At 49.8% G+C, this 115,456-nt stretch overlaps 7 protein-coding genes and 1 long non-coding RNA gene across 16 annotated transcripts; 4 read left to right on the top strand and 4 right to left on the bottom strand.

The window, feature by feature from the left end:
- Positions 1-6,797: 6,797 nt before the first annotated feature.
- Positions 6,798-15,953, top strand: C1S (complement C1s). 4 transcript variants are annotated; one of them, XM_056339073.1, is made up of 12 exons: positions 6,798-6,971; positions 7,423-7,487; positions 7,896-8,142; positions 9,319-9,496; positions 9,762-9,887; positions 10,536-10,735; positions 10,957-11,110; positions 11,352-11,467; positions 11,701-11,779; positions 12,033-12,170; positions 12,689-12,763; positions 14,839-15,953. In XM_056339073.1, the coding sequence occupies exons 2-12, from the start codon at positions 7,483-7,485 to the stop codon at positions 15,615-15,617; spliced, it is 2,097 nt and encodes a 698-aa protein (XP_056195048.1). In that variant the 5' UTR covers positions 6,798-6,971; positions 7,423-7,482; the 3' UTR covers positions 15,618-15,953. The 4 variants fall into 4 exon arrangements, with proteins under 4 accessions (XP_056195048.1, XP_056195050.1, XP_056195049.1 ...); XM_056339075.1 differs by having other exon boundaries at positions 6,804-6,971; positions 7,896-7,948; XM_056339074.1 differs by having other exon boundaries at positions 6,805-6,971; positions 7,896-8,100.
- Positions 15,954-18,699: 2,746 nt separating this feature from the next.
- C1R (complement C1r) lies at positions 18,700-26,137 on the bottom strand. Its single transcript, XM_056339071.1, is given in 12 exon segments — positions 18,700-19,866; positions 19,868-19,977; positions 20,205-20,279; positions 21,901-22,041; positions 22,466-22,544; positions 23,136-23,257; positions 23,342-23,489; positions 23,974-24,170; positions 24,318-24,461; positions 24,639-24,831; positions 25,066-25,294; positions 26,027-26,137. Coding segments are annotated over 12 exon segments (2,133 nt in total). The 5' UTR covers positions 26,029-26,137; the 3' UTR covers positions 18,700-19,173.
- Positions 26,138-31,042: 4,905 nt separating this feature from the next.
- RBP5 (retinol binding protein 5) lies at positions 31,043-32,760 on the bottom strand. Of its 2 annotated transcripts, none has more exons than XM_056339118.1 (4): positions 32,603-32,760; positions 32,189-32,367; positions 31,619-31,720; positions 31,043-31,173 (listed from the first exon to the last, which is right to left on the bottom strand). In XM_056339118.1, exons 1-4 carry the CDS (start codon positions 32,673-32,675, stop codon positions 31,120-31,122), a joined length of 408 nt encoding a protein of 135 aa, XP_056195093.1. In that variant the 5' UTR covers positions 32,676-32,760; the 3' UTR covers positions 31,043-31,119. The 2 variants fall into 2 exon arrangements, with proteins under 2 accessions (XP_056195093.1, XP_056195092.1); XM_056339117.1 differs by having other exon boundaries at positions 31,564-31,720.
- An 858-nt stretch (positions 32,761-33,618) lies between these two features.
- Positions 33,619-48,953, top strand: CLSTN3 (calsyntenin 3). Of its 2 annotated transcripts, XM_056339049.1 has the most exons (18): positions 33,619-33,800; positions 36,594-36,716; positions 37,661-37,856; positions 38,335-38,543; positions 38,838-38,987; positions 39,643-39,828; positions 40,297-40,566; positions 40,862-40,974; positions 41,054-41,216; positions 42,317-42,373; positions 43,171-43,328; positions 43,511-43,659; positions 44,131-44,357; positions 45,469-45,639; positions 46,234-46,379; positions 46,511-46,646; positions 47,950-48,167; positions 48,252-48,953. In XM_056339049.1, exons 1-18 carry the CDS (start codon positions 33,620-33,622, stop codon positions 48,417-48,419), a joined length of 3,021 nt encoding a protein of 1,006 aa, XP_056195024.1. In that variant the 5' UTR covers position 33,619; the 3' UTR covers positions 48,420-48,953. The 2 variants fall into 2 exon arrangements, with proteins under 2 accessions (XP_056195024.1, XP_056195025.1); XM_056339050.1 differs by lacking the exon at positions 42,317-42,373.
- Positions 48,954-49,013: 60 nt separating this feature from the next.
- On the bottom strand, positions 49,014-58,430 carry LOC130149458 (solute carrier family 25 member 36-like). Of its 3 annotated transcripts, XM_056339107.1 has the most exons (8): positions 58,309-58,365; positions 53,392-53,695; positions 52,632-52,808; positions 52,102-52,179; positions 51,682-51,782; positions 50,997-51,063; positions 50,529-50,812; positions 49,014-50,429 (listed from the first exon to the last, which is right to left on the bottom strand). In XM_056339107.1, exons 2-8 carry the CDS (start codon positions 53,415-53,417, stop codon positions 50,230-50,232), a joined length of 933 nt encoding a protein of 310 aa, XP_056195082.1. In that variant the 5' UTR covers positions 53,418-53,695; positions 58,309-58,365; the 3' UTR covers positions 49,014-50,229. The 3 variants fall into 3 exon arrangements, with proteins under 3 accessions (XP_056195082.1, XP_056195080.1, XP_056195081.1); XM_056339105.1 differs by lacking the exon at positions 53,392-53,695 and having other exon boundaries at positions 58,309-58,430; XM_056339106.1 differs by lacking the exon at positions 58,309-58,365 and having other exon boundaries at positions 53,392-53,953.
- On the bottom strand, positions 54,594-58,302 carry LOC130149470 (uncharacterized). The gene is made up of 2 exons (XR_008821928.1): positions 57,474-58,302; positions 54,594-56,972 (listed from the first exon to the last, which is right to left on the bottom strand). It is a non-coding gene; the product is annotated as an uncharacterized LOC130149470 (long non-coding RNA).
- Positions 58,431-63,246: 4,816 nt separating the features above from the next.
- On the top strand, positions 63,247-77,386 carry PEX5 (peroxisomal biogenesis factor 5). 2 transcript variants are annotated; one of them, XM_056339089.1, is made up of 16 exons: positions 63,247-63,339; positions 63,746-63,939; positions 64,495-64,530; positions 64,705-64,837; positions 65,538-65,672; positions 66,786-66,891; positions 68,780-68,870; positions 69,208-69,324; positions 69,708-69,800; positions 69,996-70,115; positions 70,664-70,807; positions 72,905-72,975; positions 73,143-73,358; positions 73,499-73,664; positions 73,860-74,017; positions 74,377-77,386. In XM_056339089.1, the coding sequence occupies exons 2-16, from the start codon at positions 63,790-63,792 to the stop codon at positions 74,576-74,578; spliced, it is 1,938 nt and encodes a 645-aa protein (XP_056195064.1). In that variant the 5' UTR covers positions 63,247-63,339; positions 63,746-63,789; the 3' UTR covers positions 74,579-77,386. The 2 variants fall into 2 exon arrangements, with proteins under 2 accessions (XP_056195064.1, XP_056195065.1); XM_056339090.1 differs by lacking the exon at positions 69,208-69,324.
- Positions 77,387-105,863: 28,477 nt separating this feature from the next.
- Positions 105,864-106,886, top strand: LOC130150169 (olfactory receptor 10AC1-like). Its single transcript, XM_056340823.1, has one exon. The coding sequence runs from the start codon at positions 105,864-105,866 to the stop codon at positions 106,884-106,886; it is 1,023 nt and encodes a 340-aa protein (XP_056196798.1).
- The last annotated feature ends 8,570 nt before the right edge of the window (positions 106,887-115,456 follow it).

Here is a 115,456-nt window from a genome sequence, read left to right on the forward strand (position 1 = left end):
CCCGGACACCTGAGCCAGTGCTGAACCATGCTTTGGGGGAGGTGTTTTTTTCCGGATTATACTCTGAATTGCCTCTGTTGTCACATGCGCATTGCCTCGTCCTGGGAAGGGTCTGACTCCATCCTCTTTATAACTACCTTTTAGGCAGTAGCACTTTAATTAGATTCCATTTCTTGTTAAGTCTGGGAGAGGGACTGAGGGGCAACATGCCCACGTAGACCTCATTTACTTAGGAGACCAGGCTAAAAACGTTGCCTCACCTTGCCCTTCTCTTTTCACAGGCCAAACAAATCCAGATTCCTCAGTATCAATGCCCTAGTTACCTATCCAGTGGTCCTCCACTGGGCTCTGTCCATTCTGTTCACACCTCTTGCACTGGTGAGCCCGTAATGGGCACAGCATACCAAAACCAACTTTATCTGTGCCATGCAGAGGGAGATAATCACTCCTCCCCTTCTGTTGACTGTGCTGTCATTTGTGCCACCCAGCGTGCTGTTAGCTTTCACTGCCACAGAGGTGCATCACAGGCTGGTGTGCCAGGATCCCCAGGATGTTTTCTGCCGAGCTGCTCCTTAGCCCGTTGTCTCCTAGGCGGTGCTGGCACATAGGATTACTCTGCCTTAGGTGCAGCTCTGACCATGAGGTTACAGTGCAGCTGTGGAGTAGGCTCACCTGCTGGGGCAGGCCTTGGTGGGCATGGGTTTCACTTTAAATTATATGTTTTTATTTCTGTCTTCCTTTCCCTGCCCCACAGTGGCAAAAGCACAGATCCAGGCAAGGAAGAGGAAATACTCTTTCAAAGAGCAGTTTAACTGCACATTGGGCAGCACAGCAGAAGACAGAGAGAGTGCAGAGAGCAGATAAGGAATTAAAAGAAAGAAGGAATGGTTTGACAGAAACCTTACAAAGTTCAGAAAAGGAAATGCACCCGACATAATGTGTGGCTTAACGTGGGGATCAGGAAGAACTGAGCCAGTCACATCAGAGGTCCACAGTGAAACAGCAAGAAGCAATGGTCTCAAGCTGCCACAAAGGAAATGCTACCTGGACAGAAGGATGGTTCACCATAGGAGCAGGTGCTTTGACAGGCCGGGAGATCTCCAGCCCTGGAGATGTTCAGAAGATGACTGGGTAAGACCCTAAGGCTCACAGCAAGTGAGAAAAATGGAATTGAAGAGTAATTGGTGCAGTAAGGAAGCACACGAAGAAGGGGAGATCTTGGCCTTGACCTCCAGAAGTCCCCTGAAGGCAGCGTAAGGTGCAGAGTGCCAGGCCCAGACAGTTAGAAGGGGTTTAAAAACCCTCCTGGATAGCTGCCACCATCAGGCTAGACTTTACAAATACATTACAGTATTGGTTCACCCTGACTGGTCACTGCCAAACTTTTTGCGAAGTCCAAGGACTGACTGAATATCAATCTCTCATTTCCATGTTTAATTGGGTGTTTCTGGTGTTTAGGGCAGTTTCCCAAGTAAATGAAGTGCATGTGAGTGTGCTGACCCTCCATCCCTCCCCCAGTCATGTTTGACAAGGAATGGGCATCTCAAATTGCTATGCTTGTAAAAGTTTCATGAAAACAGAGAACCAGGCTGGAGACAGAGGCCTTCTAGCATCACCGCTGGAGGAATCCACTCCATAATCAAGTTTCCTCCCGTGTTTGATACAATGAAATTATCCCACAGATTTAACACTTCTGTTAAAGTCTCTATCCTGCTTGACTATGCTGTGGTCTGACAGGGGATCATTGTTAGCATTTTGTTGCAAGTCCATGAACCAGTTAAGAAAGTGATGGCAACATTCAAGTCCACTGAGGACATGTAAACAGTAAGATACAGATACAACTTCTGGCTCAGTCAGTCTCTTTTAGATAGCCAAAAATGGGAGAATATACCAGGGAAATACACCATACACTTTCCTCCTTCCTTAAACCTCCACATCTGGCTTCCCCTTCCCTCATCCTTCCCCTTCACTTCTCATCCCCTTTCTATAAAAATTTAGATCATACCTGGATTAGACTCTGTGGACAGTGGTCTTGCTTTGAAGGTCGGACTGTAACCTGGCACCAATGATGCCACTGTTGCTGTGGCCACTGGTACTCTGTTGGGATTGCCACAAAGGCTTACAGCACTGGGCTTAGCTTTCCATGTGCGCTGGTGCATCTCCTGCCCAGTAGACCCCTGTCAGACGCAGACTTCTCCTGCTTTTGAAAAGTCAAGGTGCTCCATCTGGTTTTGGAGGCCATGTTTGTAGCAGCAAATATGGCTTTGGACCGCTGTCTCTCTCAAATGGTGTCATCCTGTAGACCTCCAGCAGTCCTTCCACAGCTCTGACCTGAGGCTGCAGAAATAGGGAGAGTTAGAGGCTGTATGCTGGACAAAATTCTGGTCTAGGTCCTTTGTGTTCTGGAATAGCTCAGGAAACAAACCCATGACACATTCCTTTTGTGCAAAGATTAACTTATTTGAAATGTCGACTGTTTGTAAAATAAATTTGAAAAATCCTGTAGTATTTAAATACACTTATGATCAGTTAGCTACAGGTATAGTGAAACATCATGTGTACGAACTTTTACTTCTTTCATTCTGTAATTTACTATTGTCAGAGAAGGGTTTCAGAAGCAGCATCTGCTCCTGAGGTTGCCTAACAGTTTCCATTGCCAGATTCTGTTTTCAGTTGCTTGAAATGTTGCTATATTTGACCTGTTTAGATTAAATGCTAGACAGCCACTTTGGGTCAGAGCATAGTGGCTGTTTTTGAGACTCAGATCACGATGAGTGCAGTTATTTTTCAGTATGATTATTATTTTTAATAACCAGGGCAGTGCTATGCTTGGGAGGAGGTGGTGTAACAAAAAAATCTTTATTTGAGGTCCTGGAGCTATATGGTGGTTTCATGACATTACACGGGTATTAGTGTGAAACTTGAAGTTTGCATTAGCTCAGTGTGGCAACATGGGAATGTAGCTGCTGAAGCTTCTGCAAATTCATTGTATTGACTGTATTCGAGTGGTTCTCACAGCTTTCCCACAGATCACTGCTGCCCAAGGCCCCACATCGTTCTTCAAGTCACAGGACTTTCCTCCCAGGACCATTTCCTCCGGACTGAGGAACTGAAACAGGAATCTTGTGCCCTGTCTTGCCAGTGCCTCTTCTCCCAGGCAGGCACAAGACCCTATCCTGGTTGAAGTGGCCATGGGAGAGGAGCAGGCTACTGTTCTACAGGGGCAAGGTGACCGTCTGGAGAGAGGATGGGACTGCAGTTTAGAGTGGAACACTGACTGGGAGGAGGAAAATTCTGGAAAAGCAAGAGTTAGAATAAAATTAAATCTGGCTGAAGTCTGTAGCAGAGAATCACTGTGTCAAGGAAAGAGCACAGAGCAAGGAAAGAGCACAGAGAGGGTGGAGAAAGAAATAACCACTAGCAAGAGATGGAGCATGGAGGGAAAAGGATGACTGCTTGGAATAACTTGAAAGTAAGTTTTCATTAGAAGGAAGAATAGGAGGCCTTGGGGCCAGTAGGGAAAAAAATCAGGAGCAGGTGAGTGACAAACCAGAGACAGTTGAAGAAATTGGGACTCGGTGGATGTCTGAGATGGGGAGGGAGTGGCATGCTTGAAAACAACTCACTTCTTTGGTGGTGGAATTATTGCACAAATAGATGTGATGCCAGAGCCTGTCTCAGACATCACTGGCTCCGTTCCCTGGCTCCTCTCCACAGAACTGGGGAGCTGCAGTTTGTGTCCCCTGCAGGTGACCTCGGGCACAGTGTGACCAGCACACAGGGCACTCGCTGAGACCCGTATTGTTGCTGGGAGGGGTGGGCAGGGCAGCCCCCAGGACCGGCTGCAGCAGGTGAGGGGGGCTCCGCTGTTAGCTTCAGGCTGGGGTAACAGGCTGGGGACCCCGACCCTACCTACAGGCTGAGCGGGCCATGGAGCCATGCTCATTGCGGTCCCCTGGTCCTTCTGCAGAAATGTCACGTTTCCTCCCACAGCAGCTGCTCTGCCACCACACTTGTGGTTTAAAACAAGCCAAAGTGTTGAGAAACGCTTTGCTGTAATAGGTGAACACTAAACCACTCTTCTTCAGCCGCCGTGAAGCCACCCACATGTGCGGTGGGGATGGACGTCCCGAGGAAGGTCAGGGCAGAATGCACAGCAGTTATCCTGCAGTGGGGTACCTGTAGTCAGAGCCCCTCGCCCACAGGGAAAAGGCTGTGGGCTCCTGGCTGCAGGAACACTGTGCATCACCCGCGCTCGACAGTCCCGCCTGGAGCTACACCGGGCTGGGGGGGAAGGGAGTCCAGGAGGCAGCAGGCATGCCAGTGTGGTATAGTGTATGGAGCAGAATGGTCCTGATCCCCAGGTTTTGCTGGGAGGCTGTGGGAGCTTTGCATTCATTCAGACTTGATGCTGGAGGGAGTAAAAGAGCTGAACAGACTCTGGTGAAAATCGCCCTTGTGCAGGACACAGAGGTGGAAGTCAGCAGGTTATACCGAACATTCGGATCCAGCACATGGGCGGGTTTTCCTGGGGCTGACCCAAGGCTCTGGATTTAATCCCTGGCAACAAAACCGGCCTGGGTGACAGGGGAAGGCAGGGGAGTGCGGCGTGCAAGAAACCCACCCAATCCTCTTATTCTGGTAGGATGGGAAACAGGCACATTGCTGTCAAGGTCTTTGTAGATCAAGGTTATGTCACTTGCTGCTTACACCACCTTGACTGCCTGCTGATGGATTTCACCTAGCTAATGTGATATTTTCTCTTTTGATATTTGCTCCCTTTGTTTTATGACTCAGTGTTTCCAGATGGGGAAATGTAGCTTTTCTTAAGAACTTGGGAAAAGCTTTTTTTTCCTTCCAACTTCCTGGGGGAAGACAAGCCAGTCAAACCTGTTTTAGATGGTGATTTTATGAAAGCTGGAAGACTATTGCTTCTCATAACATCTGGTGGAAAGGTTACAGCTATGCAACTCTGAGTCATCTCAAGACAAGATTTGTCTTATGCAATTTGGGAAAAGTAGTCTGTGGTCATGTAATTTAGGAATTTAAGAGAACGCATGTGCCTCTGAGGAGAATTACATTGCATTGGCAAACTTAACATTATCATTTATTAACCTTAATGGCATGATTTTGCCTCTTTTAAATTATTACTTTAATACAACTTCTGACATAGTTTCAGTGAATTGTAAAATATATTACCTAGCTGTTTCATCTTATGAATTGTAAAAACAATACAGACCTAGGCAAATGCAATCAGATGCTGTATGTGTATTCTGTGTAAACATATACATCAGTGTCATCGGTCTTCTGCAGAAATAGTTAGCATTATGCAGATATGTGCCCAGATAAAATGCAGCTACTTTCTTATTTAACTAACTTCAGCAATCTTTTTCTTAATTAATAGCTATATTTCTACAGAATTATTAATATTCACACACATACTAATTTACCACTGCTACAGACAAGTTGAGTAGGGTTTATATGAAAATATACAATTTCCTTGTGATGAAATGACGTGTATTATATCAGCCCACACTCATTTTACTTCTGCCATGCCCATTTTAGAATATGATTGTGACTTCAGTAGTCACTGGCAGGGTCTTTGGTTTGCCCAGTTTGGAGGAGAAGACATCTCCACATGATTTGTTGTGTATCTTTCATCACTCTTTTCCTGGTTTTCAAAATTCTGGTTAGAAACATCAAGCTGTTATCCCAAGAGACATCAGAAGTTGAATGTCATGCTGTTTTCTTTCACTGTCCATTCTCAGTTTGACAAAGAAAACAGACTAGGCATGTTCTTCAAGTAGAACCTTTATCCTGACTACAATGAAGTCAGCGATGATTCATCTGTAGGTGTTTCTCTCCCTTGACAGTATAAAGGAGGCTTTCAGCTGGGCTTTGCTAACACACTTTGCCTATGGCCTGTTGAAACTTGAATCATCCTTTTCCTGCTGAAAACAAGCTCTGGATGGTGCAGCACTGATTGTAAAGGGTAGGGCTTGTAATGGAGTTTTGCATTTTCATTTATAGCCCAGTCCCAGTGCAGCTGGTTTGTGAGGAGGAGGGGGGGGGGGCGGTTTCTAGCGTGTTAGTGACAGGTCTTTTAGCTTGTATGGTGGTATTTTGGTTGTAGCATGTGGGCCCTGGCTGGATTAAGGGTCCTACTCGGCATAAGCCTTGAAACTCCTTTCCGTAAGGGTCTTAGATCTCAAGTTGCTCCAGGGCTAAGTCTGATGAACAGTTGCTCTTACATGAAGTTCACTTGGTAAATAAAGAGGTAGTTACAAGTTCTTAGTCAAATTTTTACTTACAGGAGTTGTTGCCATAACAAAACCCAGCAAAGCAATGCACTCTTACTCCTGCTGGTAGCCTTGGAGTGGCACATCGGATAGGCCACTATCATTTCCTTTCTTTTTTTGTTCCCTAAAAAAGAGTCTCTGCAGCATCAGGTGAGGAGCAGCAGCAGCCCTACGGCCACCAGGCTGCAGGAACAGAGTGGGCTTCAGCAAACTGGACTCTGGATGGGGTGAGCCAACAGGTTTTCTCCATGCAAAATCATTGGACCAGTCCTCACGGGGACTCTCCCCTTTCTACACCCTTTGGATTTTGTTCCTAACTTTTAAAAGTGAGGGGGAAGAGGAAGAAAGGAGAGGCAGCCGAAAGTGCTGTTCCCCTCCCTTTTCCCAAAAGTCATCTGATTTCCCGAAAATCCCTAATACAGACCATATCTGCGCAGCCTGAGCCAACAGGATTGTGCAACTTGTTCTGGAAATTGCCCTCCCTGCCGGGAGCCGTCCAGGCGAGCGTCCCTGCCGGGCCGGGGTCTGGGAGCGGCGGCCGCCCGCAGAGGGAGCTGCGGGGCTGCGGACCGGAGCGCGGCCAGCCTCAGCCCGGGGCGCGGCGGGGGGAGAAAAAGAGAAAGAAAGAGAAGGGAAGAGAGGAGGCAAGCAGACACGAACTAGGGAGAGAAGGTAAATATTGCAAGCGTTAGAAATGAGACAGGAAGATATTTCTGAGCGGCGCAGTCTGACAGCTGGAAGAGTCAGGACAAGCCGCTCCCCAGCCCTGTAATTCTGGAGGTGCTGGGAAGGTAATTCTGGAGGTGCTGGGAAGAGCGGACTGGGTGCCCCGGGCGGGAGGTGCCTCAGCACGGTGTTTGGAGACACCGATGGTCCGAAGGGGGGGAACCCGAGTGCCAGGAGCACCAAGGTGGAGATCACCTCTTCGTTTTGTCAGTGTGGACCTAGCATCCCTTCTTGATGCTTGGGGTTGCCTATGCAAGAGGGAACAGGGATATAAACATGCTTTTGAGGCAAAATATTGATGTGTCCTCCACAAGCTGAGGCCTGGGGTCTTTGACCTGCCCAGCAGACACACAGAAGCACAGGCGACATTAATCAATCATGCTGTTTTTTGTCTCAGACCATAAGTCCAAAGTCCAATTGGTGAAAGTTTTCAGAAAGGAAGATCTGCTTTTTCCAGATGTGGTGAGTTATTGAATCTCCAACGGGAACTCAGGTTTAGTAATGATTTCATGTTATAAATTAGGTGTTTTTCCTGTAGTACTGTACTGATTCTCAAATCTGAATGTATCTATAGCCCAAGCAGCCTTCAGAACAAGGCAGTGAAGTAGGGAATAGCACTTAAGACCCTTGTCTTCAACTCCTGCAGCACTACCAGCTCTTAGAGAGCTGGAGAGGAGTGGAGGGCAAGACTGAGGTTGTACTCTTTCTGTGTGAAAGGGAGAAAGATAAGCTCCAGACAGCTACAGCATTGCTCATTAGAATGCTAAAGCCGGCAGCTGCGTGCAGCCCAGGGCTGGTGTTTCCACTGACGGTGTGCTCAGGCGGGCAGAGCAGGCTGCTGCCATGGCGTCTTCCTTCCTCTTTTCCCAGGTACCTTGTCTTCCTCTGCCTCCCAACCTGGGCTGATGCAGCCTCCATGTACGGTGAGATCTTGTCACCCAATTATCCTCAGGTGTATCCTAATGATGTGCAGGAATCCTGGGAAATCCAGGTCCCTCTGGGATTCGGCATTCGCCTTTATTTCACACATATGGATCTCGAACCATCGCAGAACTGTGAATATGACTTTGTAAAGGTACTGTCCTTGTCCTCAAGTGAGAAAAAGACAAGAAGGCGGGTTAGAGCACAGAACATCAAAGCTGTGTACAAAGCTCAGGACTGGAAGAGGAGATAGACACTTTCTTGCTTTTCTGAGCTCCAGGAAGCCCAAATGACTGCATGCGTCTGCACCAGTGGTCACTAAATTGATCTGAGTTTGCCCCGTAACCACGCGAGCATTGTCTGCCAACTGAGTGCCCCATCTATGCCTGCTCCCCATGTCTCGCCTATACCCATAGGGAAAGCCTTCTCAGCCTTCACCGACACCTCCCTGTTGCAAGGCCAATGAATAAAGGCCATTTCCTTAGGGCATTGCTTTTCTGTCCCTGAAATTGTTCAGAATTAATCCGTGAGTGGACATAGGTGATTTAATGCAATCAGAAACTGATTGGAAATGATGAAGGTTAAAAACAATCAAGAGATCTGCATGTGGTAGCAGGCACTCCCGTGAAGTGCTGTGCTGCATTGCACCGCAGTTTTCTATGATCTGTGAACCACAGACTTCTTAAAATGTAGAGGCCCACTAGCTCTGCTCCACGTTGTCCCACAGGGCACAAAAGATCGGGTGTTTCCACACAAACAGACAGAAGCAACACCACCCTCTCCCGCAATAGCTCAGTGTGAAAAGGGGCTGTGCGAGCCGGTGCAGTGCCAGAAGGGGACCTTGGAGAAGAACCAAGGTGGGATGGTAGGGTAGATGTGCTCTGCTGGAGCTGCCATAACACGTGGCCTTTTGCAACAAACTGATGAACCTGTCAGACCCTCAGTGATGGGTTTTGCCGTTTTGAACCATGCTGTTGATTTTTTTTGTACAAGTGGGCAGGGAAGGATGTTAACAGAGCACTTTCTGGATTAATTTGTATCTGAGAAATTAAGACAGCTACTTCACAGCTAGGAAGTCTGTAGGAGGGAACGCTCCTCAAGTGTCTTACAAATGTCACAAAACTGGTTCTGGGGGCTCCGTTCAGCTACACCTTAGCTGGCTGTCTTCTGCTCTTGGCCAGCTGGGCAGAAGCCTGGGTCTGTCCTGCTAGCGTGTGACATAGCTGCACCCGGGGAGATCTGCCCAAGCATTGTGAGAAATGCGTGCAATTTAGGAGCCTTTGGCTAGCCACCTATTACTTGAAAGACTCAAGTTGTTGGTAATTACGCACCTTCCAGTAATGACGTAAGACCACTCTGCATTGTTCTGCAGATCCTGTCTGGTGACGAAGTTGAAGGTGTGCTTTGTGGGCGGAAGAAACCTCGTACCCCTGGCTCTTCGATTGTGGAGGAATTTCATGTCCCTTACAACACACTCACCATGCGCTTCCAATCAGACTTTTCCAACGAGGAGCGTTTCACTGGTTTTGCAGCCTACTACGTTGCAGTGGGTAAGGTTAAACCAGCCTCCTCTGAATCTTTGTAGTGTCCAGGCTAGGTGAGGAGGAAAGCTGACAGAAGGGTTTGCCTTACAAGAATGTCTGATTTAAAAGGGATCCCAGCAGACAGGACTGCTTTCCAATACAGCCAGTATAAATGCTGTCTTAGAGATGCCTTTTCCTTGTTGTCCACCAGTGCTTGCTTCACTTTCTCACCTTCCTCCTGCCCCTAGAGCCTTCTCCTAATCTTGGCTGATTCATCTTTTCATGCTTGCAGACTTGGATGAGTGCACGGATTTTGTGGAGGAACCTTGCAGTCATTACTGTAATAATTATATTGGAGGTTACTTCTGTACCTGTCCACCGGATTATTTCCTCTATGAGGATGAGAAAACATGTGGAGGTAAGAGATCTACATTAGCTGTGCTCAACAGTAAGAGCTAATTTAGGCCAAGTGAGATACTGTGCACGGAAGACCTGCTCTATCAACCTTCTCAGCCAGTTGTGGCAGGTATATTTGGGGGAAAAACTGTCCCAGTGCAAATCTGAACTGGCAGTAGGCCTGATTTGGGGAATTTCTACTAACATATTCTTAACATTATTTTTTGTTTAAGAAACTACTAAATGAGGTTCTTTAAAGACTGTGATGGAGACCCTTCTTAGCGTACTGCTGTGAGTCTTTTAATCTCTGACAAAACAGGGCAGTTCAATCAAGAGACAAAAATGGCCCAGGGGCTGCTTGGCTTGAATCAAAAAATGGCAAAGTCACAGATGGTGCATGTTGAAAGGACTGTCGTATGAGGACCCGGGCGTGAGGGAAGGGGGCTTGAATCACAGGTGGAAGGTAAAAGGAAAGGCCACTAGAAGTTCAGGTCCCTGGGTGATTGGATAGAGATCAGCCCTGGCTTCAGTTCCTTGGGGAGATGCCATGTCAATGGCATGGTTAGTGCAGGTGTCTGAGGAGACTGGAGATGTGGTGGAAGAGGGAAAGCCTGTGGGCTTCATACCATTTCCCTTCTGAATCCTACCTGTGTTCCTTCCTTAATCCCAGTGAACTGCAGCGGGAATGTCTTCACGGAGCCATCAGGGGAGATTGCCAGCCCCAACTACCCCAACCAGTACCCAGAGAACTCGCGGTGCGAGTACCGGGTGGCTCTGAGGCCGGGCTACTTCGTGGCGTTGACCATACATAGTGGGGACTTCGACCTGGAACCAGCCGACCCCACAGGGAGTTGCCACGACAGCTTGACAGTAGGTGTGGGGCTTGGGGAGGGAGTCGGGATGCTCTGGATCTCCCCTCAGTCTTCTCATATTCAGAAGACACTCTGACCGCTTCATGTTCTTTCTAACCACGTTGCCTTTTGAAGTTCTTGGGAATACATTTGAATATGTATATATTGAATATATATTTGACTCACTCTCACTGAATACATTTGATATTTCTCATTTCTTCTGGTTTGTTATTTTCCCAGTTTGTCTCTGGAAAGCAGCGTTTTGGTCCCTATTGTGGCAGCAAATTCTCAGGTCCTCCTGAAATCAAAACTAGGAGCAACGTTCTTGACATAATCTTCCAGACAGACCACAAAACACAGCACAAAGGCTGGAAAATACGCTACTATGAGGATTGTGAGTAAATACTTGGGGAAACGTTCCCTCTGGTGCTGAGTTAAGGAGAAGGTTTGTCCCGGGTCAGATTCATGGTACAAGAGCAGGTTGACTTGTTGACACCAGCTGGTTTTGAGTAAACAGAGATGCCCGTTTACGTATTCCAGAGGGAAAGTAATCACTGGGGAGAAAGAATTTGGGAGCTGGAAGGAGAGCAAATCTTGAAGCAGTTAATCACTGAATTCCACCTATCTCTTCAAAGCCATAACCTGTCCCCCGAGCATCATTCCGAACTCTGTTCTTGAGCCGCAGAAGGACAAGTATGTCTTCAAGGACAGTGTGAAGGTGACCTGCGTGGAAGGCTATGAAATTGTGAGGGTAAGTTACATAAACCAGCATATATCCCCTGTGGCCCCCTCAGCAGCCTCCTGATGCCATTTCACATCAGGTGCCCTGAGCACCTGTGGGGACTCAGAAGTTTTCACCACAGCTGTAGTAAGTGGAAACTTCTTCCAGCCACGGGAGCGTTCTGAGGACCCTCCGCTGGAGTGCCTGTGTCAGACACATTTCATGGCCAGTGGCTCACATAGATCCCGTGTTCTTTTCCCTAGCAACGAGACAGCGTCGTGACTTTTCACTCCAGCTGTCAGGAAAATGGTGAATGGAGCAACTCCCATCTCCGCTGTGTTCGTAAGTGACCTGTCTCTGTACTGTGGGAAGCAGACTGGAAGCAGAGCCTTTAGGCTCTAGATCCACTGTATCTCCAGACAAGGAGAACGCTGAAGGACTGGGATGTGAGCAGGCTGAAAGGACAGAGGATGTGAGCACTGATGACCATACAGGGACCAGAGTAGCTGAGTGGTTCCTCCTCACACAATAATCATATTGTTAGGTGAGAATGCCTCTTTGATTATATTTCATTGGTTTTGTTTCTTCTCTACAGCTGTCAACTGCGGTGATCCCACTCCTATTGACAATGCCCAAGCCGTGTACGTCTCCGAGCTTCACGAGCCTCTGTACAAAGCTGCTTTCCGGTATCAGTGTGATGCTCCTTACTATACCCTAAAAGACAAGGAGGATGGTGAGCATTGCCTCTGCTACACAGACATGCTTCTTTGAGCAAAGGCCTGAGAAATGGTGCTGGCATCATCATGGGGCTGGGATTATATTCCGTCATGTCAAGACTGGGAAAAAAAACTCGTATTGGTGTGGGGTGGCAGGCAGTTGATTTGCGTTGCCTTTGTGTTTAATACACTCTAATAATGTCAGCACTTGGGCTGTTGACCTAAATGCATTAGCAAGTCCTCTCTCCGTTTGCCTGGTGTGTGAACCATAGAGACTTTTGTCACATCTAGTGCACAGTTCCGCTGGAGAAGTAAAGGACTCAAGAAATCTGTTAGATGAGGTCCCTCCAAAACAGGGGCAGAAGCGTCCTTGTGGGGTTGTGTACTTGGAGGGAGATCTCAGCAATGTTTACCAAGCTGTGCTTGCTCTGGGAATGAGAAGGTTAATACATCATCTTATACAGTAATGCTGCTTACCCCCCTCTTCATCCTGGTTGTATCCTTATGGCACTCTTTTTTTCTTGTGTTTTCCAAGCGGTGTATCAGTGCTCAGCCAGTGGAGAATGGGTCAACGAAGACATGGGAACAAAGCTACCAAAATGTGTCCCAGGTACTACCAAAAACTGTGTACATGTACACGCGGCATATAAAGACCACTGCTTCTTTCACCTCTCTGTTTTTAAATATTTAAGCCTGAAAGTGCAGTTGATCCATCCTATGTTGTTTGAATCACATTGGACAGGGTATTTCTAAAAGCTGGGGGCCCCAAAGGAGGGTCAGATGAGGCAGCAGAAAAGAAACTGGAAACAAAAGTGGGCAACGTAATAAGACAGCTGGTATGACAGGACCTCTTCAAGTACCGCTGTGTGTTTCCACACCAGGTTCCCCACCTTCAAGTGTGTGCATTCTCAAGTTGTTCAGTGCTTTAGATCTCTGTCTGCATCACAGGTAGCAAAAAGACTGACAGGTCAAAAGAGGCGTCTGGCAATGATGGACCTCTCTGTCTTGAGTCCCTCCCAAACTGCACTGAGAGATGTAGCTTCTCATCAGACCTCTGCTGTGGGCAGTGCTCAGCTGCCCGCTGGGCACTACAGACGCAGCACTACAGGGAAAGGTCTTTCACTGCTCACTGGAAGTCACAGCCTAAACCCTTATGGTTTAATGTGTCCTTCAGCTACACTTACTATGTCTGAAGGCTCAAGCAAGATCCCTGTCAAGGACCTTCGCACCCTCTCTTTGTGGTTTTGGGGGACACTGAGGAGGGAAGCTAGTAGGCACTGCTCCTGCTCCTGACTGCTGGTAGTTATGGCTGGGTCTTAACTTCCAGCTGAAAGAGAGAATTTTAGATCCTATGTATTCTGCACGCTGTCCACCTTACCCTCTTTGAAGAGGCATCGTGCTTAGGGCTAATCGTAATGATGCCTATTCATTACTCCAAACCCCCAAACCATCGTGGGCAAAGCACAAGACACAGCTGAAGGTGACAGAGCCTCTGAAGGGCCAGCTCAGCTGACTGCTCGGACTGTGCAAGTGCACAGTGCAAAAGGCAAATTGTGGGATACAGCTCAGAATTTACTGCCTGGGAGGCAGGACATGAATGCAAGAACATGAAGCCAGACTCTTCTCGACAGGACGCAGCAGCAAAAGACAGTGACAGGCAATGGGCAGAAACAAAATTCTGGCTACATTTAAGGAAAAATATCCCATTCCCCCACCCACCCCAGCACTGGAACTGGTGTCCAGAGAGGCTAGCTAATCACCACCCTTGGAGATGGTCAGAAGTCAGGTGTGAAAGCTTCTGAGCAACCTGGGCAGAGCAGGGGAAGGGCAGTTAGGGACGAGCAGGTGGAGCTGGAGCCATCGAGAGGTACCTTCCAGCCTAAATCTTTCTATGACTACCTACTGGCTATAGTTCCTTAATCTGTGACTCTGTGACTAAGGGCTCAATGTAAACAAGGCAATGTGATAAGAAATTGATTTCCTAGCTACAGCAGAACGGCCAGCTGCATTTATGCCCTTAGTGCCCACATTCTGCAAAACATTACAGAACACCTTGGCCAAAGAGCAGGGAGCATCTCTGCACAGAGATAGACCCACAGACAAGATCTCCATTGACCCACTGCTTAAGATTTTACATTCTAAAAGAATAGAGAGAAAAAATGGTAAAACAACGGTTAAAACAACACATAACCTCACACTATCTGGAGTTCACAAAAAAAAAGATAAATTTTTAAAGACCAGCATCGTGTTTCTAAGAACTTAAATATTTTTTCCAAAGACAATCACTTCACCTACAGGCTATAATTCAGCAAAGGAAAAATGCTAACTAGAATGCAGTTAAATTGTGAAAATTGACATACCCAGCACTGGCGGGGTGACAACCCCTTTCCAGAACAAGAATTTGAAAATGAGTATTTTTAGCCTAAATCGAACGTTGGTAGTAGTTTTGCTCGAATTTTCTTTAATTTCTCTCTAAATAATAGTTGCAAATTCTATGACATGGAATATAAACATTGGTTACTCAGAATCAAAAATGATTTAGCAGGCGCAGGAGGGACGGGTATGGGCTTTTTAGCAGTACCAAAGAACCCCTGGTTTGCAACTCGGCAGGTTGGTACCAGAGAGCCCCTGTTTGTAACTGCGAATTATCCCATCTGGTTCCTCTTTTTTTTCTTTTCTTTCCAGTGTGTGGGGTGCCTAGCAATCCCATTAAGGAGAAAGCAAAGATCATTGGAGGCACCCTTGCAGAAAAGGGCAACTTTCCCTGGCAGGTGTATTTCAATTACCCAAGAGGAGGCGGTGTGTTAATCTCTGAGCGATGGGTAATGACTGCAGCTCATGTGCTGGAGGGGTACGACAGGCCCGACATGTACGCCGGGGCAATCAATATCGCTGGAGAATCTCTGCGCCGGGAGGGCCAGCGGCTGATCGCAGAGGCCTCATTCATCCACCCGGGCTGGAAGAATCAGCCCACTGACACCAGGACCGATTTTGATAATGATATTGCGCTACTGAAGCTGAGGGATCCTGTGAGGATGGGCCCAAACATCTCGCCCCTCTGCCTTCCTGGTAAATCACCCGAGTACGAGCTGGAGGAGGGGACGCTGGGCTACATTGCTGGCTGGGGCCAGAGGGAGAAGGGAAGGCTGCCCATCTATCTGTGGAAGGCACTGATTCCCGTGGTGGGCATGGATAAGTGCCGATCTGTGAAACCAGAGGGCTCTGCCGATTCCAGTGCGTACCGATTCACCGACAATATGATCTGTGCTGGTGGGGGCAAGGACAGCTGCAAGGGGGACAGTGGCGGAGCCTACGCTATCCAAGATCCTCTTGATGACAGACGGTACTATGTGGCCGGGCTAATCTCCTGGGGACCACGTTGTGGTACCTTTGGTCTTTACACTAAGGTAGTGCGTTATTTGGACTGGATTGCAGAGACAATGAGCCAGCATGAGGATGAATAAACTTGGCAGGATTAGCTCTTTCTCCTTTCAGAGCGGTCACCCTTCCTGAACACGATGGTTACGTGCTCAGGCTGGCTGTGGTCCTGCTCACTCGGTGGATGGAACGCATTGTGTCTGTGCTGAGTGCAGGCTCCTTCCGCTTCTTCCCATATTTTTCTATCCCATTATTTCCCACCTGGAGAAGACCTAGCAATGCCCCACCTGACAGGGAGATTTCAATGAAAATAAGAGAGAATAATTGTTGGTTCCCAGGGTAGGTTCAGAGCCTGGGTTTGGATTTATGTGTTTCCTGTATTGTTCAGAATCTCTAACAGCATTAAAGAATGTCCAAATTGCCTTTTGTGCAATGTGCTGCTGTGTATGTGCTACCTTTCTTCTTCTCGGTCCAGACCTAGTTCTCCCTGAAACTCCCTCAACCAAGGGTCTAATCACATTTTGATTCACTACGCTGCCAGTTTTTGTCAAGCTGTAACTTGTTCTACCTAAATCTTCATGAAGCTGTTCTGAAACGATTGCATCTCATTGACCAACCGTGACCAGCAATGAGGATTTCTGGCTTCTGAGTCAAGCTGAGCAGAAGAGACATCTTCAAAATCCTTTCATTCCCCTGTCCTCAGGGCTTTATTTTCCAAACTTTATTGTGTTAGATAAGAAATAAATCTTGCTTGATTTAGGCAAGGTAGCGTTGTGAAAGAAGATTACCTGATATGTGTTAGTGGTGTCTCCTGCTCCAGAAAGTCCTGGATCAGCTGTCCTTCCGCTGAGGTGGTCAGTGAACTGGCGCAGGTGGCATATGGTGAGAGACGGAGGAAGCTGGGTTTGTTCAGCTGGAAAAGGAGGAAGCCAAGATGGGGATCTAGCTGCTGTCAGACACCTAAAGGAGGGCTGGGGAGTACACAGGGCAAGGCTCTGGTGACAGGACAAAAGGCAGCAGACGTGAATTGCAATCGTGGAATTTTCAGTTGGGATTTTTCCCAGGGTGGGGGTCAAAACTGGAACAAGTACCATAACACTGCGGGATCTCTGTCCCTGGGAATCTTCATAACTTGCCCAGACAAGGCCCTGAAGCTCTGAAGTACTGCTGTCAGCAGTGCGTTGGACTAGAGACCTCCTCTTCCAGCCAAAGTTTTTCTGAGAGTCGGGGAAATGGTGAGGAGGAGGAGGTGTGCAGCTCTTGGGAGATTCCACAGATTCCCACACTCAGTGTGAGCACCTTCAGGTTTGAGTAACCAGCAAAAGGTTATTTTGTCATTGGGCTGGTAACCAAGGATCTTACACCACATTCCTGAGGAACTGGACCCACAGGACACTGAATGCTTTTTACTTTTATATCTGTATGTGTCAAGCTTGAATCTTGTATGAAGTTTTATAGTCATCCCTTCTTGCGGCTAAGTAGGTGGACTCATCCCAGCTTTCCTGGCATCCTCATGGAGCGCCAAAGGCAGGTGTCCAGCCCTGGTATCCAGTCCCGGCTGCAAATTTAGCTCGTGTCCCTCTTGGGCAAAGAGGTGACTGCATACTGGCAAAGAAACAACGATGCAGTGGTGCCAGGGTGACAATTTTTTATAGCTTCACAGTATGTATTAGAATTTTACAAATTATACAGACAAAGCCAAGCATCTGGGGTAATCATGAGCGAAAGCCACTAGAAGTCTTACAGCCTGCTGTGTCTGGCTATTAGGAAGCTTCTGCCTTGGCTATGTGATGGATACTTCAGCAGTAGGAACAGCTCAACAAAGTATGATTTGGGGAAAATTAATCCATTTTAAGTTCTGAAAAGTGACCTTCAAACTAAGGTAGGACATTTCCTCAACTCCTCTGCCCACAAAGCCACTCAAGCAAGCAGCATCGTGTGATTACTCACCAACCTGCTGATGAACTCCAGTCTTTCTCAAAAGCAAGGGAAGGCAAACTGCTGAAATCAATTCAGGACAGCCGAGGAGAAGAGAAACAGAAATGTGGCCCAATGGTCGAAGAGCAGGAGACAGGAAAGCAACTCACTTAGCTGGGATTGCTGTTCCTAGGGGGGTCACAGGTTCCACTGGGGTTTTGAGGCAAATCATCTGTTCTCCATGCCTCGGTTTCCTGAAGTTTCCTAGTCTCCTGCAAAGTAGGAGATCCTTTAAGATGCCTTCTCTGTAATTTTTCTCAATTTTTACAAGGACTGAAGAGTTGGGTATTTTTCTGTCCTTGTCACCTGTACTCACTGAACATCTCAGAAATTCCCTGTTCTTCACCTGGAATACTCCCCCAGCTGCATATTCTGCAACCTCCCTTCCCTCCCCCAGACCAGGTTTTATCCATTGCTCCTGTACAACTGGGCACCTTGTTTTACCATGCTCCTGTTGCCTCTCCTGCTCTTCTCTTGCCCACACAAATGGGAAAGATCAACAGAATTCCAACCCTGGAGATCATGGGTGAACTTGTATCAGATGTGCAATTTCGCAGCTCGCTCCCCAGGATATGTTATCTCAAAAGCAAATGAGACATACTGACACCTGAGGAGATCCACAGCTGGATCTCACAGAAAACAGTGCGAGAAGGCAGCTATGACCTTGCCCCCCCCGAGTTCCTGCCAGGCCGTCGCAGACCTCAGTTCTCTCAATGACTCTTAAGAAAAAGGCAGGCTGTTCTGCAGCAGCAAAACTAGTCAAGAACTCCAGAGAATACCCACAACACAAGAGGTGTCACCTTCTCTCTGAGTTGGCATCATTTCAGAGCTGCTGTCCTGCAGTCAGGGCCTTATTTTGTAGAGTATAAAAAAATTCATCCCCAAATTCTGATCAGTAACAGTTCCTGGGCTCTTTTCTCCATGAGACTGGTTGTCGTCTTCCCTGTCTTTTGAATGTGACATCACACAGACAACTTATTTTTGCCTCCGTTGAAGCCACCTGGAGTCTCAGACCAGGTAATCTAATGGTAGTTTTGTGACAGGTAACTAAATGCCACGTGCCGTTAAAGAACTGGAAATGTTTTAGTGGCAGGTAAAGCAATCCCTGTATAAACTCCATAGGTTACTTTCAGTGATGGGGAATGTTTACTAGTTGCTAAAAGCAAAGACAGAAAACCACAGCACACCTGGTTTCTCCAGCAATGATTTTAATATTTGTAGAATCTCACTGATGCCAATGGGCATATGTATGCTGTACTCGGCACAAAGAACCACATCCTTCAGGAAAGTCTGCTGCCCTGCAGCCCTCCCACACCACAGAGTACAGCAGTAGATTGCAGCAGTCTGATGGTATCGTGAGCGCTTCAAACAAGAATAGGTTTGCTGTCCTGAGATTTCATGATATTATTAAGGCTTCATCCAGTAATAAGATCTGGAAGAACGAGAGCGTCCTCAGAGGCATCCCACAGGCCGCCAGTGGTACAACAGCTTTGGTAAGTTTTGATGGTGCCACCAAAAATTTATCAAACAGTGTGGTGGCTTTCAGACATAGTCTGTGTGTTTGGAAAGCTTTTGGTACATCATCCAAAGCTTTAGATACGATTTTCTGTGTCTGGAAATTTACATGTTGTTGGTGATTCTTCAGCTAGCAGGAGAGAGCAGTGTCTAGAGCCTGTCCTCCCCTGCTATCCCTTTGATCCAGTCCAAGTAGTTGAGGATCTTGGTGTAGAAGCCATAACCTTCAGCACAGCCGATACCCCAAGAAACAATACCAGTAGCCACCCAGCGACCACTTTCTGCATCTAGCACCGTGTAGACACTCCCACTGTCCCCCTGGCAGGTGTCTCGCTTGTCTCTGAGGAAGCCAGCACAGAACATGTTCTCAGAGAAAACCATAGGTACATGTCCCTTCTTACTGTCCAGCCACCTCTGACACTCCTCTCGAGCAACAGCTGGCAGGCTCACATACTTCAAATGATTTGAAATGAAATTTTTTTCCACACCAAACCCGCTCACGTAGCCCATGTGTCCATCCACGTAGAACGTGGTGTTGGTGGTATCTGGGAGACAGATGGGCAGTACGGTAGGGCCCAGGGTCACTGGGTGTTTCAGCTCCAGCAGGGCTATGTCCCCATTGAAGTTGTACTCATCACTGGGGTTGTAATCTGGATGGATAAAGATCCTACGTACAGGGTGGTTACCCATCTTGTGGAGCTCTTCTACCTTGTTGTGGCCGAGGAAAATGTTAGCCTCCTCTGCCAGCTGCTCCAGGCTGACATTGCTCCCCCCAGCCCCTTTGGGGAAGATGGTGTGGGCGGCAGTCAGGATCCAGCGGTCGCCCAGGAGCGCGCCACCCCCCTCGCCCATGGATGCCAGTCAAAGCCTGCCAAGGGAAGTTGCCTCTCCTTGCCGACTTGCCACCCAAGATCCGCTGGACTTCAGTAACAGGGTTGACCGGCTTCCCGCACACTGTGAAGAAACGCAAGGAGATGATGACACCCTCCGTTGCCCTGGCTTGTCTCTCTCCTTCCTACCACCACGGTTTGATTTCACCTTATTTTTGCCTTCCTGGATAGATTTCCCTGTCCTCCCTCACTGACACCATTGTCCTCATTCCCTTCCCTGCATTTTGTCCTGGCTTTGTGCTGACTGTAAGCATGGACCAGTAAGCACCAAAGTCAGAGTTTTTTACTGACCTGGCAAACAGGCAGGAATCTTCATCTGGCCATCTCGATCCACCCAGGTTCCCTCAGGAGAGCAGGTGAATGTGTCTGTAGGATGAGAAGGAAGTGAATGAGACCCAGGCCTCCAGGGATGGGGTGGGAAGAAAGAATAGGATAGGATAGGACAGGACAGCACAGAAGAACAGAACACAACAGAATATTTTCAAGGGGTTCCTCTTTCCAAGCTATCCCACATGTTGCTCTCAGTCCTTCCATCCCAAAACAGCCTCTCCCAGGAAAAGCCACCGGGGGTATAGTCTGGAACATCTCCATCTGGGGTAGCATGTGCATCTCAGAGCACCTCAGCTCCAGGGGAGCAGTAAAGCTCAGGCATTGCTTCCCTAGAAGAAAAACCTGAAGAGTTATCTGAGTGAAGCAAAGACTTCACATGCTTACAGAGCTCTTATTAGCCCAAAGAAGGGAGAGAAGAAGTAAGGACGTGGATTTTAAATCCAAGGTTTTGGTCTCTGTAGTTTGCAGAGAGTTGGACAAGGTGGTTTGTTCCAGAAACAGAAAAAAAGATGAGACCATTACTGTACGTGTTCAGTATCTATTTCGGAGGCTACACTGCAGGTCAGCGAAGTTGCCTGTCACCTCTCAGCAGAGACTCTCCTACCTCCAGCATTCCCACTTTTCATAGAAAGTTTGTGCTGGTGACTAAAAATAATTGAGATACAATTTGTCTTACACTGTAGCAAATGCTTCCAATAAAGGGTTTGCTGTTCTCTTTCAAAATTGCCTAAATCATGATGACTCACCACCGGAATGTGGCTGGTACTGATATTTACTTGCTCCTGACTTTTTTCTGTTGAGGTTCAGCTCTGACTCTTTATGAAGGAGTTAAACTCAGGTACAAGAATAATCAAATTCAACGTTACTACCAACTTAAAGAACTCCTTAGCTGTTTGCTCCTGGACCCAGGGAGCGTCTCACCCCTCTCAGGCATGCTGCACAACTCTACGCCCATGCTGGCAACCATGTCAAGAACTGACTCAGCTTAAAAATCTACATTTTTTTCTCTGGAGTCTAAATGAGCAGCCAAGGCAAGGAATTCATAAACTCCTTATGCTGTTCCCGTAACCAAAGCTCCTGTGCCATCAAATCATGTTCCAGGTGCAAAAGGAAGGCATGTGAATGGGTTTGAATGTTGCCTTAATTTTTCTGACCTGCTGCATGAAAACAGGTTTTTCTGTCTGTGTGTTATTTAGCCCTTAGACGTCTCTGCTGCTGAACAATATTCCAAAAGGTAAACAGCATTACAGTGGAGTGAAATGTGAGTTTGTTTATTTGCATCTGTAGCAACTTGGGCTGGTGTGGTGAGTTTTCAGAGTTTTGGTGATTCCCAGCCACCATGCCTCAAATTTCAGTGAAAGAATGAAATCCACTAGGGAAGAACAAATCATGACTACAGGTGAGAGAATAAGACCTTCTGCAAAAGTTAAGGAGAGTGTGTAGGAGGGGCGTGACGGACTCTGGGAATGAAGCAGAGTTGGGAATAGCTGGGGTGACAAGCCTCAGGAGCTGTGCTGCAGAGCCAAGGAAAGATGGGAGAGCCTCTGCAGGAGGAGAGCATGAGCCCTGAGCCTGGGGAGCAGGGACGACTCTAACTGGGAATCTGGGACAGCTTTTTGCACAGGGATTTCAATGCCCACGTGGGGTTAGGACTCACCGCCACCTGTTCTGGTGACAATGCGATAATATGGCTCATTGCATCGGTATGTGATCACCGACTGGTAGGTGTTGTCTGCAGGCTTGTTGACATAGCTGAATGCCCCGTTGCTCAGGGGTGTAGGGTCGCCACAGTTCACAACTACAAAAACAACAAAAAAAAAGCAGAAGAAAAGCGAGATGAGCCAAAGCCAGCCTTACTGCCTGCAGGGTTAGGGGCAGCTGCGACTGTGCCCGTGGTGGGAAGGACCAGTCAGTACAGCAGGCAGAGAGACCTTGTTCCAAAATGGATCCCTGACTGGGATCTTTTGCTTTTAGGTCTTACAACTTTATAGCAAATTTTTAGTGATATTTTATGCATTTCTGTAAGGGAGGAGAAATGGTTAAGCTTTTGCAAGTGGAAAAACGTCATGAAAGTCAACAGTGGACCTCCACAAGTCCTTCCAACCAGCAGATCCATGATTCTATGGCCACAGCCAAACTGACTCATAGATACTGAGGTCCCCATGTTCCCGGAGGGGGAAAGCCACAGCAGGGGCCATAATCCCTCTTCTCAGCTCACTCACTTTCACAGTGGGGCATGGACTGGTGCCATGTTCCATCTGCCTGGCAGACAGCCGTAAAGGACAGCAGCTTTCGGTGCCCCTGTGGGGGAGAGAAAACCACCTCTGTTGGTTGTACAGAGCCTTACATTCCCTCCCCCACATCAAAATATTGTTCTGTCTGCCCTTCTGTTCGCTGCTGTCCAACAGGTGCCCCTCTGCAGTCTGTTCCAGCTGCTGCCCTCTCCCTTTGCTGCCTTCCCTCTGTCCTGTGCTTGCCACAGGCTACAGACCCTTCCCAGCAGGCACAGGCAGCAGCAGCCAGCAACCACAGCACCGCGGCGAGTCTGGGGTGCTACCCAGTCCTGGCAACAGGATAGCAAGGGGGGCAGATGCATCTCCTTCACATCCAATTTCACATCCTTCCAAAGAGACAGTCTTGTTTACCAGTGTTTCTTGGGATCTTTGTCTCTCATCTTCTACCAAGGCTTTGTGAGACAGTAACTACATAAGGAAGGGAGCTGGGAAGGGAGAAACCACTGGAAGAAAGCCGACAGGAGCAAGGAAGAAACAGCAGTTGCAAGAGGTTGCCATGAGCGAAATCTCCGAAGACAGTTTTGCTGACAGGTGAGAGGCTTACACAGGCTGAAGAGCAGCCAGAGCATGGCTGTAGGGAGCAGAGAAGGGGTCTCACCTCCACCAGGTTATACCCGGTCTTGCAGCTGACGATGAAATAGTCCTGAAATTGATACACAGGCTGAAGGTCCCTGATGATGGTGAACTGATCCTGTGGGACAGGCTGCGGGCACCGTATTTCTGTTAGAGAATGGGACAAAGTAAGTCGGCATTAACCAATGGCGTAGATCGGCTGTAGCAGCCTCTGGGGAAGAAATGGCTTACTCTCCGAGGTGTAGTGGATCTTCCAGCCACGGCTGAACCCCGACTCATCAGTGAGGAAGAGTATGTCCACCTCATTGCTGTTGGTTTCAATGATGCCGGGTGACTCCTTGCCACAGAATTCACCAATCTCTCTCTCACGTGCTTGGATCTGATGAGGAGAACAGGTATCACAGGGACAGAAACACAAATGCCTCTCTGCCCCAGCACCCATATCTCAGTCCAGACCAAGTGCGACAGTGCCTGTGATGGCGAGCAGGGCTGGTGGTCTGACCCACCCTTGCTGACCGATGAGAGCAGGGGGCCGACCGACCACAAGCTCTGTGTCCCCCTTCTCAGGGGAAACAGAGCTATTGACCCCTTCAAATCATGAGATTAAATCAAAGGGAGATAAAACTGGAAGAGGGATGATTTTTTTGGCTTCCCTCAGAGCGGCCTGTGACCCAGAGCCTCTGACCTCAGGACAGCAGTAATTAAGTGCACTGAGGGAGGAAGACAGGGGAAGAGCTCAGTCCTTTGTGCCAGGCACCCTCCTTGTACAGATCCTGTATTTCTCATCCCAGGAGTGGTGTCCCCACAATTCCTGTCTGGATCTGGCAGCGGGGTTGGAAGTGGAGTTTGCCAGTCTCCAGTACCTTGAGCTGGTCATAAGGACAGTGGACTTGCTGGTGGTCATCAATCTCAAAGGGATCCAAGAACTTGAGGATGACAGACAGGCCCTTCTGCAGACGGATGCTGTAGTTACACTGGAGGTCCTCAGGGTAAGGCTGGGGGTACTCCGGGCTGCTCAGGTACCCAGCTGCCTCTGTGAACAACTGGCTGCTGCACTCCACTGGCGCAAAGGAAGAAAGCAGAGGTCACGTTGTGGAGCCATGTCTTCTGCGGCCCTGCCGTCTGCTCCCTAAGCCACTTCTCCCACCCTTCCTGGCTGCAGGGCTCCTTCCCTGGAACTCTTTGATCTTTACCAATTTCAGTTTACCTTTGCAGGAGTGGTGGTCACTCTGAAGCTGGTAGCCAGCCCGGCAAGAACAGAAGTAGCCACCCACATAGTTGTGGCAAAAGTGCTGGCACCGAGGCCTTTCTTCTGTCTCAGCAGCGTAGTTAGGGCCACATTCATCAAGATCTGAGGACATATGAGATGCAGGGACAAGGGGAGGAAAGTGTTAAAACTGCCACTCACTGAAAGTACACAGACACCCATGTCCTTGCTTACACCTTCTCTTTATTTGTCTGACAAGAAGAAAAATTGGTTAGAGCCACACAGGTACCTTTTTGCATGCCGAGGGTATTGCCTACTCACCCACAGCTCGGTAATAGGCCAGGAAGCCCCTGTAGGGGATCACCGTGCCGTTTTCTTCGTTGGAGAAATCGGAGTGAAACGCCAGGTGCATCCTGTTCCCCTTAGACACAAACTCCTTCCTTCCTGGGTGATTGCCTGTGGGTGACTCAAGCCGGCCACAGTATCGGCCCAAGTTCCTCTTGTCTGCTTTGATCTGTCAAGGTTAAGGGGAAATCACAGTTGCCCAAGAAGATACCACCTGCCTGTGGACCCCTGTCACTCAGCCATGAGCTGCCAGTACCTGCTCCTCCCATTTCTCTCTTTAACTCCTTCCCTTCCCTTTGTGGGAAGCACGAGAGGAAGCCTGGTGAATGAGGACCCACTGCGTGTGGTGGCCACCAAATTCCAATCTCCAGCCACCCCTCAGCCCCAGTGTTTATGCAGGTACCTTAACATAGTCATAGAAGCAGGACTCAGATGGCTCCAGGTCAAAATACATGAAGGTCAGCTTCACCACATAGCCTTTTGGGACATGGATGTCCCAGACGCTGATGTTATTGTTGGGATACGGCTTGGGATAACCAGGGGATCTGATCTCCCCAAAGAACTTTCCTGGGACTGTACTGGAATTGATGACTCCAAAGAAAAGGAAGGCCCACACGAGCAGAAGAGTGTGCCTGTGAACATGGCAAGTAAACGATGACATTGCACAAAATTAGGTCATCCAAAGTCGGAGGAGACTTCACAGGTGACTTGTGCACTACCTAACGGGAGCCTTGCTGCAGGTCCCCCTTCTGGCTTGGGTGGCCCAGGAGCGAGAAGGACAGCTGACATGGCAGCCAGCAGCACCAGCCAGCTTCCAGCAAGGTGCTGCCACCAGCCAAGGGAGGCATCGATCTGAGGGGGCACAGGCAAGTTCCCTGGTCCCTCAGAGGCTGGGGGTGGGGGTGGGGGGGTGGGGCGCTGCTCCCTCAGAGCGGGGGGGGGGGGGCTGCTCCCTCAGAGCCGCGGGGGGGGGCTGCTCCCTCTGGCCCTGGGCTGGTGGATCGTTTCTGGACACCGCTAGATCGGAAGCTCTTTGCCCGGTGGGGGCGGTGAGGGTCTGTGGCTCTCAAGCCCAGTTTGCGGAGGAGCCATCCCCCAGTGCCCCCCGGGCAGCCCTGGACCCCGCCATGCCTTGGTTTCTCTCCTCCAAAAGCTGGCACTTATTTTTTTTCTTTCTTTTTCCTCATTCTGCAGATCCCCCCCGGGGAACGGGACTCTCCGTGTTCCTCCAAAACAAGCTCCCTGCCCAGAGCTCACGGAACCACCAGCCGGGGAATTCCCTCTTCCGCAGCCCTGCGTGCCAGCGGAGCTGCACCGCTGCCCCTTCGCCCTGGAGGGGTCCAGCCCACCGCCCCCCCACTCACATGTCCGTGCGCGGCTCCGGCTGCGGGCGGCTGGCGGCGGGGACCGGGGCGGCTCGGCGGGGCTGGGGGGGGACGGGGGCGGGGGAAGCCGGTGGGGGGAGCCGGGAGGGGGGCGGGGAGGAGGGGGACAGGGACGGAGTCGGGGGCGGGGGGAGCCGGGGGGGGGCGGGGGGGAGGAGTCGGGGGAGCGGGGGGGGCGGGGCGGGGCCGGGGGCCGGGGGAGCCGGAGCCGGGAGGGGGCCCGGTGACAGAGGCTGCGGCCGCCCGGGCGCCCGGCACTGCTGCCCCCTGCTGCCGCCGCCCCGCGCCCTGCAGACGCGCTCCGGGAGGCGCTCCCGGGGGTCTCACCCCCGCGCCGGGCAGGGCCCGTCCGTCTCTCCCGGGCGGGGAGGCAGCGGAACGCCCGATGGAGCCCCCCCGGGGCTGGAGCCGCCACCCCGCAGCTGCTCTGGGTTTGTGTCCCGTCCCCCCCGAGATGTTCTCCTTCACTCCCCCCACCCCATATGGGCAGGTTTCTGCTGTGGGAAGAAGACCAGAAATTTTAGTCTTAATAGATGAAGCTTACAAAAAAACATCAAACCACCAAAAAAAGCCAAGTTTTCTCTGTTCTGGCTTGCTGAAGAAGAGCACCTGGGAGGTTTTTTTGGGATGGGAACTGGGAGCTTCTTCAGGGAAAGCAAGAAAACTTGGGCATTTGCCTTAAATATTAAGAAAAATAAGCAAACATATGGAATTAAAAGCACTCTGAGAACACGTTCCTTTCCAAGGACACTTCTTGCTGTTTCTTCTGCAAGCATTTTTAGGAGAAACCAGCTAGCTAGATAAGGCCTGTGTTATTTAATGAGGAAATAAGGAAACACAACAACTTAAAAACACCTTTCAATCTTTTATCAGCTTAGTGCCCAAGACATGTATTGTGTGCCACAGAATTCGTGAAGTTTGAAATTTCTTGGCTTTCAGACTTTGGTGTAAGAGATAAAACATCATTTTAGTGTTTTTCCCTTAGAATTAATGGGTGGCTTCAGAGAAATCAACAAGTTTCTTGCACTGAAATCACAGGAAACAGTTCACAGCCTCAAAAACCTGTTGAATGAAGATGAAAATAGAAAAAGAATGAAGAAAGCATCTTTGGGATATTTATGGAAGTGTACTAGAGAACCTGCTCATCAAATGTCTTTGAGTTATTATCTGAAAAAGATCACATGAACATGTAATTAGTGGCTCTGTCATAACACTGTATGGCCCCATGCATCAGAATTAAGGTTAAGTGGGGGACCTTACTCCAGTACTTCCAGACCTCCAGCCATCCCCTCCGTGGGATGAACGCTCCCACTGTGCTGTGCCATGCGGAGAGCGATGCCAGCTCATGGTCCCACCACCGTGGAGGGGAGATGATGTCCCGGCACCGCAGCGGGACAGTGCGGGCAGGGCTGGGAACCGCTCTGGGAGCGATGCAGCATGTGGGGCAGCACGGGCAGGGCTCCTCAGCACAGCGCCGGCAGGCAGAGTGGCACAGGATCCCTTGCCGGGGAGCTGATCATCTCGGCGTGCTTGCGGGAAGGAATCTTCTGTGCAGGAGGCACTCCTGGGAGCACCCCTTCCAGGACACATCTCCCATGTCCTCATTTCCTCCCCTCACCCTCGTAACACTACCTGGGCTACCAGCAGAGTACTTCAGGCGGTGAAGCCAGGGTGGTTAGCGGGGATATGTCTAACTGAAACAGCCCACCTCTAACACATCCCACAGAACCACCTGATTTGGACAACATAGCTATGCCCCCCAGTCCTGCTCCAGTGCTCATACTGGTGGCGTTCCCCTTCAGATGCTCTCTGCAGTCCTCTTGCTGGCAGGTAGGAGCCAGGAGATACCTGCTATCATTTATTCCCTCAGGAAGATGTCTGTGCCTGACTTCACTTAAGAGCAGAATACATGTAGGACCACGGAATACATGTAGGAGCCTAGAACGCCAAGACCAGCGCCTGTCTGCTGCCTGCTGGGCTCACAAAAGGACTGGACAATAAATCCAGACTGTGTCAGAGCAAAGTAAAGGAAGTATAGATCTTCAACACAAAGATGCCAACCTCCTCTCATGGTGACAGACTCCTGCTTTGAATACAGTGTGTTACAGCAGGTCATTGGAGACCACAGCCTCAGAAGCCATGAGACCATCCTCTGATGTGCAGACCCTCTCATCCACCATGGAGGAGAAGTTGGATACTTTATCCTCAAACCTGAAGCAAGGAGGACAGAGAAATACCTCTGCTGGGCCTCCTACAGCTACACCACCCACCCTGCAGTACAGCAAGGCCACAGACCCAGGGTCACCCATAAACACTAAGGCGCTTTCCCAGGGCATCTACACTCAACCCCTTGGTTTGATGACCCACTGCAGCCTTCTGGGGACACTGCCACTAGCCACTGGGCTTGGGCTTCCCATGGCCAGGCCTGTGCTGTTCAGTGCCTTATCACTTTTTCAGACAAATCATGCCACTCCTGCAGCTCTGGCTGATACAGAGGAGATGACCTGCACCAAAAGAAGGCTCAGGACTCACTGAAGAGTGAAGGTCTTCCCCCTGGTATGAGATGGTGGCCAGCAGCAGCAGCTTGGCCATCTGTTTCTGTGCCTTCTAAATCAAGGAGCAAAGCCAAGTGCAATACCCCAGCAGGGAGGTGGTTCTGCAGCACTAGTCGCTCAGCAAGGGGCAAGAACGGTGTCCTCACAACACACACCTTATCCCCTGCCCCACGCTAGCATCCTCTCCTCCCACAGGCTCATGCCTCAGCGATACAGTGCTGCTGTGCAAAGTCACCATCTGACTTGGGCATCACACCTTTAGTGTGATGCCAAAGGAAAAACCAAGTGAGTTAGTGCTGGCAGTTACCCACTGGAGTCCTGGCATAGGCTGGAATACCATCATCCCTCAGGAGTATTGTGAGTGTGGACCACATCAAGTGGATTTGATTTCTGTCTGTGGTTCTGGTACAACCAGATGCTTCCTGAAGACGAGAAGCTGTCATGGATCTATATGATGGCTGGCAACCAGTCAGGAGCAACGCACTCAGCAGGTCGCCCCACAGGCTTGCATGCCGATTATGTGGCTGGCATGCCAGCGGGAGAGCCTGGCGAACCACTGAAGGCAGTGGCTGTCTACCCTCAAACCAGAATGTAGGCTCAGAAAAGAGTAGTTTGGACCAGCCTGTGGTGCAGGGCCTGAAATCAGTTGATTAGTTGTTGATCACATGGTCTGGAAGATACCAGTCCAGACGTGGTGAAGCGAGCTTGGTGTTGGGGCTCACGGGCAGCTCAGGAGGGCTCTCACTGTATGGTGGAGTATGAAGAGGGCAAGCATTGAACCAGCTTCAGCTGCTGTCAGACAAAGCTATGCCTTCTGCAACCACGGGATGCAATGGAGATCATGTAGAGGCTCCTTATGCTGGAAGGAATGGTGTATTGTAGAGGTCTGCATAGAGCTGATGAATGGCATGCTGGGTGGTGGGTGCTGTGGGTGCTGACAGGGTGCTGCAGCCTGGGATGCCCTCAGAGGCAATGCTGAGGGGCCAGAGGCTGGAGCTATAGGTGCAGCTGCAGCTCCCCAACCCCTTGCTTATCCCGTGTTCTGCAGTAACGCATTTCCCATGGCACTCATCTTTGCAGTTCCCTGAGAAGAAGCTCTTTGGAAAATACTACTTTTTAGATGAGCTGCTGGAAGAAAGAAATTGCATTTTCTCAGCTTGAGGAGGGCCTGTGTTTTCAAAACCTGCCTGCCTCTTGGTTCGCGGTGTCAGCAGCCACATGCTTCTACGTACACTGCTCCTCAACCTATTGCTGTGGGGGCAACCACAAGTGCCCTTCAGAAATAGCTGCCTGTGGGCTCCTGCATGTCCTGTCAGCTCTCTGCGCGGAAGGACGCCTCTGCCTTTGGCACCGGGCTGGCTTTGCAGGGGACTTGGCCTCCTCCAGTGCTGTCCCTTGGTCTCGGAGAAGCAGGGCAGCTGTGATGGCTGTAGGGGGGCCCAGGGCTGCTGGGGCCGAAGCCGGTGGCTGTGGCTTCTTACCCCAGGAAAGCCGGGATCCTCCTCACCCCCGGGACCTTCCCGGGGGAGCAGCGCAAGGATTTCGCACCGCCACGTGCGAGTCCCCGACTCCGGAGGCCAAGCGCTGCTTCCCACCGTCCTGCCGGGGGACCCCAGGGCGCTGGGAGGAGCGTGGCGCCCCGGGGCCCCGAGCCGACGGCGGGTGCCGGTGGCCGCAGCAGCGGCAGGCTCAGCCCCGCCGCCCGCCCGGGCATCAGCCCTCGCTTCCCCGGGAGCCGGGGGCTTGGCCTAGGCGGGGGAGGCAGGAGGCGGCCCTGGGGGCCGGCCGCGCCTGGAGCAGCCCCCGCCCCGTTCCTCCCCGCCCCGCTCTTATTCTGAAAGGAGCCTCCGAGCGCTGCCGGCCCCGCCGCCCTGCCCACCGCCTCTCCCCGCCTCTCGCCCGGCCCAGCCGGGATCCCTGCCCGCGGGCCGACCCGGTCCGAGCCACCCCGACCCGGGCTATCCCGGCCCATCGCATTTCACCCCGGTCCGGGCCAATCCCGGCCCATCGCATCGCACCACGGCCCGGTCCATCCTGGCCCAACACATCCCACACCGGCTCAGGCCATCCTGGCCCATCACATCCCATCCCGGCCTGGCACATCCTGACCCATAGCATCGCGTCCTCGCCAGGTCCATCCCAGCCCACTGCATGCTGGCCCGGTCCATCCCAGCCCATGGCACCCCATCCAGGCCAGGTCCATTCCAGTCCATCCCAGCCCATGGCACCCCATCCAGGCCAGGTCCATTCCAGTCCATCCCAGCCCATGGCATCCCATCCCCCCTGGCACATCCTGACCCATTGTATCCCATCCTGGCCAGGTCCATCCCAACCCATGGCGTCCCATCCTGGCCCGGTCCATGGCATCCCATCCCAGCCTGGCCCATCCCATCCCATCCCAGCTCTGAGGGGCCAAAGAAAGCATGCTGCTGCAGGGGGCTCGACTCGCTCAGGTCTCGGTTCTTTTTCAGCATGGGGCAGTTTGCCCTCAGGAGTGGGGTCCTGGTCAGGCAGCGCTCACTTCACCTTCTGGAAAACCTGGACACAGACCTCGTCTTCAACAGTCATATGCTGGGGAAAGGGGAGGCAAAAGAGGAGTTTAGGCTGGATCCCCCACTTCTCTCCCTCCTCAGCTGCTGCCACTGCAGCCCTGCCTGCCCTCCCTGTGCTTGCCAGAGTCACGCAGGTGAGATGCTGCTGTGTGGTCTTCCTGAACCCCCCAAAGCCCCAGTGGGCCAGGTAGCACAGATGGGCCAGGCAGCAGAGATTGGGCCAGGTGGCACGGATGGGCCAGGCGGCAGGGCACACGGACGGGCTGTTGCCTTTGTCAAGCTGCGTTAACTTTTAAACCCTGGAGGTGGATGTTTGTGTGCAGCAGTGGCTGCCCCGCGGAGACGGGGCTGAAGTCTGAGAGGAGCTGGCAGGAAGCTGCGTGGCTGGCTTAGATCCCACAGCACTCACCCTGTCTGTGTCCCCCACCCACTGCAACTGGGATTTTAGCAAGCTGCGTCCTCACCAGATGCAGCTTGTCCCCCTCCAGCCAGTGCCTCCAGCCTCGGTTTCTCTTCTCTCCTAGCTGCTCACACACCAGCTGATCCCCCTCCCAGGAGACAGTTGTCTGAAAAAAAGGAGGAGAAGGGAAGACGTTGTCCCAAGGCAAGTGTGTCAGGGCAGTACAGCTTTCCAGCCATGACACTCTTTTTCTCAGACACATTTTCAGAGGCAGCCCCTGATCTGGTGTTGCTTTGGTGGCTGCTTGGAACTGATGCTCTGTGGGGAGTGAATGACCCTCCGGTTTCCAAGTGCAACAGAGTACTGCCCTGCCACTCGGCTCCGCAGGGCTTTGCTCAGAGGACAGCACCCCTGGGCCCCAGAGCGCTGGGGTTCTGCCCGGCTGGCACCCACCCGTGCTGCCGTGGTTTACCCAGAACCTGCTCCTGGGCCTGCAGGGGCATGCCAGCTCCCAGCCAGCATCTCAGCTCTTTGGGAAACAAAAGTTGAGCAAGTTCTTGTGCACACACACACATGCGCGCGCACACACACACACACACACACGTTCCCCAAGGGCACTGCATGGACTCCTCACCTGGCACTTGCGTCCATCCACAGGTCCCAGGTCTTCCTCAAACTGGACTCCCAGGTCAAAATCCATAACGTAGTCCCGCAGGGAGGTGATCGTGCGGATGACCATGTGATTTCCAGTATGGATGATCTCTTTATCGGGCTTCAGGAGGCAAACCACCTTTCGCAGGACCACATTGATATCTGGAGGGGGAGGGGAAGACCTATGGGTGACCGGCCCCCCCCCCCCCCCCCCAGCAGCACCCCCGCAGAGCCCCTCCACTCTTTCAGCCAGGGACCCCCAGCCGTGACCCCTCTGCCCCCTCCCGCTGCACAAAGGCGGTGGTCGCGGGCAGAAGGGGGGGGAGCTCTCAACCCCTTTCTGGTGTTTTTAGAGGCGCAAGAGGGGAGGAAGGAGGGGGCGAGGCGGGTGGGTTACCTAGAGCGCGCAGGTAGTTGTCCATGTTCTCCTGGGAGACGAAGCGGTAGTAGCCGGTGAGGTTGGGGGGCATCCCGGGGGGCACGGCCGGGCGGGCAGCGCAGGGCACGGAGAGGGGCCGGGCAGCGCGCGCGGGCCGGGCCGGGCGGGGCGGGGGGGGCTGCGGAGGGCTGCGGGGCCGCCCCGCTCCCGGCCCCCCGCTGCCGTAAAAGTCCCCGCGCCGGGGGGCGCGGAAAAGGCCGGGACTGCCCCCGCTGTCCGCATCGCCAGCTCGGCGGGGGGGGGGGCCGGGAGCGGCAGGTCCCCGCCTCACCCTCCGCCCTCCTCGGGGGCTGCCGGGGTTAAACCCCGGGCTGCGGGCCCACCGTAAACCTGCCCCTCCTGCCCCCGCGGCGCCGCGGCTGCGGGCTTCCACCCAGCTGTGCCCCGGCCCGCGCTGCCCCCGGCCCGGCCGCCCCGTCCAGGGCACACGACGCGGGCGGCAGCTCCGCTCTGCCGAGCCCAGGCCGGGCGGGGGGCGGGTGCGATCCGCACCCCCTTCACCGCTACCCCCCCGATCGCTTCACCCCCGGCCCCGGCTGGCCCCTCCCTTCCCTCTCGAAGCCCCCAGGCCCAGCACGGCCAGGCGCCCCCAGCCCTCGGCCCGTTCCCTGCCCTGGCCGGGTTGCAGTGAGAGGGAAAACAGCGGCTGCACCGCGCCGTCCCGCTCCGCAGCGCTCCGCACCGTCCCGCATCACAGCACACCGCTCCGCGCCGCACCCCTGCACCCCCTCGCCCCGCCCTGCCCTGCAGCACACTGCACCTCAGCCCCGCACGGCCCGGCACCCCCGCCCCGCCCTGCACCCCCGCTCCGCAGCTCCGTCCCATCGCCTGGCCCCGCCCCGCCCCACCCAACCCTCTCCCCCGGCTCCGCCCCTCCCGGCCCCGCCCCGCGCCCCCCCCCCCCCGCCGCACCTGGCGCGGCGGCCCCTCCCATTGGCTGCCGACCCCCGCGGCCCCCGCCGCGCCCGTGACGTCATGCTGCAGTGGCGGGGCGGGGCCGGGCCGGGCGCGGGCGGGTGCGGGCCGGGTGCGGGAGCGGGGCCGCGGGCCGGGCTGCAACCCGCTGCCGCCATGGGCGCCCCTCGGCCCCGCGCCGCCGTCCTGCTCCCTCTGCTCTGCCTCTGCGCCGCGCTGCCCGGCGGCGCCTCCAACAAAGGTGAGCGGCGAGCACGGCCCGGCACGGCGAGGCCCCGGGGCGGGGGGCTGAGGCGCGGTCTGCCCGCGGCGCTCCGCTCTGCCCCCCGCCCGCTGCTGCCGGGCACCCCGCGTCCCCGCCGGCTCCGGATTTTTCCGCCTCTTCGGGCTTCCGCATCCCACCGCATCTCACCCTGTCCCGCCGCATCCCACCGCATCCCACAGCACCCCACCCTGCCCCATCCCGCCGCATCCCGCTCCACCCCACTGCATCCCGCTGCGTCCCACCCCATCTCACCACATCCCACCCTGCCCCATCCCACCGCATCCCATCCCACCCCACCGCACCCTGCCATGTCCCACCCTGTCCCACCGCATCCCACCCTGCCCCATCCCATCCCACCCCATCCCACCCCATCCCATCCCATTTCATCTCCCTACTTTCTCCCTTGGTCTCCTGCAGCTGCTTTTCCTCCATTCCTCCTTCTCCTCCTAGCATTCCCCTCGTGTTTCCCCTTTCCCACCCGCTCGCCTTGCTTTTGTTTCTGTCGCCGTGGTGTGGATCCAGCTTTCCCTCCCTTGCGTGTGCACAGAGAATGTGTTGCTTCTCCAGCCACCTCCAACACACGTCCCCCACCTCCATCTTCCAATTCCTGCTCATCCATCCACAATCTGTCAATAGGAATTACGCCGTTACGCAGTAACAATGCAGGTTGCTTATATAAAACAGTATTTTATGTGCTAAATACGTAAACCCCCCCCAACCCTAACGCTACAGTTGTGACGCCCTGAATGCAGATGTTCTCTGAAGCCGCAGGGCGATGGGCAGAGCTGGTTTCCAGGCCTATGGCTGTAGAGGCAGGTGTGAGAAATTCATCTGAGGGGAGTCAGTGCGTCAATAACCCAGCAGCGTGGGAGAAAGTGAGAAGATCCAGGAGGCTGGGGTCAGTGGGAATGCGGCACCTTGGGGTGCTCACCAGGCTGCGGGGTGGGCACTGCGTTCTGCGGTGCTGGCGTTGGCAGGGGCGTTCATTTGTGTCACTCTGGTGCTGGGGCCCTGTGGCAAGGTGAGGCCCCTTGTGCTCTGGATTTTCTCTCTCTGTGAATTTACACCCTGAAACCTCTACCCACCTGTGGCAAATTATTTCAAATTGATGGGAGCTTTCTCGAAGCTGGCAGGAGTCTGTATTCTAAAAATATTCCCCAAATGTTTTTCTGATCTCTAGGAACTCATTTCCCGAGAGATCGGGTTGGTTATTCCCAAGTTGCAGGTGGATGCAGCGAAGGATTTCTCCCTTTGCCACCAGCTTGTTACCCCAGCAACAGGGCACACCGGGCGTCTGTAGCTGTGGGCCCCCACCTCGGGGATGCACGGACCAGAGCCATTGCAGAGCGGAATCTGGTGGGGGCCGTGGAGGGCTGGGGTGAAACATGGGCACATGCACACAGGGAGGATTCCACCTGCATACTGAGCAGCACGGATGTTCCTCTGGATTCCCTGCGCAATGCTCTATAATCCCAATCGATAGGATGAGGGAGAAATGCCACCCCACGCTCCTTGCCACTACGCCAGGCTGGGTCTACCCACTCTGCCCTGGTGCATCCCCGCTCTGTCCTGCCGCCCTGCCTGCTGGTCCCCTACCCAGCTCCAGCCGCACCCCCGTCCCCATTTGCAGGAGTGCTTGTGGTAAGGGACACAGTCCCTTTGGGGTCAACGCATCATACCATGCCAGTATCTTCAGAGCATACTGTGCTGCAGAAGAATTTGCATACTGGGAGTAGTGCCCTTGAGGGGAGGGCTGCATCTCCTGCTCCCCATCAGCCCAAGCCATCTCTGCTCAGAGCATTGCTTGGTCGTAATAAATCTTGGTCTCCAGGGGGCTGGAGAGTGGGGGATTATCTGGGAATAGGGGTTGTAACTAGGCCATGTAATATAATCTCTGAGGCTCATTTGGCAGGGAGTGGGCATGGGGGAGGGGTTTTTAATTTGTAATGATTTTTATTCTCTCCCCCCTCTTCTCCTCTCCCCTTCCCCCCCAACCCCCACCCCTTTATTTCTCCCTTTCCCTGCCCCGGAGCCTGTGCGATAAAGATTAATTTGCTATTTCTGGGCCTGTGACATTTTTCAGAGCCTCCTGCTGGCTGCTGCCTTCATGCCAAGCCTGGCTGGGCTCCAGCCCACGGGATTAGCAAGGAGGGGCCAAAGGAATATGGTACTCGCCATGGAGTGGGGAAGGAAGGAGCAAGGGGGCTCTCAGAGCAGGTTGTTATAGGCGTAGGATGCCAGGCTGCAAGTGTACCTGAGTGCATGCGTGTGGTCCCTGGGCCTCAGTCCAGAGGGTACAAGGTGTAAGTGATCATGGCTGTGTGCAAGTCTTGCCCCCCCCGGGGACACCCCAAGGGAAGGTGTATCCTGGAACTTCTAATTATGGCTTCAATGAGCTAAAGGATTTAGTGTTTGCAACGTGTTTCCAGAATCAGGCTACTTCTGCCTCTTGATTTCATTATATTTTTTTTAACTGCTCCAGCTTTCCTGGGCACTCAGGTGCCTCTCCACATATGTCTAGTAAGATGAGGAGTAATATGTAATGAGGAGGCCAGAAGGAACACATTGTTTCTGATGAGATCTCCTGAAAGCCATGTAGAGTGGAACTAAAGAACTTCTTCCTAGCCTATTGTAGACTTACTTTCAGCAAAGGTGGGGAGGTGTGGTTGTTACCTGCCACTGGTTGATATTCTGGTCTTTTTCTACTGAATCTGTCACTGATGGCTAATACATTCCTGTGCTCCATGCCTTACCCGAAACCCACCTCAGCAAACAAGCACAAACCCTGGATCGAAGCTGAGTATCAGGGCATTGTCATGGAGAACGACAACACAGTCCTGCTCAACCCACCGCTCTTTGCACTGGACAAGGACGCACCGCTGCGCTACGCAGGTAGGTGGGCAGCAGCCCTGCAAGGCTGGGGGGCAGGGGGGGCCTTCTGAAGAGGCAGAGGCAGGGACATGTTCACCTCTGTGCTGGGTTCCAGCTCTCTCCAGGAAACGATCCCCTCCGAAGCTTGCTCCAGAGGAGTTCCCCAGCCAAGTCTAGAGGTGGTTTGGGCACAGCTTGATTTAGGATGCTGTGAGCCGTTTCCCTCAGGGAGAGAAACTGAGGGTGGGGCCAGCTACTTTTTGACGCAGTTCTGCTGTTTCCAAAGATCACATGCACAGCTCTGTGTGTCTGTGAGCGCCAGAGAAAGCTGGTAGGGCGCGCTGTGTTGGCAGGGCCGCATCTCCTCGCAGTAAGCACAACGCCCTGTAACCATGGAAGAGGCTTTGTGAGGGTTGTATTCCTGGTGCTGGCTTAGGCCGTGCTTGGAGCTTCCTCATTGCCTCTTCCCTCGGCCCTGGGAGAGGAAACGTGGTCCCTGTGAGCTGAACTTTGGGATTCAGGCCTGCCGCTCCACGTGCTGCGCACATCCTGCCCGGGGGGGGGTGCTGAGGCACCGCGCATCCCCGTGCTCTGGCTGCCTGCAGTGTGTGGCCTCCTGCCTCCCCGGGGCATGCAGAGGAGAAGTAAGGTGCTCCCTCAGCGCTGTGCCCGTGTGGCACGAGTAAACCACCTCGAGCCTTGCCACCTCTGTCTCTCGGTGCTGGTCGGGGCTCCTGGCTGTGGGAGCGGTCCCCAGCAGAGGGCAATCCGGACCACTGATGGCACTGGGAGGTGGCCGGAGGGACCCCTGGGAGCCACAGCCTGCTGGAAACGGTGGCACTGGGGGCAAAAGGGGAACGTCAGCCTGGGAGGAAGAAAATATGGGAGAGGGAAGCCAGGGGGCACAAGGCACAGTCCTCAGGTCTTTTCTTTCTCCCCTTTCTCTCTGCCTTCGTGGGTGCCAGGTGAAATCTGTGGCTTCAGGATCCATGGGGCAGGGGTGCCTTTTGAAGCCGTGATCCTGGACAAAGCTACAGGCGAGGGGCTGATCCGGGCCAAGGAGCCAGTGGACTGTGAAGCACACAAGGAGCACACGTTCACCATCCAGGCTTATGACTGTGGAGAGGGACCTGATGGAGCAAATACCAAGAAATCACACAAGTAAGTCCCTGTGGTCATTGCCGCATGATATAAAATGCGATCTGACACAGAAACACAAACAAAAATTGCTGTGGAAACGCTTCCTTCAGCCAGAAGTATTTTTCCCTAGCCTTGATACTGTAACTCAACTTGTTAATAAAACCCAAAGAGAAACGTTCACTGACTGAGTCATAGGAGTGACTGCACTGGAGAGGAGGGCTGGTTGGCAGCTGTGTCTAAGGACTGTTGCTGCATACGGGCAGGAGATCCGGATTACTTTATCATTTCTTTTGCTCTTCCTCTGGGGTGGGAAACCATTGCCCACATCCCTGCATGCCAGCATTGCTGCATTGAAACCCAAGGTTTCTTTCCTTGTCCTTGCTTTTGATGGCTGAAAATCAGGCTGGTGCACTTTGGGGGAGTGACTTACACTGACATTTAGGTGGTGTAATGGCCCCTTATCAGCTGAGCAGTTCTTACTGATGACTTTCTGCATCAGGGCCACAGTGCACGTTCGAGTAAACGATGTGAACGAGTTTGCTCCTGTCTTTGTGGAAAAGCTGTATCGAGTGGCAGTGACTGAGGGAAAGCTGTACGACCGCATCTTGCGTGTGGAGGCCATTGATGGAGACTGCTCGCCACAGTACAGCCAGATCTGCTACTATGAGATTCTCACCCCCAACATTCCCTTTCTGATTGACAATGATGGTAAGAAGCATGTCACCCCCCGGCTCCTGCTCTGCTCCCTCTCCGCCAGTCCCATTTGCTGGCAGAGCTGTGCTATATGAATTTTCTAGCACTGCTGACCTCTCTCTGCTGGTGCAGAGATGCAGCAGCCATTTTGTGGGATGCTGTAGCTTGTTACAGAGCGGCAATGTGGGGGCATGACTCAACCCCTTCTTGGTTGTTTTTGTAGTGGATCAAAAATAAGTGATTTCTAGATGGAACATCTTTGAGGAAACTGTCTTTCCTCTCCCTTGATGTCTTTGCTTTGCTAACTAGGGAACATCGAGAACACAGAGAAGCTGCAGTACAGTGGGGATCATCTCTACAAATTCACAGTGACAGCCTATGACTGTGGAAAGAAGCGAGCTTCTGATGATGCAGAAGTGGAAATCCAGGTGAAACCCACCTGCAAGCCCAGCTGGCAGGGTATGACACCTCCAAACACAGCTAGGTCTTCCCTTTGCTTTTGCTGAACTGCTGCTCGGTCCTCCTCATGGCGAACGTTTGTATATAAACGTACAGATCTGTATGTCCATCTATATGGTTCAGTTCTGGCACCAGCCCATCAGTCCCATCTGAGGGGATGCAGCAGGCATCTATCTAAGTCTGTTGCAAAGTCACTGAAAGACAAACACTGGAAAATTATTCCTTGGATTACTGTGAACTACTATGTATTTGATAAGGCTCACAGGACTATATTCAACGTAGATTGTTATTGGGGCTGCTCATCTTGAGAATATTTGGCTTTTCCAGTGGTGTTGTACACCTACAGGTTCACCTGTAGAATGAAGGGGAAATCCACACAACTAAATGTCTGCTCTGCCTGATAAGAAGGGTTGACAATCCAAGGAGTGATGCTCCACTGCTGCTAGCTGTAGAAAATGAGAATTTGGACTTGGTGCTTCTAGGAAATCTTCCGTTGCACTGATGCCAGCTGCGTAATGTTGTCTTGTCAGTGTGGAAAGGGCCAAAAATCTCTGTTTCTGGGCTAGTCCATGGATGCCACTTGTGTGTGTGCCAAATGTTCTGGCCTTGGGTCCTTGGCAGGACCTAGCCCCTCTCTTTGGCTCTTCTTCATTAGGCTGGAACAAGAGGATTGAGTACACACCGGGTGCAGGCAGCCTCGCACTGTTCCCCAGCATTCACCTGGAGACCTGCGACGAGCCCCTCTGGAACATCCAGGCCACGGTGGAGCTGCAGACCAACCATGTGGCCAAGGGCTGCGACCGGGATAACTACTCTGAGAAGTCACTACGCAAACTCTGTGGTGAATTGGTTCTTTCCTGGGCTGAGGGCAGCTGTGGCACAGCTAAACCATGCCTCTAGGCACCCTTCCCCTGGAGGGGTTCCCAGAGGTAGCTAAGGGATTCACACAGCAGGGGTGCTAGGGGACCTGTTCCTTGCATCTGCTGTGGTCAGCAGGGCTGGGAGGGCACCTGGCTCATGTGCTGCATTGAGGGGCAGTGAGCACCCTGCCTGTGCTCCCTGTGCCTTCCTTGCTGGGAAAGCAGAGGTTTCTGTGCATTGCCCCAGCCCACAGTCTATGGGACTTCTCTAGCACAGACGGAAAAGTCACCAACCTTCTCCAGACAGAAGGGCTGTAGGCAACTCGTCCTCTCCCTGGGCTCTGGGGTGTCACAATGAGCCCTCCAGCACCCTCTTGGTCTGTTCTCCAGTTCTCAGTTCCCTATTCTCCTGTTCTGCTGACATTCCTGATGTCTTCCCTTCTTGGTAGGTGCTGCCTCGGGAGAGATTGACCTGCTGCCCGTGCCTGGCCCCATGGCGAACTGGACCGCGCGGCTCTCGGTGCACTACAGCCAGGACAGCAGCCTCATCTACTGGTTTAACGGCAGCCAGGCTGCCCAAGTGCCCATGGTGAATGGGCCCAATGCCCACGAGGGGCTGAGTGACCACTTCACCCTGTCTTTGTGGATGAAGCACGCCGTGGTGCCCAGCAAAGGCAGGCGGGAAGAGGAGACAGTGATCTGCAGCACAGTGCAGAGCGGTGAGATGCTTTTCCCGGAGTGATGCTTCTGCCCACTGCCTCTGACTTGTTAGAGGGGGTTGTCCCTGCAGGGGGAGATCTCTGGTGTCCCACGGCAGGACCTGGGCAGGGGTCCCTCCTTAGGAACACAGCTTCGGGTGTCACTTCTGGGAGCGGCCAAGCCGCTGGAGCCTGCGGGGCAAGCACCAGGCGTGCAGGCTAGCCCATGCTTCTGGGCTCTGGCTCCGAGGTGCAGGGGTGCGGTGCATGGCCCCTCTGGGCTGTGGTGGGTGACCCCTGTGCTTGCCCTCGGCAGAGGATGGCTACTCGCATTACTCTCTGACTGTGCACGGCTGCCGGATTGCTTTCCTCTACTGGCCACTGCTGGAAAGTGCGAGGCCTGTGAAATTCCTCTGGAAGCTCGAGCAGGTGAGGAAAGCGTCTGTCTCCTCCTGTGTCCCTTCTCTTTCTGCCCTTGGCTGACCCCTTTGGCTGCTGCCTGCCGCAGGTCTGCGATGATGAATGGCACCACTATGCCCTCAACCTGGAGTTCCCCACCGTCACGCTCTACGTGGATGGCGTCTCCTATGACCCTGCCCTCATCCACGACAATGGCCTCATCCACCCACCACGGCAGGAGCCCTCACTCATGATCGGAGCCTGCTGGAGCGGTGAGTGCCTGCACCCTCACCCACACGGGAAACGGAGGCATGGAGGGAGAGCCAGAAGAGGTGAAAGAACCACCACCCAATACTGAACAGTGCAAACTGCACTGCAGCCCTCTTGCCTTCTTGGCACCGATGCCAGCATGGCTCCTTCCTTCCTCGCACACCAAGCCAGCAGGCCATGGAAGCGATAGCTCAGGGACAAGCGGCACTGGCAGCTTCGTGCCCACAGCAGTAGAACATGCGATGGACGCTGCCATAGCAGGCAGTGTCAGTGCAGTTGAAACTCTGCACCTCGTTCAGGTGTTGGTGTTTCTGTCAGCGCTTTTCACTAGAAAGCAGGCGGTACTGTTTGTGCTGCCGGGTGTACCAAAGGGGATTTCTGTGTCTTGAAGGTCCATATGAAGAAATCACAAATCCTTCTGTAGAGGAATTGGGTTGGAGGACAAAGATCAAGTTAGGAGTGTAGTTAAGCCACTACCAGATTAAAACCTGTTCTGTGGAGATGTAAATCCTCATTTCCCTGGTCTTTCAGTTCTCCTGCAAGACTGAAGCAGGACAGAACTAGAAGAATCTGCCTGTCGCTTGCCTTCGCTCCAGCAGAATTTTCTAGCAAGATCAGATCTTTACTGTTGTACTGCTTCTTCCAGGTCAGGGACCCTTCCACAGCTCTGTGCTCTCGACTGGCCTTTTGCAACCAACAAATGTTAACCAGCATGGGACACCTTTGTGAAACCGTCAGTTTCAAAGGGGTGTTGAGAACGTGGCTTGTTGTGAACATGGGTAGGAGCATGTTCCATAAATGGAAATCAATTAATTCCCCAAACAGCTATCATTGGGAAAGGAGGAGCAAACAGCCCAACTACACTTTCTCCCTTGTAGCAGTTATTCATCCTGGAGTCTCACCACCCCCTCCACGGGGGCACTCGGCCCTCTTTCATGTGTGATGGGCTGGCTTTAGGGCTGAAGGGTGCACTGCTGGGCACATGAGCCCAGACCTGATCTTTCGGACTGGCCAAGGCAGGCACTTGTACAGGCACTTGCCTGACCCTGTAACTACCCCTTCCCAATGCCTTACTGCTCATCTGAATGCTCTCCTTTTGCAGAGGAGAAAAACAAAGAGAAAATCAAAGGAAGCGAGAACTCTACTGATGCTGTACAAGGTAGGGAGAAGAGAGAAGACGATTCTCTTCCCCTCTTCATTGTGCATGACTATCACTTCTTGCATGGTGCCTTCCTCGTGCAGCTCCCCCGCTCCCGTCCTGCCACCTCCCCCCATCTTGGGAGGAAAGCCCTTATGTGGGAGATTGGTCCTTGGCACCTTGATATCTGTGGAGCATGAGAAGGCTGATAGGAGGACTACAGCCTGCTTTGAGAGATGGAGTCTGCTTTTTGTGTGGAGAAACAGTCCTCATGCCTGATCATTAAAGTTGGTCTCTGAAGAACACAATAGCCATTAGAGACATCAGGAGATGTCACCTCATCCCTGACTGTCTATGGAACATACAGTTTCTTTTAAAAGCCCTCACAGGAAGCAGAGTAAGAAGGGGACAAGAAATTGTTTCCATCTGGCATTCAGCAGTTTTGCAGAAACTTCTCTACGCTACCCACTGTTCACTGCCCTAGTCTTCCCATTGGTCTGTCCTTCTCACCTTCCCCCATCTAGAATCCAACAAATTGTCATCTTTTTACTTCAGCATCCCCCGTCTTCTTGTCTTTGCTTTTCCATGTCCTGTGCACCCTTCTGTCTCTTTCTGTGTCCTTTAACATCTGTACGTCCCTCACACTGTTGCTTTTGTCGTCTTTGTCTTTTCCATGTCTACTTTTCCTGCCCCATGCACCCCTCTGCTTCCCTCTACCTCCCGTAACATCTGTGTGTCCCTCACACTGTTGCTTTTATTGGTTTTGCACTCTTCCTCGCTGTGTCTCTCACACCCTCCACCTCCCATGTTTCCCTCAGGAGATCCTCTGTCGATACACCACTACTTCCATGGTTACTTGGCTGGCTTCACTGTGCGCCCTGGTAGCTTGGAGAGCCGGGAGGTTATTGAATGCCTGTATGCCTGCCGTGAGGGGCTTGATTACAGTGACTTCGACAGTCTGGGCAAAGGGATGAAGGTATGCCCATCTGCCCAGCTTGCATGGGTCTCCTCCACTCTCCTCCCCAGCCTTGCTTCCCAGGACTTTGCCTGCTCCCCCACCTTGGACAACTCCCCACCTTTCTCCTTTGCATCTCTGTTAGCCTGAACTCTTGACATTTGCCAAGGAGTCCTGAGTATTTTCTTCTCTTCCACCTCTAGGTTCATGTGAACCCCTCTCAGTCCCTGCTCACCTTGGAGGGTGACGATGTAGAAACCTTCAACCACGCAATCCAGCATGTGGCCTACATGAATTCACTGCGCTTTGCTACCCCTGGGGTCCGGCCACTCAGGCTCACCACTACCGTCAAGTAAGTGGACAAAGTAGCACCTCTGGCCAAGTGTAGCCAGCAGGTTGCCTCTCTTTTGAATGGAATTGCACTCCTTCACCTTCTATTTTAATTCTAGTGGATGGTCTCGAAATGGGTTGAAGTCTTGCTGAAAACATCACATCCCGTACCCAGATAACGCTGGGTCCTGGTGTCTGTGCGGGTGGCAGAACTTCCACCTTCCCACCTGCTGTTCCAGGCACGTGGGCTGGCTTTCTCTGTGATGTGTGGATGTGACCAAGCTACCTGAAAGCTGATGATGTCATTCCTACCACTGTCTTTGTAGGGAAGGCATTCCTTCCCTGTCTCGCACAGCAGGTTATAGGGAAGCTTTAGGAAGACTACCAGAGAAAGGCTATTCTCTTTGCTGGCAGTAACGGGCAGGAGGTGTTCTTTCATGGTGTTGCTGGTGGAAGCTTGGGCCAACTGATGCTTTCTACTGCTCTCCTTCAGGTGTTTCAGTGAAGAGTCCTGTGTCTCCATTCCTGATGTGGAAGGTTATGTTGTGGTGCTACAGCCGGATGCCCCCCAGATCCTATTGAGTGGCAACACCCACTTTGCTCATCCTGCATCAGACTTTGAGGCTCCAGATGGGGTCCCCCTGTTCCCCAACCTCCAGATCACCTGCTCTATTTCTCACCAGGTGGAGGCCAAGAAGGATGAGAACTGGCACAGTACTGGTGAGTGGAGCACAGGGTGAGGTGTGAGAGACAAACTGGAAGGACCTACACAAGCTGCTGTCCTGCAGAGGAAGTAGAGCCCCTTGTTACACCTAAAATAGAGAGTTTAAAAATATAGTAGCACGGCACATTGTCTATCAATATGTAGGCTAATCAGTTCTTATCCCTTTCTGCTCCTCCCTGTATTTTTTCTATCTACCGGGTTCCTTTGCCTCATTCTCTCCTCCTTTCCCAGGCTGCTTATTCCTAATCCCTTTCACATTTTACCTACATTTCCTTTTATTGAATTCAGCACGGGCTGGATGTCCTGCCTGCTACCCTCTCCACTCTTGCACTTACTCAGTCTCCTCCTGCTTCTTGCTCTCCTGCTTTCCTCATTTGTTGCATCCTCCCGTTTGCTCTCCTGCTTTCCTCATTTGTTGCATCCTCCCGTCTCCTCCTGCATCACTTATTCCCATGAATTCTCCAGTCAGTTTCCTCACACCCTATAATATCTTGTCCCTCCGTTTTTCTCCATCATTCTCAGACTATTTCCCTGCACTTAGTGCTTTACATGTCCTTTCAATTCTTTCATCTCTCCTCTGGTAATGGATTTTTTTGCTCAGTTTTCTGTTTAGCAGCTTTGCCTTTCCTCCTGTGATGGTTACGTTGATGTTAGCCCTGCTGAAAGCAGGTAGCCGTTGAATGTGGTTGCCATTTTAAAGAAGGTACGATCTCAGCCGTGGTAACTAGCAGTCCCGAGACAGGGGAAATCTTTCAAAAGCACTCAGGGTCTGGGAACGTGTGATAGGATTGTTCCTAATTTGCACATTGTCACTGTCAACAGAGTCCTTACAGCCAAGATGTGTTATCATGAACCAGTCTGATAATATGTTGTTCCAAAATAAAGTGACTTTATTATGTGCATAAATAATGTCGTTAGAACCAGCGAACTCCTCCAACAAGTAATTAGGCTGACAGCAATTTTACTCAAGGTCAGTGCTAGCCAGAGAAAAGTCATTAGGTATGATGTGAACATTTTTAAGTAAGTGGGTACCACTCTGAGTAACTCCTGCCTTCACTGATGGCTGGCTGGCTTTCTGGCCCTGTTTTCTTCCTGCTTGTGCCCCAGTGACAGACACCCGAATGTCGGATGAGATTGTGCACAACCTGGACGGCTGCGAGATCTCGCTGGTAGGAGATGACTTGGACCCAGAGAGGGAGTATCTGCTGCTGGATGGGGCTCTGCTGCAGCAGCGGGGCCTGGAGCTTGCGAACACCTCTGCCTACCTGGCCATCACTGGTATGTCCCTCCTGGCCACAGCTGACCATGCCAGCGGCCCCTCCGGCAGCGCTGGGAGAAGCACGTAGCCCGACGTTAGTGATGCATTGGTGTACTTTGCGAGCCTCTGCGATGTAACCGTCTGTCAAATTCCTGGCTTTGGGAAGTCCCATGCCATTTTCTTGGGGACAGGGCTGCTCGTCCAGCACATGGTGCTAGGGCATGGTGTCCGAGCCCTCACCCAGGCTTGTGTCACCCCTCCTGACTTACTCCCTGGGGTCTGGTGGTCTTGGGTGCCAGCGGCAGTTTACAGGACACAACTGGGGAACGGCACGTCCCACAGGTTGTGGACCGGTACAACGCTATTGTCCTCTCCAGAATTTAACAGGGCTGTTGCTCTTAATCCTTCCTTCCCTTCGCCTTGTTTAGCAATGCAAGCAGGGATTTCATCAGGCCCTTTGCAGCCAGCTCCATTTCTGCTCCCTTCCTAAAATTAATGAACCCAACATTGCCTTGGATTCCTCTGTAGCTCCTGGTTGCTATGAGGTTACGATGCCAGATGACTCTGGAGCAGGAGCTTCCTCACCCCACACCAACTCTCTCTTCTTGTCTCAGGCGTGGAGAGCATTGCAGTTTATGAGGAAATACTACGCCAAGTCTCGTACCACGTCAGCCATGGTGCTGCTCTTTATGAAAGGAAGTTTCACCTGTCCTGCACTGAGATGAACGGACGCTACTCCAGCAATGAGTTTACTGTTGAGGTACAAGAGCAATGCATGCACATATGTGTACTTGTGCATGCATGGAGAGGACATGGTGGACGGGAACATGCACTGTGTGGAGTGTACCATGAACACAGGGCTGAGTCTCTCTTTGTCTGGTCTTTCTGCAGGTGAATGTCCTCCACAACATGAACCGAGCTGCTCACCCTAACCATATTCTGAGTTCCCAGCAGTTCATGCACCAAGGCCACCATTTACCCCCGGAGTTATCTGGGCACAGTTTGGCAAGCACCCGTAATAACCCAAGTACGTGACACTATCTTTTGAGTTTATTCCTTTAGGTCAGGGTGCCAATTTTCTGATATCCTGGTGGAACCCACAGCAGAGGATTCCTTTCAGGCTCCCTGTACCCATGTTATTGAGTTCTCATCCTACTGCCCTGTCCCACTCGCCATTAGCAAACGACCTGCACTCTTGTGTCAAATTGTGTTTTAGAGCTTGGTACAACAATCCTCCTCTTTTGGTGTGTTGCTTTCTTGATGTAGAAGCAGTCTGAAATCTACACCTGAGAAGGTCTAAAAATAACAACCGTAAGCTGGTACGGTTTCATCCTGCACCTTGCAAAGGTGCTATGCAGGCTTGGGTAACATAATTTCAGAAAGAAGCTTCAAGAGCAGGAGAGAAACAAGAGAAACAAGACTGCCACCATCTTTAAAGAAAAAAGAAAAAAAAGAGATGGGACTGGGTGGTGGTCAGCAAGGCAGATAAATGTAGGGGACGGCACCACACAGACAAAAGGAGGATTCTTGCCCCTGAAACAGAGGAGAGAGAAGCCTGAAAACTAGAGCTGAGCCTTGTTGGCCTGTGCTGGCAGCCCTGTGCCACAAGCATCGCGGGGGCCGGCCGGCATGTGCTGGGCCAGCACCAGCCCAGCCTTTGCCTCTCCAGCCCTGCCCCATTGTGTAGGAGGAGGAAGAGCTGCCCCTGTGGCCCCCAGCAGCCCCAGCCGAACCCACGGGGGGCCTGGGTCGGTTCTGCAGGGAAGGGGGGTGTCTGGAGAGGTGAGGCTCAGCCTGCAGGCCTAGAGCAAAGGGGGGGGAGTTGCGTAGGGGTCTTGGATGAATCTCAAGTTTTTTCCTGTGGAGAAACCAGGCTTTGACCATGGCATTAAGTAGATGGCCACCATAGCCCTCACCTCTGCCCCTGCTCAGACTTCTTTTGGCTCCCTTCTTTCTCTAGTGCTTGCACAGGAATCACACCCTCAAAAAGCATCCAAGTGCCCTTAGGGGCTCGCCCCAGCATGTTTCTCCCTCCTGTGCAGCGTATATCGGTGAGCTCTGTAGATAAAAGACGTGCAGTCTACAGGCCAGGATGGCACCAGAGGACACCCGAATGTAGGCATCTTGGAAAACCATGCAGGCCTCAAGCGAAGATGCAGCAGCTGAAGGCGGGAACTGCCTGTGCTCAGGGGAGCAGGAAAGTCAGGATATGTTCCTGCCTAGACCAGAAACTCCAGGCTCCACCCAGGAACCCCAGCTCCTGGTCAGGTTGGAAATGCATGTTACTGTGACAGACTCTAACCACGTCTTCTCATTTTCTTTCTCCAAAGTGGTCCCCAGTGCTGCCACTGTCATCATTGTGGTGTGTGTGGGTTTTCTGGCACTCATGGTGATCCTTGGCATCCTGCGCATCCATTCCCTCCACCGGCGGGGAGCAGGGCAAGAGGTTCCTGGGGCTGCCGAAGTTGGGCACATGAGCACTGGAGGCAAAGAGAGCGACATGTTCTGGGACGACTCAGCCCTCACCATCATAGTCAACCCCATGGAGGTGAGGAGCAGCCACTGTGTCTGGGGCTGGGCTGGCAGCTAGGTGGCCAGATCCTTCCCCTTACCCCATGTCTCACCACCCCAGTCCTACCAGAGCTGCCAGGAGAGAGCAGCAGAAAGCAGCGAAGGCAGAGCTAGCAAGGGCACGGAGGATGAAGATGACAGCACCGACTCGGAGACACCCGACTCCCCAGACAGCAATGACATGGATGACCGACACATCGGCAAAAGCGATGGCTCTCACCGCTACTAGGAGCTTTAAAACACCAGTCCAAGGGATCCCCCAGAAACATGGCTGGAAGGAAGAGGTGTCTAACTTCTTCCTTCCCCCACCGTGTACACATGCGCTCCTCCCTCAATCATCATTTCTGCCTCCCATGTTCCTTCGTCTTCTGCCATTCCCATTGTGGACCTCCCCCACATTATTGACCCCCCCATCTGGCTCTCTAGAAACATGTGTTAGGGCACTTGCACATGACAGTGGCACAGGTCAAACTGCGATGAGGAAGGAGGGGCTTGGAAAGAACAGGAATTTGGATGGAGGAGCCAGCCATAGGGCTCAGAGTGGGGTCTCACAACCCTCCCCAGATATTATATATATATATTGTATATTTTTTCAATGTTGTCGTTTGAGGTTTATTCTTGTTTCATGCAAAAAAAACCCGAACCCAAACCACTGCAGCTTGTGTCGCTTTGTAAAATTGTTGATACTCCTAAACTAAATGAATGAAGGTAAGAAGGATGAGAAAACAAAGTGGATTTTAAAATAAATGGATTTCAAATAAAATGTTCAGGGCTTCTGCAGTTTTTCACTACAAGCAGGGAAAGAAAAAGGCAGCAGAGCCTCTAACGTGAGACTGGAGATTGTCCAGAACATGTATTTACTGAAATTACTGCCTTATCTTGGGGAAGGGTTACATTCTTTAGTGTATGTGTTGGAACAAGAAAAACACATCAACCCTGACCTCCTGCCTTTTTGAGAGTCAAAATACTCTTTGTAAACACAGGTAGCCTTCCCCAGGACACAGGGCTAGGAACCCAGAGAGGAACAGAAGGCATCCCAGCCTGTCCCAGGCAAGTGCAACGCATGCAGCAAACTGAATTCTTGATTGCAGAAGAAAAGTAAGGCTCTTTCCATACACTTAGTGTAACATCAGTAGAAACGGGCCAAATACTCAGCCTCATCCATCTTTTTACCCAATCCACTTTCTTTACCAGCATAAACCAGGGGTTCCAGCTTGTAGCAGAACAGTCCCAGCACTTCTGAGGGAAGGAGGTGTCCTCTTTCTCTTGGGAACGGAGGAGACGAAGGCACAATAGGTATTGGCAAAGCACAGCTATGAGCCCAGTAGCATGATTTGTTAGGGTAGTGCTTCATAGCAGGGTGTGCTGCTTCGCTTCATCAACTTGGTCTGGTTATTCAGACCCTGCAAGGCTGCCAGCTGCCTGACTTGTCTCGGGGCAACAATGGATTACATTAAGGACCAAAGGGCAGATTCTGCAATAGGACATTTGGTAGCAGCAAGGTTGAGAAATCTTCCTCAGGGGCAGGACAGTAGCACAGTAGGCGAGAATGGAAGAGCCCCTCTCTGAGGGCATGAAAGGTTTCAGCGCAAGGTCTCTGCTTGCTGCAGTTCTCTCGGATGTCTCAGCTCTAGCCTGCCTTCATGTCCAACTGTGCCCACATACGGTTGTTACCGAGTCCAAAAGAAGTGAACATGCTGAGGCTGTCTAAGATATTCTTATGATTTCTCCTTTGTCTCCTTCCCAGTAAGTTCCATGCCCTTTTTTCATTCAAGGAGCTTAAGGCAGGAACTGTCAAATTACTGCCCTAACATCCTGAAACACTGGAATAATTCAAGTCTCCGGAAAGAAGAATGGGTACACTGTGCACATTGGAGCCAAAAACATTGCACAAAATAGTCTTATGTCCTGAGGATGCTACGCCTGACCCAGTTCTGATAGCTATCTGATAAAAAGCACCACCTCTTGGAGCACTGAAAAAAACAAGTCTCAGGACCATGAGGTCCCTACAGCAGCCTCAGCCAGGTGCTACAGCATGCTTATGAGGTGGAAGAGGCCAAGCGTACGATGAGTTCATAGGTAGCCATCATGATAGCTGTGTTTGGGATCTGGCGGATCAAATGAGCCAGGAGCCCTCGGTATAAAGCCAAGGGTCCCTCTTCATGGACCACAAGCTGCAGAGTCTGTATAAAGGAACGGTATCGTGACCCTTCTTCTCGCAACCGTGTCCGAATGACCTCTGCAGAGACAAAAAGGGAAGTGATATTAGCAGGTTGATCATACAGGTGCAGCATCTCCCATTGAGGGGAACATGAGCAAGGAGAGTGGACCCACTCACCATGTGGATATGCAATGCATGAAGCACATGTTTTGGAGACAGCAGCAGCTCCCATTAGTCCAAAGAAATCATGGCTGTTTGATGACAGTGTGAGCGGCGGGGAAAGGGAATGATGGCTGTTTCTCAGCTGCTGTTTCAGTGCTTCATAGATGACAAAGTGTATGATGGTCTCTGACACTCCAGCATAGGAGGCAGTGATACCACGGTAAAACCCACAAAGGCCTTCAGTGTGGTACACGTGCATGGCACATTGGAGGGCATTGCTGGCCATCTCCCCCTTCGCCCTGTAAAGAGGAAGAAGGGTTAGAACGGCATACTGCTCCGCTGACTGCTGTGAACACATCTCTATGGCTCTGCATACCTTGAAGACCTATGTTCTGATGGCAAGTCACAGACCCTTACCCAAGCCCACCCCCAAGCTGGTCCAGATTTGACACAGAGTGGCTCTGCATTGCTCACCTGCCTTACCTGGCTTCCAGCTGCATCCTGGTTTTCACTAACCAGATAGGGTTGGTAAGTGTGGCAGAAGTAATGCCTGGAGAAGATGAAGAGAACCATGAGCACCAGGATCATGCTGACAGTTTATGAGGAGGTGCTGATCTATCAGCTCTCTGAATTCTGCTTGGCAAACCTCAGGCATTTGCAATTTGAGAATGACCTTGAGCTCCCATGGGAGAAGAGACATTTAGGGCAGACTATCTGATTCTCCTCCTCCCCCATTCCAAGCTTTTGCCTGGTGGTAATTAGCTCCCCTGCCTCCAACATAACCCTGCTACAGGCCCTGGCATTGCAGGAAAAAACAGGCTAAACGTGCAAGAGTGGAAGTTCTTTGTTAGGGAACCAGGGTGCATCAAGAGAAATGATTCTGTGAGTGGTCTAAATTACACGCTGCCTTCTCCCTCCCACGCCTGAATAGAGCTCTTTTCCCAATAGCTGCTGAAGGGTGTGAAGACTAGATCCTTGACTTGAAGACATGAGCCTAAGAAGAACAAAGAGTGAGAAAACATTTTGATTACACAAGGAACTCACTACTACAGGTGTGGAGGGAGAAAATGTCAGAAGACAGAGCAGGACTGATGGGGAAGGAATGGAACCATTTACACTTATGGACAGAAGGACCCCTTGGCTCCAATTTGAGAAAAAAGAGGCTCACCTGCACTGGCTGCTGCTAGCATGTGTACTTTCTTGGACTCTGGCACAAGGACAGCATTGAGCTTCTCCTTAACACCAGAATAGGCAGCAAAATATATAGCCCTGTTTGGAAAGAAATGCAAAGAGGTTACAGCTCACCTGTGAGGAGCAGAGACAACACTGCTGTGGAGTCTCACTCCAACTTTTCTTACTCCCAACACAGGTCTGTCTCATGTGACATCAGGTACCATTTATACTAAGCCTACAGCAATCATCTTATCTTACAACTATGATCAGAAGGTCCAGAAAATACGTGCATGAAGGAGTTCTGTTTCACAATGATCACAAGGCCCAGACCGCTTTCAGAACGTGGAGCAATAGCTGTCACGGAGCTCCTTTAAAGCGTGATCAGCATGAGCTGTCCTCAGGGAGGAGCACTCACCGGGAAGGAGCAACGCCAACAAGGTTTGGACCCAAACCTCGGAACAGGGATCGCATGCCTTCCTTCTCGAGGATGGCCCTACAGAAGGAAATGAACAGAGGAATCAGCAGAATAACTAAGCTGGGGGCTCTCCCATTCCTCTTCATTCTTCAGCAACTCTTGTAACATCCTCTCCTCACTTTCCATGTTATCCTTTTTCTGCCCTACTCTCATTTTCTCTCCAGGCACTTGTCACTCCTTCAGTTGATTCCTATTCTTGCCGACACCATCAGTCTGGGTCTGATCAAACCACTAGCTGAGACATTTCTCAGTCCCAAAAGCTGCTTTGCAGACTCAGAGTTCAAAGCACAGATCAGCTGTGAGAAGCAGATGTACCTGTTCTTTGATGAAACTTCCTACTGCACTTGTGGTTTCCAGAGCCTTAGCTCAAACGCTACTTCCAGCTCTCTTGCACCCCCCGCTCCCCTCTCCCTGGTAGCCAGACCTTCACCTCCCTGGCTCTGACATGCACACTGCCCTGTCCTACTCACCGCAGCAGCTTGAGCACTCCAGGAGCCGGTGGGTTGGGGTTCGTCAGCCTCACGCTCACCTCCGGCAGCTGGAGCTCCGAGAGGCACAGAGGCCGCAGGGCCAGCTGGGATGACTGCAGACGTGTCTTCACCACCTCCAGGGGACAGGTCAGGATGGCTCCAGCTGTGCCACCACATCTAGGGCATAACAGCACACATAAAAAAGACCTCTGTGCATGAACAGGGCAATAATTTTAACCCTGCAAGTCCACCACCTCTCCCCTCTAGGAGAGGTCAGGTCCCCCAGCCTGCGTCACACATGGCCTCCTGCTCTGACACTGATTAACGCAGCAGTGGCTTGGCTTGGGACACCTGGCAGCCTCACTCTGAAACCTCACTCAGTATTTCACTCAAACAGTCCCAAGTCCATAGGAGCTCAGCAGTCCCTCAGCTCAAAGCCGCTGATCTTTGCATTCAGAGTTTCCCAGAGCAAACATTTCTGCTGCCTGACCTGGCTGCAATGCCTTCTGCTGAGATCACCAGGCACCGTGCCCCACACCTCCCCACAGCAGCACTGGCTCAGGGCGGGGCAGCGCAAAACTCTCCCACCCCCTGTCTGCGCCACCCACCATCCAATCAGCCCCACATCGGCAAGGCCCTGTACGCAAGATCTGTGTCACCCCTGGCCTGGCTTGCCTAATGAAAGAGGAGCCCAGCCTTCAGCAGACAGAAATTATTTTTGGAACTCATGAACCATCACCACCAGTCAGCCCAGTCACACCTCAGTAACACAGAAAGGACACGCATCCCCTTTTTCCCTTTCTGCCAGCCAGCGACAAGTCAGAACTGAAACGTTCGGTTCTCGGCTTCTGCCCCTTCAGAGCCTCCAGCTGATGGCTCTGTTCTTCTGGAGGATGCTCACCACCAGAGAGATGGTCTGAGGTGCATTTGCACACAAAGCCGCGCCAGGGGCTTCGACGGACAGTGTTCATATCTGCCACAGCCAAACGCACTGTGTTCCACAACAGGCAGAGGCTTTAAAAAAAGCTTCCTCTGCTCCAAGGAAAGAAAAGCCAGCCAAAGAACTGCAAGGTGTCAGAGAAGAATCAAGTGTATCAACAGAATGGCATATGACGGTACAGGACGGGCAATGGCCAGAGTGCTGAAGGATTCTTTTGAAAGTCTGTACAGCTCAGTGCACACATAACGTTGCTCTCTCACAGCCTCTGCTCCTAGGGCTTCGTGTATTACTGCCAGCAGGTTAGGGAGAAAAAAAACAAAAGAAGAAACAAAGAGAGAAGAAACAAAGTAGAAACATAAAAAGAAACAAAGTAGAAACATAAAAAGAAACAAAGTAGAAACATAAAAAGAAACAAAGTAGAAACATAAAAAGAAACAAAGTAGAAACATAAAAAGAAACAAAGTAGAAACATAAAAAGAAACAAAGTAGAAACATAAAAAGAAACAAAGTAGAAACATAAAAAGAAACAAAGTAGAAACATAAAAAGAAACAAAGTAGAAACATAAAAAGAAACAAAGTAGAAACATAAAAAGAAACAAAGTAGAAACAAGTAGCGCTCCCAGTATCTAAAAGCTGAGCAAACCGTACAACAGGACAACATTTAGAGAAGCAATTGCTTGGTAGCCTAAAGATTTTTTTCTCTCTCTCAGTGCATAAGCAGACACAGCTTTATGTAATGTCTTCATAATATCTCACTTCTTCAAGAAGCCCCTACCCAAGCCTGGTCAGGATATGAAGTTGAACCCACACCTCCAGTATAAGTAACAGTTTCCTGAGTTCAAGTTCCTCGGGCTACTGATATGTATAGAAAATAGATAAGAATTTTAAAAGCAATAAGAAGAGTTAAAGAAATTGTTACTCCTTAGTGTGGTGGCCACTTACTCAGCAGTAAGAGCATCCGAGGTGAAGGGGGACCTCTGAGCCACTATGGCTCAATGGCGGGACTAAGGAAGATTTTTCAGGGAGCGAAGAACACTGACTAAGGAAAGCTAAGGAAATAAGGCACAGCAGTTGTTCAGAGCTAGAAGAAATCTAAACTATGATGCATTATCACATGCTACATGATGATACAGCTGCTCACAATGCATGAAAGGCATAGGTCTCCAAAATCTTCTGTTTCAGGAGAAATGGACAATTATGTACTCTCGTCACAAAGAAATGAACTTTTTTCAGTCCAATACTAAGGAAGGCAAAATTGAACAAAATTTAGTCAGAGGAAATATTTTAAAAATCAGCAGGCACAAAACCTGCTAAAAATAGCTGACTGGGGAGACGTCATACCTATAGATTTAAATGTCTAAGAAATGTTAGAAGACTGGGGAAATATACTAGCTTAGAAGAGTTCTAATGTCTATCAGGACTAAAAAAAAATGTGTATTTGTAGTAATTTATGCTGCTAAGGTTACATGATTATATGACCTGAGATTCATGACAGAAGAGAATTATGGAATCAGATCACTATAGACTTAAGAGACACTTTGTATTAATCAGTGTTTGTCAGGGAGCTACGTTGATTTTGCTTTTTAACAGAACTTAAACAAAAGGTGGATTCACAAAAGCAACTACAAAGATGTAACATACTTCAGTTTTGCAAAAAAAAAATAAGCTTGGTATCTCACAAAAGCACGCTTAGAGCCTTAGCACTCTGTCTACAGCATAGATGCTGAATGGCTTCAAATCAGAGCACAAAATCTCAAAAAGAAGAAGAAGAAGAAGAAAAAAAAGTTAGCCCCACTTTTTTCCTGCCCTGAAACCAGTTGTCAGCAGTGGTCCAGCAAGAGTCTAGGAAAATCACTTCAAACCAGACCTAACAATTTTCAGGTTTTCCACTAACAGACAGGAGGTAATGTTTTACTCTTGATAAAATCCATGGATGTCAAAGATTGTCACAGTACTGAGCCAAGCCGTGATGACTGGCAAGTAACAAATATCCACATGGAACTGAGCAGTCACCAAGGGTACTTACACTGGGCTTAAACAGACTGGTTTAACAAAACCAACCCCCTGACTAAAGCTGTTACTCCAGAAGCAGAAACAAAAGCAATTCCTGCAGAATACGATGAAGAGCAGCAGCAGACAACCAGTACATGTGCTCCCAGAGAAAAGCAGCAGCAAAAAGAGCTAATTGAAGAAGGCAGGTAATTTCACCTCAGAAAACAGTACTTGCCTCTAAATCGCGCTTTCACATTTTAAAAGGAAAACTGGAAAGTTTGAAGTGGCAGAAAAAGTGGATTAGTTGAGAGAAACACAAAAAATGCCATTAGCATTTTTTCAATGATCTAAAAAGGGTATGAGAACATACACTGAGGCAACATGGTGTCCTCATTTCAGCTGGAAGAGAGTTAATCTTCTTCCTAGGAGCTGGTGCAGTGCTGTGGTTTGGGTTAGGTATGAGAATAATGTTGATAACGCACTGATGTTTTAGTTGTTGCTAAGTAGTGCTTACCCAGCCTAAATCAAGGACTTTTCAGCTCCCATGCCCTGCCTCTCAGGAGGTGCACAAGAAGCTGTGAGGGAGCATAACCAGGACAGCTGACCCCAACTAGCCAAAGGGCTATTCCCTATTCCATACCATAGAACATCACGCTCTGTATATTGGCTGGGGGGGGAATTGCTGCTCGGGGACTGCCATCGGTCAGTTGGTGAGGAGCAACCGTATTGTGCATCCCTTATCTTCCTTGGGGTTTATTTCTTTCCCTCTTTTTGTTGTCTCCTTTTTCATTACAATTATATTATTATTATCATAATCATCATTATTTCAATTACTAAACCTTTCTTATTTCAACCCACGGGTTTCACTTTCTTTTTGGTTTTCCTCCCCATCCCACTGGGGTAGGGGGGCTGAGTAAGCAGCTGCATGGTACTTAGTTGCCAGTTGTGTTTAAAACATGACACAAGGTTTACTGGTAATTCCCATTTTAGCCTGCCCTTAGGCTATCCAAAAATTGAAATGGCTTGAAGATATTAATTTAAAAATAACAATGACAGGTCAGACAATTCAGCAGTTAAACCAGGATTCTGCCTAGGACACAGGCAAATAAAGACCACCTGCCGAAGAGTAGGAGAAATACTCATCTCCAAAATACTGTCCCAGCTTCCACAATTTTCAGCTCAGGGACTTCCTCAGCCAGAAATGCTGCACTGCATTTAATAGCCTTCAACACATTCATTTCATCAATCTTTTTAAAATGCTTTCTGGGCACATAAAAAGCTTTTATCCTCTAATATCCTCTGGCCAGGAGTCCCACAGTTTAACTGCACGTTGTGTTAAGAGTTATGTTCTTGCATTAGTTTTGAACAAACCTCTCACAAGTTTCATTTGATGGTCCCCAGTTTTCCTCCTAGGAGAGAGAGTGAACAACCATTCCTGTGTGAGATCTGTTCCATTAGGTAAAACAATATTATTAACTACACACTGCAGCAATACCAAAACTTCTTATTTGTCTCTTGGGTTTTGATTAACTGTAATTCAAGGATTATTGCTCAGTGAGCGAGTGCAGGATACAGACTGACAAAGCTCCCACCAGCAATGCTCCTGTTGCTAGCCAAACTCATGGTTTTTCAGGAAGGAAAGTGGAAAGCAAGGATGAGGAAAAGCTTAAGAAGAATAGTAAGAAATATGAAAAAATATATTAAGAAAGGCTAAGATGCAGTGCCTATATAGTTCAAAGGTTAAATTAATGGAAGAGAGTAAGATATGTAAAATAACACTGCAAATAGAGAGGGCAGGGACATGTAAGCAAAGATCCACATAGCACAACCACCATCAGCTGCAAAACCCCAGAAATCTACTAATTAGGAGCAATTAAACGATGTGCTTTATTGCACATGCTATACCGGACCTCGGTGCCAAGCAGACTCCAACAGCCTGCGGGAGTTGGGAAGGGACCAGGTGCTGCCTGGGCAGGGCAGGCCCGTCGTGGCTCAGCAAAGCCCGGAGGACACAGTGTCTTCTGCTTTAGGACATCGTGAACCCACAGCTCATTAAAGACTTAAACGACAAATGTTTCTTAAAGAGAGGCAGGGCGAAGCGCCACGTGAGCCGGACTCGCTCAAGGGCACGCTGCGGGTCGGGGGCGCTGCTGGGACCCGCGGCCCAGGGCCCGCCGCGCTGCGCACAGCCGGGGGGCGGGCGGGGGTCTCGGCCGGGCGCGGGTGGGGGGGGCCGGCCGCCCTCCCGAAGGCGGATGCTCTGCTCTGCACGCTGCTCTAGACCCCTCGGCACCCCCCCACAGCCCCCCCTCCGCACCCCGCTCCCCCCCGCCCCCAGCTCGGGCCGGCTGTCAGGCCGGGCGAGGGCCCCGAGTCGCCGGGGGGCTCCCCCCCCACCCCAGGCCGCCGGGCCACGCCTGCGGCCGGGCCGTCCCTGCGGCTGGCGCCGCCGCGCTTGCCCCGGCCCGGCGAAGAAGGCGCGGGAGGCGCCGCGGGGCCCCGGCGGTGCCTGGCTGAGGGCCGGCCGGGCCCCCCGCTCCAGGCCGGGCGGGCAGCGCTGGGGCGGGCAGGCCGCGGCCGGTGGGAGGGAGCCCGGCCCGCCGGCGGGCGGGAGAGGGGCGCAGGCCCGGCGCTCCACGGGGGGCCGCCGCAGCCGCGTGGCTCGGGCCGGCCCGGGGAGGAGGGCGGGCCTGGGGCCCACGCCGGCCGTGCGTCCCGGGGCAGGGCCCCACGCCGGCCACTCACCCTCCGGCGAGCAGGTGGAGCAGGGTGCTGTGCTGCGGCATGGCCCGGCGCTCTGCCTGGGCAGCCTGCCCCACGCCGGACCGCCTCCCCGCCGGGCCGCGCCTGCCCCACGCCGGACCGCCTCCCCGCCTCCGCTCCCCGCCGGGCCGCCCCCGCACCACCTCCCCCCTCCCCCCCCGCACCACCTCCCCCCCCCTCCCCCCCCTCCCCCCCCCCCCCCCCTCCCCCCCCCTCCCCCCCCCCCCCTCCCCCCCCCTCCACCACCTCCCCCCCCCTCCACCACCTCCCCCCCCCTCCCCCCCACCTCCCCCCCCACCTCCCCCCTCCCCCCCAACCTCCCCCCTCCCCCCCCCGCCACCTCCCCCCTCCCCCCCCCCCGCCGCACCACCTCCCGCCCCCCCCGACCTCTCCCCCCCCCCCCTCCTCCCCGCTGTTGTGCTCTCGTTTCCCTCCTTGCGGGTTCCATTGACACAGCTCCTGTTGCTCAGCTGGTCGATGCACTTTCATTAAAAAAAAATTAAAAAAATAAAAACTACCAACCAACAAAAAAAAAAAGGCAAACAAAGAACCCTCGTCTTTGTTTTGCAAGTGAGGAAACCAAGGCAGAGATGGCACAATAGTTTCTGGGAGGTCAGGGCTGGGGGAGTGCTGGGGCGGAGAGCAGAGCCTGGTCACCCCTGCCCGGTGGAGCAGGTGCTGCCTCAGGTGTTCGAGTTGAGATGGAAACAGGGCATTGTGTTTCAGGCAAAAAACCCTCAGGACAAACCAGACCCATGAACTGGAACTTTGGAGGATCGGTATGTTAAAGAGGGGGAATGTTCAGGCTGAAAAGATCCTCTGGCTTTTGCAAATGCAAAGTTTCAGGTGGCACTATAGGTCACAGAATATCACCTTCCTTGGAAAAAAGCGGAATGTATATCAACGTCGTGCTGTTGCCAACAGGCACACACAGAGCGGGCTGTATGGCCGGAAGGACAGCCTGTAGGTCAGCTGAAATAAGCTGTCAGATCAGCTCTGTGCTACTGTAGCTTCAGTCACTGCATCAAGTGACACTGGGCTGAGTGTCCCATTTGGGTACCATTCTGCGACAGAACAAGCAAACATGGGGGAGTGAACCCACAGAGGGGAGCAACTTGCCTGCACCAGCCAGGCAGGAGGGCTGGAAAACCTGTGTGTGTGCTCTGGGGAAGGGGCAACTGAGGGAGATGTGGCAACTGACTTCAAGTGTGAAAAAAGATACTTCAAAGGGGAAATTAATAATTACCTTACCTGTGGTGGAGAAGAAAAGAACTATCAGCCCACCAGTAGTGCTTGTCAGCGAGGGGAAGACCAGTGAAAGGATTGGCCTTCTGGTCAGTGTAATGGAAAATTGACCAAAGATACCAAAAAGTTGCGAGTATTTTTCACTTGCCTTTGCTGTGACGATGGATGGGTGAATACCTTAAATAGCACCAATGACAAGTGGGTAAAAATCATTCCAGATTTCGAAGCACTTAGGGAAAGTCAATGCTTTCAGACCAGCTAGGCTTGATGAAATTAATTCTATCATGGCTGGAGAACTCGCTGACCCAACGTCAGGCCCACTGGCAGTAATCTTTGAGAGCTCTAGAGAATGGAGAGTTTCAGAAGACTGGAAAAGGCCAAACATATTGGCTATTAAAAAAAAAAAAAAGAAAGAAAGAAAGGATCTGAGGAATTACTGGCCAGCCAGCATTACTTTATTGCCTGTGATACTGGAACGAACAAACATTCAGTAGACAACCCACATCTTCCATATGCTGAAAAAAGAGTCAAACCAATCTTTCCCAGCAGGCTAACAGGCCTGGTGCGTGAGGATGTAACAAAAGATGTCACATATTTTGCCTTCAATAAGGATTTTTATTCTGTTTCCTCTGACAGTCTTACAAACAAGCTATGAAACATGGGAAACTGGAGCTACTGAAATCGCTGTTAGGAGAGTGTGATGCTGATTAGAAAACTCCAAGATTGTTTTTCAGTGCTATGCTCTCTATTTGAAGAAAAGTAACAGGAAGGAATCCTGCAGAGATCTGTTCTCAGCATGGTGCTAATAGTTTATTCAGTGATTTATACAGTGGAAAGCGTGCTTATTAAATTTGCAGACAACGCTAACCTGCAGTTGGGGTTGCAATGTGTTTGGAAGACAGGATTAGTATTCAAATGATCTTGATCTAAGGGAGAAGTGGCCTGAAAGAGCAGAACACCATTTAATACAAGCAAGTGCAAAGTTCTGTGCTTAGAAAGAAATCATGGATTTTGCAAAGTCAGAATGGGAATAGCCAGGCAGAGGCCTCCATTTGTCACTGGTCCCCCTTAGGCCAGGACCTTCAGCAGAGTACTGGCCACCATCACACCAGGCTGGCTGAAGGATGCAGAGCCTGGAACAATCTTTTTGGGAACTGTTCAATGTGCTTTTCTCACCTGCCCAAGAGTTATTGAGGCCCTCTGGTATTTCAGTTCTCACTGCCAAAATATTGACGCTTCACATGCAAGGGTCCACTGACTTTGCTCCCTTTCCTGATGACTTTAGATCAGATCCTTTGCTTTCTACCTGGAAACAGAAATATTTGTAGCCTCAGGAGGATACTTAACCACCAGGAGCTATAGCTGTGGTTGTCCTGGATGCTCTGCCACCACTGCCACCTCTGATGCCTTTAGTTGCATCACAGCCTTTCGGGACTTTGGGAGTGTAAGGGATAAATGGGGCCATCCAGCTTTTCCTTCTGCCTCCTTTGCTCTGGGTCTAAGACCTTTCTAAGTCTCACTCTGCAAGGTCTCTTTCTGTACCTTCAGGTGAAGGGGCACCCATGCCTCACTCTGAAGCAATGGCAAACTGACTAAGCCATGGAAGATGCTTTCTGAAGGCCTTCTACAGGCTGTCTTCAGGCTGGTGTGAGTGATACCATGACATTTTGAGTAGATCAAAGGATTGCTTAATGTTGGAATGGTTCAATGATGAGCGCTGCTTTGCGAGAATCTTGGCGAGCCTGAAGGCAGCCAAGGGTCAAGGAAAAGGCACTGTCTTCCCAGGAGAAAAGAAAGAGGGGAAGAGAAAAGAGGATACATTTTTCTTTGGTGTGCCTTGTCCCTGCAGGCAGCAGCAGTGACCCTGGGTGCATTCCCTGTGTCCTTGCTGCTCAGATTGAAGACAGGAGGCTGTGAGGACTTTTTACAGAGCAGTCTTTCAGGGTCCATGTCCTGAACCAGTAGGCCAGGCTGGACTGGTATCCTAGGCTGGTGTCATAGGCATATACCCAAGATCCTGATACAAACATTTATAAATCAAAACTGCTTCCCCTTGACTGCTTCACTGCTCAGGCTCTGACAGCTTTTGGACTTCTGCCCATGCCTTATCTCAATCCCTACACTCCCCTTCTCCATGCCTTTGTGCAGTCTATTGTTTTTCCTAGCAGCAGCACTGTCCGTCTGTACTTCTTGAAAGTAATTTGGGATTCTGGCAAAAAGCCTCCTCCCTCTGTCTTCAGGTGGTCTTGATCACACCGAGTGTATTTGGTAGTAGTGAGTCTTGTTTGTCATTGCAGGGGCTTCATTCTGGGAGGGTTGGGTTAGTGTACTCATAGTCCTAGGATGACTGCAACTTACAGGCGGGTAGGGAGCAATGTCAGTGTATCGTGCCAGCATTAGGCAGCATGGGCAGCCTCAGTCTCCAAGTGTAAGAGTGCTTATGTAAATGTCTTTTCAAGTGTCACCATCTCAGTGCAGCTGCCTGCTAGATGTAGGGTGCTGGCATATTGGTGGCTGAATGGATGCCCGAAGTGCGCTTTCCAAGTGGACCTGCCAGCGGTCCCCGCTTGCTGGGATTTGGTCTATATGGCAGAGCAGTGTTGGCGTGCAATCGAGATTGCTTTCAGGTGGTGGGGAGCGAGCAGGCATGCTGGACACGGCAGCACTCCTCCAGTGTTCCAGCCACAAAGTGGCGTTCAGCCCATGGCACCAGGGAAGACATAATCTGAAGCTCCCCAAATGCGTTTGGTGTGGGTAGTGGATTTCCAGACCCAACTTTATCACTTCAAAGTTTTCCTCCTGTTCAGCCATGCTACTTGCTAGCACAGACCTGGCTGTAGGTGTCTGATGAGTTTCAAAGCTGCAAGGAGAGCAGTAGGAAGACTTGCTGCCAAGGAATGGTGTCTAAAACAGCACCAGACATCAGGTTTTGGACAGGTAACTGCATCTGGCAAGTCTGGAGGGAACGCTACAGAGGACCATATTCCTTTTGAAAAGGAGATGGGATTTGATTCTGCAAACCACTGATTTCTAGCACCCTAACGTCACAGGAGGCAGTACCTGTCACGCCTTCTTGTGCTTTACCCTCTCTTTTAGAGGCTGTACATGAATGAGCTCCAGTTTTCCAGGTGGCTGGCTCTTCCCTTGGAATCACACATGTAAGAAGGAGGAAGGCTGTAGAGGAGCTGGCATTTCTGTGGCTGGTCTGAAGCCATCGCGTACTTCTCGGCTAAGTGCAGGCGCTCAGCCTGCTACCGCCAGCCTCAACGTTCCAGTGACCCGAAGCACAGAACAACAGCGGTCCGTCGGCCGGGTACACGCGTGTTACACGCGCTGCGGGACCCCCGTTCTCCACATGCCTTTGCAGTGAGCCGGGTGGGACGCAGCTCCGCACCCGCTGCAGGATGGGCTGCAACTCCCCTCGGTGTGAAAACCGCCCCACCACGTTTACCGAACCTGGCAGCTCCACCGAGCGCGGTTCAGCCGAGCCCGGCCGGCGCCAGGCTCTGACCCGGCACCACCCAGTCACTGGTGACGCGGAGCAGCACGGGTGCCCATGGGCTGCGTGCACGCACCGCGCTCCCGGGGAGGCCGCGCGGCCACCGGGGGCGTGGGCGACACGGTGGGTGGCCGGGCACTCCCCTAGAGACCGGCAGCCCCAGGGACTCTGCCCCTTTAAGGCGCTGTGCGGCGGCGCTGGGGCGCCTGGCCCTTTAAGGGCTAGCCCCGCCCCCGGCCCGGCAGCACTGTGAGCCCTGGCAGCGCCAGGTACGGCACCGGGCGGGGGGGGTCTTGCCGCGCCGCCCCCTCGCTCCCCCGGCCCCTCCGCCCGCCCGGCCCCTGGTCCCGCCGCTGGGGGGGCTGCGGGGGGGGCGGCCGGGGGCGCACGGGGCTCGCTGGGCGGGCCGCGGCCTTGCCGTCCTGGCGAGCGGCTGTCCTGGCCTGGTGGCGGGCGGGGGCCGGGGCTGGGGGGGGGAGCAGGGGGTGTCCCGCTCCCGGGGGCGGAGGGTCCTCCCGGCCGCGGGGGCCGGCGGGCGGGCGGGCTGGCGGCGTGTCTCGGGGCCAGGCCGCCGCCTGAGGGGTCCGGCCCGGCGGCGGCGCCTCTGGGCTGGGGGGGGCGGCCTCCCTGCCCCGCCGGGGCTGCGGTGGCGGCGCTGACCTGCTGTGTGTGCAGGCCAGGCGGGGTTCGGCGCGGACACTCTCCCCCTGCCTGGTGCCATGGCCATGAGGGAGCTGGTGGAGCCGGAGTGCGGGGGCTCCAACCCCCTGATGAAGCTGGCCGGGCACTTCACCCAGGATAAAGCCTTGCAGCAGGAGGGGCTCCAGGGGCCGCTAGCCTGGCCCCCCGGCGCGCCCGCTGCTGCGGCCGTGAGTGCTGCCCCTCTGGCGGGGAGCGGGGGTCCGGGGGCTCGGGTGCGGGAGAGCGGGGTCCGGGTACGGCGGAGAGGGGGTCCGGGGGCCTGGGTGCGGGGCCTGCCTGCGGCTGTGTCGGCCAGCAGGGGATGGGGGCCGTGGGGTGGGCGGTGGGGGGGGGGCTGTTAGTGCAGGGAGGTGCCAGTGGTGGTTTTTCTTCTGGGAGAAGGTGCCGTGGGGTCACTTGGCTTGTGGGGGGCTGTGAGGCCAGGGCCTGTTGTGGAAGGTGCGTCTGTGGGCAGCAGGGGGGTGCTGGTCATGGTGGCGAGCCGTGCACCTGGCTGCTGCAGGCTCTGACCCAGAAGGTGCTGGGAGAGGAGCTGGACAACCTCACTCGAGGTATTCCTGCTCCTTTAGCTCATACGTAGGCTGGCAGCTAATGCACAAGAATGCTGACAGCCCTAAGCTCATGGAAGAGGAAGATGTAAACTAAGCAGGGTCATGGGGTGTGCATGTGGAGAGGGGTACGGGGTTAAAGCTGTTGGGATAATTGCACTCTATTCCCTGTAGATATCCAAACCCCTGGGAGTGGCCACCGAAGATGAGGTAAGAACAGATTGGTGCATCTTCTTACTGTTTTTCTCACCAATACTGTTTGATGTTTTTCTCTGTACCTGGTATTAATCTTCCCTTCTGACAAACTGATTTCTCTCTCATCTTCCACGGTTCTGCCCATTCATCTTCTACGCAGTGTTTGTAATCCACCTCTGTCTTTGGCAGCTGGTTGGAGAGTTCCTGCAAGAGCAGAATGCCCCTTTACTGTCCCGTGCACCCCAGACGTTTAAGATGGATGACCTGTTGGCTGAGATGCAAGAGATTGAACAGTCAAGCTTCCGACAGGCCCCTCAGCGAGGTAAGTGTAGCTAGAGTAGGTGGAAAGCTGGAAAAGATATTAGTGTTACGGTTAAGCTCCTAGCAGGGTGGTTCCCATCTATTCAGCTGGAGTATCTGGAGTATTGTTTCCAGATTTAGGCTTCCCAGTGCACTGACATACTGGAACGAGTCCAGTGGACAGTCAGTAAGGTGTTCAGGGGCTGGGATACGCAGTGTAACAGGAAAGACTGAGGGGACTGGGTTTGTTCAGCCTCAGGAAGAAGAGCCGAAGGGGTAGGGTGGGTGGGTGGTAGGGTGTCTAGTTGCTGTCTTCAGCAGCTGCAGCCAAGATCTTTGCAGTGATACACAGCAAAAGGGCAAGGGGCAACAGACACAATGTGCAGAAAGGGGAACTGGCTGGATGTAAGGAAATGTTTCTTCCCTTGGAGAGGGAAGTACTGGAATGGTTCAGTACTGGAACAGGTGCCCAGGGAGGCTGGAGAACTGCCAGCTTTGGACAAGTTCAGAAGTTACCTGATGAATGCCCTGAGCAACCTAATCTCTAGCTTTAGTGTTAACCTGCTGTGAGAAGCTGCCCAGAGGTTCCTTCTGAGCGGAATCTTTCTGTGATTTTATTCTAGCAAAGAGAAAGATCAGAGATGATGAGGGTGAGCCTGGAACACTTAAATGATGCCTTTGAGTTCTCCAGTCCTCACTTCTGTTCTTTTTAATTCTTGTAGCTCCAGGTGTGGCAGCCCTGGCACTGTCTGAAAACTGGACCCAGGAATTCTTGGCTACAGCAGATAGTGCTGGTGATGTCTCTTCAGATTACAACGAGGCTGACTGGTCACAGGAGTTCATCGCTGAAGTGACAGGTGGAGGGTCCCTTTTGGAATTTCTGTCAAGATGCTGCCCAGTCACATGCCTGTGTATAGTGGAGAGTTACTGAATGTGAAACTGGAGTAGTGCTTTGAGCCCAGCAGTCAGTGTTTGCTGTAGCAGCTTTAATGGGGGGCGGCAGCGGGGGAAGCTACTTCGTGATGGTTTAGCCGAATTGTGAACAGTGTGGTGTGGAAGCTTTTATTCAAGTATAAGGGTCTTTTGTTCTTAGTTTAGCTTACTTGGAGAATTTAGGAGAAGCAAGCTATTCAAGCTGTGGTTCAACCAATGCAGATTCTGGAGATGGTCTGATACTGCTTCTTGCTTACATATTTTTCTAATTCCCTATCCCAAGGCTAAATTTGCCTTTGGTACAAAGGTAAATCTTGTTTAGTGTGCTTTGGCCCAATACCTTTTGTCAGTTTCAGGGAGGTGGAGGGATGTTGCATCTGGGAAACGAGCAAAAGAAATGTTTCTGGCCCAAAGGTTAAACCTGCTGGTTCAAGCAAGCCAGCAGTGTAAAAGCCATCCTGCATTGTGTATAGAGCTGGGGCTGGAAATAGGGTCCTTTTGTCATTCACAACCTCATCTGGAAGTTATCAGTAAGAATTTAATAGATGCTCTTCTCTTCTCCAGGAGTGGCTACTGCACCAATGAGAGCCAGGTCGTCCTATCCTTTGACCTTTGCACTTTAGGCTTCTGGGAATATAAATCAGCATTTACAAAGGTCTTTGAGAAAATTCTGATAAAAACCTAGTGCTTTGTAGGCTGTGCTTTTGACAGAGATTCATAATGCATTGCTAATTTTCTTGACCTACATAGTGTCCCATGTGGAGCAGACAAATAAGTTGTGAAATTAAAGTAGAGAATCATGAGGTTATTGGCACCGCAGTGACATCTGTATTAATACACAGCCTGAACCTCAGGCTTGATCTTTAGATCAGAATATACAGAGTTAGAAGAAACAAGCTTAAACAGTCTTTCTTTGAAGAGGTCCTTCTGTATGTTAGCTAACTGTGTGAAGTGGAGAGCACAAAATCTAAAGTGAATACGAGTAATGGTCTACCTATCTTACTCTTCCCCCCCATTCTTCCTGATGTCCTATGTAGATCCACTGTCTGTGTCTCCTGCCAAGTGGGCAGAAGAATATCTGGAGCAGTCAGAGGAGAAACTGTGGCTTGGGGAATCGGAAGACCAGTCTTTGGCAGATAAATGGTGAGTTTGTCTTCTCAAAACTAGTTATTGCTGTTAGGCCCTTGGGTGGGTGAAGTCTGGATAGGTGACAGAAATCTGCTGTGACCTGAATGCTCTTGAATTGTGTAACACAGATTGATGTTCTCAGGCCTTTGGTTTCAGAGAAAGGAGGAAACTATGCTTGGAGACTGAAGTGTTTAAGATATCCTAGCTTTTCTATTTTCTAGTTCCAGGAAGATACTGTGATCATGTAGGCTAACTTAATCTCATGCCTAATGCAAAGATCCTTAAAGTGATTTCAAGAGAGTTCAGGCAGAACTTTTTTCCACAACAGGTACTCTTTTAGATTTAGAGATCTCAAGTGCTAGACTCGACTAGTACTGTAAACTTTCATCACTTTATTCTACCTATCTGACCAACCACATCCTCTGCCTGTTTCTAGATTCAGCCTTCCAGACATTATTTTCATGTGGTTTTGTGTGGTAGTTTAAAGGACAGTCTGCTACTTCAGATCTTTGTATAGGTACCTGTTGACTACAGTCATGTTTTTCAATTAAAGCAGCAAAACACAAGCAAGCGTTTTGGGCTGCTTAGGTCTTTCCCTAAAAGAGATTTTTGCATATTTGGATTCTCCTTCCTCCTGGCTTTTGCCTTTTCTGATACTGTTACCGAAATCTCAGAATGAAGAACTTACCGACACCAATGAGATGCAGATAAGCAGACACTTCTTTATTGATGGCCGGGTGCGAGAGTGAGTCTCCTCATGATCAACGCACACCAAGCTTCAAAATCATACATCATATATAGAACTTATTCATACATATTCATTGAATAATTCATGCATAATCATAATACTTCCCAAAAATCATTAACATACTGTCCTCCCATATCCGATTCTGTGCAGTAAAGGTTAGAAAGGTCCAGAAATGGGTCTGGGGTACGATTTGGGTAGGTGGTATATGAGTCAGTGGTCACGATCTCCCCCTGCTGGAATTACCTTTTACTAAAGTTCACGGTTTCTTGGCAGGTAACTACAAATTGTTCCAGTTGACTCTCCCCAGCTCCCATTAATTCTATATTCTGACATTTCAATACGCTTTCTACATACAGAAGACTAGTCAAGTACAAAGAAATCTGTAAAATCCCAAATTTGTTACCTAAGTTTTAAACAATGATTCTAGCCCATTCTTCTGGCCTTGGTACAGGGCTGTACAAAGGATTTCATAGCAGCTTTTACTGTGCATCTACAAGTTTCATTAAAATACATCTTTTATTCCAAATGATTTTATAAAATCAAATAAAGTCAATTAATTCTAACTTATTAGCAGATCTGTAACAATACCTTTCTGAAAATATGGACATTCCTCAGTTATTGCTGCCAGATCCAAAGACTTCACCGAGACTGAATGTAGTGGTAACACCTGGAACTGGTGCTATCCTGCTGTAAGCCAGACAGCACATTGAGTTGTGTGCTTACTGTGAGCCCTCAATCCTCTGCGGAGCTGATGCTTTTCCAAGGCACTGTTCCTCTTCCATGAGCACGACCTACTTTCTTTGTTCCTAGACAGATGACCTTGTTTCTGGTGTAGTGCTAAAACTCGCAATGTCTGATAGCATGTGAGCTTGCCAAGGAATCCAGACAGTTCTGCAGAACTGTGCTGTCACTGTAGTTGTTTAATTCTGCTACTCTTTGTGTCAGTCACTTGCATAGTTAACCTTGGAGCAGTTTTGAATTTTTACAGGTGGATAAAGGTATTGAATCACTTAGGAGAACCCCAGAGTCTTTGAGGAGGGGTAGTATCCCTCAGTACTGTTGTCTGGCCCATTGTGTAGACTGTTGTTAGTGAAACAGTTCACTGTTGCCTGGTATCAGACTTATCTCTTTCCCTTTTACTGCCTCTGAACGCAGGTATGAGGAATATCAGCCTGAGGATGATCTTAAGAAAACTGTTCGTGATTTCCTCTCTGAAGTGGATGATCCAAAACTCAAGAATTCTGAGGTGAGCAATTCCCTGACTGAGGCTCACAGGTAGCTAGGGTGAATAAGGGGTGTGGGGAATTGAGAAGGGGGAAAGCAGTAAAGGAATAAAACCTCCTGCTGTCCCGTGTTTCCATTTCTTCCCCGATTCCTAGAAGTTGAACTCCACAATCTGCTCTTAGATATTGTCAGTCTCTGCCACATGACTCTGGTGAAGTCCTGTCCTTTCCACCTTTTCGGGCCTTTTGTGCTCACTTTGCAGAGAGAAGTCCTCTTAGTGAAGGAAGGCGGGTGTGGGCAGAGGGCTTGTTGGCAAAGCGTCTGCCCAGCTCCACCCTTGTTTCATTTCTCTGCCACAGTTCCTAAAGTTTGTCCGCCAGATCGGAGATGGGAGGGTATCGATCGAAGCTAATCAGGTGACCCACAGAGACCAAGATCAGGCAGAGCAATGGGCAGCTGAGTTTATACAGCAGCAGGTAGGAGCCCCAGCCCTGTGTGCTCTGAAGGAGGAAAGCTTTTTGCCACAGCGCAGCCTGGGAGCAAGGGAGAATGGCAAGTCCAGCTCTCAGCAGCGCTCTACTAATGGTTAGGTTGGGGGAGGCAAGGGGGGGGCTGTTGGGCTCTTCTTAGCAGAGTCTAGCCAGGAGCTGGGAAGGTGTTTGGGCAGCGTGAGTTCTCTTGTCTCCTGTAGCACCTGGGAGGAATGGGATACCCAAATGAATGCTTTTCCACTTCATAGGCCATCAGTTCTTGCTGATGGGGAGGAGCGGTCATCACCGACCCTCTTGCTGTTTTGGGATGTGCCCTGATGTTGCCAAATTCTAAAAAGAAAAGTGTGTTTCTGTTTCCAACCTCCCAGGGGGCATCTGATGCCTGGGTGGATCAATTTGCGCGATCTGGGAACATGTCAACTCTTGATACGGAATTTGAGCAGGCCAAGACTGCTGTGGAGGTAAAACTGATGGAGGCGGAGGGCTGGGGTACCAACTGAGAGCCCATGGTAGAGTTACCTCTCTCCTTTGCAAGTTGTGAGGATGACTAAAAACATTTAAGACGGTGTTCCCTGGGATGTCTGTAGAGCTGAATTTATGGTTGAGATACTCTAGTCATGTGAGATACTCTAGTCATGTTCTGTTCTCCCCTTCAGTCAGATGTGGACTTCTGGGACAAACTCCAGGTGGAATGGGAGGAGATGGCCAAGAGAGATGCAGAGGCTCACCCTTGGCTCTCTGATTATGAAGACCTCAGTTCCTCCTCATATGACAAGGTAATAGAGAAGGGGGTCTCTTGGTCCCAGCACTGTGGTGGACGGCCTCAAGGAGACTGGCAGTATGTCTTCCTTGCGGGTGAGCTCCACAGGCCCCAAATGCTGCTAGGATTCCTTCTTGCATTGATCTTCTGCCGTCACTTGTACCCTCATGCCAGATCAGCTAGGGGTTAAACAAATACCTGTGCTTGCCTGCAAATGCTGTATAGTCCTTGTCTTGCACCAAATACTAGTGAATGCTGGGGTTCTTTGCAATGAGTGCAAGTGTTGTTGCTTACTCTCTCAAGCTGATAGGACACACACTGAATGTTTAGTCTCTGTTGCAACTTATTCCAGGTCTGGTTTGGGGGAATTTTTCAGCACAGAGCAGGCAGGAAGAAAAGCCACTGTTCTCTGATCCGCTAAAAATCAGCGTAGAGGACAAGGAGCTGGCTAGAAACACCAGTCTGGGTGTTTCTGATGCACCAAGACTAGACTGCACCGTACTGTAGAGAGTGCTTTTCTCCCTAAGCCTGTCTCCTATGCTTAGCATCTGTCTTCCCTGCTAGGGTTACCAGTTTGAGGAAGATAATCCCATGAGGGATCATCCAGATGCGTTTGAAGAGGGGCAGAAGCGCTTGGAGGAAGGTGACCTCCCCAATGCTGTCTTGCTCTTTGAGGCTGCAGTGCAGCAGAAACCCGATCACATGGAGGTGAGTGAGAGCAGAGACAACAGGCCTTGGCCAGGTGTCCTGCTACTTGAATCCTTCTCTTGAGGTGAGGTGTCAGGGGGTGTGTAGAAATCTCACTTCCGTGTTACGAGCTGTGCAGGGTGTATGAAACATGTAATTTTTCTGTGGCTCTGAGTTTGTAGCTGATGTATGTGAATTCCCAGGAGGGCTGTGGGCGAGGAGGTCACAAAGCCTGCAAGTCAGAGTTGTGTGAAATCTTTGGTGCACGTGGGGCTGTGCATGGGGCCAAGACAAAGAGTTCTTGTCTCTTAAGTAGCTTCTGTGGAAGTCTTTGTCATTGCAACTTTGGAGGTGATTATGGGAGATAACGGCTCTCAATATCCGTATTAAAGACTAATCCTGCACAGCTCATTAGACTAGAGGTCCTGGCCAGGTCTTCCATCTACGTGCCAGGAGAGGATGTAACTTGAAAGTGTTGAGGGAGATGGCTTGGATGTCTTCAGTCATCCATTGAAGCTGTGGGCCAGAGAATGATTTTTATATTGAAGACAAGTTTCCAGCTCCTAATTCAGTGAATACTTATTTCCATAAAGTACTTCAGCTTCTGCAAGATGGGTTGAGAAATAGAGTAGTCTGTGCGCCTTTCTCCAGAGGTAGAGGATGTGGACATTCTCAGCAGGAAGAGGAAGAATGCAAATACACCCATGTTGGCCATTTCTGGAGTCCCTGCTTCATGGACACAGGGATGCTGAATTCTCGGTGTGTCTGAATCAAGCCCTGCTAATTGTATATGACTGGAAATAACATAATTTGTTAATCCTGAGGCTTAGATGAGTAACCTCTCGGAACAGAGCTTATTGGCTTCTGGGAATATGGGCATCTAACTTTCTGGGGTACTGGGAGTAGGTGAAAAGTAAACAAAGGTTTTGAAGATCTACCTTAGCTTTAAAGTGGTCAAAAGGTGTGGCCAATGTTCCTTTAGAATTGTCACTCTCTTCTCATAGGCAGCATAGACTGCAGGCTGAGCATAATAGGGAGAGAGGTAAAACTTTAGGGGAAGAAAACTTCTGGCTAGCTGTATTGAAAACATGTTGAATACTTCTACTGTAACTCTGCAGAAAATACAGGAGAAGTCAAGACTTCACAAATGATATAGTGATCAAATAGGCTTGAACAATTAATTGCTCTGAAGGAAATGTCATGGTTGCTTTAGTCCAAATCACAATTTTACCTTGAATCTCAGCTCTTCTGCCTGCAGAACACTGTGCAGTTATCACTGGTCAGCTCTTCCTGAGTTGCAGCTAGCTATATGGTGAGGTATTTGAGGCAGTGGATTGCCTCTTTGCTAATGAAAAATTGCCTTCCTTGAGACAGCAGGATGCTGCATTTTGTGACCTGTGTTCAAAATGCGGGTACTTCAAGCTGACAGTCCCGCCAACTGTCTAGCCTATTTTTGAGCAAGGGGTGTAGTTAATGTACATAAAGTGAATAGGTACTTTGGATTTAGTGCCTTAATTAAATATTCCCTATGTCAGCAGCCTGGAGATGGAAGTGACTTTCATGTACTGATCTCGTGATGACTGAAGATTCAGTAAAATGGCAGTGCTTCTACTTTCAGGTCTGATGGTCAACTCGCCAAGATTGTCACTTGCTAGTGGACCGCTGCACAAGTATATGCAGCTGCCTGCCTTGGGGGTCCCCTTATTATTAGCACTGTTACAATGCCATTTTGTTCTTGGGGAAATAAGAGATCTACTTTTCCCTCCTTCCTCTGCAATGTGACCACAGTTAGAAGTTAAAAGTGGAGGTGCTGTGACTTCAAAGTGTAAAACTGCCATCAAACTTGGCAGAGCTTCGATAGAGCTCCAGGTAGACATTTGCTTCTTTTCACTATAACAGTGCCAGTTTTATTGGCCTTGAGGACCTACGTGCCATAAAGTCTATATGTCTTTCAAGAGAAACTTCATATCTGTGGCTAGTGTATACTTGCATATACTTGGTCTCGCGCTGAAAACGTGCAGGATAATATGGTGGATTTAATCTCTGTGTCCGTGGTTTATCAGCCCAGCTTTTTCTCTCTATGTGAAGTCTGACTTTGTGCATCTCTGTCTCTTCCAGGCCTGGCAATATCTGGGAACCACCCAAGCAGAGAATGAACAGGAGCTTTTGGCAATCAGTGCTCTCAGACAGTGAGTGTTGCCGAAGAGCTTTTGAGTGTGACTCCTTGTCTAGCATGGTGCCACAAGAACCATATGGCTAGCGTGGTGTGCTCTGTCTTGGTTGTGATACATCCTGTATCTGGGTGTCTCCCAGGTGGATTTAATACTGTATTCACTTGTCTGTCTTTGAACTGCAGGTGCTTGGAATTGCAGCCTGGGAACCTCACGGCACTTATGGCTTTAGCAGTCAGCTTCACCAACGAGTCCTTGCAGAAGCAGGCATGTGAGACCCTGCGGGACTGGCTACGCCATAAGCCGGACTATGCCCACCTGCTGGAGAAGGAGGTGGAGGAGAGTGTCTCGGGGACAAACCTGGGACCTTCCAAGCGTGTCCTAGGTTCTCTACTATCTGAGTGAGTTAGGGTTACAAATTTCAGCCTTCAGCTGACAGGCTTCTTGGAGGGTTGGGACTGGCCCAGGCAGGAGCAGAGGGAGCAACCCAAGGCCAGCTCTCTCCACAGCACACCAATATCCTTGTTCTGTGCTTTTCCAGCTCGCTCTTTGTGGAGGTGAAAGAGCTGTTCCTAGCAGCTGTGCGCAGCAACCCCTCAACTGTCGATCCTGATGTTCAGTGCGGCCTGGGTGTCCTTTTCAACCTTAGTGGCGAGTATGAGAAGGCTGTGGATTGCTTCAGTGCTGCGCTCAGTGTGCGCCCCAATGTAAGAAAGTGCGGACTGTGGATGCTGGAGGTACCTGGAGGTTTATGGGTGAAGGTCTGGGGGGAGGTGCTGCTTGTATGAGGTATGCTTTTGGAGTGAAGGAATAAGATAGACACATGGGGAAGGGAGGGGGCTGACTTGGAGCTTAAAAAATTCCAGTTTATCTCAGCCCTTTCTCCCTGCCCTCTCCTGCAGGACCATCTTCTATGGAACAAGCTTGGTGCCACCCTGGCCAATGGGAACCGGAGTGAGGAAGCTGTGGCTGCGTATCGTCGGGCACTGGAGCTCCAGCCAGGATACATCCGCTCTCGCTACAACTTGGGCATTAGTTGCATCAACTTAGGTGCCCACCGGTGAGCACAGGGTGGGCAGATCTGCTGTAAGCCATGGGTGTGCATATGTTTGTGGGAGAGAGACTGTGACAGATCCCTAGGGCAGTGCCACGCTGCTTGCAGCCTTCCCTTGGCATAGGAGAGCAGAGCAAGTGTGTGGACTGCCCTGAGAGCTGTGTCATGCAGATGCAGTTGGAGTCGGGACCGTCTGAACTTTGCTTTCTGTTAAGAGGGAAAAGGGGGATCTCTGGTTCTGGAGTGGGGCAGGATCTGGTGGAGGAAGCTGTTTTGGAGAGGAAGTACTTCAGAAGCAAATGGGGGAGGGAGTATGAGATGTACCGTCTTCTCCAGTAAGCATGTGTATGCTCTCTTGTTGACAGTGAGGCTGTGGAGCACTTCTTAGAGGCTTTGCACATGCAGCAGAAGAGCCGAGGTCCGCGAGGGCAGCAAGGCGCTATGTCTGACAACATCTGGAGCACCCTCCGCATGGCCCTCTCCATGCTGGGGCAGAGTGACCTGTATGGGGCAGCTGATGCCCGTGATCTTCCCACACTGCTTCAGGCATTTGGCCTCCAGCAGTGACTCTGGGATGGGATCCCCTGCGAGTGCAGGGTTGGCCCAGCCCAGCAGTGACCTTCCTTAGAGAGAAGATGTTCACTAGGGTTCACGCATATCTTCGCTCTGGTAGGGCAGATCGTTGGCGACTGTTTTTTCAAGGACCTCCCGCTGAAGTGTGCAACTTCCCCTACCTGTCTGTTGTGCCCTGAGCATCTCTGAGCGGTTCATGCTATCACCTCCATGACTGACTGGCGCTCTGCTGGTAGGCAGATGATCCAAGTGGGAAGATGGCAACATCCAGCTCTCTTGCCAGACTGCATTTGCTGTAATGCCCCAGCGTGACTGAGACCTTACAATAGCCATTCTGCAGAGACTACCTGCTGGATGTGTCTCAAGTGCAGGTTGCTTTGGTGGGGTGGGATTGCCGTTTAGTGAAAGGGTGAAAAATTCTGGGTTTTGAGCATGGTTCCGCATGTATGTGCTTGCATGTGTGTATATGTGGGTTGCTAGGGAAAACTGGGGGCGCAGTCACCTTTTCTGGGTACTGGTAGCTTCATGGTACAGCCACATGCTAGTTTCTCAGTGTCTTTTAAGGAACCTTTTAAGAGCAGAATATTTTACTTACGCTAGGGACACAAGTGGAGGCCCTTACCCTATCAGGGTAAGAGGAGATCCCAGAGTTCAGACTTGAGGGAATGTGATAAGAATAAAAGTACAAAAATGTAATCTCCCCTCCCAGAATATGGTGGGGAAAGGGTCAAGTCTTGATTTTCACTTGATCATCTGTCATTGTTTTCCTTTGTGCAGAAGTTCTCCATCTTGTGTGTAACTGAATCTTGTTAATTATAAATATCTGTATATGATTCTGTTGGGGAAAATGTTTTTTAATTGTAAAGTATTTTGTATAATAAAGGGGGGAGAATTAAAATTGCCAAAATGACATCTTTGTGCCTCTGGAGCTGCATGCAGTGGGTAGTGTATATCACTCTGGGAGTCTAAGCCCACTGACTTTCAAAAGATAGATCAGAGTCTGAGTTTGTTTCCCCTTTTGATCCAGGTTTTGTTTTATTGATAACTCGTATGCAAATGAAGCTCAAAGGCCCTAATTTTGCTGTAGCCTTGGGCTTTAGTTCTATGAGCCAGCAGGAGAGCTTCCTTGTGCCAAAAGCGTTTTCTTTTCCTTGCTTAGGTTTAGGGATCAGTGAAGCACTCCCCACACACAGCACCACCACCCCCCCCCCCACCCCCCTCCCCCCCAATTTCCAGGTTTCCTGCTCTCTGCAGTGGGGAAAATTGTGTTACATTTTGTCATCTCATTGAGGACCCCTCCTGCTGTGGTAGTCGAGACCTGGGGCTCAGCAGGGAGCGCTTACCCTTCCTCTTCCACCAGGCACCTGTTTCTTCCTACCTCTGCCTCACAGGCTTGTTTTTCTCTCACTGCTGTAACAATCAGGAGCAGAAAGTATGGGCAGAGAATAGTTCTTGCTGTGTCTTCTGCATTCTAGCTTCCCGTGTCTCACATCCAGCCCTGTGGCACTAAAACCTACATGCACTATTCTGAAACTGCTGCAATGCATGCATAAATGATTTGCTGCTTGTGCTGTCTAAAAGGAAGGGAAACATTACTTCTGGATCCTGCTAACATGTGCTGCTCCTGGTCAGAGAACTGCCTTTTGGTTTTCACTGATCTCAATCCTTGTCAGATTCTTCTCAGCAAAAGAAAACATTAGTGCCTGTGCTGTTCCTCACCTGCTGTCCACCTGATCTCCCTTTCTCTGTTCCCTGTGGTCCCCCCTGCCACTGATTTTCTTTGCCCCTCTGCTGCACTGCATTCCTCTCTGTTCACACTCCCATTGTCACTGCTTGGCCTTCCCTTTTTCTCATCCTCAGATGCCATTAATGCTTCTCTTCTCCTTGATTTCCTAGTTGTCTCAATGTCCCTTGCTATTCAGCTTGATCTCTTGGCTTTGTGCTTGGTGTCCTTACCTATCACACATCCCCTCCTGTCTCTGTAGCTAGAGTGAGCTGTCACCATTTGTTCTCTTTCCCTGTAAGTTGTTCTTTCTTCCCTCCCCCCCACCTTAAATCATCTCCTAGCAAGTGTGCTGCCTTTGCTGAGGCCAGATCTTCACCTAGACATGAGGTCCCGTTTCAGCCTCCCAGGGCTGAGTAAGACCGAGCTGCTTCTGTCCGGACCCTGTCTAACCTTGTCCTGTTAAAAATTGTCTTTGGAAACGGCACGTTGGTGCAGGGAGCAGCAGCTGGCTGATCGTATCCGGATTGTGGGTCCTGTTCACGCCTTTTGCCTGCCCTCCAGCCACCTCTGAACCAGGCTTGTGCTGGGGCTCTGGAAGTACCTTGATTCTAGTTTGCATTTCCAGCTACACCGTCTGGTGCCAGGCCCTGTCGTACAGTGGGGGTGGTCAGCAGGTGCCGAGTATTTCAGAATCACAGGTGAGGCAGTGAGGGGTGTTTGGGGGTCCCTAATCCACTCCCCTGTCACAACAGGCCTGCCTTGGATGCTAGACCAGGTAGCTGAGGGCCTTACAAATGAGCATGCTCTGCAATTTTTGTACTTTCTCCTCTTGTACTTTCCCAAGCACACAGAGCAGCGGCAGGGCCTGTCGCCACTAGAAGCATAAGGGGAGCCCACAGGCCCTTCTCTGTTCTTTTCCAAGTCTGTGGGTGCTACAGGACCCGAACTAGATCTTTCGCAGGGCACTGGAGGTGCAGTCAAAAGGGATGGTTCAGTACATGTTCTTCCACCCATGCTTCTTGTTGTGTTTTCAGTGTTTTATTTATTTGCTGCTTCCAATAAATCTGAGAATCTCTTGTCTCCTGGTGCTGACCTTAACTCGACTCGCAGCTGGAAGGTACCAGCAAATGGAAGTCTATGTGCTGAAATCCTTATACCTCTCTCCACTGTGCTCCTCGTTAGTGTTTATGCTTGTCGAGAAGGTGGGTGTGCTGCCACCGTACACTCTGGTTTACCACTGCTGTTTCCTCACCTTGAGCTGCTGAGCTTTGTTATGATCCTGGGTTTTCTCGAGTTACCACCCCTTGATCTCTTGTTTTGGGTCCCAGGCCCCTACCTCACCTGCCTGTGTGTGCTGAAGCCTTTCCAGTCCTCTAGGAGTGGTGACCTGAACTGGGTGTTCATGGAAAGGGTATAAGGGCCAGCATGTAGTGGGTACCTGTAAGAGTCGGTCTAAAGAGAACAATATTGTCTCAACATTGCCAACAGAGACCTGGAGATGGAATGTGCTCCTCAGGGACAGCAAGACACAAAGACCCTGGGAAAGAGAACTGCGCAGTACAAGGAGTGCTGTGCTGTTCCCTGCCACCTGGGATTGAAAGGAACAACTACAATAAGGCCTCATAACAGCTGTCCAGAAGATGGATCACAACCGTGGTCATAACAATGAACCAGAAAACAATACAAAAACACTCCTGGTCTGAAGCTACCCACCTCTGAGGCAAACCACGTCTCGGGCACTCTTCTTTGGACATGCATGATAACCTGGCTCGAGAAGGCAGAGACTGGCAACAATCCATGGACCAGAGGAGGAGCAAGGTGTGTTGCTTGGCATAAAAAGATGCCTTCTTAGCAACTGAACTTTGGAGATCTTCCCCACCAAAGATCACGATGATAGGAAGGACCGGTGGGATGCTGCCTGGACCTGGGACCATAGGGACACCTTGGACCCATGGTGGTAGCTATAATCCTCTTTCCTTTTCTTTTTACTTTACCTTTTATTCACTTTCTGTCTTTCTACCTATTGCATGCCGCTTTACGGGCAAACAATAAAATTGTGCTGTTTAATAGAAGCATAACCCCTTGGCGTGGTCGCCTTGATTTTTGCGCTTCAAGATCATAGTTAACGAACCATCACGAGTCCACTGAGTGGACTGTGACAGTACCCTCATATTTTCTAGGGATCCTGCTGCTTTAAAGACTGCCTGGCACAGAAACTGTGTCAGTTTAATAGCCTTTGGTGAATTTGTTCTCTGTCGGTGCCTTGATTTTTAAGACGGGTGGTGCTTTTGGTCTCTGCAATGTCCTGTGGATGCACAGAAGAACTGTGTTTAGATATCCAAATTACTCTCTTTTGTTTTAAGCCTGCTACTTCTTCCTTCGTGGCCTGGTACTGTAAGAGAGAGCAAATATTACGGTTCTAGTGCATTCTGTGTCTCCCCAGAGGGAGCCCTTTCCCTGCCGCTGTGCCCATGCTCCTGCACCTTCTCTGCTTCCCCTGTGGCATTGCCAGGGTTCCCTTCGTGCCCTAGCCTGCCTCGGGGCCCTGACCACCGACTCCTCCATGCATGTTTCTCCTCCTCTGAGTCAGCCCCTGGTGCTCAGGACCCTTTTGGCAGGCAAGCCTGTGCTGGAGGGACTGCCAGCAGCGCAGTGCTGCCCACCTGAGGCGCGGAGCAGCCCGAGAGGTGCCGGCCAGGCAGAGCTGTCGGAGCGGGCGCTGGCAGCTTCCCCACCTGGCAGGGCCTCGCTCACTAGGCATGAGCTTCCTTGCTCCCCCCAAAAATGAGAGAAACGTTTCGGCGGTCACCGTTACACTTAGTACGGGCAGAGCGTTGCCTGGTGTTTGCCGAAGCTTTGGAGCACCTCACTTGAGGTGTGTGAAACTTCAAAGCTCTGCAAGTGTCCATCGCTTTAGGAAGGGTTGTGGGTACAGAGATCCCCTGAAAATCTGATGCTGGGTGGGTAGGCTTTTTCCTGGAACTTTTCCATTTCTCTGTCACATCTCCTAGGCAGAAGTGACACTCGTGCTGGGTGGGGCAGGCCAGCACGGGGGGTGCAAGGGTTCAGCAGCCCAGCAGGGAGCAACGTGCTGGACGCGTGAGCCTCAGAGCCGGAGGGGCTTTCCCAGCCAAACTGGTGCTGTGGAGTTGGGAACCTTTTGAGAGTCCATGACGGGTGAGGTCCTGCATCAGGTACCGAGCATCTGATTAGTCTGGGCCTTTGCGTTTGCAAAGCCCAGCTTAGCAACCATGCCGTGGAAACCCGTTTGCACATTTATTAAATGTGGGGACAGAAAGCGACCCAGCTGGGTTTCTGACATTGTGAGCTAAAACAGTTACTCACAGACAGCCTGTTACCTTTTCCTTTATCTGGAAAAGGGAGACTTTGGGAAGGAAAGAATAGTTAGAAAAGCTCTTCCCTTTCCTTTCTGGCTTCTGCGTCTTGTCAAGTGGGACCCGTAAGGCTTTGCCAGTGTTTGCTGTGCCTCTCCTCCCAGCACGACTTTGGCGGAGCTCGTTCCCTGCTGCTGCGAGTGGGGCTGCAGCACCCACCCAGCACAGCGCCACCATCCCTCTTCTAGTCTCTGCTGAACGAGTGCTGTTCAGTCCCCTGTACGGAGCGCTGGCAATGGGGGAGTGTGGCAAACAGTGGTAAACAAAGAGAAAAGAAGAAAAAAAGGGAGCTTGTGTGAGATACACGCTGGGCAAAAAAGGAGGCGCCTTTCCCCCCTCCAGTGTTTGGCAGTGAATGCATTTACTGGTCGGTGGGCTGCTTGCGGTCCTATGTCCCACTGCATGTTCTGATGTTGCATTTTTGGGGGCTGTGTTTTTTGAGAAACAGAAGGCTTAGAGCCAAAAGTGAGAAAGAAACTCCATCTTTATGATGAATTACTTTACCAACCCTAACAACTGCAAAGAGAGTAAAACCAAAAAAACACCCCCTCAACCACAAAAAGCCTCTCCAGCCCAAAGAAATGAATGTCCTGCTGCCTTGAGTCCATGACTGTCAGACCAAATAGCAATCAGAAACTGGGGAGATAGAGTGCATGTGTGATTTTATTTATTTATTGTTTTTAAAACCCTCATTTTAAAGTAAGGAATAAAAGGATGTGAGATTGAGATACAAACTAAGGTATCTACTGTGGTGGAGAATGGTGGGAATACAAGAGGATCTGGAGGAGGAAGGGGTTTGTGGTTAATTTGATTTTTCTAACATTTTGCCTGTTCCAGCACTGTGGAGTGGGTACCTACGTGGCATCCAAAGCTTTAAGTGAAATTGTTTTGTCACCCTGCAATCTAGTGGAAAACAGACTCTGGCAGTGCAATGATGATGAAGCCAACTACAGAGGAAATCAATAAAAGTCTTGATGTATTTGGAGATTATTCTATAGGAAAACAAAAAAATAAGCCCACTATTAAGCTTTGTCAAAAAGAGAGAGAGAGAGAAGATGGATTTTATGGAAAAGATCAAAATATTTTCGTAATTTTTGCTCCAAATAGGGTAAGTCTTTATTTGTTCAAGTGTTTTTTTGCTTAATGTGTTCTGGACATTTTCGAAGACACTGCATGTTCATCATTAGTCTTGCTCATTCTTTCACTTTTGTCTGCTGAGGGCAACAGAGGAAGAGGGGGTTATCCTTTTCCTCTTTGAGTTTTGTTTTTATTTGCACTTCTTTGTCACAGTTTCTTTTCCAGATTTTGAGACACTGCTCTTTCTGCAGGAGGGAGGTGGAGGGAAGTTTGGGAAACATAATTTCCCATAAGTATAACAAAAAAACCCATAAGCCATAAATATTTCCAGTCTTAAACTCCTAGTCCCACCCAGTGCTAGTCTGCTGTGTGCAGTGGCTTAATTCCTCGTGCGTAAAGCCCCATAGAAATGAGGTGAGTGACACTGGAATCCTTTTGATTTTCAATCCCCATAACATTCGGAAAGATGGCCATTAGTACCAGGAACTCATTTCTTTATGTGAGCTTGGGCATGTTTATACACACATCCTTTGCCAAGCTTTTGTGCCAACTCATCCCACCATACATCCCCTCCTGACTTTCCCTGGTGCCATGGAAAGCCCCACTGCCAGCTTTGGTGCCCTGCAGAGAGGATGTGGGGGACTTCTGAGCGTGCTGTGGGCTGCATGGCTCTGACACAGCTGGGGCACGCTCTGACTCACCTTTGTGCTGCCTTTGTGGCACATACATTTGTTCAAAGGGCTTTTGTGAGTATGCAGGTGTTGAGATAGATGGAAGCGTTTAGTTTATGATGAATTATGTCATATATATATATTAAAAAATACTTCTTTTTTTCAGAAACGCAACTAAATAATTTCATGAATAAAATATACTAGCAGACTAAGAAGCATGAATGCTGTTCAGTGGTGGCATAAATCCATCCTGTTCTAGGCTGTTTTAGTCCGTCTTCTAAACATTCCTGCCACTGGTGTGCTTGTATTCTCCCTTCTCCTAGCCAGCGGTGGACAGGATGGTTCAGGAGTGGGATGGGGCCTTGTTCTTCCTCTTGGTGCCATGCTGTAGGGTGAGCTCCCTGCACCACAGCAAACCGCGCTGCAAAGCCGCAGCTTGCCAGCACAGCGGGGCTGATTTTGCATCTTGCTGTTGCTAGACAATGAGGTCCTGCTGCTTTCCTCCAAAGCCCAGAATGCAAATGTCAATTGCTCTGCTTCCAGCCTCTGCAGAGCATCAAAAGAAAGAGCCATGTGGAAAAGAAGCGGTGTGGCTTTGTGCTAGCGGTGTTCCGTCACCTGGCACACCATGAGCTCAGCCGACCACTGGTGGAAGAGATGCAGCAGGAGAGTTTGGATGGAGCCAGTGTAGGGCTGTCTGTTCTGGCAGGGGGGAGCTCTCTCCCTTCCCAGCTCCCCATCTTCTCCAGTCACATCCTACCTGCGGAGCAGGGGTCCCTGAAGCATCCTGCGGCAGGGCATGTTCTAAGAGTGACCTTGAAAGAGGCCCTGCTGGTCAGATACCACCCCTTGAAGTCATCGATTCACGGCAGCCCAGCATGGCACTGGTTCTGTAGCTGTATGTGCGGCTGCGTATTCTCTTTCATGGGAGTTCTGGTGTATGAAAAAGCAGCTCGTAGCCCCTGCCCCCTTGGCTCCTCTCAGAGGGCTGCGCACCCTGCCCGGCCACTCTGCCCATACCTAAGGTCTAACTGAGATCTACTACTATTGAGCATGTGGGTATTGGATTCGCTTGTGCCAATAACCCACAAAATCTCCTCTGAGGCCTTGTTGTGAGCTTTCTCGTGTCCTCCAAGGATGGGCACTCTCTGGCCTGGGAGATGTTCAGGAGTCACCAGGCAAGGCGCTGCGCAGATTCAGGCTGGCTATGGGGGGGCGTTGGACAGGACCTCCAGAGGCTCCTTCCTACCTGTGGAGCCGCTCGCTGCTGTTCACTGGTGGTGCAGCTTGTTCATTGTTTACACTGTTGTTATCATTCATCAGACTGTTGGCTGATTTCAAAATTTGGAGACGGCTCAGGCCAAAGAAGCCTTTAAAGGGAACCTCTTCACTGCTGCGGGTATTTGCAGGATCTGGTTTGCTCTTGGCCTGACGAAGATCCCATTGTTTCCTCCCACTGCAGTGCAGCTTGCCGGTACGCTGCCCAGTTCCCATGTCTGACCATATATTACAGAGTAAACCTGCAATATGAAAATAAGCAAAAATATTGCTACTGCAGCTCTGCCAGTGCCTCCCTGCCCTGCTTTACCAGCTCTGCATCCCTATGGCTGCTCAAATGGCTACATAGGTGAGAAGAGGGAAAGTGAATTTAAAAAAAAAACCTACTTAAATGTCACCTCTGCCACCTGGATATTTCACACAGAAACCCTCTGAAGAACTAACATCATGTATTAGACGTGCTTCCTAGGTAAGGAAAAATGAAAACTGCAGGAAGCAAAAAATTCTACAGCCCATGTGCCACAAAATACTTTGACTTGTTTTTATTACCGTCACAGAGCTGGTTTCTGGAGAATAACGCAATCAATAAGCAAAGCTCTAAGGTTTCGCAAGATGCTTCCTCAATAAACTTTTGACCTGAAACAATGAGATGGCGGGTTGTAGAAAGATCAAACCAAACCCAAAACAGTTAGTGACTTTTGATCCCTGAGGGTAATATCAGCCACTTCTCAGTTCCGTGGCATAGGGTGTTTCCCAAGACCTCTGTGCAAGCTATAAAAGTAGGCGAGCGAGCTGCTCCCATCATCGTTAGAGCCGGACCGGAGGAAGCGCAGTCGGGTCTCTCTGTCCAGAGCTGACACCGAGGTGAGACGCGTGCTTGTGTGTGACAACTTCCAACGGCTTCTTGGGCAGCTACTGCGAAATGCAGCTGAGGAAGTTTGTGTTAGCATAAGGCTGCAACATGTATGTGAGGATCTGATGTCTGTGCTCGTTGAAACTTCACACACCGTTCAGGTGATGAGAGCTGCAGGATAAGCACACCTTGCAAAGGGCAAGGATGGAGGGAGCCCTTGCTACAAAATTCCGAGGGGTGAAAATGAGACTATTTTACAAATTAATTTTGCGCATAGGATCTTTATGCTGTGTCAGAAAAATTAACTGGCTTATTATTATTGCTGCTGCTTTTTCTGCAGGCAGAAGGTCATTATACCAGTGCTCATCGATCAATAAATTAAAGTTCAGGTAGCCACAGCCTCCGTAAATTCAGTTATAACTGAAAAAATGCTTAAATATTTTTAATTGCATAGTGAGATATTTTTCTTAAGTGAAATTTAAGTGAGGGGTTTTTTTTAAGGTTAATTGTGTTGCTCAGGTCTTGCAATTTTAGTCTGACTTTTCCTCTTACTTGGGCAGATCTGATCTTCCATGGCTTTGTAGAATCAATTAGAGTAACTGCTTCTTTCCATCCGACGTATTTGCCCTGAAATCTACAACTTTGCTTTGATGACTGTTACGTGGTTTAGGAAGGGAGCTGTTGTCTTAACTGGCCACTTGTTTCTGTCCCTGCAGCTGTTGCTAACAAATACTGTGGTTCTTCATCTGATTCCAGGTGACTTTGTGTGGAATTCGGTATGAGTATTTGTAACAGTGCTACAAAAAGACATTTACAACCTGAAATTTAGTCTGATGCGAAGAGATGATGCTTTGATCTCGATCGTTTCTCAGCTTACATCACAAACAGGAATCTCTTGATTTCAATAGGATTTAATATAAAAAGAGAAATAAGGTATTTCAGTCTAGAAGTTCAGTTCTGGCCTGAACAGAATAGGTGGGTTTGTATTTACAGTACAAAAAGCACTTTCATTTAGAAATTAATTGAAGGTCTCACTACTTGTAATATTATGTGGATCATGGAATCTAGTCCAAACAACTAATGCTGATTTCTGAAATAATTCTCAAATGCAGTGTCAGTTATCAACTGAAAGATTTATCACCAGTTATATATTTTATTTCATTATAATTTAGGATATACCAATAAGATGTTAAACTAAATGCTTAGATGAGCCTCGCACATATACACAACTAAATAGGACTGGATGTTTTTTGAATACATATCTCATTTTACATTTTTCTTCCCAATTCAAATGTCTGTGCCATGCTCTCACTCTTTTCCAGCTGTTGCTATATTTATCCTCTGCTAAAAATGTTTTACTTTTCATTTTTTCTTTTTCCTTTCCCCCTCTCCAGCATCCTGTGCCTGGTGTGAAAAGGCTTCTCACAAGTGTTGCATATTTTCTGTTTTTCTTTTCTGCAGACTGTCACCCAGCTCCTACAGCAAGAAGTCCAGCCCACAGAAGCCCTGCCAAGATGGGAAAAATCATCATTTACGAGCATGCCAACTTCCAAGGTTACTCCAGAGAATTCACTAGTGACATTGCCAATCTAAAAGATGTAGATTGGAATGATTGTGTCTCCTGAGTGAAAGTATTCGGCCAGCCTTGGGTGGCTTATGAGCACAGCAATTACAGAGGCCAGCTGCTGGTGTTTGAGGAGGGAGAACATGGCTTTGTTGGCAGAGAGATGAATTATAAGATCACTTCTCTGCAGCTGATCACTGAAAATCTGTGCAGTCCCCAGATCACTCTCTACGAACATGCCCATTACCAAGGGAAGAGCAGGGTGATAAGAGAAGCAACCAACCTTGCCAGGGGACATGACAACGACATCATATCTTCCCACAAAGTCCAGTGCGGTGTCTGGCTGTTGTGTGAACACAGCGATGGGAGCGGTTTTCGCTACATTGCGAGAGAAAATGAGCACCTCCCATATTACGGTGCCATCAATTTCAATGACAAGCTCTCGTTTCTGCGTCCCCTGATCCCTGGCAGGAGCTGAGGCTGTTGGGCTGCAAAACCTGCAGCGCTGAGGCAAGATGCAGCCCCAGCAGGAGATGCAGACCCAGATCCCTGTCTGTACTTGTACTGCTTTTTCCCGCTGCATCACGCTGAATGGGAGAGCTCTTCCCTGCTGCACTGCGCACCTGCCTGCCCCAGTCCTGCCTTGCACTGCTCTGCCTCCCTACGGTGCCTGCAAACGCAAGAGCTATCATACGTCGTCAAACGAAAGACACTCAAAGATAAGAGGCATGCCAGGGGTGTGCAGCCTATTGCACCTGTATTTTGATTTTTCCATACTAAATAATGTAAAAGCATTGCACGTAGCTTCTGTTGCTAAATACATAAACAAAACATGTTTAACCAGCATCACTTTGTGATTTGTTTTACAGCACTCTTGCTTTACACAGCCTCTGCCATTATATTTTTGCTTTCCATTTTGCACTGTTGCCATTAGAAAAGCCATTGAAAGCAACGGGTCTTTTTTATTTTTTATTTGTGGTTTCATATGGATACATATTGCCCTTTCATGATGAGATACCCCTATGTATTCAGAGAATGGTTCATGCGCACACTTATAAATATTTCTCATGGATCTCTCCTGGAAGGTTTTATCTCCTTACATTTTCACTTGTCAGCAACATTGGATTCAGCCTTGAATCAACCAGATGTGAGGTCCTGGTGAGCATGCCAAGCACTGCTGTGGTCCCGGCCAAGCTCTTACCTGCAGAGCTGACTGAGCTACCACGACCCTGAGTGCATCTCAAGGCATTGATCTTGCTCGCAATGCAGTCTTCTACTGCCCTGAGTTACGTAATCAAGCAGAAAGTTTTGGTAAATCTGAATTGATTGATCGGTTGATGGTACTAGAAAAACCTGTCTGGTTTCTTTAAAACTTTGTTACCTTGATAAGAGATGTATCATTTTGAAATCACAGCATTTCAATCAGAACAGAAAATATCCAGCTTCTAAAGTTACCTCCACTGTAATTCAATGCGGTAATGGGTGTTTTACTGTTTTAACAGTGTGCAGAGTCACCACGTGGTAAGCTCTACTGCAGGGCAGCCTTACATACTAGCTCAGGTAGCTCCAGGCCCTCCAGCACACCGAGCAGTACCGGGGTTCTCAACGCCACGAGCACCAGTGGATCCTGGGGGGCCCTTCTTTGTCCTTCGCCAAACCCATGGGTGCCACAGGCCACAAACTAGAGCTTTCACAGGGCAAGGAGGCAAATGGAGGATGAAGATGCCAGCTGTGGGAAGTGGTGAGCTGCAGGAGAAGGGCTGCTGAAGCACCTGCAGCAAGCCTGGGGAGTGAGCCACTGCTCAGCACTCCTGCAGTGCAGGAGCAGGCTGGAAATTAGGACCATGCGTGGCAATCAGTTAGCTGAGGGGAATGTGCTCAAGCTTGTAGGTCATGAACCCTGGGAAGACGAGGAGTGTAAATAGACACAACAATTAACATGATGAGTCATGCTGAGAGAGCATGGGGAGTGGGGGACGGATGACGCCAAGGATGGCTCCAAGGAAAGGTAACACCTTGCTGTTAATTGATGGTAGTTAAGCACCAATCGGGCATTGCCTAGTAAGCAATGCTTAGCTTCAAGAACCAATCTGTTTAAAACGCGCAGCTTCTGAAAGCATATATAAACTCATGCTTCTGTACAACAAATTGACATTTGCTTGCATCAAGCTGTGTCCCGTCTCTCCATCGCAGCACTGCAGGATGGTGACCATGCCAAAGCAGTACGGTAAAACCTGCATGACAGAGCCAACTTCAAAGTCATTGCCTTTGGAATATGGACTGTGCAAGGCCTTCTTGCAGATGTGGGATCGCTAGCCATTTCAAAAACTGGTTTACCATGTGCAGGCTTACCTGGGGAGCACAGAGCCGCAGTTCTGCGTTCCCACTAAGTGCAGCTGCATTCTCTGAGCCACGTGTGGTGGCAGCCATCACGCAGCCCTGCATTGCAGCGTCCATCTGGCTCTCTGCTGAGCCCCTGTTTGCCATGACTGTCTCATAGCTAAAAATGAAGCCCAGAACATGCTGTGCTCTCCTGTGCTGGGCTTTGCTCCCATTTTGAAAGGAAGGCTGCGGGCTGTGCTGTGTGCACTCCCTTGCTGGGCACATGCGGGCAGGTGCAATGGTGACAGCTCAGCTTCGGGGACGCTCAGATGTGTCTGGGGACTCTTCTTTCTGCTTTGCAGCCAGTTTCAGGTTTCCTTGCTCTCTTAACCAAGGAACTTCTTTTAATGGGCTTTCAAATTCAGTTCCAGGAACGTGGAGCATTCTCCCTACTCCAGACCAAAATGACCTGGGAGCACCGAGCACTCGCCAGGTACAGGTGGCTGTGCCCAAAGGAAGGCGACAGCATATCGGGAGGGGGACAGCAGACACCGGGGTGTCCTAGCGCGGGCTGGAGCAAGGCTGTCAGAGGGTGTGTGGTATGCAGCGACCTCAGCCTTCTCAGCAAGGTAAGCCAGACTGTGCAGAGCCCTGTGTCACCACCATTGCACTGCTTCCAGAGGGCCCAAGCACTGCGCTTTGCTGCACAGTGTATGACAAAGCTGCAGAACACCACACACAGTATGTTTTTGATCCCTGTATTAATGCTACTCTATAGTACTAATACCTTTTGGAGTAGCAAATCAAGTGGCAAATGTTTTAATCTGCCCAAGCCAAATTTGTGGAAGAAATTCTTTTGGAGATCCTATTGAATTGCCTTTGTCACACCTGAGGGATTCCTTACAGCACCACAGCACAGTAACGATGTTACATTGGCACTGTTAACAGAAGAGAGATTATTTAGCTGTCTCTAATTACCTTTCCTAGGAAATACAGTTAATGATTTCACTTTGTGAAAAATGCCATTTGTTAAAGAAGAAAGAAGGCATTCTCTTATTTTCTTGGCCTATATAACTGAAAAGTTATTTACAGCCAGGCTGCCTCCGAATCAGGTATTTTCTATATCTGAGTTTTCCCTCTGCTTCTCTCGGGCAGAGAGAAGATTACACTACCTCTCAAAGCTGCTGTTACTCTGTGATTTTAACCATCTCACGTTTCTGCTTGTCTCTGGTTCTCCTGGTCACCAGAGAGGGGATTTTCTTTAATTTGGAGTTGGGGGTGAGGTTGCTTTCAGGGGGCAGTGCCTGCAGGCTAGCAGTGCTCAGACAGCAGTACCCCTGAATCATGTTCTCTGATCATACTCGCCCTTGCAATGCGCTTCAAGGGGCATCTCAGAAGGACACAGCACCCTCCCTGGCATCCCTGGCATTCTCATGTGATGTGCACCCCTGTAAAAAAGTCCTGGATCACCCTTGCTCAGGAAAGGCTACAGCTTTGGCACCTCAGTCTGCCCATCGGCGTGGGATGAACAGTACAGAGAGGCCCCAAGCCCTGTTAACCTGCCTGTGGGCCTGAGACAGGCTAAAAAGGCTGCTTCCAAAATAAACTGTCAGTGAAAAAGTTTCACAGAGGGGACTATTGCTGATCCACAGTGAAGTGCAAATGGGTGTTGGAACAGAATGCTGCCCAGGGAGTGGGTTACCAAGACGGGATATCTTGAGAAGGCGGCACCATGGGTATGGCTGAGCAGTGATACACAAACGGGCTGAACTTTTCTCTGCTTGGTTAGAAACGTCCACAGAACTGTTCAGACATGTTTGGGTAACCACAGAACATAAAACTTGGGTTTAAGGTCAGATCTTGCCTACCCAGAAGCAGGGCGATGATTACACATTAACCACTTACCTTGTTGCGTAACCATGCTGGGTCGCGTTGCTGATTAGACAACAGATTTTTTCAGAAAACTTTCCTGGAGCTGACTCCTTGTACTGGCTCAGCTCTCGGCTCATGGCTGGGCTTTGTGCACCGATGGGTCATGATTCCTGGCAGACAGAACCCCGGGTGACCATCCTTCAGGCTGTGGTGTTCAAGGGAAGAACTGTTTGGCGTGACTTACAGACTCTAGATCCAAATTTCATTCAGAAAATATTGCCTAGAAGCTGAAACCTTTAAATCTCTGTGTACAATCATTAACAGCAAAAATATATACCTCCTCTCTTCAAAGTTGTGTAACACACACATCACACCCTGCTTCTTGTCTCCTGGGATTTTTTCCCCTTACTCACACCAGAAGTTACTGTCGAGCACGTGCAAGCCACTCGCACAGCAACCTATACTCAGATGAGCCCACAGGAGCAATTACCTCCCAGGCGTGAATATGTACAGAGCTTAAGGTGGCACAAATGTTAATTTGCACCTCAAGTTCAGAGGCCCTCTGAGGAGAAACCCCGCAGAGCTTCAGCAGCTGCACGTGTAGCGGTGCAGGTGTGGGCTGAGCCATTGCCCAGGAGAAGGATCCTGCTGAAGGGCTTCAGCCCTGCACTGGGGAGCAGCATCCTTGTTGCACTCACAGGCTTGGTACTGGCACGCTTGCTCAGAGGGGAACCTACCAGCTGGTTTTGAAACTCTTGTTGCAAAGGAAGCACCTCAGGATGGTGGAAAACCTGTTACGCATGGGCAGGCAGTTATTGTTTCGCATTCGGGTGGAGAATGATGCATCTGACGACAGATAGCAGCTTTCGAAATCCTGGTTAAAGGCTTTGGGGTCACACAAACAAGGTTGTCAGTCAGCAGCCCGGAGCCCAGAGTGCAGGAGGGGGCCTGGAAGTCAGGACCATAAGTAACAATCAGTTAGCTGAAAGGAATGTGCTCGAGCTTGTGGGTCACAAGCCCTGGTGACATGAAAAATTGTTGAAGGGTATAGAAACAGGGACTAAGCGTCAAGTTGAGACTATACAGGGAACAAGGCGGTCGGTTAGTCAGCTTGCTCAAGGACATGGTACAAGAGCTGCAGACGTTGTCGTCTTTAACTATTGCTGAATTTCTAAACAGCTAGCATGAGATCTTCACGCGAGTTGCCACATAGTTATAGAATACACAAGTTTTTGGACCAATCAGAATAAGATGTAACAATTGCTTGTGTGTATATAATCATGCTATTAGGCTAATTAAAGTGACATTTGCTTGCATCAAGCTGCGTCCCGTCTCTCAGTCGCGGCACCGGAGCCTGGAGCCTGTGTCACACAATGGAAGAGCCATAATGGAAGATGGCCATAACCCCAGGCAGGTGACCAGGATTAGCCCCCCATGTGTCATGGCTCCGGGGCTGTGCCCCACTCCCCAGGGCCGCTCGGCTCCCACCCTGCAGCATCAGCCCCTGCCCCGGCAGCCCCCAGCCGGAGGAGCCGAGGGAAGCCAGACGGCCCGTGTTCTGCTGCACAGCTCTCGATCACTATTTTTGACCAAAGGACTTAACATTCACTTGGGGAAACTCAGGCTGTTTTTCAAATACAGACTTGGCAAAGCTGCTGTTTGCACACTGGTGGGCTTGCGGTGCTGTTGTCTGCCCCGCTCATTTCATGCAGCGCTGGTGCTGCCCCAGCCTGGCGCCGCGGCAGCCCTCAAGCTATGTATCCCACGCCCAGAGCCCATGGAGGAAGCAGGGCTGCAGCGACTTTTGTTTCCATCTGGATCATGGAACACATCTCTTTACCCAGCAGCACGGCTACCCCACCTTCCATTCAGTTGCTGATTCGTCCTTTAATTTCTTCTTGGTTTTCTTTGTCTGAATATTCCTCCCCCTCTTGGGGCTGTGGTTCCTCGGCAGTGCCTTACTCCTTACTTTGGTTTAATTGGAGCAATACTATGGCGAAGCCTAAGTGAGATTCTCCATCCTTGTAAACCAAACCTCAAAAAATACAAAGCATGAAGCTGACAAAAGCAGCAAGGAGAGACCTTCCTTCGGAGGTCTGTGGAGATCACCGGGAAAATAACTGTGACATGGTGACGCAGCTGCAGCAGGTTATTCCTACAAGGAATTTGCCTTTGTGAAGCAAACTTTGGCATTTGTAGGGTCCCAAATCCCTGTTCGTGTTCACAGTCCCACCCATCCCTGGGCGCAGTTCACTGGACACCGTCAGCCCTAGAGCCCGGCGCGGGCTCAACCTGAGCCCCCCACTCCAGGCACCCCTGTGGGCCAGTGCCCCACGGGCAGACGCACTCCACCAGCTGAGCCTGCTCGGGGGCTGCTGCCGTGAGACCCCCCCCAGAGCAGTGGGACCTGCGGGGAGTAAAGCAACTCATCGATCTAGAGCCGCTGCCTCTCAGTTCCCATTGCAGCAGTACTGGGGCCCAAGGACGGCGTAGCATGGAGCGCCCTTACCAGCAGCACCAGGCGGAATGAGCTCACGTGCACCGCCAGATCTCGTAAATCAGACAGAGCAATAAATGAGGCAGCAAAACCAAGTCAGGTGGCTTCACAACAGTTAGTAACAAACTCCTTTTTGGTATCAGTGAAGCCACAGCCTACCAGTCAGGCTCCCCCTGGCAGGGACTCACAACAAACAGATGTACCAGAGGAAGACCTCTTGCATGTTTAAGAGGTGACCACTGACAGAGATGACCACTGACAGCAAGGCAGGTGTCTGCTCGTCACTGTGTGTGCTACCTCTCCTGTGGCCACTCAGGAACCAAGGGCAAGAGATGCTAACAGAATTAGTGACTGACAAGTGCAAACAGCAGGCAACGGGCTGATGGACTGCATCTGGGAACCCTGGATGCAGCACATCTGCTCATGGAAATGCCCACGACACATAAGATGGATCTTGCAAACGTCAACAGCACCATCTTTCAGGAGTTGTGAGTGACACAAACATGCTGGAAATTCACAGCTGCCTGGGAACAAGATGCTAGACTATCAGGGTGAGAGCTGTTGCATTAGGAGACCAGGATGACTGTGGAGGACAGGGGCAAGGGTGTCTTGTCTAAATTAGCATGCAACTGTCAGAAATACAGAAATAGATAACAAGAAGGAAGTAGTTTGATATCATTAATTGTTAATGCACCTGCTTTCTGAATCATCTTAACCGAACAAGTCACTGGTTAAGTGCAGTTCTCCTGTAAAAGACAACAAATCTTGATAGATGTATTGTCCCTTGAGGGAATACCTTCATTTACAGCATTAGTGCCATGCTACTGACACATTAACTCTTCTGGTGCCACACACATGGAGAATACACGATAGGCCTTATCAGGATCAATGGAAACCAGTAACGAGTGGTGTCCCTCAAGGGTCCGTACTGGCACCAATACTACTTAATGTCTTCTCCAATGACACAGAGCGTGGGATGGAGCGCACCCTCAGCACGTTTGCAGATGACACCAAGCCCAGTGGTGCAGCTGGTGTGCTGGAGGGGAGGGATGCTGCCCAGGGGGACCGTGAAGGGCTTGAGGAGTGGCCTCATGTGAACCCCATGCAGTTCAACAAGGCCAAGTGCAAGGTCCTGCACCTGGGCTGGGGCAATCCGCAGGACCAGTGCAGACTGGAGGGGGGATGGACAGAGAGCAGCCCTGCCGAGAAGGACTTGGGGGCACTGGTGGATGAAAGAACAGACATGAGCTGCCCATGTGCATTCGCAGCCCAGAGAGCCAGCCGAGCCCTGGGCTGCATCCCCAGCAGCGTGGCCAGCGGGGGGGCTCTGCCGTCTGCCCTGCTTGGGTGAGACCCCCTGCAGCGCTGCCTCCAGCTCGGGGCACCCAGTATAAAGACCCGTCGGAGCGGGTCCAGGGGCGGCCATGAGGATGCTCAGGGGGCTGGAGTGCTCTGCTGTGCAGACAGGCTGAGCGCTGGGGGTGTTCAGCCTGGAGAAGGCTCCGGGAGAACCTCACTGCAGCTCTCAGTGCTTAAAGGGGATTGGTAAGAAAGACAGAGAGATACTTTTTTACCGTGGCCTGTAGTGTCAGGACCAGGGGCAGTAGTTTTCAACTGAAAAAGTAGATTTAGATGGGACATATGGCAGACATTTCTTACAATGAGGGTGGTGACACACTGGCAGAGGCTGCCCAGAGCAGCTGCGGGTGCCCCATCCCTAGCAATGCTCAAGTCCAGGATGTGGCTTGGAGCAAGCTGGGCTGGTGGAAGGTGTCCCTGCCCATGGCAGGGGGTCAGAACTGGGTGATTGTAGAGCAATTATAGAGGTATGAAAGCAGGTTAATTAACATTGATAATATACAGCTGTGGGCTTGCTTCAGGGGCGGTGGGTTGGCTGACATGGATGATGTGCAGCTGTGGCTGGTTCCTGCTAAGTGGTGAAATAGCCCTGAGGCATGGGGGAGAGGGGTGCTTGGATGGGGGAGTAGTGTGGTCTGGTCTCTGGAGGAAGAACAAGCAGCAAGGACAGTAGAATCTGACTGATGGTACAGCCTTGTTGCAGCCTGATAGCTTGCTTGTGCTGCAACAGGTGATCTCTAAAGGTCCCTTCCAAATCATTCTGTGATTTAGAACTTACCTGGACAAGGTGCTGAGGACCAGCACCTACCTTTGGACTCAGCCTTGTTGTCAGCAGGATGTTGGACTACGTGCCTCCAGCGGTCCCTTCCACTTTATCTTCTGTAAATCTGTGATTCTACCCTTAGGCTTCAATTCAGTGTTTCAGGATTTTTCTGGTCATAATTTTGTGGGGTTTTTTGTGAGACTGATTTTTCAGCGTGCTCTTTTATTGCTTTTGACATAGCAGAAGACTAGCATAATGTGATAAATGCAGTCATGGTTTATGTCAAAAATAGAATGTAGTGTGATAAGTGTAATTGTTCTACCTGTGTATATCTAAAACCTGTATCACAATTGTAATGAATGGGTGCGTGTGATTCTCCTTTGAGACAGTATGATAGCTTCCCCTTCCCCTGAGGCAATCGCTGCTTGGAAAAGCCTGCCAAAGGAGATAAGGAGAGCACGCCAGAGAAAGCCCACGGAAGGAGACAAAGACCCCAGAGACTGACCTAGACTGCTACTCTTGAGCCACAATCTGTGGGGTACCCCTCAAGAAGTCACAGTCCAGGAAAGCACAGCGAGATCACGTCGGGGTCACCAAATTGTTATAAACGATAACAACAAAAACAATTTTATTTTTGGGTTCAATCAATTTAGACTGAGAAACAATAAGCAAAAACAGTGCTGGGTGTGTGTGGTGGAACTAATTGAGTTCTCTGTGCACCCAGTGCTGTTTTTGCTTCTGCGGAAAGAACAGGATGAACATCCGGCGAGAAGAGATTGGTCAAGATCTGGGCATAAAGGATGCTGCTTTTAGGACTCAGGTGTGCGTGTGGTGGAGCTATGGGAGCTCTCAGCACACCCAGCGCTGGTTTTGCTTATTGTTTCTCAGCCTAAATCGATTGAACCCAAAAATAAAATTGTTTTAATTGTTATCGTTTATAACACTGCTCCATCGTAGGTAAAAGCTAAAGTCTTGGATTGGAGAATCTTGGAAAAAAATATTTGTTTAATTTTTAGATACAATGATATGCATTATTTAATTCCAATGAATTTGGTCTTCTAATTTTAGTGTCCAGCAGAAGTGTTGAGAGCTACTTATCAAGACTCCTGTCTCTGTGATCTAACTTATGCAACATTAACACTATTCTAAATTTCTGGTGACAAAAGGCTGCTCTATGCATCAAAGCCCAGAACAAAAAAAAAATTGTTTTTAAGAACATGCAAAATTTGCAGAGTTTCATCTCTGGTAATTCCAGGTAGCGTTTAACAGATTTCCATAATTTCATGTCCTTCAGAGCCATGGGTGGCCCCTTCTTGTCACAACTAAGGTTGGTCTCAAGAGCATGGGGCTGGTGGGTACGGCAGTGCCTGTTACTGTCCAGCTTAGGGTCATCTTTGCCAGTGACTGCTCACCTCTGAAGACTGTAAGAGCTTTTGTAGGATAATCTTCATTTGTCTGGCTCCTCAGCAGAGACAAAACAGTCTACATTAGTGCACTTTGGTGATGGATTCACAACTTTCATTTACCTCATCGACAAGCTTTCGTATCTGCAGCCCCTTTGAACTGATGGCTCTGTTATTCTGAAGACCTGACCACTGTGAACTGAGAGCAGTGAATGAGAGAGAGATGGTGATCGATGAGCTTATAGGGAGGTGGAAAGCAAACACAAAAGAAAAATTATGAATAGGTCTTTGCTATCAGTGTCTCCCAGGAGTACAAGGTATTTCTCAGGCACAGGCTCAGTTGCAGTAGGTTCTGTTTCACTGCATGGCTACCTACAGTCAGCTCAGCACAAGCCATTGGCAATGTAGCAGCCAACAGGCTCTGCCTGCCGAGTTCTTGCCCCGTATCACAGAAGACTATGCATTTCATGCTTTTCATTTCAGTACCAGTCCAAATGCAGTTGCTTAGTGTGGAAAGGCTGCTGGCTAATGAGCACAGCAGTTCAAAGGCAGGCATTGCATTTACATGGTGCTTTTTGCGAAGAAGGTCTAGACTTCACTGCCTGTCCACTCCTTCAACTCTTTCACCTTGTGACTTCATGCAGAAAAGAGTAAAGAAGGCTAGTCCTTCTTTATGCTGTTCTAACGGGCTGTTTTCCGGCATGGTTTTGAACTACTGATGCTGATTTTCCTCCTCCCTGTCTTGCCCCCTCTCGCCTCCATGTTCCAGTGCCGAACAGCAGAGGTTTATGACAGGTCTATTAAATTAGCAGTACTGGTCAATGGCTGTAAGTCACAGCTTGGGAGGTTCTAGCTGGAGATTAGGAGAAACGTTCACCTGGAGGCAGCACAACTCTGGAACTGGTACTCAGTGAAGGAGTCTCCAACCTTGGAGGCTTTCAAGGCTCAGCTGGACAAAGGCCATGATGATGTGATGTGGTGTTAGTGATGCTCCAGCTCTGGGCAGGAGGCTGGATCTTCCAGTCTAGTTACTGCTGTTTCTGTCATTCATTGAAGAGCTTCTGTAGGGCTGGAGAGTGTTTTGGTATCACATTCACTCGACGTAGTGTCATTAGATTTCCCATTCATCAGCCTGAAAGAACATCTGTGTACTTAGCTTGCTCTATTGCTCAGGCTGTTGTCAAGATCTGCACCCTATGTTTCCTAATTAGGGGAAATTAGGTTTTGCTAATAAAAGAAAGTTCCTGAAACTGAATATGGAGAAAGTTCTTCTCAATGTATGAATATAAACGAATAGGCATAGATACGCTTCTCGGCTAGCATGTGAATGCTTATTTCTAAATACAAGTCTTTGCACCAAATAGATCTGTGACAATATGGCTTGGAAAGCCTTGGGGGCACTAGAGGTATCAGACTGTTGGTCACCCACCCAGGGCCTACTCTGCTGTATTGGTCAGCCAGCACGTAAGCACGAGCGTGGTCTCTTGCTAAATGTAAGTGTGCCCACAGGTGCCCTGCCCTGGACAGGGTTCAGGGCTTCCACAGCCAGAGGGTGTTTGTCAGTCATGCAAGGTGCCTCAGAAGGTTCCAGAGAGCCTGGCCATGCACTGTCTTCTGTCACTGCCACATCTTCATTCAGGCACCCAGGAGGTGGTATGGGCCTGATCTTTTAGCCCTGTGTTTACAGCAAAGTTCAATGTCAACTTACCTGCCAATTATTTGTGCTGGGGGTGTCCCAACAACCCAAGCGGATGGAAATGGGCAGTGAAGCTGACTGGTATAGTTTGCCTGCTTGGCAGGACCATAATGGGGCTGTTGTCCCCTTCTTCCCCTTGTTCCTCCATGCAGCTCATGATCTTGTTGTGCCATTTGAAGTCTCCTTTCAGGTAAGGGCTTTGGTCACCCATGGAGCACAATGAAGAAATTAAATATATGACATATATGTTGACAAGGATCCCCGCAAACTGATACATCTCTCCCTTATCTCTAACAGGTTATCATGAAGAAAAGCTATTAGAAGTCTGTCTTTCTCGCATCCACTTATCTCAAAACTGTTTTCTGCAAGCCTGTGTTCATGGACACCTGCACTAGCATCATTTCACTGCATCTCACCCCGCATTCTGCAGCGATGCTGCAGTGCTTGGCTTTGTATTAAGGAAAGTTTGCTGCATTCTCACAGAGTTGTTTTAGTTTTTGCTTTTATGCTAGATAAGTAAATAAAGAAGTTGTGAACATGAGAAACAGAATAATAGAAGTGAATAAAGCATACATCATTGGGTGAGACAGCAAGTAAAAATGATGCTAAAGAATTCTGAAGGCAAGAGCTGGATGGCTCTTTGATTCAGCATCTGATCCCTTGCTGTCCAGTCCAACAAGCAGCTATATATGGTTTCTAAAACCTAAGTTCTGTCCACTGTTAATGACAGATTTCTCTTTTCTTTTACCTCCAACCAACTTGCTTGAAACAACCTCAAGAGTTTGGTGCTAGAACGGATTCTGCAGCCCACCTGCTTCCTCTGACCACATACCTTGAATGTCTACCACAGTCCTTTTGTCTAAATGGGCTCCAGTTCATCTGGATTTTGTTTGTTCAGGCTGGGATGCTGGTTGCCAGAGTTTACTTTCTGCAATAAACTTCTTTGAAAAAACATGTTAGTCTAATAGTTACTTGCCTCACTACCCTGAAAATGAGCCTTGGGTTCCTAAGTGACATAGGTGCACAACACTGGCCTAGATGGCCAAACATGAGACGGGAGGAGGAGGGATGAGCAGTAGCCTGGGTACACGGGGGAGGGATGGAATGCATGCAGCATCAGCTTGGCATGGTGTGTCCTGTGGAAAACTTCGCAAGAAAATGAGCTTTCCTGCCATTCCTCCCAGGCGCTGCAGTTGCATCAGCTCAAATTCAGCAAAAACAAACGATGTCCCCAGGTGGAGTGTCTCAGCCACTGCCACCCTAAGGAAGAGCTCAGGTGGGACAATGCCTCATTTACAATTGCACAGGGAACAAAAGGAGGCAACAAATCTTCAGATGTCAACATCAGTGGTTGGCAGCAAGGCCCCAGGGTGTGATGACTGCAGTTCCAAGAGGGGCCAAGCACTGCTGAGCTCCTTCAAGGACTATGAGAGATGCAGCTACTCCATTCCCTTCCAGATGAGCTCCTCTGGCTGCTGGCTATGAACTGGCAGTTAAAAAACAAACCTTAATTAGATCCACAGAGACATCCACGAAGTTGTCCAAATTAATCTGAAACTAACTTCCAATAACATGAAGAGTTACACTCTCCAGATATCGCCTCTGCTCAGCAACCCATTTTGAACCTGGGGAAGACATCCAGAGTAAGGCGAAGGGCACCACCCCCCCCAGTAATGCTGCCTGCTCCTTCCCCTGGCCAGGGGGGCTTTCCCACTTCTCGGTCGCACAGTGATCCAGGTCCATCTTCTTCTTCCCCACCCCGACATTTCTGAGGTCCTTGCGATGCCACTGGCATCTGTTCACTCTTGCATGCTTTCAGTTACTGGTATGTGACCGTGTTGTGCTTCCCTTGCCCTACAGCAGTGTGAGGCCGTGTCACTCTGTGTCATTGAGTCCCGCCATTTAGGCTCTTTTAGGGGTTGTTTTGTTGAGAACTTGACTGATGTTGTAGATAAGGTGGAGGGATCACGTGAGACCCAGTGTGATGGGCTGTCATGTGGCGAGAGGAAGGGTTGGAAAGGGCAGCTGAAAGGAACCTCAGGTTTTTGAGAATGAGTGCAGGGTGATTCCCCGAAGGGCTGTGAAGGGCTGAGGACCCCTACACTGGTTACTCCACAGAAACAGCCAGATGCCCAGCAAAGCTGAAATCCCAGAATAATCATGAAGCAACTTCTCTGTCAGATAGGAAAACTTAGATCTGGTTTCAGACTGTCAGCTTTCCTTATGACCTTCCCCTTCTTTCTTGCCTACAGGATTTCAAGTTAATCTTTTCAGGGCCTGTAGCTTGATTTCCCAGTTGTCTGTCTGCTTCATTTTCACTTCTGTTTTCAGTTGAATTATTTCCATCCCCTCTTTCATGACTTCCCTTTTTACATTTGTTCTTGCTCTCTCTGGTTCTAACCACTTTTCTTTCAGTAGCTTCATTATTTTGTTTCCAAATTGGAAAAGCTTGCATGTTTATGATAGCATTAACTGATATGTGCAGCCATGTCCTTAGCAGAGGTGTGGGTTAGAGTATGAGTAAGTACAATGAGGTGAAAGAAACACCCTACCTTTAACAAACCATGAGGAGAAGTCAGCTGCAGGGCTGCCTGCCCTTTTTCTACAAAACTCTGTTTTGGTTGGTTTGTGGTTCAGCATCTTTCCCAGGGTGAGTTCCCAGCCCGTATTTATCAAGCCAAACAACAGCAACTCAGGAACAGGGTGATGCTTTCTCTCACCAAGGCAAATTGATGTCAGTCACCCTGCTGTTACCACCTCAGCCAATTTCAGTTCCCAGTTCCCAGAAAGCTCTGAACACCACAGGAATAAGGAAATGCTGCTTCTCCTAAGGGCTGCGCACAATTGTTTTGGTGACTTGCCTCTGTGGGAGGCAGCATTTCTTGGCTCCTGTTGGCTGCAGAATGGGGATCCAGGGGCTGGTAAAAGGTCTCTGTCAAGATGCTGCACTTCCAAGCCCCTGGCCCCATTACACTCTGATCATAGCTGCCTTTACTGGAATTACAAATGCACTTTCTAAAATGGTATCAACATTTATTTTCATGGTGCCACTGTTACATTTTCATTAGAGTGACTCTTACTTCTCATCAGTCACCAAAACCAATCCAAGAAATCTACCTCAAAACTGCCTTAATTTCTCTAACCAGATAAGTCACCACAGTGTTTCCGAACAACAAAGTCACTTCTGCTTGTGAACATACTTGCAGCAGAACATCAGTGAGGCTGCTAAAGCCAAGATCTTTGCTTTCTACACCACTATGATACCCTCAGAGGATCATTGTTAATGTGCTTCTGCTTGCAGAGAGGATCTTCAATCTTTTTTATCCTCTTTATTGTTTTCTATCACTGGCTAGTTAACTTCGTGTCACTGGAACATGATTTTTGACCCGCCGAATGAACAGCTGTGCATCTCCACCACGCTGCAGGCACAGGGCTGCCCAGGCTGAGCACGCCAGCCCCTTGGCTCTGGCTGGGGCTGGCCATCCCTTGCCACTGGGCTCCTCACACGGCTCTCAGCTGTTTCCATTTCTGCCCAGACTGCTCCTGGCTACGGAGCTTCCCAGGCAGCTTGCTGTGGAGCAGGCTGGCGATTCGCGAGGGTGCTAGGCAAGCGCAGCACCGGTCCTTTTTCCGAAGACCAAGGGGAACATCCTCTGAAGTCTGTTGCAATTGCTGATAGAAACTGATACGATGTGATTCACTAACCGTAGCTGGATTCCAAGAAACTCTTTGTACAAATCCAGGCTAAGGTAGGCCAGCCCCAAAGCCTTGCAGGTGTGTAGCGAAAAAAAGTCATGGAGTTAAGAGTGCAGGGGAGGAGAACAGGACTGAACTCTGCAGCAAGGAAGAGCCTACATCTCTTTGACGTGCTGTAGACTCAAGACATGCAAACGCTAATGCTAACGTGCAGCTTTTATTAATCTACTATGAATTTGACTGTAAGATGATGCAATGAAAATGATGGGAACCTGAAAGGTGTGGGCTAGAGGAGGAAGTATGGAGTCACTTTGACATGCATATTCTCATCCTCTGCTGCTCCTTGTTTGTCTTGTTGCCATGCACTCTGGCACTGGGATGCATGCCTCACCCCAGCGAATGCTCTCCTGCTCGGTGAGCCATGTTTCGGAGGTAATGTGTAGGCATGTGTTGAAATGTTGTGGGAGGGGTAAGTTGCATGTTAATAAATGACAGCTTATCTGCACACACACAGACTGAAACAATAATTTGCCTTATTTATTTCAGTGTAAGGCTGGGCACTATGGTAAAAAAAAAAAAGTAGTGCATATTACTGCTGACTGTGTGGTACTGGTTACTAGGTACATGCTGACTCACCTGGGTTCACCTCCTGTCGAGCAGCAGAAAAGGACCATCTGAAGATAAGAAAGTTAGAATAGACTTGTCAAAATAGTTCCTTGTAATTATTTTTGCACTGTTACTGAGCTGGCAGATTTTCTCCTGTGGTTTGTGTTAGAGGAGAGGATAAATATAAATGAAAGTAAGAAATGGCACCTAAGCCCCAGAATTTTACTTTATAACACAAACAGAAACTATGTATGAGTTAATCATCTGGTGTTCTGAAATTCTCACAGAATTTGCTAGAGGGAGCAATCCCACTCTGCAAAGCATTTGACTAAAACAAGCTCGTTACTGTAAAGATTTACTTCCACTTATAATCCTCCTAATTTGCTAGGTGGAATTACAAAATAACCAGCTCCTTGATTTTATTCCTGTTACAGCTGCAGAGACAGTATGCCACAGAGAGAGGCTTCAGGGTTGTTGTTTTATTCATTATTATACAACAGTATCTAGAAATACCAGCCAGATTCAGAACCCAGCTTTGTAAATGCTTTAAGGACATTCTGTGCCTTGAATTGTTTGCAGCTTCTTAAACAAAAAAATAAAGTGTAGGGGAAAAAAGTTGAAATAAAAAAAGTTTGACAAGTTGAAAGTTAAGGAAGTGATTTAAGAGACTGAAGAGGATAGACACCACCATCACAGCTTTAATTCTAAGAAGCTGCATGACAGGTTTAAAAAAGAGTAAACCCACGTAATTAACAACTTTGGTGTTTTAAGTTCTGCCTAATTTCAAGCTGTGACACTACCGAATGCCAGTTAGCGGCCTTGGAGGGGCCGCAGCCCCACAAGCACCGCAGCCTGCGGCCATGCAGCCCCCAGCAGGGTCCCACTCCTGCCGGAGCCCTGGCCCAGGCTGCGCAGGTGAGGGGCTCACGGCGCCGGGGGGTGGGAGGGGGCTGCGAAGGGCTCTAGCCCACCCCCTACTCCCACCAGCTGGCTCCACAGCCAGGCCAGGGTGCTCGTGGCCTTGTCCAGGCAACAGGAGACCATCTCCAAGGAGGAACCCCTCCCAGGCTCTCGGGCACCTGTTCCAGAGCCGAGCCGCCCTGTGTGGAAGGCTGATCAGAATTTTCTTTGAAGCAAATGTTGTGACTGTTTCACTGCACCCCTCTGAGAGGACTCTGGCTCTGTTGTCTCTGTAGGCCCCCCCCATAGGCTAAAGTCATCAGTTGGATCCCTCTTTGGCCCCCTCTCTGCCAGGCTGAGCAAGCCTAGCTCCCCCATCCTCTCCTCGGACATCATGCGCTCCTCTCGACCTTGTGCCACCTTCCTATGGGGGAGTGTGACAGCGGGCGCAGTGCTCCACTTGTGGCTCTGTGTGTGACAGCTGAAGGGGAACAACCTCCCCCCTTCACCTGCTGGCCACATTCTTGCTATTGCCGCCCCGTGGGTGGTGGGTCTCCATTGCCTCCTCCCGGCTGGTGTTCAGCTTGCTGCCCGCTGGAAGCCCAGGCTCTGCCGCAGAGCCGCTCCCAACACAATTAGTCCTCAGACAGGACTGATACACAGGGTAGTTTTGTCCCCAAATGACTATGCCATATAGATAAAATATTATAGAAGAATATTTTGAAAGGTAAACCTCCTCTAAACCATGTCCTGGGCAAAATCTTAAGGTACCAGATTTACATGTTTCTTCCAAGCTGTGTTAATGCAACACGGTTCCATTTGAGCAGTCAAAAATTTACTTGCATAAACCTACAGAGCTCCTTAATGATTTCAGTGTAAGTGGCCAGGAATGAATGTAGCACTGGTTATAAAAATAAATTGGGCCTGAATAATCTCAGTCCCATCCACAGCTGAATGGTGATTTCATCCGAGTCAGTGAGAAATAATGGATTATCTGGATGGGTGAAAGCTCCACACACAGTTCTACAGATGGGTTTAAAGTTTTCACATCCGCTCTGCTTTGCCTTTAAGTGTGAGTTTGTTTTAAATTTACTTAAAGACCCACAGATTTATTTTTATTTAAGATGAGCAGCAATGAATTCTGTTAGTTAAATTGTTGCCATTTTGGGTACATACCAGCCCAATGAATAATTGGCTCCTTTCAGCTGCTTCAGCAAAAGGAGCAACGGCCCTCTAGGAGGGTGTTACAGCTCTGCCTTCCTCCAAGGGTGCAATCACATCCTGCCGCTCGATTTACAAAAAAACCTGCAAACCCCCTTTCCTCGGGAGGAATGGAACCACCTGCCACTCCTGCTGGGAGGGCAGGGGTGGCTGGGAAGAGGAAGGACCTCTGTCTCTTGTATATAAGGAACTGTATCCTGCAGAAAAGGAGAGGGGATGATTATGAAATGCTGAAAGAAAACGGACTGCAGGGGCACTCAGAGCCAGAGGGAGCCCAGGCTGGGCAAGAAACAGCACCTCAGCCCTGGCTGCCCCGCACATCGCCAGGAGGAAGACATCTGGGTTTTTTATCTGCGAACCGAGAGACAGTACGATGTGGCTGAAGTGATCAGCTCCAAACAAAAGGAAGGAAACTCCTGTGTCTTCCCCACTCTTTAGCTTTATTGTGTTTAGCAGATTCCTCTTGAAGTCTTAGTACTGGGAGAACAGGGAGCCCCAGCTGGTCCCCAGTGACTGAGCCCGCAGCCTTCAGACCACGCGGAGCCATCGGTCCTGTTGTCTGTGGAGCCTGGCCACCTGCGCACCGCTTTGAGCAAGTGTCCGAGCCAGGCTGCAGAGGACAGCCGTCAGGGAGGTCCTGCGGTGGCAGAGGTGGCTGTAGGAGGTAGCCATGGCTTCATGGCCACTGTAGCCCATGCTGAGCTGCCCGGTTCTGTAGGACCACTGCTGCCTCTGTATTCTCCAAGGAGCTCCTTCTTGGTCTTCAGTGGCTGTGCATTTTTTTGTCCTGCAGCTTATGGTAAAGTTTCTTCCTAACTTAGTCATTTTGCTGACTTATGTTCTGAAGCCGAGAGATTTAGTTCTTAGTTTTGCACCTGAGGTGACATAATTGCAGATTTTTTCTTTATTCACCTGAGTCCCCAGATGTTTTGTACCCCGCTGAGATACTGGATCACAAGGAAACCTTGGAGCAGCAAGTTCCAGCAACTGCAGTGGCAAAAATAAACGCAAAAGCATGTAAGCTTATCACCTCCTCAACTTTATTACTTCTTTCTGGAGTTTTTTTGAGATGTTTTCTTTCCAGGAAAATCCCTGTCTCCACTAATAATTTTTTCCATCTCCTTCCCATTCCTTCTCTTTGCTCTTGATGACATTGGAAAATTTCATGCAATTTTGCAGCTTCTTTCATTACTTAAATATTTCTGGGATTTTGATGTGAGTAGAAGTCTTCAAGGAATCTCTGCCTTTATTCCTGGTTTACAGTAAAGTGTAGAAAGAGTTGGAATTATTCGTCGTAGTAAATATTACATTATGTGATGAACACATGAGCAATGAGCACTATATGTAGTTTATTATTATATGGCTCTCTATGACCTTAACTGTTCTAGATCTTTACAACTTTAACAGCTTTGCATCACTCCACATTCCTAGGAACTTCCCATTCTTCCTGTGACAAGCAAGATCTTGTTCTATCCGAGTCTAAGGTATTAACTTTGTATTTTCTTTAAAAAATTGTTATACAGAATACGCTGCCATGGATGTCTTTGGGTTTGAGTCTGGAAGTTTGTTTGCTTTAACTCTGATGCCATAGGGCTGAGCCAGGCATAAAGATGCAAGCAGCCAAAATGTCAACTCTAATTTTGGAATCCTCATGTCTAATTACCTAGAAACCCTGTTTCCATATGAACTCTGAGGCAGACGCATTGGGGGGAAGGGAGGAGCTAGTCAGCAAACACCTCCAGTTCATGGGAATTGGAGTCAGGTTGTAAAGCAGAAGCTCCAGCACTGCCTGGATGTCCTTATACATCCTGGCACAGGTGCAGGGAACTGCAGTGTTGGTGTGAACAGGGAATGAAGCACCAGAAGGAGCAGCAGCAGAACGTATGCATGACCTAGGTGTTGATGGCCATCAAGATCCCAACACATCCACCTGCAGCTGCTTAGGATGCTCAGATCAGGAGGGAGAGTCCAAAGATGACTCTTAAAAGCAGGGCAGGATGGAGAGACTAATCAGCATCAACTCCTAAAGGGCACCTAATGCATATTCAAAACCTGCACATGGTCACCAACCTAAGAATGGCTCAGAAGAAGTCATGAAGACCCAAAGGCTGATATGCCTTGTCATCAATGTCATGGCAAAGAATCTTAAGCAGATCATGTGGGCACAAGGACCTTGGTGGTTGTGGGAATATGGGTCTGAGAGTGTGTTGAATGTGATTGAGTGAAAACAGTTTTGTTTTTAAATGAAATCACCTTCCTGCCCACACAACGAGCTTTACCACACTGGTTCTACAGCACTGCAACATGATTTCCTATATGGAACTGCTTGCTAGACATCAGGTCAAATTGAACTGGCTCCCTGCTGTTTCTCTCCCTGTAGATGCCATGTGGAGGCTGTATGGAGAGGGACAATAAGAGCACGGATGCAGCCATGGAGTTCCTCCTGCTCGGCTTCTCCGAGCTGCTCTGTCTGCGGGTCCTCCTCTTTCTTATTTTTCTCACTGTCCATTTGGTCACATTGGTGGGGAATGCGATGATCTTTGTGGCAGTGGTTATGGAGCCTTCCCATCCTCCCATGCTTTTTTTCCTCTGCCAGCTGTCCGTCATAGAGCTATGCTACACCTTAGTCATTGTCCCCAAGGCGCTTCTCAGCCTGATCGTGGGGGACAGCAGCACCATTTCTTTCATGGGCTGTGCCGTGCAGATGCACCTCTTTGTGGCGCTCGGTGGGGCCGAGTGCTTCCTCCTGGCAGCCATGTCATACGACCGTTATGTTGCCATCTGCCAGCCCCTGCACTATGTGGCGGTGATGAGCAAGGGGTTCTGCCTCAGGTTGGCTGTGACGTGCTGCCTGGTGGCCTTTGCTGTCGCCCTGGGGCTGACGCTGGCTGTGTTCTGCTTGCCTTTCTGCCAGTCACGTTGCATCAACCACTTCTTCTGCGATGTCCCTGCTGTGCTGCACCTGGTGTGCACACAGAGTTACGCCGCTGAGCTGCCGTTGCTGGCTGCCTTTGTGCTTTTCCTGCTGCTCCCCTTCCTCCTCATCCTCACCTCATATGTCTGCATTGCTGCTGCTTTGGTACATGTCACCTCCTCCATGGGAAGGGGAAAGGCCGTTTCCACCTGTGTTTCACACTTGGCCATCACCTTGCTACACTATGGATGTGCCACCTTCATGTACGTTCGCCCCAAGTCCAGTTACTCCCCAGCTCGAGATAAGACGGTGTCTCTGGTTTACACCAACTTTACTCCATTACTGTATCCCCTCATCTATAGCCTGAGGAACAAGGAAATCAGGGGAGTCCTCAGGAAAATGTTGAGGAAGAAGAAAAAAGCTCAGCTGAACTGGGATGATATCAGAGCTATGATGTGTGTGTGCGGTAAACTTCAGCAGAACGAATGAATCTATGTGTATTGGAAAAACAGCCCCATAACCATGGCAGGACCAGATTCTCCGTAGCCTTCTCTGCGGCAAATATCCAGGCAGGATTCAACAGCTTCAATACATTTATGACAAAAAGACATCTCTGCTTAAAAAAAACAACCACAAATGAGAAAAGATCTCTAACAAAACACTTTACCTAAAGGGAAATGCTTTAATGACTTGTGAGGATGAAGAGCTCTGATCACTTTGTGGTCTCGCTTCTGTGATCACACATCACATCATGCTTGTTTGCATTAATGGTCATGTCAGCACAATTGAAAGATCAACACAATTTTTTTTAAAGCTGCTGTATTGGTTTCATTATTTTTCTATCAAGATGACAGTAGAAACTGTAAGGTGGGAAGTCAATAAAAATTTCAGATTGGTAAGTTTATCAGCACAAAAAATCTGAAGAGGATTATTGGAAAGTTAGAAGAAGAAAGCCCATGCCTAGAAAGAAATGGAAATTAAGCTGTGGTCTTCTCTAAAATTAGCAGAAGGCTGCACTCCAGCATCCCATCACAAGGGGAAAGGCTGTGGTGTAAACTCATCTTTGCATTATCCTAGATAATGAAAATGAAATCACCATTGATTTGACAGGAGTATGACTTTCCTGCACCTGGGAAGACGGCAGGGAGCAATTTTTCCTTTTATAGGGAGATACTTTAGGTTTGGATTGTTCCTATGGCAACATAAAGGCTAAGATACTGGTCTTATCATGTGACTTCTATCAGGAAAGACGGGTTCATATAAATAAAGATGCCTGAGGAGTGTTGAAATCTATCATTGTGAGATTAATAATATCATTGACACAGTTACTGGCATTTCTTTAGCAAAACCAGGGAGAGTTAGAGCACACCTGGCCTGCAGCAGATGTAGGAGTCTGAGAGGTGCAAAGTGGCATTATTTTGTGTTTCCTACATGTAGGTAGAACAGGATGATTCTGACAAATTAGGGAAGATCAGTTTTGGACAGGAACAAGGGGGAAAGAAGCAAGTTCATTATTTTGCTTAATACTTCCCCCTGCCATGGCTCTAAAGCCCAGACAGACACTATGATTGAGAACTCGCCTCTTACATATCCAGCTGTTGAGAAAAAATCAAAAGGCTTGCTTCTTTTCCCTGTCTAATCCAAGGCAGTCCCAGCACCCCAGCTGCCCCCAGCTGCCCCTTGGCAGATTGAGAGCGCAGGGTGATACTTGCTTTCCCTGGGCCACAATCATTACTCATTGCGGTAAGTGGATTTGGCTAACATACAAAACTGGCGCTGTAACCAAGGGATTTATGCTGGAGCCATCTGACAAAGGAGAACTGTGGAATTTAAAACTCACATTAAAAGCTGTCTTCAAGCTGACAGTCTAGCCAGCCTAAAATATTAGCACGGCATATTGGATCTCATGTCAATGAATAACTAATTACTGCTGTCAGCAAAGGTTTATCTGCATCATTTAAAATTATCATCAAAGTTGTAGTAAACATTTTAATCACCTGCCAGGTCTCCAAAGAGGAGAAGGGGAGGGTCTCAGTAAAAGCACGTCACTTGCTAACAGAGAAGTGCTTTAGAAGGATGTTAGGGAAGTACTTTGAATCAACTATCATTAAGTAACTGTAAGGAGCATAGGACAAAACGGCAGCATCAATTCAAAACCCTGTCAAGTCAAACCAAGCTTGGAAGTTAGTCCTGCTGCAGGCATGGGCTGGCCTGCAGACCTCCAGAGGTCCCTGCTGAGGTGGGTAGGATGCTACAGCAGCGGTTTCTAGCCTGCCTCCTAGGAGGCACTGATACTTTCAGACACCTGGCAATAAAGCTAAGGAACAGAAAGGTACTGAGGTTTATAATACTGATCAAAACCTTGGTAGAGGCCTTCACCTGTTGGTGGCAGCTGTGGGCACAGGCTGGCAGAGCTGTGACTGTCACCCACCGTGAGCTGTGAGAGGGCAGCAGGATGCGTCCTCGGCTGGGGGTGTCCCTCACCAGCTGCTGAGCAGAGCAGCTCGGCACACCTCCCTTTGTCGCAGGGACACGGACGATGCCTCTGGGAAGGATGGCATGACTGACAGGGCAGCCAGGCTAGACTCCTGGCTCTTGAGACCTGAGATACCTCCGGGAAGCACCACAAGCAGTGGAGGCTTTCTGCAGACACTGTCTCCACCTGATGTCCTTGCAAGATGAACAGATTGAGGAGATATCCCAGAGCCCAAGACTATCCCCACCAGTATTCCCGCACCCAGTCACGGCACCCTCAGCCCCTTTGCTGTCCCCAGCTGTACTGAGTGCAGGGCTTTGCTCTACAGATCTGTAGAGAGGGCTCGAGAGTGGGAAGAGGGAAGCTTGAGGCAAGAGCGGCAGCGATGTGTAAGAGACATCGGAACCACTTTCTTTTTAAATGCTGTCGTTCAATTGCTGGGAGCTGCCCGAGATCCGTTTTCCACCCACCTTTGCTAGTGGCAGTTCCAGTCCCGTTGACCCCGTAAGCTGTGTGCTGAGAGCTGGAGGGTGCTTAAGTGAAGTGAGACAGTGACATCCCTGATGGATGGATGGAGGAGCACAAGGAAAAAAAAAAGAATTTCTCAGTCCTTTTCAGAACTTCTCATGGAACAGCAGGATGCAGTCAGGCAGTGCAGAGTTAAACGAGTACAGCATATTCCACCTCCAGCCAAAGATGGGCAGGGCAAAGATCTTTCCATGGACATCATAACTGTTTGGTCTGGGTTTGGCCTCAGGACCCTCCAGTGTATGAGTACAGCTGGGTGCCTGCATTCCACAAGTGGTCCTGTCCTTTCTGGAAGAATGCCTACATCCCAAATTTGCAGAGGCCTGAGGTCTGGCAAACACAGGTGTCATAAAATTTTCCAATGAAACCACCTAAGACATCTCTTAAAATCCCTTCATGGTTTACACAGCCATAAAGACAGCATGTTCATCCCTGCAATGAGTTTTGTAAAGGCTGCACTGAGCAAGGTGCTGGATGAGGACACAGATCCTAGCAGTGGCTGAGCAGAGCACTGGAGCTCAACCTGTAAGGCCTGTAATGTCACGTCAGTTCCATCCATGTGCTCAAAAATGATGAGGGTTTGGAGGAAGAGACACTGAATAGCATTCAGGGTACTCAGGGTCCAGTACCTCAAATGGTACATGCCATTCGAAGCTGAATGAATCACTGAAGGAGACACTTCCAGGAGGTATCTTGAGTGCTACCTGCCAGTACCACTGATACTGGTAGCATACCAGAGAAATCTGCTTTTCAGTGTAGAGAAACCAGTGAAAGCTCCTTTATTTTTGCACACTGCCATGTTTTGCTAGCAATCCAGGTAAGACAATTCCTAAAAATTGTTCCTATAATCAATCTCCTAAAAGAATTAAGTGCACTTGCATTGAAAATATTTCCTTACTGTTCTAGGAGGCTAAATACAAAAGGTTTACTAAGGGTATGTGTTTCCGTTATGGGTTAGAGAAGCTGAAATTCTCCTGGAAGCCCAATTTTAAGAGCACAGAAGATGTTTCAATGTATTCTCCCTCCTTGACAAAGTTGCGTTACCACAGCCTATCCATTTTGGCTTGTGTGGAAAGTGAGTCCACCGCCCTCCCTTCCTTTGGATTCTTTAAAGGCTTAGAAAACCAGCAGCTAATTCTGTATTTACCCAAATCGCTTCTTTGTCTTTTGATCTGAAGCAGGAGGAAAGTGTCAAGGTGAAATGAATACAGCTATTCACAACAATGGCATTGTAGCCAGTGAAAATGGATGTGGGGAGAGGATTAAACCTAGAAAGCTACTTCAATATCATGAGGGTGAAAAGCTGTCAAAGATGGTGATGTGCTTTACTGAGAAAAGGCCCCTGTTTCCCTTCGGTTTATCATTCAACATGCCAAGGGCAATAGCCATATTGACTTTACTGTGATAAAAACGAGCGTGCTATAGGAGTTTCTCTTGCAGATATTTATAGATAGAAGATTTATGGAAGAAGAGAGATGAGTCCTTCCTGGGATTGTTTTGTGCCTTTATATGAAATTACTTACCCAGCATATAAAATCTGATAGGACCCTATAGGATACAAAAAAATGAAGTCCACATCCCTAATAAACAGTCTAATGGGGAACAAATATGCCTAAATATTCTGCCCTTCCCTCCCAGAACCAAGATTTTCTAGACTCTGAAAGCTTTTTATTTTCCATCTGGGTTGTTGTGCAGGTCTTCGGTCCCCTTTAATGAGCTGCCTCAGGAAGCAAGAAATAAGGAAAGACCAAAGCCGAGCTGAGGAACGAGGCGAAGCCCCGTGCCAACTGGCTGGTTTCAGCCACGGTTTCACTTTGCTCTGCAATCAGCTCCACATCAAAAAGCTGACTGAGGTGCTATTAATAATTCCAGCGTTGCATCCCTAACCCAGAGCGCTTGGCTCTGAGGATCCTGCCATGCTCAGTTATCTTCTAGACCAGTCCAGGGACAAGTGAGAATGGGAAGGTCAATAGCCAGCCAGCGTGTACTCTTGGCTTTACCTGCAAAAAGTGAAGACACAAGACCGTCTGGTTCTACAAACGGCTATGTAAAGCTGAGGGAAGACCAGATGGCTCAGCCCCATGCGGCCTCTAGCCTAGTTGCTGCTGAAAATCAGGTCCCCTAAAACCTGTGGCATGTTTTTATTGTGTTTTTGGTCTACGATTGCTCTCAGCGCTCATTTCAGTTTTCATGTTTTGGTTTAATTAAGAGTTCAGGTTTCAAAAATCAGGTGGGAAGCTAGACTGGGAATAGAGTTGACAGTGAGCTGGTAAGATGTTACCACAATCAGTGCCCTCCTGCCACCCACAAGACGTCAAGTGTCTGTTTCAAATATCTTCTCTTGATGTCAACGTTGAAAACAGAGGTTGTTAACACAGGGACAGTGGGCAACCACTTCATTTCTGCACAGCACTGCGACACTACAACACCAAGCATAAGCTACAACAGCAAGAAATAAGGGCAACCTCACTGTGTTTGGATCGTAATTTGTCAAGAAGAGGACCATAAAAATAACTGCAGATTTGAAACAGACATAAAAGCTTTAAAATTTCTATTGAACCTCCCAGAAATTAAAAAATTGATTAATTTACACATTTAGCTGTCAGTGTAGAAAAAAGAAATTTAAAATCACACCACCAAAGTGGCTAGAGATATGGCTGCTTACTGCATGTTATCAAGGTTAATGATTTTTTTCAATATTGGTGAGGTATTTTCACACAAGTATAATTAATCCAAAAGTGGGAAAAAACAGATAGAAAATATGAACAAATTATAAATTACAGAGTGGTATGTATTTGTCATGCAGGGACTACTACTGTTATATTTTGAGCTGTGTTTCAATTACTAAAAATATTATAAACCTATTTTTCTACAACCTGGTTGAAGAAGTTACAAGAATCTGCTAGAAATCACATTTCTCTGGGTCAGATTTTATGTTCATTGCACACACACTGTTGTGTTAGTAATGCTGAAGGAGAAATCCTGCTCTTTTTTTTTCTCTCTTTTTTTTGCTTCCTGAGGTCAGTAATATAAGTAATAAAAAAATGAAAACTTAATGCCAACAGGATAAATTAATATCTTCAAATTTGCCCATGAACAATGTGCTTTCCAAGACCAGTGGAAAGTGCAGAACAGCACTTTTTATGTTTACAAGTATATAATGTGCTATAATATCTGTTAGAAAGTACTTAACTCTTGTGACACAGACTGGTACCACATAGAGCAGTTTTATGAAGGGAAACATGAATCAGATGAGATTAGGGCTGAGTTTGCATTGCTTTCCACTTGTCTAATCAAGACATCACATCTTAACATAAGTGAAGCCATTTTGCTTAGATTTTTTTGCAATATGTCCCTCAGTCTCTCCTGGTTTCACTGTTGACTAAAAGTGTTAAGTGGGAAAGAAACAAAATCCCAGCCATCACCAGACAAAATTGACTGCATCGCCCCTAAACTGCACTGGTGTCGATGGGTGGGGGGTGCTCTCTGCTCCTGCCACAGCACCGTGAGGCAGCTGGGACCCCCTGGGCTCCACAGCCACTGGACCACCACAGGGAGCAGAACTGGCCTATGAAGGAAAGAGAATTTCTTCAGGTAATTTCTGGGGCAAAGAAAGGTCTTCCTCCTCGTTTTCAAGATGGCACAATAATTTAATTTACCCTGGTCTGCAAGCCCAGTAAGAGCATGGCAGACCATGTGCAAGACAGCTTATCGAGAGACAAGAGCCAGAAAGCCATGGTTCAGCCAACAGTGGAAATAGGCTTCTGTGCCTGGTTAGGTGTCCAGGGCATCAGCAGGTAGAGAAACACCTGGGAGTACCTTGCTGATGAACAGCTCAGTGGAGTTTTATGCAGGGATATGGGCTTCTAGCCCATATCTGTGTCCTTCCCTCTGGTATGCCATCTCTTTTAGGTGAAGAATACATAGGGGAAGCTGCCCTCCCATTTTGACTGGAGCCCTAGTAAGGAGATGTCTATATTCCTGGTGGAAGAAGACATGATGCTTTGTCTACTGGTGACAAACAGAATCAGAAGATCAAGGTGGGAAGGGACTACTGGAGGTCTTCAGCCCAAATACCTACCCACAGCAGGGTTAACATCAAGGCTGTGGCAGGCTGCTCAGGGCCTTGTTCAGGCAAATCCTGTACATCTCCAAGGGTGTTTCTCTCTGGATGTGTGAGGAAGTGTCCCCTGTTTTTACTGGGAATGAGAAAACAGATCTACACTCTGTCCCTATCAGCTTCATCCCTTGCCCTTGTTATTCTTCTCAGGGGGGAACGATAACCAGCTTAACTACTTGTGCAGTCCCTAAGTGAGGGGTGACCACTTTGTGATCAAGAGGAGTCACTTGTGCTCCTTTGTTCGAGTTTAAGGTATCTCTTTAAAATAAAGTCTGGGTTTCTGAATGAAAAAAGTCCATGTAAAAAACTAATTTAACAAACCACTAGATGGTAGGAGTCTATTTTTTGCAGAAAGACTGCCTGCAGTCAGCTGTTTGAAATACTCTAAGATAATTGCTGGTGGAGTAGAGCCAGGAAATTTTCCAAGATAAAAAAGAAAATACTAGAATATTAAACTGTGGTCATGGAAGGGAGAATGAGGGCTGGAGAGAGCACAAACTCTCCACAGGAAATGAAAGATGGGAACAGAGCATCCCCTGAGCTCTACAGAGCTGTCATAGATGTTTTATAGAGCTGTAGAGATGGTGGATAAAGGAAGTTATCAGAGGCCACAGAGCAAGGGCAAGTTCCTCCATTAGACTGAAGTGGGGCTCATTGCAGAATGTGATTGGGGTCCCTGGGAGCACCATACATCTGTGTTACTATAATGCCTTACTGAAAGCCAGTTCAAGATGCACAGATTCAAGTTAATACCAAGGGGATGCTTTGATAGCTTGGGCAGTAATATCAAGCAGGGAACTCCAGACATTATTTCTACATTTGGTTTCATTCATCATCTAGAAGGACACCTAATTAATGGTGAAACTCGCAGCTCTTTCTAAAATGTGAGGAGCAGCACACACAGTAAACAGTTTATAAGAAACATAAGAAGGAGTTCTGTCTGAAGTGCAGTTCAAAAGAAGCACATCCCAGCTCAGCCTTGGGAGTGCCCTTTGACTGTCCCAACAGCACATCAAGACAAAACCTGGTGTACACCCTTCCTCCTCAGTTCCCTCACCACAAGCCCAAGTATCCGTAGGAGGAAAGCCCAGGTGTGTTGTGTAGTGATATTTTCCAGCTAGATACCTAATCTCAGTGATACTTGAAACAGGATACTGGGAAATGGAAGGAGAAAATATGCCCTGCAATTCAGAAATACTCAGAGGGACTAGAAACACAGGATGAGCCTCAACCCAAAGGCATGCTGAGAGTGACTTTAAAAGATGCAGTTATCTTCTTGCCATCAAAAAGCATGCCAGAGATGGGAAGCCACAATAATGAAAAAGCTGTGGAGGTATACATCACAATCATAGAATATGATTATAAAGATAAAGATATTTTTTTAAAGTTATTTCAGATTTTTTTTCCCCACTAGACACTCAGGGAATTAGTTTTGTCCAACTGTTTACAAAGACAAAACCGAACCTTGTGATGCACAAGCAAAAGGATGCTGTCAATGAAACGCTCAGCAGAGCTGAATGAATAATTCATGTGTAGTGCTCCACCGTACTGGTACAGCCTCTGTGTAATTCGCTCTTTTACCCTTTGGATCTGCCTTTTGGTGCAGAGGACACATGGCAAGGTAATGCAGTGGAGCTTTTACAGATATCAGTAAAGTTCCAGGCATTTGGAGGTTTCTACTTGCTTATAGATTTGCTGCAGATCCTGACCTTGCTTTTCTGTTTTGATTGCCATTGCACACATCCTGACTGGGACCTATCGCAGGTGAACTTCAGCCTACAAAATAACAAAGCCATACATATGATTTCTGACCACTGTCACCTGGAATACCCCAACTCCTGACCACCATCAGCCAACACCAACAAGGGAAGAAAAAGAAAGTAGATCTTTTTTTAGGCCATCTTCTCCAAAGCCCTAGTAAATCTGTTCCTGCTG

The sequence above is a fragment of the Falco biarmicus genome, chromosome 5 (genome assembly GCF_023638135.1).
Source record: "Falco biarmicus isolate bFalBia1 chromosome 5, bFalBia1.pri, whole genome shotgun sequence".
Lineage (NCBI taxonomy): Eukaryota > Metazoa > Chordata > Aves > Falconiformes > Falconidae > Falco > Falco biarmicus.

Bases quoted from the DNA above. Each gene is read 5' to 3' on its own strand.
- C1S (XM_056339073.1), top strand. The intron at 9,888-10,535 runs GTAAGAGATCTA...CCTTAATCCCAG, and splicing joins GGATGAGAAAACATGTGGAG to TGAACTGCAGCGGGAATGTC. The intron at 11,780-12,032 runs GTAAGTGACCTG...TCTTCTCTACAG, and splicing joins CTCCCATCTCCGCTGTGTTC to CTGTCAACTGCGGTGATCCC.
- RBP5 (XM_056339117.1), bottom strand. From the start codon at position 32,675: ATGCCCCCCAACCTCACCGGCTACTACCGCTTCGTCTCCCAGGAGAAC. The intron at 32,368-32,602 runs GTAACCCACCCG...CTCCCCCTCCAG, and splicing joins CAACTACCTGCGCGCTCTAG to ATATCAATGTGGTCCTGCGA. The intron at 31,721-32,188 runs GTGAGGAGTCCA...CCTTTTTTTCAG, and splicing joins TGGATGGACGCAAGTGCCAG to ACAACTGTCTCCTGGGAGGG.
- CLSTN3 (XM_056339049.1), top strand. From the start codon at position 33,620: ATGCTGCAGTGGCGGGGCGGGGCCGGGCCGGGCGCGGGCGGGTGCGGG. The intron at 40,567-40,861 runs GTGAGATGCTTT...TGCCCTCGGCAG, and splicing joins CTGCAGCACAGTGCAGAGCG to AGGATGGCTACTCGCATTAC. The intron at 41,217-42,316 runs GTGAGTGCCTGC...CTCCTTTTGCAG, and splicing joins GATCGGAGCCTGCTGGAGCG to AGGAGAAAAACAAAGAGAAA.
- LOC130149458 (XM_056339105.1), bottom strand. From the start codon at position 58,349: ATGCCGCAGCACAGCACCCTGCTCCACCTGCTCGCCGGAGG. The intron at 52,809-58,308 runs GTGAGTGGCCGG...GTTATGCCCTAG, and splicing joins CTCCACCTGCTCGCCGGAGG to ATGTGGTGGCACAGCTGGAG. The intron at 52,180-52,631 runs GTGAGTAGGACA...TTCCTTCTGTAG, and splicing joins GGAGTGCTCAAGCTGCTGCG to GGCCATCCTCGAGAAGGAAG.
- PEX5 (XM_056339089.1), top strand. From the start codon at position 63,790: ATGGCCATGAGGGAGCTGGTGGAGCCGGAGTGCGGGGGCTCCAACCCC. The intron at 70,116-70,663 runs GTAATAGAGAAG...CTTCCCTGCTAG, and splicing joins GTTCCTCCTCATATGACAAG to GGTTACCAGTTTGAGGAAGA. The intron at 70,808-72,904 runs GTGAGTGAGAGC...TGTCTCTTCCAG, and splicing joins AGAAACCCGATCACATGGAG to GCCTGGCAATATCTGGGAAC.
- LOC130150169 (XM_056340823.1), top strand. From the start codon at position 105,864: ATGCCATGTGGAGGCTGTATGGAGAGGGACAATAAGAGCACGGATGCA.